The sequence below is a fragment of the Scyliorhinus canicula genome, chromosome 9 (assembly GCF_902713615.1).
Source record: "Scyliorhinus canicula chromosome 9, sScyCan1.1, whole genome shotgun sequence".
In the NCBI taxonomy this organism is placed as follows: domain Eukaryota; kingdom Metazoa; phylum Chordata; class Chondrichthyes; order Carcharhiniformes; family Scyliorhinidae; genus Scyliorhinus; species Scyliorhinus canicula.
Genome location: NC_052154.1, coordinates 132377654 through 132521832, shown reverse-complemented (window position 1 = coordinate 132521832; position 144179 = coordinate 132377654). Strand labels below are relative to the sequence as shown.

General features: G+C 47.9%; 1 protein-coding gene across 7 annotated transcripts; it reads right to left on the bottom strand.

The window, feature by feature from the left end:
* Positions 1 to 36848: 36848 nt before the first annotated feature.
* Positions 36849 to 143062, bottom strand: LOC119971708 (inner centromere protein-like). 7 transcript variants are annotated; one of them, XM_038807626.1, is made up of 18 exons: positions 142948 to 143062; positions 132054 to 132208; positions 108648 to 108743; positions 105508 to 106259; positions 104755 to 104800; positions 103154 to 103205; positions 103011 to 103026; positions 92906 to 92948; positions 86602 to 86719; positions 81617 to 81751; positions 80759 to 80868; positions 79109 to 79232; positions 77470 to 77592; positions 75312 to 75505; positions 73008 to 73146; positions 52450 to 52641; positions 39841 to 40000; positions 36849 to 38327 (listed from the first exon to the last, which is right to left on the bottom strand). In XM_038807626.1, exons 2-18 carry the CDS (start codon positions 132200 to 132202, stop codon positions 38119 to 38121), a joined length of 2658 nt encoding a protein of 885 aa, XP_038663554.1. In that variant the 5' UTR covers positions 132203 to 132208; positions 142948 to 143062; the 3' UTR covers positions 36849 to 38118. The 7 variants fall into 7 exon arrangements, with proteins under 7 accessions (XP_038663554.1, XP_038663559.1, XP_038663558.1 ...); XM_038807632.1 differs by having other exon boundaries at positions 38119 to 38327; positions 105736 to 106259; XM_038807628.1 differs by lacking the exon at positions 142948 to 143062 and adding an exon at positions 140603 to 140680 and having other exon boundaries at positions 38119 to 38327.
* Between the last annotated feature and the right edge of the window lie 1117 nt (positions 143063 to 144179).

The following is a 144179-nucleotide window of genomic DNA, read 5'->3' as shown; positions in this document are numbered from 1 at the left end:
GGTCTGTAGTTTCCTGGGTTATCCTTTGCCCCTTTCTTAAACAACAGCCTCACATTGCAATCCTCCAATCCCCCGGGACTAATCCTGTGTTCAGAGAGATCTGAAAATATCTGTCAATGGCTCTGCAATATGTTCTCTTAACTCTCTCAGCAATCTAGAATTCAACTCAACCGGGCCTGACGACTGTTCTGCCTGGAGTGCTGCCAGCCTTTTCAACACCGTTTCTTTATCTATCGCTGTACTGCCCAGTTTCTCAAAACCCACATTTTCAACTGGGCCATTGTCACCATCTTCAAGTTGGGTAAAGACAGAAGCAAAGTACTAACTTCGCACCACCATTATACCCTCCACTTCAGTGAGCAGTTTACCCTTCTTGTCCCTTCTGGGCCCCACTCTATCCTTCATTAATGTTTTACCATTAATATGTTCGAAGAACATTTTGCTATTTGTTTTAGCACAGCCTGCTATCCTTTCCTCTTAGCCTTCCTTATTCCAGCCTTAACCTTTCTTCTGCATTTGAGATACTCTTCCTGATTTTTATTGCTATTATTATTCCGGCATGCTTCATACGCCTCTTTTGTCTTCCTTATTTTATCATGTTCTGGGCAACAGATAAGACTTAAAGCATGGGATAACACTGGCAGCATGTCTGCTGGTTACCAAACCCGGCAGAAGATGATGAGAGGCCGAGCCAAAGAGTTGGAGGCAACCTGTTGTGCAGTAGCCAGTGGAAGGGTGGTGGGGAAAGAGCTGGTGCAAGGTGGAAAGCCCCAGATGGAGCAGTTGTTGGCTTTTATTAAGGAGGAGTTCTGCCAGCAGAGGAAGGAGATGCTCAAAGGCCATTGAAGGAGCAGTGACACCCCGAAGAGCTCGATGGAGGGGGCGGAGAAGTGTTTGGAGGTGCAGGGGTTGCAGATTCGGGAGATTGAAGGAGTGATCTCAGACCACAGCAATCGAGTGATTGCACTGGAGGCAGAGGTGGGGCTCTTAGGAGACCTTTGCAAAACGTTGAGGTGCAGGAGAATACCTCAAGAAGGCAGAACCTGCGAATAATGGGCCTGCCTGAAGGAGTGGAAGGTGTGAGTGTCATGAGGTACGTCTTGAAGATGCTGGCGGGCCTGGTGGCAGAGGGGGTGCTAGATAAGGCCCCTGAAGTGGCCAGAGCACACAGGTCTCTGAGGCAGAGGCCGAGAACTGAGGAGCCGCCGCGGGTGGTGATCGTGAGACTCCACAAATTTGTGGAGAAAGAGAAGATTTTGCGTTGGGCCAGGGAGAAATGTACCTACAAGTTGGAGGGTAACAAGGTCCGAATATATCAGGACATTGGAGCTGAGCTGGCGAAATGGCGGGCAGGGTTCAACAAAGCTGTACCGGCAGTGGATCAGGTTTAGGATGCTCGACCCAGCGACGTTGTGGGTGACATTTGAAGGCCAGGAATATTATTTCGAGACTCCCAGAAGCAGCCAAGGACTTCATTAAACTATGGGAAAACTGAGTGGAACCATGCTGGGGTGCTGGTATTTTGTAATGGTTGGGCATATGGTTGAAGTGGGGGAAGGGATTGGGGTTTTTTCATTCTCTCTGGTTTGGAGGGGTCCTTTTTGGGTTTGTTGTTTACTGTTGGGTTGGTAAGGAGTGGTAGGAGTGAAAGGTTTATGTGGGGATGGATGTTCCCACCCCCCAACCCCTTGTCTTTTGGGCTGTGTGTTTATCGTTTGTTTGTTTGCTCTCGGGCGAGGTGACCTGGAGTTCAAGATGAGTCTTTGTTTGGGTGGGGGACGGTAAGGTCAGCAGGGAGCCTTCTTCCCTGAGCAAAGGAGTGGGGGGGGAGGGGAGATCATTGGGAGGAGCCTTTTGGGTAGGGGCTGCTGTGCTAGCAAGCTGGTAAACGGAAGTGAGGTGGGGGAGAAGGCTGAAAGAGGTGGCTGTGGGTGGGGGGGGAGTGAGCGGAGGTTGACGCGACATGGCAGGGGGTGAGAGCTGACATGGTCAGGGGCGGAGAAGGGGGCCATGTGAGATGGGCTAGGTATAGGATTGAATGAAGGGGGCTGGAGATAAGTGGGGAGGATGACGGATGGTATAGGGGAATGGAGATGTAAGCCTCCGGTATGGTTGGTGACGTGGAAGATCTGGGGACTTAATGGACCAGTTAAGAGATCACAGATGTTTGCACACATCAGGAGCTTGAAAGCGGAGGTGGTCTTTCTGCAGGACACACACCTACAGGTGAAGGACCAGGTCAGGTTAAGGAAGGGGTGGGTCGGCAGGTTTTCCACTCTGGATTCGATTCGAAATCGAAGGGAGTGGCAATTTAAAAAAATATACACTTTTTAAAATTAATTATTTTTTTCCAATTGAGGGACAATTTAGTGTGGCCAATCCACCTAGCCTGCATATCTTTGGGTTATGGGGGTCAAACTCACATACGGGGAGAATGTGCAAACTCCAACGGACAGTAACCCAGATCTGGGATCGAACCTGGGACCTTGGTGCTGTCAGGCAGCAGTGCTAACCACTGCACCACCGTGCTGCCCAAGGGTGGAGCAATTTTAATGATCAAGAAAATGGGATTTGTGAGTGCGAAGTAAGTGAGGGATCAGGGTGGGAGATATGTGATTGTGAGTGGGGTATTGGAAGGGATGCCGGTGGTATTGGTAAACATGTATGCACCAAAGTGCGATGATGTGGGTTTTATGAGGGGGTTGCTGGCAGCAATCCTGGACTTGGCCACACAGCAGGGAGGAGATTTCAACTGTGTCCTAGAGCCGTAGGTGGATATGTCGTGCCCCAGGTCGATGGGTAGGGTACAAATGACAAAGGAGCTGGGTGGATTTATGGAATGGGTGGGTATGGTGGATCCATGGCACTTTGAAACCCGGAGGGCGAAGGAGTATTCCTTTTCTTCACATGGGTATAAGGTAATTATTTTGTGATGAGCCAGGAGATTATGGTCGGGGTGGAGGGGGCAGAGTACGCGGGGATAGTTATTTCAGACTATGCACCCCACTGGCTGGAGATTCGTTTTAGACTGGGATGAGAGCAGGGTTGACTCGGGGTTGTTGGCGGAGGAAGGTTTTTGTGATAAGGTGGGGCGGTGATTAAGGATTGTGTGGAATTGAATCAAAATGGGGAGGTGCTGGTGGCCATTTTCTGGGACGCTCTAAAGGCAGTGGTCTGGGGGGGAAATTATCCTGTTTAAGGCTCACGCGGATAGGGAAAGGAGGGAGAAATATGACCATCTAATGAGCAAGATAGTGGAGGTGGAGAGGGAGTATTCGAGGGTGCCCACAACGGAGGGATTGGTGAGAAGGAAAAAGTTGCAGGGGCAGTTTGACAGGCTGACAACAGGGCGGTAGGAAGGACAGCTATGTAGGGCAAGAGGGATGCAGTGTGAGTATGGGGAGAAGGCGAGCCGCATGCTGGCGCACTAGCTGTGGGGACAGGCCGTGTCCAGGGAAATATGGAGGATACAGACTGGGGCTGAGGATGTGGTGTCGGAGCTGGGGAAGATAAGTGAGGGGTCCAGGAGTATTACCAGGGATTGTACAAGGTGGTGCTGGAGAGAGAAGGGAGAAATGGGACGGTTTTTGGACGAGTTGGAGTTTCCCCAGCTGGAGGAAGTAAAGAGGCAGGCACTGGAGGAGTCCCTGGGGCTGAGGGAGGTGCCGGATAGTATCAGGGTATGAAGTCGGGAAAGGCACCAGGGCCGGATGGATATCCAGCGGAATTTTACAAGGAGTTTGCGACAGACCTGGCACCACATCTTTTGGGGGCGTATAATGAAGCACTGGAGAAGGGGGAGTTGCCGGAGACGATGATGCAGGCAGTAATCACACTAATCCCGAAAAAGGGGCAGCATGGTAGCACAGTGGTTAGCACAGTTATTTCACAGCTCCAGCGTCCCTGGTTCGATTCTTGGGTTGGGTCGCTGTCTGTACGGAGTCTGCACATTCTCCCTGTGTCTGCGTGGGTTTCCTCCGGGTGCTCCGGTTTCCTCCCACAGTCCAAAGGTGTACAGGTTAGGTGGATTGGCCACACTAAATTGCCCAGTGTCCAAAAAGGTGGGGTGGAGTTACTGGGTTACGAAGATAGGGTGGAGGTGTGGGCTTGGGTAGGGTGCTCTTTCCAAGGGCTGGTGCAGACTCGATGGGCCGAATGGCTTCCTCCTGCACTGTAAATTCTATGATTCTATGAATGTGGGTCATATAGACCCATATTGCTGTTGAATACACATGTGAAAGTATTGGCTAAGTTGTTAATAATAATATAAATAATCACTTGTTGTCACAAGTAGGCTTCAATGAAGTTACTGTGAAAAGCCCCTAGTCACCACATTCCTGTTCAGGCAGGCCGGTAGGGGAATTGAGTCCGCGCTGCTGGCCTTATTCTGCATTAAAAGCCAGCTATTTAGCCCACTGTGCTAAACTAGCCCCCTGCTAAACCAGCTAAATAAGCCAAAGTTGTTGACGGGAAGGATAGAGGATAATGTCCCGGGGTTGTTTGTAGTGGGTCAAACAGGCTTTGTGAAAGGCAGGCAGCTCTCGACCAATATTAGAAGGTTATTGAATGTAATCATGAATCCGTCCTTCCGACGGATTCATGATTACATTCAATAACCGTCCTGTACCGGACGTAGTGGTGTCCATGGACGCGGAGAAAACATTCGACCAGGTGGAGTGCTAGTACTTGTTTGTTCTGGGAAGGTTTGGATTTGGGCCAAGGTTTGCTGCATGGGTGTGCTTGTTATATGTGGCACCAAGGGCGAGTGTGCGGACGAATTATATGATCTCACGGAGCTTTTAACTAAACAGGGAAACAAGGCAGGGGTGCCGCTGTCGCCATTTGCGCAGGCCAAAGAGCCTTTGGCATGGCTCTTAGGAGGTCGGCAGACTGGCAAGGGATTATGGGGGGACAGAGGGAGCACCGGGTTGTATGTTTTAGACCCGCTGGGGAGTATGGGAAGTTCTCGAGGTATAAGCTGAATGTCGGGAAAAGCGAAGTGTTCCCGGTGAATGAGTTGGGACGGCAAGCCAATTTAGGGGGGATACCATTTAAGGTGGTTAGGAATGGTTCAGATACCTGGGAAGCCAGGTAGCGAGGGAATGATCGATGCTCCACAAGTGGAACCTAACAAAGCTGCTGGAGGAGGCCAGGGGGGATCTTAGGAGGTGGGTTACATTGCAACTGACTTTGGAGGGGAGGATCCAAGTGGTAAAAATGAATATTCTGCTGAGATTCCTGTTTATTTTCCAGGCACTCCCACTCTTTATACCAAAGGCCTTTTCAGAAGCTGAACACGATTATTTCAGATTTTGTCTAGGCAGGAAGATGCCAAGGGTTAGGAGGACCCTGCTACAGAGGCAGCAGGGTTGCCAAACCTGTTTCATTATTTATGTATTTCAAATTTTAGAGTGCCCAATTCAATTTTTCCAATTTAAAAAAAAATAATGTAGTCATGAGGGGGTCGGTACATATTTTTGTTGTTGATATTTTGTGAAAACTTTAATAAAAGTACAAAATGCAAAAAATGTAAAGGAAACTCAGCAACAAAAATAATAAATTAACACCCACCCAAACACATAGCAAATATACACCCAGACAAAACCTCCAATATATAGAAACCCCTTCCCCCTCCAGGAGTTTGCTGCTGCCACTGATCGTTGTCTACCGTTATGCCAGGAAGTCTAGGAACGGTTGCCACCGCTTGAAAAACCCCTGTACCGACCCCCTCAAAGCAAATTTCACCCTTTCCAATTTGATAAATCCCGCCATGTCATTGATCCAGGCCTCAACGTTTGGGGGCCTCTCATCCCTCCACTGAAGAAGAATCCTCCGCCGGGCTACCAGGGACGCATAGGCCAGAATACCGGCCTCTTTCGCCTCCTGCACTCCCAGCTCCTCTGCAACCCCAAATATTGCAAACCCCGAGCCCAGTTTGACCCTGGACCCTACCACCCTCGACACCGTCCTCGCTATGCCCTTCCAAAATTCCTCCAGTGCTGGGCATGCCCAGAACATATGGGTGTGGTTTGCTGGGCTCCCTGAGCACCTAACACACCTGTCCTCACCCCCCAAAAACCGGCTCATCCTTGTCCCGGTCATGTGTGCCCTATGCAACACCTTGAACTGTATGAGGCTGAGCCTCGCACACGAAGAGGAAGAGTTGACTAGGGCATCTGCCCAAATCCCCTGCTCGATCACCTCCCCTGGCTCCTCCTCCCACTTACCTTTTAGCTCCTCCACCGAGGCCTCCTCCTCCTCCTGCATCACCTGGTATATTGCCGAAATCTTCCCCTCTCCAACCCACACCCCCGAGAGCACTCTATCCTGTACCGTGCGGGGTGGCAGCAGAGGGAATCCCACCACTTGCCGCCTAACAAACGCCCTTACCTGTAGGTACCTAAAGGCGTTTCCCGGGGGGAGCCCGTTCCTCTCCTCCAGCTCACCCAGTCTCGCGAACTTCCCATCCACGAATAGGTCCCCCAACCTCCTTATCCCTGCCCTGTGCCACCCCGCAAACCCTCCATCTATCCTCCCCGAGACAAACCGATGGTTTCCCCATATCGGGGTTCACACCGAGGCCCCCAGCTCCCTCCTGTGCTGCCTCCACTGCCCCCAGATTTTGAGGGTAGCCGCCACCACCGGGCTCGTGGTATACCTCGTTGGAGGGAGAGGCAGCGGCGCCGTTGCCAGTGCGTCCAGACTCGTACCCTCACAAGATGCCGTTTCCAGCCTCTTCCAGGCCGCCCCCTCCCCCTCCCGCACCCTCTTGCACACCATTGCCACATTAGCGGCCCAGTAGTATCCACAGAGATTGGGCACGCCGCCCCCCCCCAACAGAGATTGGGCACGCCCCACCCCCCCATCAAAGATTGGGCACGCCCCCCCCCCCCCCCACCCCCCCCATCCTTGCTCCGCTCCACGAATACTCTTCTCACCCTCGGAGTCCCATGTGCCCATACAAACCCCGTTATGCTCCTATTGACCCATCTAAAAAAGGCCTTCGGGATAAGAATGGGGAGGCACTGGAACAGAAACAAATACCTCGGGAGCACCGTCATCTTCACTGACTGCACCCTACCCGTCTATGACAGCGGTAGTGCATCCCACCTCTTGAACTCCTCCCCCATCTGCTCCACCAGTCTCGTGAAATTAAGCCTATGCAAAGCCCCCCCAGCTCCTGGCCACCCCAACCCCCAAATATCTAAAGCTCCTCTCCGCCCTTTTTAGTGGGAGCTCACCATCCCCCTCTCCTGGGTGAAACAGCTCGCTCTTCCCCATGTTGAGCTTATACCCTGAAAATTCCCAGAACTCCCTGAGGATCCTCATTACCTCCGGCATCCCCCCCCCCCCCCCCCCCCCCCCACCGGTTCCGTGACATAAAGTAGCAGGTCGTCCGCATAGAGCGATACCCTATGCTCCTCCCCGTCCCGCACCAGCCCCCTCCAGTTCCTCGACTCCCTCAGTGCCATAGGCATCTGATGTCAATGCTTATGTAGTTACGTTGTATATCTTGTGTTGCCCTATTATGTATTTTCATGTATTTTCTTGAATTTTGTTTAATTCCCTTTCTTCCGTGTACTGAATGATCTGTTGAGCTGCTTGCAGAAAAATACTTTTCACTGTACCTCGGTACACGCGAGAATAAACAAATCCAATCCAATCCAATCCAATCCAATCGCCAGTGCGAAGAGCAGGGGGGGCAGGGGATACCCCTGCCTCGTCCCTCGATACAGCCGAAAGTACTCAGAGCTCCTCTTGTTCGTGGCCACACTCGCCACCGGGGCCTCATACAACAACCTGACCCACCTGATGAACCCCTCCCCAAACACAAACCTCTTCAGCACCTCCCACAAGTACCCCCACTCTACCCGATCAAAGGCCTTCTCAGTGTCCATCACCGCCACTATCTCCGCCTCCCCCTCACTTGCCGGCATCACAATGACGTTCAGGAGCCTCCGCACATTCGCATTCAATTGCCTCCCCTTCATGAACCCCGTCTGGTCTTCGTGAATGACCTGCGGTATACAATCCTCAATTCTCGAGGCTAAGATCTTCGCCAGCACCTTAGCATCCACATTTAACAGCGAAATCGGCCTGTAAGACCCACACTGCAGGGGGTCCTTGTCCCGCTTTTGGATCAAGGAAATAAGTGCCCTGGACATCGTCGGGGGCAAAGCCCCACCCTCCCTTGCCTCATTGAAGATCCGAACCAACAACGGGCCCAGCAAATCCACATACTTTTTGTAAAATGCGGCCGGGAAACCATCCGGCCCCGGTGCCTTACCCCCCTGCATGCTCCCTATCCCTTTGGTCAGCTCCTCCAGCCCAATCAGAGCCTCCAAACCCACCACCAGTCCCTCCTCCACCTTCAGGAACCTCAGTTGGTCCAGAAAGCGGCCCATTCCTCCCTCCTCCAGTGGGGGCTCGGAACAATACAGTTCCTCATAAAAGTCCCTGAAGATCCCATTGATGTCAACCCCACTTCGCGCCACACTCCCCGTCCTGTCCTTAACTCCCCAATCTCCCTAGCTGCGACCGGCTTCTGAAGCTGATGCGTCAGCATCTGGCTTGCCTTTTCCCCATACTCATAGATCGCCCCCTGGGCCTTCCTCCACTGCGCCTCCGCCTTCCTGGTGGTCAACAGGTCAAATTTGACCTGGAGGCTACGCCTCTCCCTCAACAGTCCCTCCTCCGGCTCCTCCATGTACCTCCTGTCCACCCTCACCATCTCCCCCACCAGCCTCTCCCTCTGCTCTCTCCTCTCCTTATGGGCCCTAATGGAGATTAGCTCTCCCCTGACCACTGCCTTCAGCACCTCCCAAACCATCCCCACTCGAACCTCCCCGTTGTCGTTAGCCTCCAGGTATGTCTTTATGCTGCCGCGAACCCGCTTGCTCACCTCCTCATCTGCCAACAGTCCCACATCCAAGTGCCACAGCGGGCGCTGGTCTCTGTCCTCCCCCAGCTCCAAGTCTACCCAATGCGGGGCATGATCTGAAATGGCTATCGCCGAGTACTCGGTATCCCCTACCCTCGTGATCAGCGCCCGACTCATAACGAAGAAATCGATCCGGGAATAGGCCTGATGAACATGTGAGAAGAATGAAAATTCCCTAGCCCTCGGCCTTGCAAATCTCCAAGGATCTACCCCTCCCATCTGGTCCATAAACCCCTGGAGTGAATGTATTTCACGTAATTCACACTGTATAGTATTGTGTCCTTGTGGGCTCTGTCTGTGAGCCGTTGCGTGGCTCTGCCCACAGGGGGAGATGAGGAGCTTGTACAGGGCTTCACCCTTGGCTCCGCCCATGGCTCTGCCCATGGCCCCTCCCACTACCGGACGTATAAAGTGCTGCAGCCTTGTGAGCCTGCCCTCAGTTCTTCTGCTCGCAGGCAGGCTCAGTTGTAAGTCTATTAAAACCACAGTTTACTTCCTATCGTGTCTCGAGTGAATTGATGGTCACATCAACCCCCTCAGTACTCTAGCCGCCGCCGGCCTTTTGCCCGTCCTGGATCTGGAGCGATCCAGTGTCGGATCCAATACTGTGTTGAAGCCCCCCCCCCCCTCCCCCCCCCCAATTATTAGGCCCCCCACTTCCAGGTCCAGGATTCGGCCTAGCATGCGCCGCATAAAACCCGCATCGTCCCAGTTCGGGCATAAACATTAACCAGCACCACCCTCTCCCCTTGCAACTTACCACTTACCATTATGTACCTACCGCCATTATCTGCCACAATGCTCGACGCCTCGAACAAAACCCTCTTTCCCACCAGAATCGCCACCCCCCCCCCCCTCCCCCCCGATTTTTTGCATCTAGCCCTGAATGGAACACCTGGCCTACCCACCCCTTCCTCAATCTTACCTGGTCCGCCACCTTCAGGTGTGTCTCTTGGAGCATGACCACATCAGCCTTCAGCCCCCTCAGGTGCGCCAATACCCGGGCCCGCTTAATCAGCCCGTTCAGTACGGTAGCATTGTGGATAGCCCAATTGCTTCACAGCTCCAGGGTCCCAGGTTCGATTCCAGCTTGGGCCACTGTCTGTGCGGAGTCTGCACACCCTCCCCGTGTGTGCGTGGGTTTCCTCCGGGTGCTCCGGTTTCCTCCCACGGTCCAAAGATGTGCAGGTTAGGTGGATTGGCCATGATAAATTGCCCTTAGTGTCCAAAATTGCCCTTAGTGTTGGGTGGGGTTACTGGGTTATGGGGATAGTGTGGAGGTGTTGACCTTGGGTAGGGTGCTCTTTCCAAGAGCCGGTACAGACTCGATGGGCCAATGGCCTCCTGTACTGTAAATTCTATGTCTATGTCTTTACGTTCCAGGTTATCAACCGGACCAGGGGGCTGCCCGCCCCCTCCCCCGCCGACTAGCCATAACCTCTCCGTGGGCAGCCACGCGCCCACACCCCACACTCGGCCTGTTCCCCATGGCGGCAGACCCCCGTCCTGACCCCCTCTACTCGCTCCATCTCCCCTTGACCATACCAGCAGCAACCCGGTCCCCCCCCCCCCCCCCCCCCCGGCTAGGAACCCTCCTAGCTGCGTTGCTCCCCCCATTGCACTCCTGCAAGTCAGCTGACTCCTGCTGACCCCGGCTGTTCCCGCCCCTCCTTAGACTCCTCCCCTTGTGGGTCGTCCCCTCCCCTGCCCGCCCACAGGGTCCCCGCCTCCCCCTTCATCCCAAGCGCGGGAAAAAGCCCACACTTTCCCGCTCTGGCCCCGCCCCTTCCAGCCTTCAGCCTGGGAAAAGAGCCCGCGCTTTCCACCTGAACGGCCCCGCCTCCTCTGGCGCAGCTCCTATTCACAGGCCCAGCCTCTCACCCCCACCCCGGGCCTTCCCCTCCTCCGGGGGGCCCCGTCCCCCCTACCGACCCTCCACCCCCCACTCCATTTATTTGCCTCCCTTCACTAATCCACCTGACGGATCTAACCAAATCAGTGCCCCACTCATCCCCACCATCCACCCTAAATCGCGAAAAAACAACAAAAAACAAGAACAGAGAATGAACAAAAAGAACCCTCACTCAAAGTGTAACACAATCTCAGCACCCCGACCGGCCCAATGCACGGCCCCCACCCCGACCCTCAGTTTGTGTCCAACTTCTCGGCCTGAACAAAGGCCCACGCCTCTTCCGGGGACTCAAAATAATGATGCCGTTCCTTGTAGGTGACCCACAGATGCACCGGCTGCAACATGCCTAACTTCACCCCCCTTCCTGTGCAGCACCATCTTAGCCTGGTTGTACCCGGCCCGCTTCTTCGCCACCTCCGCACCCCAGTCCTGATAAATTCGATCCAGCTCCTGGTCTAAGCCATACACAGTCGGGGGAATGCTGCAAACTCCTTCCCACACCGGGAAATGTCAAAAAATTGCCGTTGGGGGCCCTGAAAAGAACCCAAAAGTCCGTTCTAAGCGGGAGCTGCCGAACGTGCGACTTAGCTCTGCATAGACGCAACCGGAAGTCCATTTTTTCCAATTAAGGGGCAATTTAGCGTGGTCAATCCACTTAGCCTGCACATTTTTGGGTTGTGGGGACAAAACCCACGCAAACATGGGGAGAATGTGGAAACTCCACACGGACAGTGACCCAGAGCCGTGATCGAATCTGGGACCTCAGCGCCGTGAGGCCGCAGTGCTAACCCACTGCGCCACCGTGCTGCCCTCTGCTTCATTATTATTGGGCGGCGAATGTGGAAATGGTGCAGCGATGGTGGGAAGGAGAGGGGGTAGAATGGGTTAGGATGGAGGAGAATCTTGTAAAGGATCCAGCTTAAAGGATATGGTGATGGCAGTTTTGCCAATACCTGAGTAGGTAGTCAGGGAGCCCGGTGGTGCAGTCCACGGTGAAGATTGGTGGGGATGTCGGTGTTAACGCCGCTGTGTGAGAATCATGGATTTGAGCTGGGGGAGAGGAATAGCATGTGTATTGTTATGTTACTTATAAGCCGCTACTTGCTGTCGGCGCTGTTGAAGAATATTCCAGACTTCGAGGTAAGTTGAATGTGTTATACATTTAGCTGCTGTTGTTTAAAGAGTCAAAGGTTGTGCTCCTTTTCCACAAACACCTGTAATTTACTTCAACAGACTCTGCACAAAACTAACATCATGGGCGGAATTTTCCGCTCCTCACGCCGGGTGAGAGAATCGCGGGAGGTCCGCTCTTCAACCTCCCGCAACTCTCCCACCCCCCCCAAAATGGCATTTTGCGACACGCCGCTCGGATGGGCCGAGCGGCCTGCCGTTCGCGACCGTTTCACGACGGCGGCAATCACACCTGGTCGCTGCCATCGTGAACACGGCCTGAGATGCCCGTTTGGGGCTCGTGGGGGGCCTAGAGGGGACTGAGCACCACGACCGTGCTCGGGAGGGGACAGGCCCGCGATCGGTGCCCACGGATCATCGGGCCAGCGTCTCAATGGGACACACTCTTTCCCCTCCGCCACCCCGCAAGATCAAGCCGCCACGTCTTGCGGGGCGGCGGAGGGGAAGACGGCAATCGCGCATGCGCGGGTTGGAGCCGACCAACCTGCGCATGCGCGGCTGACGACATTAGGCGCGTCGGCCACGTCTTTCTTGGCGCGCTGGTCCTTGACGCCACGACAAGGCCCCGTGGCCGAGTTTCCCGGCACGGCCCTCCTAGCCCCCCGGCGGGGGTAGAATAGGGGGCCAGGAGAGGCCTCCGATGCCATCATGAACCTCTCCGGGTTTCATGACGGCGTCGGACCTTTGGGAGAATTCCGCCCCACATCAGCTGACACAAAGGCCACCTGAAGCCCCATTACATATCAGTGTCAATTATTGGATACTTAGCATAAATGAGACAACTAATTGGAATGTCTCTTAATCCATTACTTAACAGTCTCCCCTTCCTTGGAGAAAAAAAATAATTAGGTGAAAACAAAATTACTTGAAACTCAGAAACACACATGCAATTTCCCCCCTTCTTTTTTTCATTTTTGGGGAAAAAACAGTCACAGAAACAGGCGCCCTTCATTAACAATATCCAAAAGTTTCTGTGAACTAGCCTCTCTTTTTATAAAACAGTCTGACAATTGATAGCTACTGTCAACCCATTTATTTTTTGCTATTTCCCCTCTGTCCAACATCTGCTTCAAACTTGCGATGTCTACACTTAACCTTTTTTCATTGACACTTTTTGTAGAGTGCACATTTTCCCGCAGGGATTTATTGTCAATGTGAGATTCAATAGGTATATTACCCAAATCCCCTAATGCCAAAATTTCTGTCAATAGCTGAGATATATAAAAGGCCATATCCACCGCCTCTACAAGGCTTAACGTCTCAGCAGCCAAAGTGCTTTCAACCATTCTCCTTATTTTCTTTGTTTCTCACACAAGAGGGCAACATTTACCATTGTTCCCCAAAAGGAAAATTATAAAACCTCCAGTGCTTGAAACCCTATCACGTAAATTTGCATAAGATGCATCACTATAAACTATGAGTTTCAAGTGCCTAAGGTCACCTAAAACTGGGAACCTCAAAACTCACTCCTGCATTTTTAGTTTGACCAATGTTTTATTTGCTCTTACACTTTGGGATCATTCATTTTTGTACTCAACTCTAAGACATCAAAACTCACGTCCGGTCTAGTCTGTCTACCTAATCAATTCAGTTGCCCAATTAAACTTCGCAGTTGCTCTTTTTCAATCTTTGAAACCATTGTGTCTTTTTGTGAAACCCGGCCATGGCTAATTGCTATTGGACTGATGCTTTCCAAATAAGATTGCTGACGTAAAGTTGCCTCTAACTTAGTCTGTCCGATTTCCAGTCCAATATATTTAAATGCACTGGAAGCCTGACTTCCAACCCTGAATTCTTTCCTCATACCAGAGATTACAATAGAGGGCAGCACGGTGGTGCAGTGGGTTAGCCCTGCTGCCTCACGGCGCCAAGGTCCCAGGTTCGATCCCGGCACTGGTTAACTGTCCATGTGGAGTTTGTACATTCGCCCGCACAACCCAAAAGATGTTAAGGGTAGGTGGATTGGCCATGCTAAATTGCCCCTTAATTAGAGAAAAATTAATTGGGTACTCTAAATTTTAAAAAAAGAGATTACAAAAGCTTCAAAATCACTAGTCCCACCCCACAAAAAAATCATTGACATACATCATAAAGATGCCAGAAAGATTTCCTTTATAGTACCAGTAAAACATTGCTGGATATGCTTTCAACTGGCAACAGCCTAACTTTAACAAAACTGACCTTACCGAAAAATGCCAGACTCTAGACGCATCATTTAATCCATAAACACACTTGTTCAACTTCCAGAGTACCCCTTCTGTGTTAGCAGCCTCTTTAGGAGGACGGAGAAAAATGTGTCTCTGGAGCTGATGCCCCTACAAGAAGGCAGCTTTTATATCTATAGATCTGCATTCCCATGCCTTTGTGGCTAATAGAGCCAAGAAGATCTTTAAAATAATCTTTCCTGCCGTAGGTGAATCTACCCTTAAATCCAGATCTTCTACGTTTTCTTCAAATTCCCTCGCCACAAGCCTGGCCTTTGCCTTATAAGTTCTTCCGGAAGAACCTTTTCCATGCAAATCCATCTGTGGGATAGACCTCTTTGTCCTCTATCCGGTACCTCCATGTATACCCCAAATTCACTCCAACTTTGCAGTTCTTGCTGTTTGGCATCTTTGATAACTTTTTCATCTAACTTATTGGAAGCCATCAAAATCTCACGTGCATGTGGGCTTCTACTCTTATTAGTATTTGTAGTCTTACTCATTTTCCGAGACCTTGATAAACTACGTCCCCTCTCCCGCCTGGTATCTTGTTCTGTACTGCTGCTGCCTGATCTTTCCCTTCTACTGTGGGATGTCCTTTCAATAGTTCTCGACCTTTTCAGTGGGCCTGTTCACTATCTGATGTACTATCTGAACTGGCACTACGTTTCTGTGCCCTCCATTATTGACCTTCATGTTCCCAATCCATTGGCTTGACTCCCTCCCCTGAATGCTGTACATTCAACCAATGTTTATACTTTCCAGTGGCCTTCCCTGCTCTACTAATAACAGTTGCATCCTGCCATTGACTAGATCCTTCCGGCAAGTATGTCACTTTTGTACCGACTTTTTGCAGTTGCCCTTTCGGAAATATGGCCTGTTCTAATTCATCAGAAGTGTTGTGTTCCTCTACAGAAACCCTGTCTATATCAGTTAACTGGTCCTCATAGTTCTGTAGCACATGCATACCAGATGACCCTGGTTCCTTGTCATGCCTGTCTGCTCTGTCTAAATTTGAAAATTTGTAATCTGTACCCACTATCCTTGATGAATGTACCCTAACAGTTTGATTGCCATGTTGCAAACTAATTGTTTTGCCATCTATGTCTATAATCTTCCCTGGGCCTTTCCATTCAATAACATTGTATGTCTTATAGTATACTTTGTCTCCTTGCTGAAAAACGGTATTTGATGGCTGTACATTATGCCTCAAAGCTCTGCGAATTCTTTCAGAGACTTCTGCTTCCAAAAAAGTTTTTCTATTGCTATGTAATGCATTTAAATGCTCAGCAAAGGCAGAGCTAATTGTGCTCCCTTCCCAAGCTGGAGGCTGGTCATCCAAAATGGACGGAATTTTACCAAACACTAATTGATAGGGGCTATAGCCTCCAACCATCTGCAATGAATTATTTGCATGTACTGCCCATGCTAAAGCTGAATTTAGCTTGCAGTTTGGTCTATCTGCCAAAATTTTCCGAAGCATGTCATCTATTACCGCATTGTTTCTTTCACACACACCATTACTAAATGGGTTTTCTGCCGCCGTGTTCAGAACTGTGATATTCACGTTTTCACACATATCCCTAAACTCATCATTAGCAAATTCTCCCCCATTGTCCTTAAGGAATTTTGCCGGTGGGCCCATTCCTGTCCCTAACAATTTTTCCACGATTTGATCCAGAATTATTCTCTTTTCTTTACTTCGTATAATCGTTGATTGACTAAATCTGGTTGCTAAATCTACAAAATGCAAAATAAATATATTATTGGCTTTATCCCAGATCTTAAGGTCCATGGCCACAATGTTGTTAAAATCCCTGGCCAAAGGTAGGGTTACTATCGGTCGTGCTGGTGTCCTTCTGTACTTCCTGCAAACTTCACAGCGATCACTAACCTGTTCTATCAGCTTAGAATAGTCTTCATCCCTTACCTCTGCATCCTTCAATAAATTTTTAAGCCTCCGAGGAGACGGATGTACAAATTGCCTATGCAGTTTTAATACAACAAGCTTTTTAATCAGCTAAAGTCCCATTTTTAACTGCAATTAACACATCCTTAACAACTCTACTTGAAATATTATTTGTCAGTAATTTAATACAATAGTGTCCCGACTGTGTGAATTGTAAGTCCACCGTCTTTCCAAAACTGTTGTCTTATCCTGTTCCATATCCAGTTTCAGGTGTGCTTTCTTAAACGATGGTCTGCTCATAAGCAAACATATCTCACTTGATGTAACATCCATGCTAATGAAATGATTCACTCAGGCAATATTGCAAGGAACCACCACTCTTTTCAGCGACTTCAGAGTATTATCATCCCCAAACCTAAAACTTGTGGAACTTTCAAATTCCTTAACCTTGTTACGATTTTCAGCATTCAAGGAGTCCAGGTAATATTTTAACCAGTCAATTCCACACACAGTAGATGTGCAGCCACTGTCCAATACAGCACAATTGAAGGATTCTGCAACCAACACCCTCATTACCGGCGTAAAACTGCTTGTTAATAGAATAATGCCTTCTTTCTGGTCACTATATTTTTTCTCTTCTGACTCTTCCATGTCATGTGTCGCTTCAAACACTATTATAATGAGTTGGACAGTTGAAAGCATAATGGTATTGAGAGTCACATCGAAAACATCGATTTATCATGCCCCGTGCATTTCTGGGGTTCATCTTCCTATTGTAGGTTCTAACTGGATTTCTGTCTTCATAATTTCCGGGTCCTGATCTCCTTCTATAGTCTCGGAACCTGTTTGTAGCTGTACGATTTCACCATCCTGTTAGTAGTGTATCTTCAATATTCTGTTTTATTTCAGGCTGACCTATTTGAGTCATCAGAGCCATCGGAATCGAATGTTTCCCCAGAAACATTTTAAAGCTTCTGTCATCTGATCAAATAAGGTATCTTTATCCACAAACTGAACTCCTGTCAAAACCAGGAGCCTATCCATGTTGCTCACTCTAGCACAGTCAAGTAATTTAAAGGCCAACACAGACTGGAAATTCCAGGTTGTGTTCTGCAGCCTTTTATATAGTCTGCCAAATTCCATTATATAGTCTTCCATAGAGAATTCCTCTATTTTCCGGAACCTATCAAAATCCGACCATGCTTCATACGCACTTAACAAGTCATCCTTCTTATAAATCTTATCCAAATGAAATGAAAATGAAAAAAAGAAAATCGCTTTTTGTCACGAGTAGGCTTCAATGAAGTTACTGTGAAAAGCCCCTAGTCGCCACATTCCGGTGCCTGTTCGGGGAGGCTGTTACGGGAATTGAACCATGCTGCTGGCCTGCTTGGTCTGCTTTCAAAGCCAGCGATTTAGCCCAGTGTGCTAAACAGCCCCTAATGTAATAATGTAATGGAGTCTGCAGACCTTCTTCTAAGTCTAACTTTTCCAATTCCAGCACAGAAAACACTTTGCTCCGGATTTTACTGTCACAAGGTAGAGAAAGAACCAATGCCATACCTTGTTTTCTCTTTCACAAGGCAGTTACCTTAGTCCACATAACAACTGCATGTCTCCATTAGTTGTATGATCCCCTTTCAGAAAATAAGGGGGGGTAGTCATATCCGACCATCTTTATCCTGGGTTCAGCATTATATCTTCTTTTTTTTTCTTCTCACTCACTCCTTGGTTTGGTCTGGAAAAGTTGTATCTTTCAACCCTTCACATTTGCACAGCAACTGTCCTCTGCTACCATTTGTTATACATTTAGCTGCTGTTGTATAAAGAGTCAAAGGTTCTGCTCCTTTTCCACAAACACCTTTAATTTATTTCAACAGACTCTGCACAAAACTGTAACATCACATCACCTGACACAAAGGCCACCTGAAGCTCCTTTACATATCTGTGTCTTGTGTTTTATAGTCGCCATTTGATGCCCGCTTCTGGTGATGCCACCTCTGGGTGTTCTACTTATCTATTGGTTGTATCTGGTTCTGATTACCCATTGGTTACATGTCTATATATTACAGCGTGTACAGGAGGTAGAGGGATGTGGGGCTAGTCAAGGTGAGGGATTTGTAATTGGAGGAAGGGTTTGCCAGTCTGGAGGAGCTGAGGAAGAGGGTAAAGCTGTAGAGCTGCCAAGGGGGAGTGAATTCAGGTACCGGCAGGTAAGGGACCTCGCGCGAAAGGTCTGGAAGATGTTCCCTAGATTGCCGAGACACACCCTGTGGAGTGACTGCTGCTTCCGGATATGGAAGGGGAGGGTAGAATTGGAGAAATATACTGGTGGCTGGGAGAACAGGGAGGTGAGCAGGTGGTGAAGATCAAGGAAAAATGGGGAGGGGAGTTAGGAGGGGAGATCAATTGAGGAGTATGGAGTGAGGCACTGCGTAACTTCCTCGTATGCAAGGATGAGCCTGATACAGTTTAATGTTGTACACAGGGTACATAGGACTTGGGCAATAATGAGTGGGTTCTTCCAGGCGGTAGCAGATGAGTGTGAGAGGTGTGGGCAGGGGCCAGTGAATCATGGACATATGTTCTGTGGTTATAAAAAGTTGGAGAGTTGGAGCGGGAGTGTTCGGGGTCCTAGCCAGGATAGTGGGGTTTGACCCGGTTGCTTTGGTGGCGATATTCGGAGTTTCAGAAAATCCAGTGGTCATGGAAAGGACGGTCGATGTTGTGGCCTTCACCTCTCTGATTGCCTGCCGATGAATCTTACTGGAGTGGCGGTCAACAACACCACCAGGGGTAGCGGCCTGGTGGGTGACCTGCACAACTTCCTGTGGCTGGAAAAGATTAAGTATGAGTTAAAGGGCTCAGCAGAAGGGTTTGAGAAAGGTGGGGAATGATCGTGACCGTGTTTGGGAGTTATTCGTCACGCGGGGGGGTTGAAAAAAGGGGAAAATTGTATAAACCGTATAGTTGATTCCCAGGGTGTTTATGTTATGTAACGTTTTTGATACACGTTTGTAATAAAATTCATTGTTGGGGTTCCATGTTTGTCCTTGCATTTTCGTGTTCTTGTTGTGATTGAATTTTTACAGTTTGGGTTTAGATTTGGGGTTTAGTTTTATGTGGGATTCTCTTGTTTGTGATGATAATACAAGTAAGTTCTCCAAGGAAGACGCGAGCAGAGCTGGCAACGCGGGAAAGCATGGTGGAGAAGCAGGGCCGCGGGGAGATGGCACAGTGGTCGACGGAGCAGCTGGTGAAGGTTTTTGAAGATTGCTACGCCAAGCTTAAGAAGGTCAAGCTGGACCCGATTAAGGCTTCGATTGATCAGGTGGTGCAGAATCAAGAAACCCACAGACGTGCGATCCAGGAGGTGGAGATAAAGGTGTTTGAGCATGAGGAATACCTAACCGTGGTAGAGACCAAGGTGGAGATGATGAATGACAACCAGAAAAGAATGCAGGAAAAGCTGGAGGTCCTGGAGAACAGGTCCAGGAGACAGAACCTGAGAATTGTTGGCCTCCCTGAAGGCAGTGAGGGATCGGATGTGAGGGCTTACGTGACGAACATGCTGGATAAGTTCTTTTTAAAATAATTTTTATTGAAATTTTTTACAGAAAATATAACAACAAACAATAGCAAGCAACAATAAAACAACATAATAAATATAACACTCCCAAGACCGTAGCAACGCATGTATCACGACCCCCCACCCCCTCAAACCCAGTAAACAACAAGAGAACTTTAAAATAAATTAAAATTAAATAAACAAAGTCAACGCCCCCCGCCCCCTTTTCCCCCCTCCCCCCCGGGTTGCTGCTGCTGCTGACCCAGTTCCCTATCGCTGAGCCAGAAAGACGAGGAAAGGTTGCCACCGCCTAAAGAACCCTTGTACCGATCCTCTCAGGGCGAATTTGACCTTCTCCAGCTTAATAAAACCCGCCATGTCATTGATCCAGGTCTCCACGCTCGGAGGTCTCGCATCCTTCCATTGTAGCAAGATCCTTCGCCGGGCTACTAGGGATGCAAAGGCCAAAACACCGGCCTCTCTCGCCTCCTGCACTCCCGGCTCCACTGCAACCCCAAAAATCGCGAGTCCCCAGCCTGGCTTGACCCTGGATCCTACCACCCTCGGCACCGTCCTCGCCACCCCCTTCCAGAACTCCTCCAGTGCAGGGCATGCCCAGAACATATGGGCATGGTTCGCTGGACTCCCGAACACCTGACACACCTGTCTTCGTTCCCAAAGAACCTACTCATCCTAGACCCAGACATATGGGCCCGGTGCAGCACCTTGAATTGGATGAGGCTAAGCCGCGCACATGAGGAGGAAGAGTTAACCCTCTCCAGGGCATCAGCCCATGTCCCGTCTTCGATCTGTTCCCCCAGTTCCCCCTCCCACTTAGCCTTTAGCTCCTCTACTGACGCCTCCTCCACCTCCTGCATTACCTTGTAGATATCAGATATCTTCCCATCCCCGACCCAGACCCCCGAAAGCACCCTGTCACTCACCCCCCTCGCGGGAAGCAAAGGGAATCCCTCCACCTGCCGCCTAGCAAACGCCTTTACCTGCAGATACCTGAACATGTTCCCCGAGGGGAGGCCAAATTTCTCCTCCAACTCCCCCAGGCTCGCAAACCTCCCACCAATGAACAGGTCACTCAGTTGCCTGATGCCCGCTCTGTGCCAACCCTGGAACCCCCCCATCAATGTTCCCCGGGACGAACCGATGGTTCCCCATTAGCGGAGCCTCCATCAAGCCCCCCACTTCCCCCCCTATGTCGCCTCCACTGCCCCCAAATTTTGAGGGTAGCCGCCACCACCGGACTCGTGGTATACCTCGTAGGAAGGAGCGGCAACGGCGCTGTTACCAGGGCCCCCAGGCTTATGCCTCCACAGGACGCCATCTCCAACTGTTTCCATGCTGCCCCTTCCCCTCCACCACCCACTTGCGCACCATCGACACATTGGCCGCCCAGTAATACCCCGAGAGATTGAGTAGCGCCAGCCCCCTACCATCTCTACCTCGCTCCAAGAAGACCCTCTTCATCCTCGGGGTCCCATGCGCCCAAACAAAGCTCATGATGCTGCTAGTCACCCTCCTAAAAAAGGCCCTAGGGATAAAGATGGGCAAACACTGAAAAAGGAACAAGAACCTCGGGAGTACTGTCATTTTGATGGACTGCACTCTACCCGCCAGCGATAGCGGCACCATGTCCCACCTTTTAAATTCCTCCTCCATCTGCTCCACAAGCCTGGTAAAATTAAGCTTGTGGAGAGTCCCCCAACTCCTGGCCACCTGCACCCCCAGGTACCTAAAACTCTTCACTGTCCTCTTAAACGGGAGCCTCCCAACATCCCTCCTCCTGATCACCCGGGTGCACTACAAATACCTCGCTCTTGTCCAGATTCAGCTTATAGCCCGAGAAGCTCCCAAACTCAGCCAACAGCTCCATCACCCCCGGCATTCCCCCCTCTGGGTCCGCCACATACAGCAGCAGGTCGTCCGCATACAGCGATACCCGATGTTCCTCTCCACCCCACACCAGACCCCTCCACCTCCCCGACTCCCTCAACGCCAAAGCCAGAGATTCAATCGCCAGTACAAAAAGCAAGGGGGACAGGGGGCACACCTGCCTGGTCCCACGGTAGAGTTTGAAGTACTCTGATCTCCTTCCATTAGTAACTACACTCGCCATCGGGGCCTCATAAAGCAACCTTACCCATTTGATGAACCCCTCCCCAAATCCAAACCTCTCCAGCACTTCCCACAGGTACCCCCACTCAATTCTATCAAACGCCTTCTCTGCATCTAGCGCCACCACTATCTCCGCCTCCCCTCCACCGCCGGCATCATAATAACATTTAACAATCTCTGCACATTCGTGTTAAGCTGTCTTCCCTTGACAAATCCTGTCTGATCCTCGTGTATCACCCCTGGCACACAGTCCTCTATCCTGGTGGCCAGGATCTTCGCCAGCAACTTAGCATCCACAGTGAGGAGCGAGATTGGCCTGTATGATCCACACTGCAAGGGGTCCTTATCCCGCTTCAGGATCAAAGAAATCAGCGCCCGTGACATCGTCAGGGGCAAAGCCCCCCTCCCCCCCCCCCCCCCCCCCAATGCCTCATTGAAGGCCCACACCAACAGGGGGTCCACCAGGTCAGCATACTTTTTATAAAATTCCACCGGGAACCCATCCGGCCCCGGGGCCTTCCCTGACTGCATTGACCAATCCCCCTGACTAGCTCCTCCAACTCTATTGGCGCCCCCAGCCCCTCCACCAGCTCCTTCTGCACCTTTGGGAAACGTAGCCTGTTCATGAATCTCTCCCCCCCCCCCCCCCCCCCTCCCCCCCCCCCCCCCCCCACCGGTGGCTCCGACTGGTACAGTTCCTCGTAAAAGTTCCTAAAGGCCCCGTTCACCTCTGCCCCCTTCCGCACCACATTCCCACCCTTATCCATCACTCCACCAATTTCCCTAGCCGCATCTCGCCTGTGGAGCTGATGCGCCAGCATCCTGCTCGCCTTCTCCCCATACTCATAAACCGCGCCTTGCGCCTTCCTCCACTGTGTCTCCGCCTTTCTGGTGGTCAGCAAGTCGAACTTGGCCTGCAAGCTACGCTGTTCCCCCAGAAATCCCTCCTCGGGGGCTTCCGCGTACCTCCTATCCACATCTAGGAGCTCCCCCACCAGTCTCTTCCTCTCCCTCCTTTCCCTATGGGCCCGGATGGAAATCAGCTCCCCCTGGATCACTGCTTTCAGAGCCTCCCAAACCATCCCCACCCGGACCTCCCCCGTGTCGTTGGTCTCAAGATACCCCTCAATACTTCCCCGGACCTTCCTACACACCTCCTCAATGGCCAGCAACCCCACGTCCAGACGCCACAGCGGGCGCTGGTCCCGCGCCTCTCCCATCTCCAGATCGACCCAGTGCGGAGCATGGTCTGAAATTGCTATGGCCGAATACTCGGCATCCTCCACCCTCGGGATCAATCCCCTGCTCAGGACGAAAAAATCTATTCGGGAGTAAACCCTATGGGCATGGGAGAAAAAGGAATACTCCCGCGCCCTCGGCCTCCCGAACCTCCAGGGATCCACCCCTCCCATCTGGTCCATAAACCCCCTCAGCACGTTGGCTGCCGCCGGCCTCCTACCCGTCCTTGTACTGGACCGGTCTAGTGGGGGATCCAGCACCGTGTTAAAGTCTCCCCCCATGATCAGGCCCCCTGCCTCCAGGTCCGGAATGCGGCCCAACATAAGCCTCATAAAGCCAGCATCATCCCAATTCGGGGCATACACGTTTACCAGCACCACCTTCTCTCGCTGCAGCCTACACTTCACCATAACAAATCTACCCTCCGTGTCCGCCACCACCTCAGACGCTTCGAACGCCACCCTCTTCCCCACCAGAATCCCCTCCTAGCCGTGACGCACCCTCCATGGTACTTCCGTGAGTCAGCACATGCTGGATAAGTTGATGGACGCTGAGGCGTTCCCTCGGCCCCTGGAAGTGGATGGAGTGCACAGAGCCCTCGCGAAGAAGTGCTGAACGAACGAGCCGCCGAGGGCGATGATGGTACTTTTCCACCAATTCCTACACAGGGGACACGTTCTACGGTGGGCCAAGAAAGAGCGGAGCAGCAGGTGGGAGAATTGTGAGCTGCGCATTTATCAAGACTTGGGTGCGGATATAGCCAATAGTCGAGCTGGGTTTAATCGGCAAAAGCAGCCCTCTTTAAGAAGGGATGTTGTACCAGCCCGTCTGTGGGTCACATATGAGGAAAGGGATTTTTACTTTGAAACACCAGACAATGTATTGACTTTCATCAAGAAGAAAGACTCAATGTGAACTAAAGACACTGATCCTTGGGGAGAGTATTGCAGTGACGATTTGTTGACAATCACTTTTGTGCTGGTTTGAATAAGTAGTGTTATGTGCAATAAGGGGCTGTTTTGAAGGCTAAAGTTAACTTTGTCTTAATGGGAGCTGGGTGGAGGGAGGGAGCTGTTTGTGGTTGTTTTTCCACTTTTTTCTGATGTATGTTCACTGGGGAATGTGATGCTTTGAATATATATGTCCAAGTGGGGGGAGAGGGGAGAGAACAATGGGGAGACAGACTGTTTGGTGCCATGGGTGGGAGCTATCAAGTCAGCTAGGTTAGCTGACTCATGGAAGCACAGTGGGGGGTGAGCAGGTATTAAGCTTGAGCTTGATATGAGGGATTGGGCTTCTGGTGCTGTTACATGGGGAGGAACTGTTACTAAGGGACAAATGGGAGGTCGGGGACGCCGAATGCACGAGGGCGGGCTCGAGGAGGCCGGGGACGCAAGCTGGAAGCTGGCCTAAAAAGGGTGATGGCTAGGCGGCTGGGGGGGGAGGGGGGAAGAAGGGAGGGTGGGGGGGAAGGAGGGAGGGGGGGGGGGAGCCCCTCCAACCAGGCTGATTACATGGAAGATTAGAGGGTTGAATGGGCTGGTCAAGAGGGCTCGCGTGTTTGCACATTTGGGGGGGCTGAAGGTGGACGTGGCAATGTTACAAGAGACACCTAAAGACTATAGCCCAGACTAGATTAAGAAAGGGGTGGGTTAGCCAAGTATTCCACTCAGGGCTGGACTCAAACACCAGGGGGGTAGCGATCTTGATCAATAAACGGTGGCATTCGAGTCAGGGAGAATCGTGTCAGACATGAGGGGGCAGGTACTAATGGTGAGCGGAAGCTGGAGGTGGTGCGGGTGGTACTCGTGAACGTATATGCTCTGAATTGAGACGATGTGGAATTTATGAGGCGGGTGTTAGGTAAGATCCCAGACTTAGAATCACACAACTTAATCATGGGGGGAGATTTTAACACAGTCATTGATCGGGAATTGGACCGGTCAAAATCCAGGACAGGGAGGAGACCGGCCGGGGCAAAGGAATTGAAGGGGTTTATGGAACAGATGGGTAGACCAATGGAGGTTTGCACTGCCAAGGGCGAAGGAGTTTTCTTTATTCTCCCATGTCCACAAGGTATACTCTCGCATCGACTTCTTTGAGCAGGGTTCTAATACCGGGGGTGGTGGAATGAGGGTGTGTGAGGAGTGCAGTGTCAAATGCAGCTCCTGCTTGTCAGGCTCTCGAGTGCCAAGCACGACCGTGGCAAATCACACGCCAGCGTTCATTGGAGTTGCACTAGTTCCATGTGGCCCCTATGCTAGCCATTAGGGTCTCCAGGATTGCTCTGGAGCCGGGGCTGCTTTCGGGGCCTTAGAGCTCACATGATTCATTCCCGGCACCAGTCTCTGATACAGAGAATTCTGGACTATACCGTGTCCATATTCTGAATTGGTCCAAGCCAAAATCTCTTACTCCCATCAGGGATGGCCAGAGCTCTGCTGTTTTTCGTGGGGCAGATAGAGGTGAGGGGGCACATCCTTGGCATTTTTGCACTCAGGTGACAAAGATTTTTCATTTTTCTTGCATCTTAATCGGGTATCTGTGGATACTTGAGTGACCCAACCCGGGAACTCCTGGTAAGCAGGAAAAAGCTGCGAATGCTGTCTTCTGATCGGGCAGTGCGTCAGTTGTTGTGCCTGAGGGGGAGTTACCTACCAATATGGAAAAAAAGCCAGCCGTCTGTTTGCATTGGCTGTAGAACCGCTCATGTTGAGTTGAGGTCCCCTATTAAGTGGAGTGGGATTGCCAGGAGAAGGTTGAGGTACTAGAGAACCAGTCACACGGGCAGAATTTAAGGATCGTTGGCCTGCCGGAGATGAATGATGAAGCCGATGCTGGTGCGTGCGTGGGGAGCATGCTGGAGAAGCTGCTCGGAGAGGGTATGTTTGCACGGCCGTTGGAGGTGGATCAGGCGCTCAGGGCGCTAATGAGGAAGCCCAAGGGGAGAGATTCGCCGTGGGCTATGGTGGTGCGGTTACTCCGGTTCCTGGACAAGGAGCAGATTATGAGATGGGCCAGACAGACGAGCCGCTGCACCTGGGAGGGAGTAAAATTCAAATATACCAGGACCTGGGTGCAGAGTTGGCCATGAGGAGGGCGAGTTTCAACAAGGTCAAGGCAGCCCTCTACAAGAAGGGGGTGAAGTTCGGACTGTTGTACTCGGCACGTCTGTGGGTGACCTACGAAGGCTGGGAATTGTACTTTGGATCGGCGGAAGAGGAGGTAGAGTTTATCAAAGATAATGGACTGGCAGGAGAATGTGGACCGTGAACGTTTTGTGGAGATGTTATTAAAATGTTGCTGTTAACCTATGCTCAAGACCAATTTTTTCTTTTTCGGCCTCAGGTTTGTTTTTTGTTCTTAGGGGTTTGAGGAGGGGTTGTTTTTGGTTTGTTTGCACTAATGTTCGAGCGGGCGGTGGGGGGGGGGGGGGGGGAAAATCGGTGGGGGGCAGAATGCTGGGCGCCATGGGCGGGGGCCACCAGGCTAGGTGGGCGGGCTAGTTCACGGAAGCGCAATGAGCGGTTAAGAGAAAGGTCAGTGGGGGGATGGGGTTGTTGCTGGGCACGGATCGGGGGGGTGAGGTACTGCTGAGAGATAGTGGCTTGTAAGATGTAAGGGGAGGAGGATCGATGGCGGTGGCCGCCCGAGGGCAGGCCTAGGGTGGTGCGGGGCACGGGCCGGAGGCTGGCCCAAGGGGGGCCATGGTTGATCGGCCGGGGAGAGGGGGATTTGGGGGGGGGGCTAGATTAGGCTTTGGAAAGAATGGGTGGGACAAGTGATTAATTCAGGGTTTGATTCTAAAATGAGGGGGATGACGATTTTGGTCAATAAGCAGGTGGCGTTCGAGATGGGAAGTATAGTGGCGGACTCTGTAGGGGGGGGAGGTACGTTTTGGTAAGCGGGAAACTGGCAGGGATGCCGGTGGTGTTGGTCAACATCTATGCCCCAAACTGGGACAATGTGGAATTTATGAGGCGGGTGCTGGGGATGCTGATTCCGGACCTAGACTCTCATCGGCTGATTACGGGGGGGGGGGGGGGGGGGGGGGGGGGGGGGGGGTAAACTTTAATACGGTCCTGGATTCGAGGTTGGAACGGTCGAGTTTGAGGTTGGGGAGGGAGTCAGCTACAGCTAAGGAGCTACAGTGGTTCATAGAGCACATGAAGGCAAGTGGACCCATGGAGATTTGGGAGGCCGTGGGCGAAAGAATTTCCGTTATACTCCCATGTACACAAGGTCCACCCAATAGATTTTTTCATGGTGGATAAGATGTTGTTGACAGGGTTGGTGGGTGCCGAATATTTGGCTGTAGTGGTGGTGGACCATGCCCCACACTGGGTGGATTTACGAGTGAGCGGGTGGGGGGGCAGCACCCGCAATGAAGGTTGGATGTCGGACTGACCGCAGAGGAGGAAGTGTGGGAGCGGGTAAGGAAGGCAATCTGGGGATATGGGGAGATTTCGGCAGGTACAGTCTGGGAGACACTGAAAGCAGTGGTCAGGGGAATTCATTTTGATTCGGGCGCATAGGGAAATGGCGGAGCGGATGGAAATAGAAAGGCTAGTGGAGGAAATTCTGCAGGTCTATGTGGGATATGCAGAGGCCCTGGAGGAAGGATTGTTAAAGGAATGCCAGAGGCTGCAAATGGAATTTGGGTTGGTAACCGCAGGTAAGGCGATAGGGCAGCTGCGAAGGGTGAGAGGGGTGGTATACGAGTACGGGGAGAAAGCGAGCAGGATGTTAGTACACCAATTGAGAAAGCAGAAGGCGGCGAGAGAAATTGGGAAAGTGAAGTACAGGGGAGGGAGCACAGTCTTGGACCCGGCAGGCATGAATAGGGTGTTTAGGGAGCTTTATAGTAAACGGTATAAGTCGGAACCCCCGGCTGGGGAGGAGGGGATGAGGCGGTTTCTAGAAGGGTTGGAGTTCCCGAAGGTGGACAAGGAGTTGGTGGAGGGCTTCGGGGCCTCAATCAGGCTTGTAGAAGTAGTGGAGGGGTTGAAGGCGCTGCAATCGGGTAAGACCCCGTGACCGGACAGGTACCCGTGGAATTCTACAAGAAGTTCTCGGGTGTGTTTGGACCGCTGTTGGTAAGGGCCTTCAATGAAGCAAAGGAGCTGGGAGTGCTCCCCCTGACGTTGTCACAGGCGTCAAATTCCCTCATTTTAAAACGGGATAAGGGTAGGCCGATCTCCCTGTTAAATGTGGATGCCAAACAGTTGGCGAAGATCTTGGCCACAAGGATCGAGGACTGCATCCCAGGGGAATTGGGGAGGACCAGATGGGGTTCATTAAGGGGCAACATTTGGCGACCAACATTAGGGGGTTGCTTAATGTAATCATGATGCCTCCAGAAGGGCGCAAGGCGGAGATAGTGATGGGCATGGACGCAGAGAAGGCCTTTGAGGGCAGCACAGTGGTTAGCACTGCTGCCTCATGGTGCTGAGGTCCCAGGTTCGATCCCAGCTCTGGGTCACTGTCCATGTGGAGTTTGCACGTTCTCCCCATGTTTTCCTGGGTTTCGCCCCCAAAAAACCAACATGTGCAGGGAAGGTGGATTGGCTATGCTAAATTGCCCCTTAATTGGAAGAAATTAATTGGGCACTATAAATTGGAGTGGGAGAACTTATTGGGAAGTCCTGGGGCATTTAGGTTTGGGCAGGGATTTTGGGATTGAGATCGATTGCTATACCAGGCACCAGTGGCGAGTGCGTGGACAAATCAATGAGGTCGGACTACTTCAGTTACACCTGGGGACAAGACAGGGATGTCCACTGTTGTTTGCCTTGGCTATAGAGCCTTTGGCATTCGCATTGAGAGTTGGCAATGAATAGTACGGGGGGAAGTGGGTGGAACACAGGGTCTCGCTCTACGTGGACAATCTGCTTCTGTACATATTGGATCCGCTGGGGGAATTGGAGGGATTATGGGGATATTAGAGGAATTCGGCTGGTTTTTGGGGAACAAATTGAATATGGGTAAGAGCGAGGTCTTTGCGATCTAGGCGAGGGGTAGGAGAATGGACTGGATGAGATGCCGTTCAAGGTAGTCGGAGGGAGCTTTTGATATCTGGGTATCCAGGTGGCGCAGGAGTGGGAGCAGCTGCATAAACTGAATTTGGGGCGGCTGGTAGAACAGATGGGGGGGGGGGGGGGGGGGGAGAGAACAGCACGGTGGCGCAGTGAGTAGTCCTGCTGCCTCATGGCGCATCCCCTATGCACATGGGATCAGGTTCGATCCCGGCTCTGGGTCACTGTCTGCGTGGAGTTTGCACATTCTCCCTGTATTTGCGTGGGTTTCGCCCCCAGAACCCAAAGATGTGCAGGCTAGGTGGATTGGCCACGCTAAATTGCCCCTTAATTGGAAATAATTAATTGGGTACTCTAAATTTATCAACAAAAAAAAACAGGGGGGGGGGGGGGGGACTTTCAGAGGTGGGATGAGTCCCATTGTCATTGGCAGGGTAGGAACAGACATTAAAATGACGGTCCTCCCAAGGTTTTTGTTTGTTTTCCAATCTCCCAATCTTTATTCCCAAGGCATTCGTCAAAAAGGTGAATTTAGAGATCTCTGTAATTGTTTGGACGGGTAAAACCCCGCTTTTTCACCCACTCATCACTGGAGCGGGGGCATGGGAGGGGTTGACCCACCCAAATTTCATCAACTATCACGGAGTGGCAAACATTGCGATGGTCAGGGATTAGTGGGGGAGGGGTTGGTATAGATCGATACAACAGTACAGAACAGGCAATTCGGCCCTCGATGTTGGGCCGAGCATTGTCTGAAACCAAGATCAAGCTATCCCATTCCCTGTCATTGTGGTGTGCTCCATGTGCCTATCCAATAATCGCTTGAAAGTCCCTAAAGTGTCCGACTCCACTATCACAGCAGGCAGTCCATTCCACACCCTAACCACTCTCTGAGTAAAGCACCTACCTCGGACATCCCTCCTATATCTCCCACCCTGAACCTTATAGTTATGCCCCCTTGTAACAGCGACATCCACCCGAGGAAATAGTCTCTGAACGTCCACTCTATCTATCCCCCTCACCATCTTATAAACCTCTATTAAGTCGCCTCTCATCCTCCTCCACCCCAAAAAGAAAAGCCCTAGCTCCCTCATCCTTTGCTCACAAGACCTATCCTGCAAACCAGGCAGCATCCTGGTAAATCTCCTTTGCACCCTTTCCAATGCTTCCACATCCTTCCTATAGTGAGGTGACCAGAACTGCACACAATACTCCAAACGTGGTCTCACCAGGGTCATGTATAGTTGCAGCATAACCCCGCGGCTCTTAAACTCAAGCCCCCTGTTAATAAACGCTCACACACTATAGGCCTTCTTCACAGCTCTATCCACTTGAGTGGCAATCTTCAGAGATCTGTGGACATGAACCCCAAGATCTCTCTGTTCCTCCACATTCCTCAGAACCCTGCCGTTGACCCTGTAATCCGCATTCAAATTTTTTCTACCAAAATGAATCACCTCGCACTTATTAGGGTTAAATTCCATCTGCCATTTTTCGGCCCAGCTCTGCATCCTATCAATGTCTCTTTGCAGCCTACAACAGCCCTCCACCTCATCCACTACTCCACCAATCTTGGCGTCATCAGCAAATTTACTGACCCATCCTTCAGCCCCCTCCTCCAATTCATTGATAAAAATCACAAATAGCAGAGGACCCAGCACTGATCCCTGTGGTACACCGCTGGTAACTGGTCTCCAGTCTGACAATTTAGTCTTCTATGTGATAGCCAGTTAACTATCCAATTGGCCAAATTTCCCTCTACCCCACACCTCCTTACTTTCTTCATGAGCCGGCCATGGGGAACCTTATCAAACGCCTTACTAAAATCCATGTATACAACACCAACTGCTCTACCTTCATCTACACACTTATTGAAACAGGTAGAGGTGGCCTCATGCAAGGGGGCATGAGTTTGGGGGCATTATTGACAACATCTCTGCCATTCTCACCGGCTCGGTACTCCAGAAGCCCGCTAACAGTGGCAGCCCTAAGGGCGTGGGGACAGTGGAGGCAGCATAAGAATTAGAGGGGACATCGGTGTGGGCGGTGATGTGATAACCACCAGTTCACTCCGGGGGGGGGGCTGGTTGGGGTGTTTCGGGAGTGGATTCGGGCAAGGATCATGAGATTTGGGGATCTCTTTAATGATGAGGGTTTCCCAAGCCTGGAGGAGCTGGAGGAGGAGTTTGAGTTGCCAGGTGGGAATGGATTCCAGTACCTACAGGTGAGGGATTTTGTGCGGAGGCAGGTTGCAACCTTCCCGTTCCTGCTGATGAGGTGGTATCGAGAACAGGAGAGGGGAAGGTCTCGGATCTATAAGGAGCTAATGGAGTGGGAGGGAGCCCCAATAGGGGATGTGAAGAGAAAGTGGGAAGTACAGCTGGGTAGGGAGTTGGAGGCTGGGTTATGGGAGGAGGCCCTGAGGAGAGTTAATGCGTCCTCGTCATGCAGCAGGCTCAGCCTGATAAAGGTGGTCTACACAGCATACATGATTTTGGCCTTTGGGCAGTTTCTTTGAGGAGATGGTGGATAGGTGTGGGCGCTGTGCGGGGGTCCTGCAAACCATGTCCATGTTTTGGGCATGTCCAAGGCTGACGGTTTCTGGCAGGGGTTTGCTGATGTCATGCCAGAGGTATTACAAATGAGTGATGCCGAGTCCAGAGGTGGCGATCTTCCGTGTGTCAGAAGACCCGGGAGCGTGAGAGGCCGACGTCCTGGCCTTTGCCTCCCTGGTGGCCCGGAGACAGACCTTACTAGGGTGGAGGGACTCAGAGCCCCCGAAGTTGGGGGGTATGAGTTAGCAACATGGCGGCGTTTCTTACTCGAAAATATTAAATTCGCCTTGAGAGGTTCGTTGGAGCAGTCTACTCGGAGGTGGCAGCCGTTCATCGGATTCTTGGAGGAAACATTAAGCTGTCGATACTGACCCTGGGTCCCTGTCCTTGTGGAGTTTGCACATTTCCCTGTGGCTGCATAGGTCTCACCTCCACAACACAAAAAGATGTGCTGGGTAGGTGAATTGGCCATGCTAAATTGCCCCTTAATTGGAAAAAAAATTGGATACCCTAAATTTATTTTTAAAATATTAAAAATAAAATTCTCGATAAGGGGGGTCCAAGGACAGATTCCACAACACGTGAAAGAAGTTCACAAACCTCTTTACAGATCTCGCTGCTCTGTTCGCTGTTATATTACCATGAATGCATGTTGTATTCTTTTGTCTTTTCTTCCAGAATTACCCGATGTAGTGGTGACAAAGAATATACCAAAGGACTGAAACAAAACTAACTTATTATTACACTACTAATTAAATGAAGTTCACACACACTGAGCTATAGATGATAATAAATAACGTTGAATCTGTCTTACAGTATTCAACCAGCTACCTCCCCCCCCCGCCGCCAGCCCACCACTTATTTTGTCAGATGTTTCTTTGCTCTCAAGTTCATTTGAATAATCTAATGCATCGTTGAGCTTTTGTGACATCAGTCCTTTCTGGATGATCTGATCTCTTGATGCTCCTCTTCTGGAGTCAACTTCTCCAAGATGTCATTGTCTTGTAGGCTGTTCACAATTTTTTATTTTTTAAAATAATTTTTATTGAGATTTTCCAAAACATATCAAAAACAGAAAATAACAACAAGAAACCAGTATTAACAACAACAAAAAGAAAAACACACTAACCCCCAAAACCAAACCCCCCCCCCCCCCCCCCCCCCCCCCCCCAGTAACTACAAAAAGAATAGATAAACACCCGGTGTATTCAATAAACACATTTCTCCCTTTCCCCGAAACAATCCTCTCCTCTCCTTCGCCCGAGTTGCTGCTGCTGCCGGCCTATTTCCCTACCGTTCCACCAGGAAGTCCAGGAAAGGCTGCCACCGCCTAAAGAACCCTTGTACTGATCCCCTCAGGGCAAATTTCACCTTCTCCAATTTAATGAACCCCGAAATATCATTGATCCAGGCCTCCACGCTTGGGGGCCTCGCATCCTTCCATTGGAGCAAGATCCTCCGCCGGGCTACTAGGGAACACCGGCCTCTTTCGCCTCCTGCACTCCCGGCTCCACTGCAAACCCAAAAATTGCGAGTCCCCAGCCTGGCTTGACCCTGGATCCCACCACCCTCGACACCATCCTTGCTACCCCCTTCCAAAACCCCCCCAGCGCTGGGCACGCCCAAAACATATGGGCACAAATGTCCTCGCCCTCGAAAAACCTACTCATCCTCGTCGCAGTCATGTGGGTCCTATACAGCACCTTGAACTGTATGAGGCTAAGCCTCGCACAGGAAGAGGAGGAATTCACTCTCTCCAGGACATCCGCCCACATCCCCTCCTCAATCTCCTCACCCAGCACCCCACTCACTATCACACATCCCTGGCCTGTACGGACCCCGTTCTCTTGCTTAACAAAATGGCCACCCTCCTCAACTTTGTATCAAACCCAGAGTGAAATACTTGCCCACCCATCCCTTCCTCAGCCTAACCTGATCCTTCACCCGGAAATGTGTCTCTTGATAAAAAAAAAATCCACCTCCGCTCTCAACCCCCTCATGTGCAAAATCCTGGGATCTCTTGACCAGTCCATTCAGCCCCCGGATGGTCCATGTCACAACTCTTGAGACTTATGTCTCCATTCCCTTCTAACGTCAGCCATCATCTTCGCTATGACAACACTCAACCACAAAACCTGCCATGTCGCATCTACCCCCCCCGGCCTCCGGCGCCCGCGCCCCCCCCCCCCCCCCCGCCGCCCCGCAAGCCAGGCTGGCCATCCCTTGCGATCTCCTCCCCCACCTTAACCCAGTCCAAGAAAAACAGAACTATTGCAATACCACAACCCCAGAAAACTGCCAAACTGCCATAACCCCCAAGGCCAATATACTTGTAAACAAATGTAAACTACGCTCCCTTGTTGAACCAACCCAAAACCCAGATTTCCCCCCTCCCAATTAAATACAAAATAAGAAATAGAAATAACAAACAAAAGAGAGATAAAGACAAAGCAGTCCCCATCCTCAGTGTCCAGGTCCCAATTCCAGTCCCATCTCTCATTTTAGTCCTTTGACCTTCACGAACGCCTCTGCCACCTCCACCATTTCGAAGTAGAAGAGTTGTGCATCACCCTCAACTTCGCTGGGTAGACCACTCCAAACCTCACGGCATTGCTGTAGTGCCACCTTCACCCATTCGAAGGCCACCCACCTTCTTGCCAGTTCCACCATCAAATCTTGACATATTCGAATACCAATACCTTCCCACGTGGCCTCTCGCATTTGCTTCATCCAACTCAGGATCTTCTCCTTAACATGAAACATGGAAGCAAGTTAGAACTGCCCTTGGTGGCTCACTTTGGGCTTCGACCGGAGTGACAGATGTGCCCTGTCCAGCTCATATTGGGAGGGTTCTTCCCCCTTCCCCAACAGCTCTGCCAGCATACTCGCATAGTACGCAGTCAGCCTCAGACCCTTCACCCCCTCAGGCAGGCCCATGATCTGGAGATTTTGCAACCTTGACTGCTTCTCCAGGTCCTTGGCTCTGAGCCCTTTTGTTAGCCTCTGCCACCCTCGCCATCGAGATGAATTCACTGTGCTGCGACAACCTTCTCTCCTTGCTCCCGTACCTCGGCCGATGTCTTTGACACTGCCACCTTCACTGGGGCAAATCGCCTTCTCCACCCATTCCTTCATCACAGCCATTGTCGCCCGCCACAGCACCTCCATATGCTTGGTGAACTGCCCCAAATTCTCCGCCATAACCTCGGTCAAAGTTTCCACTGTGGAAGGGGCAGCACAGTGGCAAGGACTGCTGCTTCCTGGTGCCGAGGATCCAGTTTCAATCGCAGGCACGGGTAACTGTCTATGTGGAGTGTGCACATTCCCCAACTGTCTGTGTGGGTCTCACCTCCAGGACCCAAAAGATGTGTGCAGGGTTGGTGGATTGGCCACACTAAATTGCCGCTTAAAAATCAGAAAATAATTGGATACTCTAAATTCATTTTTTAAAGTTTCCATTGCGATGGGGAGTGGCCCCACCTAGCAATCCAGCCTCCGCCATCTTTCTTCCTGCCGAACGCACCAACTCACTCGAAGGCGGACTTTCACTCAGCCCCTTCTTTCCAGTCCCCTTCTTCTGGGTCTTCAACATCTCATACCTTCCTGCATCAGCTCATTCAAAAACTGCTCCTGAAACCAGGCATTAAAATCCAAAAGCCAAGCCTTGGGCAGGAGCCACATAACGTGCAACCTCCACCTACATGCTGGCCCTTTTGGAAGATACTTAAAATCAAATATCAATTACTCTAGGGCCCTTTCCTCCCTGGTCCTAGTTACCACCAATATAGTTCTTACAAACAAGCGATAAAAGTCTGCATTCACCCAATGTTGCACTTGCCCCACGTCACTTTTGAATCTGGACGTCATCTCAGGAGCACCAAACCAGCACTCTGCTCTTAGTCTGCCTCTTTCTCATGCTGCTTTATCCTCCCAGCTCCACCCTCATCTCACTCTTTTATCCTCCCGGCTCTGCTCTCATGTAACAGGCTCAATATTCATGCAGCCATATAGACTTTAGTCGTACAGGTATAATTTTTCCTCTTCCCAATTCCCCAACCCAAGTAGTCAGGAGACTGAATGCAAAATGAGGGAGGAATGAATCATGACATTTGTATCCTTTAATATTCAGTAAGTGGCTAACATGTGTAAGGGAATTTGTACTGGATATTGTATGAGTTAGGTACCAAGTTTAGAATCATAGGTTTTAGTGAAATGATAAAGTAGATTTAGGTGAGTATTGAGATGAGTGTGTAACCCAGGGTAACTTTGTGTGACCTAATGTAATCAAGTATAGCTAATGTAATCAAGTATAGCTAAGGTAATCAAGTATAGCTAATGTAATCAAGTATAGTTAATATGATTAAAGCAGAAGACCCAGAAAAAGAGTATAGCTTTACCTAACATTTAAAATACAACAGTCACTTGGGAAAACAATGAACACGGCTCAGGGCTTAACTAAAATGGTTGGCCATAAATAAGGGCCATAAAAAGACAGGAATGAAGGAAGCCTGTTTTTGTATACATTCGGCCTTGGTCAGCAAAAACCACGACACAAGCAGGAAAGTTTACAGAGACGAGATAAGGACTGACTTATGGCTACCATGGTTGACGAAGCAGAGAGAGAAACGACCAGTCTTGACTGAGACAGATAGAGGCTCACTATAAACAGTGGTGGCCAAAGTAAGGAAAGCAAGATAAGAGGGCTGTAAATTAAGATAAGAGTTTGAATCATGGAGTTAAAATGTACATAAAAGGCGGTAAGCCCTGAAGCTTTTTTAGATTGCTCCGGACAATCTCAGCTTTGTTTTTCTCATGCTACGGAAAATAAAGTTCACTGCTTGGAAGATCGCTCCTCAGACTCTCTGTGTTTTAATATTTGAATAGGTACAAACAAATTGTCGTCCTGGGGAACCACGACACATGTCAGATGGTGAGTCAATATTATTGGAGATCCAAGCCAGCCTTAAAGTATCTGTGCAAGTGCACCTATAAATTATGAGTCATTTTTCATCTAATGCCAATTCCACATTGGATCCTACCAGAGATTGCATTAAGCCATTGGGTTTAGTTCATTTCAATTTAAAGATTTCTATTGTTAACTTGTGTTCTAGTTTGGTTTTAAATTATTTTGCTTGGTTTAATAATTTGAAGAATAAAGTTAGCAGACCGTATCTCAAACTCTTTATTTAAAGTTGTTTTAAAAATGAAAGTTTCCCTCATTATTTAGACTATTAAATAAGATTTATTTACAAAAAACATGACATCAAGGTACTCATTACAAAACTGAAAACTAACACAGCTTAAACTTGCATTGCATTTTTAGCCATTTTGAATCCTGAAGTTTCAGCCTCCTGGCAGAATTAAGTGTTACACCATTGCAGAGTTTCAAACACCAAGGAGCTTTTTGTCAGTTTTCTCTCTCCCTTCCAAGGTAACTCTTGCTGGGGTATGACTCCACTGGGTACTTTCAGGATTCCTGCTCACTGCCCATCCAAATCTAAGTGGAGGTTAGTTGGCCATTTTGTAAAGTTGGGGGTGGGGGAAGAGGAGGATGAGGAGGAGAGAGAGAGGAGGCACCCCCATGTACTTACAAGGGGAAGCAAATTACAAGTGGAAACTCTGGCCAGTTTCTTAATCTTTAGTCCGTAAGTACTAATAAAAAATTCCACCCAGCTGAGATTAGTTAATTCAGAACAGAGGAGCAGAACCAGATATCTTGGCCCACACGGCTGGATGTTTAGTATCTTTGTTAAAAAGTGCTATTCTGGACGTTTTCAAAAATTAATGGTAATCGCCCAAGATCAATTATTTGGCTAGAAAGTATTTGTTCCAATGGAATAAGAGAGTCCTTTGTGAAATGTACATTTCACCAATTGAGTATTCGAAACCGAACCATTTTAAACACCCAGCATTTGAGATTGTATAGCCAGATGAATAACAAGGTTTCTTGTACTCTGTGCAATACAGGGTGCTTTTCTGTGTTGGGGCAAGGAGGTCTGTCGATTCCTCCCCCTTCTGCTGTCATTTCATACATCAGGCATTGAGCTAGTCAATTAGGACAAAGAGTTTTGTGCAGTAGCCTCATGCCCACATCATGAACCGGATTGAGACTTCCCATAAAAATGTTGTACATACCTTACAGAAAGCAGAGACTTTCATCCCATAAAGATTTGAACTTGGATACCAAATAAAAGACTAATGAAAATTAACTTTAAAAAAAAACCTGTGTACGAAATATTTTAAACCATATGCACAAGATCCCCCAGGAACAGCGGAAAGAGCTGTTCATTTGTGAAGTGAGAGAGGTAGATCAGGCAATAAAAATAAAACATAGCAAAGGGCATAACAATATAGAAATGGCAAAAACGGAGGACAGGGGATAGTTTACTTATTAAGGGTATTTGGAATGCCATTTTATATACAACAGTGATATTTCAGTATTTCATAAGACCATAGGGTACATTTTTAATGCTGCTTAATACTGGCGGTGATTGCCATACTGCAGAACTAGTGCGTTTCAGGTAACGCGGCTTGCTTTTACCAAAGATGTTCTCAAGATTCGGGGGTTGAATGTCACCGAAGAATTGGTCCACATCAAGTGGGTGGTAATACTGCTCGACGAGTGCTTGCTGCAATTGTTTACCTGATGAGAAATACAAATTCCATTACAATTATGATTTTCAAACAATGTATTGAACGCTGAAAGTGGAAAGCTTTTTACTACAACTTGATTGAAAATGCAATCGGGTGGCAGGGTGGTGCAGTGGTTAGCACTGCTGCCTCACGGCACCGATACCTGGGTTCGATCCAGGCCCCTGGTCACTATCCGTGTGGAGTTTGCACATTCTCCCAGTGTCTGCGTGGGTCACATACACCAGCCCAAAGATGTACAGAGTAGGTGGATTGGCCATGCTACAATGTCCCTTAATTGAATGAAAAATAATTGTGTGCTCTAAATTTATTTTTAAAATTGAAAATACAAACTAAATTTAGCTGTAGTGCAGATACAAGCAAGGTGCTTTGTGCATTCCATGGGTGGGGCAGTCATTTATACTGTTATCGGTGTATGAAAGATTCTTCAAAAGTGATTCGAGTGTACATCACAAAGAACATTTCTTAAGAATAAAGGAATGACCGATCCTTAGGGCACCTCCAGAGGCAACAGTGCAGGAGTGTTAAGAGAAGCCATTGCAGGTATCCCTCTGGCTATACCTGGATTAGAACCAGGAGAGGGCAGTTGCAACTAACTAGACAATGGAGGAGGGGCAATAATGTGGATAACCATATAACAGATGTATACAGGGCAAGAAGGATGAGAGTTTACCATAGTGAAATTGGTTGCTCCTCTTTCAGTTTGTAATCTAGTGCTACCATTTGGTTGGGTTGGGTGAGGAGGAGATGGCAAAAAACTAGTCACCCACGATATCCATTAGAAAACATTTGCAACATGCTGATCTTCTCCAACTTGTTACATGCAAGGATTTAGTGTGTATTGTGCAAAAATTGAAAAGGAGGCTCTTTTCCTGTGAGCCTTTTTGAAAAGTAGAGTGGGCTCAAATGTGAAGACCAGACAAATGTAACTTCCAAGAGTTAAAAACAGGAGATGTTAGAGCAAGCCAGGCATCATCTGCTGAGGGGGAAGAATAAAAGTTAACATTTCAGGTCAATAGCAGTGTATTTCCAGCAATTTTGTTATTTTTTCTATTTTCAGCATCTGCAGTATTTGCTCCAACAAGAGCTACTGTGTTACAAGTCAGAATCAGGAGGATTGAATTATTTTCCCTTTCCATTGTTGCAACCTATTGCTGCTCTAATAGAAATCAACCAATTGGGCAGATTTGGGCTCAAACTTGGGACACTTCTTGATTTGTATGGATTTGTCTACCTACTACATAAAATGGCTGAACCATTGGGTGCATTTTCAATGCAAGATATAGAGCAGCACAATGATGCTTAAACGTTTCTGGAAAAAAAAACAAGTAAAATTGTCCAAGTGAAGCCGCTCAGCCTTTAAAACTGATATTGGCAAATATTCTAAAGTATACAACCCTGCTCATCGACAAATGATATTGAAAGTGTGGGTCAAGTAAGTTTTCATTCCATTGCAGAATGAGCACACATCATTTTTCGAATCTGATCTGAAGCTGGTTCCTTACCATTAGCCCAAATAGGGATGGGTTTACGGGGTGCCCCCTCGTCATCTGTTGAGTCATCACTTTGCAGGTCCATTCCATAACTTTCCAGATTAAATTGAGGAAACTTGATTTTGAAGTAGCTATTGGGAGTCATAGTGTAAGATTCCAATACTGGAGAGTGCTGGGAAAAAAGTGAAATCCATGAAAATCCCATAAGCTGTTGAAACATCAGCAATTTCTCATAATATTACAGTTCAGTTTCTTCTTTTGAATAAATACTCTTCTTGCCCTTCTACCCACTACCTTCAAGCCACGCACACAAAATTATTCCCCTTTCAATGAACAGACCACAGTTCTCAGAGCATTTTGAACAGTCACCAAAGGTTATGCATTCAAAGCCAAATGAAGATTTTACAATTTAAGACGCACCCAAACAATGCTATGCCAAGCAACTCAATTCACTTGGAAGTGGTGGTCAAGTGATGGAAAAGAGAAGGGGGAGGATGAAAGAACAGAGATACGAATTCACAGTTTTTACCCGACAGCACATCTGTCGGGATTGTGGGAGGAAACCAGAGCGCCCAGAGGAAACCCACGTAGACACAGAAGAACGTGCAGACTCGACACAGAGTGACTCAAGCCAGGAATCGAACCTGGGACACTGGAGATGTGAAGCAACAGTGATAACCACTGTGCTCCCATGCCACCCACTTGAGCACAATGATACGATAACATTGAAGGACGAAAGATCAGAATGTGAAAGGATATTGATTGGGGCACGTGACCTCCTATGATTGAGTGTTCAAAGTTGTGCTTTACAACTTTTGGGTCAAACAAAGTATGAATGGTTAGTTTTAGATGCGCAAAGCAAAATTAATTTTACTTTGGCTACCTTCAAAAAAGCCATCATGAATGTCAATATAATCAAATTGTTGGGAGTACATATAGATGTCATTCAGCCCACTGTACTTATGCACGTTCTTTGAAAGAGCTAATCAGTGCCATGCCCCACAGCCCTACAAAAGATTGCTTTTCAAGTATTTATTCAATTCCCCTTTTGCAAGTTATTATTGAATTTGCTTCCACCATCCTTTCAGGCAAGCATTGCCGCTCATAACTAATTGTGTAAAATAATATATCCTCTAGTTACTGACTGATCAAAATCATTCACGATTTAAAACATTGTTATCAAATCTTCACCTTCTTTACTCGAAGGAAAGCAACCCCAGATTATTTAGTAAACAGAACGAAGATGGTCATCTTGGATCCCATTCTGGTGAATCTCTTCTGCACCCTCACAAAGATTCTACATCCTTCTTAAAACTTGATGCCCATAATTGAACAGGACACTTCAGCTTTTTAATTTATGGGATGTGGGGATCACTGGTTAGGGCAGCATTTATTGTCCACCCTAGTTGCCATTCAGGAGATGGTGGCGAGTTGCCTTCTTGTACCTCTGCAGTCCTCTAAGGTGTAGGTACACACTGTGCTGGTAGGGAGGGAATTCCACGATTTCACCCCAGTGACAGTGAAGGAACAGCAATATATTTCCAAGTCGGCAGCACGGTGGCCTAGTGGTTAGCACAACCGCCTCATGGCGCTGAGGTCCCAGGTTCGATCCCGGCTCTGGGTCACTGTCCGTGTGGAGTTTGCACATTCTCCCCGTGTCTGCGTGGGTTTCGCCCCCACAACCCAAAAATGTGCAGAGTAGGTGGATTGGCCACGCTAAATTGCCCCTTAATAGACAAAATAATTGGGTAATCTAAAATTAAAAAAATATATATATATATTTCCAAGTCAGGGTAGTGAGTGACCTTGGAGGGGGAATCTCCAGGTGGTGGGATTCCCAGGTGTCTGCTGCTCTTCACCTTCTAGATGGTAGTGGTTGTGGGTTTGGAAGGTGCTGTCCAAGGAACCTTGGTGAGTTACTGCAGTGTATCTTTTAGATGCTGCCACTGTCAGTCAGTGGTGGAGGGTTTGAATGTTTGTGAAAGGAGGAGCAATCAAGCGGGCTTTGTCCTGAATGGTATGGAGCTTCTCGTGTTGTGGGAGCTGCAAGTGGCAAGTATTCCATTACACTCCTGACTTGTGCCTTGTAGATGGTGGATAGGCTTTTTTTGTTGGGGGGGGGGGGGGGGGGGGCTTTGACCCTCACTGGTAGCCACAGTACTAATATGGCCTGTCCCAGTTCAGTTTTTGATCAATGGTAACCCCCAGGGTATTCAGCGATGTCATTCAAGGGGCAATGATTAGATCCTCTCTTGCAGGAGATGGTCATTGCATGGCGGAAATGTAACTTGCTCCCATCTCACTTCGCCTCACCTCCGGCACAGCTCGTTTGCCCATGTTTGAACTACAGTAGCAATGGGCGGCACAGTAGTGCAGTGGTTAGCACTGTTGCTTCACAGCGCCAGGGTCCCAGGTTCGATTCCTGGCCTGGGTCGCTGTCTGTGCGGAGTCTGCACTTCTCCTTGTGTTGCGTGGGTTTCCTCCGGGTGCTCTAGTTTCCTCCCACAAGTCCTGAAAGACGCGCTGTTAGGTGAATTGGACATTCTGAATTCTCCCTCAGTGTACCCGAACAGGCGGCGGAATGTGGCGACGAGGGGATTTTCACAGTAACTTCATTGCGGTGTTAATGCAAGCTTACTTGAAATGAAAATCGCTTATTGTCACAAAGTAGGTTTCAAATGAAGTTACTGTGAAAAGCCCCTAGTCGCCACATTCCGGCACCTGTTCGGGGAGGCTGGTACGGGAATTGAACCCCGCTGTTGGCCTGCTTTAAAAGCCAGCTATTTAGCCCTGTGCTAAACCAGCCCCTATACTTGTGACAATAATAAAGATTATTATTATAATAATAATGTCAGGAGCATAGTGACCCTGGCGGAACCAAATGGAGTGTCCATGAGCAGGTTATTGCTGAATAAGTGTCACTTGATAGCATTGTTGAGGACTCCTTCCATCACTTTGCTGATGGAGTGAAGACTGATAGGGTGGTAATTGGCTGGATTGCATTTGTCCGATTGCTTGTGTACAGGACACACCTGGGCAATTTTCACACTGCCAGTTTCACACTGCCAGTAGATGCAAATTTTGTAGCTGCAGTAGAACAACTTGGCTAGGGGTGTGGCAAGTTCTGAAGCACAAGTCTTCAGTACTATTGTCGGGATATTGTCAGGCCCTATTGCCGTTGCAATATCCAGTGCCATCAGCCGTTTCTCGATATCATGTGGAGTGAATTGTATTGGCTGAAGACGGACATGTCATGTTGGGGACCTCTGGAGGAGACCGAGATGGATCATAAGACTTAGAAGCAGAATTAGGCCACTCGGCCCATTGAGTCTGCTCCGCCATTCAATCATGGCTGATATTTTTCTCCAGGGCCAGGATTCGAACCCAGGTCCTCAGTGCATTGTCCCAGTGTTAACCACTGCACAACATGCTGCCGGCTCATTTGTATTCTGAACTGCCAGCTGAACCTGCATGTTAACCTTAAGATAATCTTGAACAAGTACTCCCCAAGTCCCTTTGAGCTTTTGCTTTCCTTTTTAAAAAAAAAAAAATTTAGTGTACCCAATTAATTTTTTCCAATTAAGGGGCAATTTAGCATGTTCAATCCACCTATCTTGCACATCTTTGGGTTGTGGGGGCGAAACCCACGCAAACACGGGGAGAATGTGCAAACTCCACACAGACAGTGACCCAGAGCCGGTATCGAACCTGGGACCTCAGCGCCGTGAGGCTGCAGGGCTAACCCACTGCGCCACCGTGCTGCCGAGCTTTTGCTTTCCTAAGGATTTCCCCATTTAGAAAATAGTCTATGCCTTTAGAGCATATTCTGCATTCTTGCCATCCTCAGTGCTTTCTCCAAGTGGTGTTCAACAGGGAGTATTGATAAATCAGCTGATGGTGGCTGGTACTTGGTAATCAGCAGGAGGTTTCCTTACCCATGTTTAACCTGAAGCAATGAGACTTCCTGGGGTCCATGGTTGATGTTGAGGACTCCCAGGGCAACTCATTCCTGACTGTATGTCACTGTGTCGCCATCTCTACTGGGTCTGTCCTTCGGGGAGATAGGATACCCAGGGATGGTGATAGTGATGTTTGGGCCACTGACTGTAAGGTATGATTCTGTGAGTATGACTGTCAGGCTGCTGCTTAACAAGTCTGTGAGACAGCTCTCCCAACTTCGAGAGAAGTCCCCAGATGTTGGTAAGGAAGACTTTGCAGGGTTGACAGAGCTGGGTTTGTCGTTGTCGGTTCCTGGTGGTCAATCGTTTTCATTCCTGTGTGTTTTTTTAGCGGTTGAATACAACAGAGTGGCTTGCTAGGCCATTTCAGAGGGCATTTAAGAATAAACATTGCTGTGGGTCTAGTGTCACATGTACAAAGAACAAAGAAAATTACAGCACAGGAACAGGCCCTTCAGCCTCCCAGCCTGCACCGATCCAGATCCTTTATCTAAACCTGTCGCCTATTTTCCAAGGATCTACTTCCCTCTGTTCCCTGCCCGTTCATATATCTGTCTAGATGCATCTTAAATGATGCTATCGTGCCTGCCTCTACCACTTCTGCTGGCAAAGCGTTCCAGGCACCCACCACCCTCTGATTAAAAAAACTTTCCACGCACATCTCCCTTAAACTTTCCCCCTCTCACCTTGAAATTGTGACCCCTTGTAATTGACACCCCCACTCTTGGAAAAAGCTTGTTGCTGTCCACCCTGTCCATACCTCAATTTTGTAGACCTCAATCAAGTCCCCCTCAACCTCCATCTTTCCAACGAAAACAATCCTAATCTACTCAACCTTTCTTCATAGCTAGCACCCTCCACACCAGGCAACATCCTGGTGAACCTCCTCTGCACCCTCTCTAAAGCATCCACATCCTTCTGGTAATGTGGCGACCAGAACTGCACGCAGTATTCCAAATGTGGCCTAACCAATGTCCTATACAACTGTAACATGACCTGCCGACTCTTGTACTCAATACCCCGTCCAATGAAGGCAAGCATGCTGTATGCCTTCTTGACCACTCTATATCGACCTGCGTTGCCACCTTCAGGGTACAATGGACCAGAACTCCCAGATTTCTCTGTACATTAATTTTCCCCAGACTCTTCCATTGACCATAGTCCGCTCTTGAATTAGATCTTCCAAAATGCATCACCTCGCATTTGCCTGGATTGAACTCCATCTGCCATTTCTCTGCCCAACTCTCCAATCTATCTATATTTTGCTGTATTCTCTGACCATCCTCCTCGCTATCTGCTACTCCACCAATCTTAGTATCAGCTGGAAACTTGCTAATCAGACCACCTATACCGTCGTCCAGATCATTTAGGTCAGACCAGGTAAGGTTGGCAGGATTTCCCCAAAGGAAATTAGTGATCTAGATGGTTTTTAATGACAATCGACAATGGTTTCATGGCCATCATTAGACTTTTAATTCCAGATATTTAAATTATAGATTCAGCATAACTTCCTTGGCTTTTGAACTTTTACCTTTCTGTTTATAAAGCCAAGGATTCCAATAGCCTGTTCGATGCCCTGCCACCTTCAAAATGTGTACGTGCACATCTGGCTTTATTTCAGCATTCCCTTTAAACTGTTTAGTTTGCGCCCCATCCTTCCTACCAAATTGAATTACTTCACCTGCCATGCATCCACCCATTTCACCAGTATTTGGTACCATTATTTAAAGGAGAAAAGGGAGAAAGCAGGAAACTACAGGCCAGTCAGTCTGAACTCAAGTGGTGAGAAAATTATTGGAAGCAAGAATTAATCAAGAACAATCAACATGGTTTGTTAAGGGGAGATCACGTCTACCCAACTTGATTGAATTTTTCAATGAGGTGACCAGGTGTATAGATGAGTGCAATGCATTTGACGTACACAAGGCTTGTGATAAGGTCCCACATGGAAAGCGGATGGCGAAGTTAAGAGCTCCTTAAATCCAAGGAAATTTGGCAAATTGGATCCAGAATTGGTTGAGTGGCAGAAAGCAGGTGATGGTCATGGGGTGCTTTTTGAATGGAAGCTGTGTCCAGTGGGGTCCTGCAGGGATCAGTGTTGGGGCCCTTGCTGTTTGTGGTTTACATACATGATTTAGACTTTAATGTAGGAGGATTGATCAGTAAAGTTCACGGATAATATGAACATTGGTGGGGTGGTAAATAGGGAGGAGGATAGCCTTAGATTACAGGAGGATGTAGACAGGCAGGCAGCGGCAAATGGAAGTCAAATGTGGATAAGTGTGAGAAGATTCGCTTGGGCAGGACAAATGGCAAGGCAGGACCCCAGGAATCACAGAAGATCAGAGGGACCTTGGTGCACATGTAACACTGGTCCCTTAAGGTGGATACAGTGGTTAAGGTGGCATATGATATACTTGTCAGCCAAGGCAGAGTGTTTAACAGCAGGGAGGTTATACTGGAACTGTATGAAATGTTGGTTTGGCCACAGCTCGAGTACTGCATGCAGTCTACATTATAGCAGGTGATAGCACTGGAAAGAGTGCAGAAGAGATTTAACAGGATGTTGCCTGGGCTCAAGAATGAGCTATGAAGAGCGATTGGATAGACTTCTGATAGTCTTCCTTTGAGCAGAGGAGACTTGGGGGGGGGGGGGGGGGGGGGGGGGCAACAACCACACCCTGGACTACATTCCTAAGTTACATCTTACCTGCAAACTTTGAAATTCAAGCCCTGTATATTGAAATCCAGGTCATTGCTATGTGTATCATACTGTATTAAGAATTAGTGATTCTGGACTTCCGGTTGCAGCTATGCGGAGCGAAGCCGCACATTCGGCAGCTCCCGCCAGGAACGGAATTTTGGGCTCTTTTAAGGGCCCCCAGCGGTACTTGCTCGACGGTTCCCGACGTGGGAAGGTGTCTGCAGCAGATCCCCAGTGGTCTATGGTCTTGACCAGGAGTGGGGCCAGAAAATAGCGGTGGCAGCGCCTAAGAAAAAGCAGGGGAAGAGAATCAAGATGGCGGCCGGCGGAGGCCTCGAGGAATGGAGGCAGTGGGCGCAGGTGCAGCAGGAGACTCTCCAGCGATGTTTTCAGGAGCTAAAAAAGTGGAGCTGCTAGACTCGCTGAAGGCGAATGCGGACAAGCTGCTGGCGACACAGGCAGCCCAGGGGGTGGAGATCCGGGAGCTCCGACAACAAGCCTCCGAAAGAGAGGATGAGGCTGCGGCCCTCGCGGTAAAGGTGGAGATGCACGAGGCACTCCATAAGAAGTGGCAGGGGCGGTTCGAGGAGATGGAGAACCGGTCGAGGCGGAAAAATTTACAGATCCTGGGCCTCACTGAGGGGCTGGAGGGGTCAGACCTGGGGGCCTATGTGGTCGTTTTGTTGAACTTGCTGATGGGAGCTGGGTCCTTCCAGGGGCCCCTGGAGCTGGAGGGGGCCCACAGAATACTGGCCAGGAGGCCCAAGCCGAATGAGCCGCCATGGGCGGTGCTGGTGCGGTTCCACCGGTTCGCTGACCGAGAGAGTGCGTGCTTAGGTGGGCCAAGAAGGAGCGGAGCAGCAAGTGGGAGAACACGGTGGTGCAGACCTACCAAGACTGGAGTGCGGAGGTGGCTAAGCGGAGGGCCGGGTACAACCGGACGAAGGTGGTGCTCCACAGAAAGTGAGAGAAGTGTGGCATGTTAGAGCCGGCGCGTCTGTGGGTTACTTTCAAGGACCAGCACTTTTATTTTGAGTCCCCGGAGGAGGCGTGGGCCATTGTGCAGGCCGAGAAGTTGTACTCTGACTCAGGGTTGGGGGTTTGTAAAGAACTGTGTTAACCTTTGGTGGGAAGGGTCTCTGTTTCATGTTGTTTTATGTTGTTTTAAGCTGGTTGTGTGTTGGTTCTTGGGCAGGTAGGGTGCTGTCTTTTTTGCGTGGGCGGGGTCGGGCAGAGGGAAAGCGCGGGCTCTTCTTCTGTTTCCCTTGCTGAGGGTGGATGAGGGCGGGGTCGTAGCTGAAAAGCGCGGGCTTTTTTCCCACGCGAGAGCGGGAGGGGGGAAGAGGAGGGTCTGCTGATGGGTCTGGGGGAGGAGGAGTAGCCCCACATTGGGGGGACAGAGGTGTGGCGGGAGTCGCTGCGGTCACCAGAAGTTAGCTGGCTCACAGGAGTGCTACGGAGGGAGTAACGCGGCTGGGAGAGGTCCTAGCCGGGAGGGGAGGGGGGGGGGGGGGCGAAGAGAGTATGGCAAGTCGGCAGGGGAGGGGGGCAGGGAGCACTCTGATCCAGCAGATAACTTGGAATGTGAGGGGGCTGAATGGGCCGGTTAAACGGGCCCGGGTGTTTATGCACCTGAAGGGACTGAAGGCGGACGTGGCTATGCTCCAGGAGACGCACCTGAAGGTGGCGGACCAGGTTAGACTGAGGAAGGGCTGGGTAGGCCAGGTGTTTCATTCGGGGCTGGATGGAAAAAAAATCGGCGGGGGTGGGGGGGGGGGGGGGGGGGAGATTCTGGTGGGAAAAAGGGTGTCGTTTGAGGCGTCAAAGGTGGTGGCTGACAGTGGAGGGAGGTATGTGATGGTGAGCGGCAAGTTGCAAGGGGAGCAGGTGGTGCTGGTGAATGTCTATGCCCCAAATTGGGACGATGCAGGTTTTATGCGGCGCATGCTGGGCCGCATTCCGGATCTAGAGGGGCCGAGGGCCAGGGAGTATTCATTTTTTTCCCACGTGCATAAAGCCCATTCCCGGATCGATTTTTTTGTCCTGAGCAGGGGGGCTGATTTCGAGGGTGAAGGATGCTGAGTATTCTGCAATAGTCATTTCGGACCATGCCCCGCACTGGGTAGACCTTGAGCTGGGGGAAGAGAGGGACCAGCGCCTGCTCTGGTGCCTGGAGGTGGGACTGCTGGCGGATGAGAAGGTGGGCGGGCGGGTTCAGGGGTGTATCAAGAGGTACTTAGAGGCCAATGATAATGGGGATGTCTGGGTGGGGACGGTTTGGGAGGCATTGAAGGCGGTGGATTAGAGGGGAGTTGATTTCCATCCAAGCCCATAGGGAGTGGGGAGAGCAAAGAGAGAGGGAGAGGTTGGTGGGGGAGATGGTGAGGGTGGACAGGAGATACGCAGAGGCTCCGGAGGAGGACTGTTGGGGGAGCGACGTAACCTTCAGGCCAAGTTCGACTTGCTGACCACCGGAAAGGCGGAAGCTCAGTAGAGGAAGGCACAGGGAGCGGTGTACGAATATGGGGAGAAGGCGAGTAGGATGCTGGCGCATCAGCTACATAAGCGAGGCACGGCCAGGGAGATTGGTGGATTGACGGATAGGGGAGGTAATGTGGTGCGAAGGGGGGTGGACATTAATGGGGTCTTCAGGGACTTTTATGGGGAATTGTACCGGTCCGAGCCCCCGGTGGAAGGGGGGGGGGGGGGGGGGGGGGAATGGGCCGCTTTTTGGATAGGCTGAGATTTCCGAAGGTGGAGGAGGAACAGGTGGAGGGGCTGGGGGCGCTGAGGATTGAGCTGGAGGAGCTGGTCAAAGGGATAGGCAGCATGCAGTCAGGGAAGGCGCCGGGGCCGGATGGGTTTCCGGTCAAATTTTACAAAATGTATGCAGACCTGTTGGGCCCCCTGTTGGTTAGGACCTTTAACGAGGCAAAGGAGGGGGGGGGCTTTGCCCCCGACTATGTCACGGGCGCTGATTTCCTTGATCCTTAAACGGGACAAGGACCCCCTACAGTGTGGATCATATAGGCCGATCTCGCTGTTAAAGTGGATGCCAAGCTGTTGCCGAAGATCTTGGCCACAAGGATAGAGGACTGTGTGCCGGGGCCATTCATGAGGACCAGACAGGGTTTGTGAAGGGAAGGCAGCTGAACACCAATATATGTAGGCTTCTGAATGTTATAATGATGCTGGCGGTAGAAGGGGAGGCGGAGATAGTGGTAGCATTAGACGCGGAGAAGGCCTTTGATAGGGTTGAGTGGGGGTACTTGTACGAGGTGCTGGAAAGGGGTTTATCCGTTGGGTGAGGTTGCTCTATCAGGCCCCGATGGCGAGTGTAGCCACGAATAGGAGGAGATCGGAGTACTTTCGGTTGTACCGGGGGCCGAGACAGGGATGTCCCCTGTCCCCCTTGCTCTTTGCGTTGGCAATTGAGGCCCTGGCCATGGCGTTGAGGGAGTCGAGGAATTGGAGGGGTCTGGTGCGGGGTGGGGAGGAGCACAGAGTGTCATTATACGCAAATCTGGGGGCAATGGAGACGGCATAGGGGGGAAGGTGGGGGGCTCCCCCGGGAACATATTTAGGTACATGCAGGTTAGGGCGTTTGCCAGGCGGCAGGTGGAGGGGTTCCCTCTGCTGCCCCCACGTGGGGTACGGGACAGGGTGCTCTCGGGGGTGTGGGTTGGAGGGGGGAGGATTTTGGGCGTGTACCACGTCATGCAGGAGGTGGATGAGGCCTCGGTGGAGGAGCTGAAGGGTAAATGGGAGGAGGAGCTCGGTGAGGAGATTGAGGGGATGTGGGCGGATGCCCTGGAAAGAGTGAATTCCTCCTCTTCCTGTGCGAGGCTCAGCCTCATACAGTTTGTGGTGAATGTGATTCACACTATATATAGTTGCCAATATCACTCCATGTATATATGTTCGTTATCTACCCATTGTAAGTGCAGTTGCACTATCCGACCACCAGAGGGAGTCGCTCTGGGAGTACGCAAAAGTTGTACTGGGCTCCTCCCTTGGCTCCGCCCAGGACTCCTCCCCTTGGGACCGATGTATAAAGATCAGTGCCTTAGAGCCAGCCTGCCATTTCACCTGAAGTTCAACGACGAATAGGCTGGCTCTATTGTAAGTGTATTAAAGCCTCTGTTCAGATCCAACTACACATGTTCGCTGAATTGATGGTTCCATCACAGTTCAAGGTGCTGCACAGGGCCCACATGACTGGGACGAGGATGAGTAGGTTTTTCTGGGGTGAAGACAGGTGTGCTAGGTGCTCGGTGAGCCCAGCGAACCACGCCAATATGTTCTGGGGGAGTTTTGGAAGGGGGTAGCAATGACGATGTCGAGGGTGGTAGGATCCAGGGTCAAGCCAGGCTGGGGACTTGCAATTTTTGGGGTTGCAGTGGAGCCGGGAGTGCAGGAGGCAAAAGAGGCCGGTGTTCTGGCCTTTGCGTCCCTAGTAGCCCGGCGGAGGATCTTGCTTCAATGGAAGGATGCGAGGCCCCCAAGCATGGAGGCCTGGATCAATGATATGGTGGGGAGGTGATAAGGTGGCAGCCTTTCCTGGACTTCCTGGCAGAATGGTAGGAAAATAGGCCGGCGGCAGCAGCAGCAACCCGGGGGGTGGGGGGATGTGTATGTGTTTATTGAATATGCCGGGTGTTTATCTATTTCTTCTTGTTGTAGTTACTGGGGGGGGGGGGGGGGGGGGGGGGGGGTTGGGGTTGGTTTTGGGGGTTAGTGTGTTTTTCTTTTTGTTGTTGTTAATATTGTTTTCTTGTTGTTATTTTCTGTTTTTGATATGTTTTTTAAAATCTCAATAAAAATTATTTAAAAAAAAAGAATTAGTGATTCTAATATCAACACTAGAAAGACACCACTGCATACTTTCAGTCTGAAATAAATGATTACTTGGTTTTGTCCCTCAACAGATTTCATAGCCATATAGGCACTGCCATTTAATCCGATGGGCTTCAATTTTGCTCCAAATCTATTATGTGGTACTTTTATCAAACACCATTTTAAAGTCCACAGGCACAACCTTACCACATTACCCCTCATCAGTCCTTGCCAAAGACACCAATCATGCTCGTCAAACATTGTCTTTAACAAATCATACTTGCTTTCATTTATTAATCCTTTCCAAGCACCACCTCCCTCTCACCAAGTGACAACAGTTTGCCATGCATTATTGTTCCTGCACCAGTCTGAATGTTCACAGATAACAGACTGCCTCACCTGCAGTTGGCAGGTAATCTCTGCTCCTTTCTTTGAATAAGGCAGCAATTTCTAGCAGTTCACAATTCCAAGGAAATTCTTCACAATTTCTAGATGCAGGTAGGTCTGCACTCTGTATAGTTTTAAAACACGTTTTGCAGGTGGTCTTGTGGCACAGTGCTGTGTCCGTGCCTCCAAATCAGAGGTTCAAGCCACACAATGTGACAAAGGGAGGCACCTTAATAACAGAGCATACAAGATCTCTGGTGACAGAAAGAAATTGGAGTGTCACCATCATTACCCATAGCCCAGGCTACAGCAAAGCAACTCTGACTCTCTCAGGGTCCAGTTGGCTGGATAGGTGGTGTGGATCAGATTGGTACCAACAGCATGGGGTTCAATCCCTGTTGTAACTGGGATCAGCCTCCTTGCCCTGCCCATGGGTGGAGATTGTGGGGCTATGAATTAGACCTGCCCTTGGACAGAAAATGAAGAAATGCTCTGAAATATTGTAAACAATGTTGCTCATTGTCCAACATCCTACAGTCTCTAGAAGGTCCAGCCTAAAGGGGCAAAATAAAAAGTGGAATTTTTTTTTTTTTTTTTTTAAATGGTAACAGTAACCTGCTATCCAGTGTTCCAACGTAGTACTTAATCTAACTGGCGATTATACTAAACAGAAAATGAATAAGAGTCTCCTGTCATACGTCATGGTCCCTCAGCCTCGATTACTGAAGCACTCACATGCATCTCCACAGTTACATTCAGTATATTTTTGTTGGAGATCTCGTCCTTCACTTTCTTGTCCTGTTCTTCCTTACACTTTCTTTGCTGATCTCCACAAAGTCTATTCTTATTTGCATGCTCCAATTTCTGTTTTGTGGTTTTCTCATTTTCTAAAGACTGACTTTTCAGCTCTGGAAATTGCTGCTCTTCCTACAAACAGGGAAACACAAATATTAACCTCAAAGGGGCTATAGTGTTAGAAAAATCAAGCCTAATAATTTTTCTAAAAAACCATAAAGTTAAAAACAACTCACTATGTTGGTCCCATTTGCTACAACATAGCCAGAAAATCAAAACAGATAATTAGGCTGATACTAGAGTGAATCTCTAACTCGAGTTCGCTTTTCACTCCCACTACCACCAAACTCAACCTCCATTAGGGCCAATTATATAGGTCCAATGAAGTGGTATTTGAGGTTTGCACAAGATATGTAGCAGAGGGCACCCCGAGTCTCATTGATATACATGAAAACATGAGAAACAAATCAGTTTTCAAATCTCTAATGGCCTGAAACTTCCAAGCTTAACTTCCTCGAGCCTTACATCTTCAAAATGCACAGCAAAGAGACTTCCGGTGGTGGCCATGGAGTGAGTAGTCGCACATTTAGTGGTCCCGCTAAAGGCAGATTTTTTTGGTCTTTTCCCTGCCTATAGGCAAAGTATTCAAGGGCAAAAGGTACAGGAGTGCCTGGGGATAGCTTCTCTGGTTTGGCTAGTGCATGGATCATGGGACAACGTGTGTCACAAGAAAGTGCTTTTGGAGCAGGAGACTTTTCGTGGTCTGCCACAGGGAAAGATGGTGGAGGGCAAGGGAGTTACGCTGCCCGCCCAGTGGTCAACGGAACAGCTGGTGGTGTTGTTGAATAACAAGTTCCAGCAGCAGACGAAAGAGGCCTGGCCAAGGTGGCAGAGCTGCTGAGATCTGGGATCGAGTGAGTTGAGCAAATGCTCGAGTGCCAGGGTCTGGTGATCCAAAGTCGAAGAGGCGGTGGGGAGCACGAGAAGCAGGTGGCCTTGTTGGATGGGGGAGGAAATAGGTGATGGTTAGTAAAATGTTGGAGATTCTGGTAAACGTCTATGCTCCAAATTGGGATGATATGGATTTTATGAGGTGAATCTTTAAACACTGTTATAGATCTGACCTTGGACTGGTTGAGTCCTAAGTCGTTGAGGGCGAGATGTGGGGTTGTTGGCAGGTGAGGGCGTTGTAAGCGGGCGTGGGCTCCCATTCGGGGCTACGTGGAGCTAAAAGACACACAGGGGAGGTCACGGCCGGCACGCTCTGGGAGGCATGGGTGAGTTTATACCAATCCAGACGCATAGGGAGAAAATGGAGGGGGAGGAGAGGACTACATCTGTGGACAGGGTTTTGAGGATGGACAGGAAATACTTGGAGGCAGGGCTGTTGAAGGAAAGGCAGAGGCTCCAGATGGAGTTTGGGCTAGTTTCTACAGGGAAGGCGGTGGGGCAGCTACGGAGGGCTCAGAGGGGCAGTGCTGGAGTACGGGAAGAAGGCGAGTGGGATGTTGGCCCATCAGTTGAGAAAGCAAGAGGCGGCGAGGGAGTTCGGCATAGTTAGTGATAAGGGCAAAGTGGCAAAAAACCTGGTGGGGGATGAAAGTGGTGTTCAAGGAGTTTTATAGAAGGCTCTACGAGTCGGAGCCCCCAGCCAGGGAGGAGGGGTCCGACGGTTCCTGGATGTGTTAAGAGTTTCCCCAAAGTAGAGGAGGGGCTGGTTCAGGGACTGGGGGCCCCAATTGGGCTGAGGAACAATAGAGAATAGGCAGACAAGGCAGACCTCAGGGCCAGATGGGTTCCTGGTCGAGAATAAGAACTTCGGGGCTGACCTATGACCACTGTTGGTGAGGATGCGCGCACGCACGCGCACACAGCACGCACACTTCCGGAGCTAAGTCGCACGTTCGGCAGCTCCCGCCAGGAACGGACCTTTGGGCTCTTTTTAGGGCCCCCAGCGGCACTTGTTCGACGGCTCCCGACGTGGGAAGGTGATAACAACATTCCCCCAGTGGTATATGGCCTGGACCAGGAGTGGGGCGAGTAAAATAGCGGTGGCAGCGCCAAAGCAAAAGCGGGGGAAGAGGCACAAGATGGCGACCGGCGGAGACCTGGAGGCAGTGGGCGCAGGAGCAGCAGGAGACTCTCAAGCGCTGCTTCCAGGAGCTCAAAGCGGAGCTGCTAGAGCCGTTGAAGGCTTCCATCGACAAGCTGATGGAGACTCAGACTGCCCAGGGGGTGGCAATTCAAAAGATCCGACAACAGGCCTCTGAAAGAGAGGATGAGGCCTCAGCCCTCGTGGCAAAGGTGGAGATGCATGAGGCGCTCCATAAAAAGTGATAGGAGCAGTTCGAGGAGCTGGAGAACCGGTCGAGGCGAAAAAATTTGCGGATCTTGGGCCTCCCGGAGGGGCTAGACTTGGGAGCCTACGTGGTCGTCATGCTGAACTCGCTAATGGGAGCTGGGTCCTTCCAGGGGCCCCTGGAGCTGGAGGGGGCCAACAGAATTCTGGCAAGAAGGCCCAAGCCGAATGAGCCGCCATGGGCGGTGCTGGTGCGCTTTCATCGGTTCGCTGACCGGGAGTGTGTGCTCTGGTCGGCCAAGAAGGAGCAGAGCATCAGGTGGGAGAACGCGGTGGTACGGATCTACCAGGACTGGAGTGCAGAGGTGGCTAAGCAGAGGGCCGGGTACAACCGGACAAAGGCGGTGCTACATCGAAAAGGAGTAAAGTTCGGCATGCTGCAGCCGGCGCGTTTGTGGGTCACCTACAGGGACCGGCACTTCTACTTAAGAGTCCCCGGAGGCGGCGTGGGCCTTCGTGCAGGCCGAGAAGTTGGACTCAAACTGAGGATTGGGTGCGGGGACTCTGTGTAACTCTGTTATCTTTTGAGGGGGGGGGGGGGTTTCTGTTTAATGTTGGTTCTATGTTGTTTTCAGGGCGGGTGGGGCACTGTCTTTTTGCTTGGGCTCGGTGGATGGGCTCGAGGAGGGGGGTAGACTGGCTGTGTGGGGAGCTGATGGTGGGAAGGGGGGCCGGGGCCCAGCGGGGGGATGGGGCCGACAATGGGTGTTGTTTTAGAGGTGGCAGGGCCGGACAGGAGGAAAGCACGGGCTTTTTCCCACGCTGAGGGGGGCAGAGTCGGAGCTGGTAGCGCGGGCTTTTTTCCCCACGTGAGAGTGGGAGGGGGAGGAGGAGAGCCTGCTCGTGGGCACTGGGGAGGAGGGGCAGCCCCACGTTGGGAGAAGTCGGAGGAGTGGCGGGAGTTGCCGGGGTCAGCAGGCTTACGGGAGTACTATGGAGGGAGTAATGCGGCTAGGGGGGGGCCCTAGCTTGGCGGGGGGGGGGGGGGGGGGGGGGGGGGTCGTCACCGGACTGCTGCTGGAATGGCCAGGGAGGAGCTGAAGTATGCAGAGGGGGTCGAGTCGGGGGTTTGCCGCTGTGGGAAATGGGCCGAGTGGGAGGCGCGGGCCTGTGGCGGGCAGAGGAAAGGTTATGGCTAGTCGGCGGGGGAAGGGGGCAGGAAGCCCCCTGATCCGGCTAATAGCCTGGAATGTGAGGGGACTGAACGGGCCGGTCAAACGGGCCCGTGTGTTCGCGCACCTGAAGGGGCTGAAGGCGGACGTGGCCATGCTCCAGGAGACACACTTGAAGGTGGTGGACCAGGTTAGATTGAGGAAAGAATGGGGAGGCCAAGTGTTTCATTCAGGGCTGGATGCAAAAAATTGAGGGGTGGCTATCCAGGTGGGAAAGAGGGTGTCGTTTGAGGCGTTGAATGTGGTGGCGGACAGCGGCGGGAGGTATGTGATGGTGAGCGGCAAGCTGCAGGGGGAGCGGGTTGTGTTGGTCAACGTGTACGCACCGAACTGGGACGATGCGGGTTTTATGCGGCGCATGTTGGGCCGCATTCCAGATCTGGAGACCGGGGGCCTGATAATGGGGGTGGATTTTAATACAGTGTTGGACCCGCCACTGGATCTATCCAGGTCCAGGACGGGTAGGAGGCCAGCGGCGGCCAAGGTGTTGAGGGGGTTCATGGATTAGATGGGAGGGGTGGATCCTTGGAGGTTTACGAGGCCAAGGGCCACAAGGTGGCCAGTCCAAGAAGCACCCCGTTCTCGCCTTCCCCCCCCCCCCCCCCCACCACTCACAATGTGCACAAGGCCTATTCCCAGATCGACTTTTTCATTATGAGTAGGACGCTGATTCCGAGGGTGGAGGACGCCGAATATTCGGCGATAGCCATTTCAGATCATGCCCCACATTGGGTGGACCTCGAGCTGGGGGAGGAGAGAGACCAGCGCCCGCTCTGGTGCTTGGAGGTGGGGCTGTTGGCAGATGAGGTGGTGAGCGGGCGGGTTCGAAGAGGTATCATGAGGTACCTGGAGGCTAATGATAATGGCGAGGTCCGAGTGGGGACGGTCTGGGAGGCACTGAAGGCGGTGGTCAGATGGGAGTTGATCTCCATTCGAACCCATAGGGAGAGGAGGGAGCGGAGAGAGAGGGAGAGGTTGGTGGGGGAGCTGGTGAGGGTGGACAGGAGGTACGCGGAGGCTTCGGAGGAGGGATTGCTGAGGGAGCAGTGTAGTCTTCAGGCCAAGTTTGACCTGCTGACCACTAGAAAGGCGGAGGCTCAGTGGAGGTAGGCACAGGGAGCGGTGTATGAATATGGGGAGAAGGTGAGTAGGACGAAGGTGAGTGGGGGGGGGGGGGGGGGGGGAGAAAGAGGCGAGAACGGGGTGCTTCTTGGACTGGCTGCGATTCCTGAGGGTGGAGGAGGGACAGGTGGAGCCGATTGAGCTAGCGGAGCTGGTCAAAGGGATTGGGAGCATGCAGTCGGGGAAGGCGCCGGGGCCAGGTGGGTTCCCGGTCGAATTTTATAAGAAGTATGCAGACCTGTTGTGTCCCCTGTTGGTTCAGACCGTCAACGAGGCATTGGGGGGGGGGGGGGGGGGGGGGGGGGGGGGGTGATTTCCCTGATCCTTAAGCGGGACAAGGACCCCCTGCAGTGTGGGTCATACAGGCCGATCTCGCTGTTAAATGTAGACGCCAAATTGATGGCGAAGATCTTGGCCACGTGAAGGGGCGACAGTTGAACACCAACATACGGAGGCTCTTGAATGTTATAATGATGCCGGCGGTAGAAGGAGAGGCGGAGATAGTGGTGGCGCTGGACGCTGAAAGGCCTTTGATAGGGTTGAGTGGGAGTACTTGTGGGAGGTGCTGGAAAGGTTTGGGTTCGGGGAGGGGTTTGTCAGGTGGGTGGGGCTGCTATATGAGGCCCCGATGGCGAGCGTGACCACGAATAGGAGGAGATCGGAGTATTTTCGGTTATATCAAGGGACGAGGCAGGGGTGGCCCTGTCCCCCCTGCTCTTTGCGTTAGCAATTGAACCCCTGGCCATGGCGTTGAGGGAGTCGAGGAACTGGCACGAGGGAGGAGGAGCACCATGTGTCACTCTAGGCCGATGATTTATTGTTGTATGTGGCGGACCCGGTGGGGGGGAATGCCGGAGGTGATGAAGATCCTTAGGGAATTTGGGGAGTTTTCGGGATATAAGCTCAACCTGGGGAAGAGCGAGCTGTTTGTCGTGCATCCGGGGGACCAGGAGGAGGGGATTGGTAGGCTCCCAATAAAAAGGGCAGGGAGGAGCTTTAGGTACCTGGGGGTCCAGGTGGCTAGGAGCTGGGGGGGCTCTACACAAACTCAACCGTACAAGGCTGGTGGAGCAAATGGAGGAGGAGTTTAAAAGATGGGACATGTTGCTGCTGTCGCTGGCGGCCAGGGTGCAGTCAGTCAAGATGACGGTGCTCCCGAGGTTTTTGTTCCTGTTCCAGTGCCTGCCCATCCTTATCCCGAAGGCTTTTTTCAGGAGGGTCAACAGGAGCATTACAGGGTTTGTGTGGGCGCATGGGACCCCGAGGGTGAGAAGGGTGTTCTTGGAGCGGGCAGGGATAGGGGGGCTGGCGCTGCCCAACCTCTGTGGGTACTATTGGGCTGCTAACGCAGCGATGGTGTGTAAGTGGGTGATGGACGGGAAGGGGCAGCATGGAAGAGGATGGAGATGGCATCCTGTGTGGGCACGAGCCTGGAGGCGCTGGTGATGGCGCCGCTGCCGCTCCCTCCGATGAGGTATACCACGAGCAGGGTGGTGGCGGCCACCCTCAAAATTTGGGGGCAGTGGAGGTGACACAGGGGGGAGGTGGGGGCCTCAATGAGGTCCCCGATATGGGGGAACCATCGGTTTGTCCCGGGGAATATTGACGGTGGGTTCCTGGGTTGGCACAGGGCGGGTATTAGGAGGTTGGGGGACTTGTTTTTAGATGGGAGGTTTGCTAGCCTGGGTGAGCTAGAGGGGAAGTTCGGGCTCCCCCCAGGGAACATCTTCAGATACATGCAGGTGAGGGCGTTTGCCAGGCGGCAGGTGACGGGGTTCCCGCTGTTGCCCCTGCGTGGGGTCCAGGACAGGGTGCTCTCGGGGGTGTGCTATGTCTTTTCGTCCGACGTCATTTCGTCAAACGACACTTCGTCCACGTCTTTTGGTCCAACGTCTTTTTGTCCGCATGTCTTTTGGTCCAACGTTTTTTTTGTCGGATGATTTTTTTTGTCAAAGACTTTTTGTAACTTGACTTATATTGCCAGAGTTGATCTCTGCGTGGATTATTGAAATAGGGATTATATAAACAGAACATTTACTCAGTCTAAATTTGATCCGACTCTGTAACTAGCAGTGGGGACATCACTGAAAACCAATGCTGCAATTTGTCATAATCACGCCATTCCTTGTGATACACCTTTCGTATGTGTTTTCTACAAGAGGGGTGTTTGCACTTTACCTAGCAGAGGGTTTAAATCTTATATTGAATAATGTATATTCCGATCATGTACGGATTGATTCAGATTTTGCTGTGTTAGTGTACTTACGGGAACCAAGTTCCTTCCGACAATCAGTTTAATATCTGCGAAACGCAAAGCTGTCATTTCACAAAGACCTTTGCATTAAAATATGCCAGGCGCCAGTGCCCCAAATGATGGATATATTTTAAAATGTCAATCACCGGAAAATCAAGTACACCCTGCATATGCCTCCCTTAATGAACTATCAAACGTTCATTTAACAGAAGTTCACAGGCGAAATGGAGAAACTAATAATCTTCGCGCAGCAGCACACGCTGTTGGGACAAAATAGAAATAAGCTTTAATTCCGACCTGGAAGTGTTTGATGCTGACACCGGATGCCAAAAGCGAAAACAATTCAATCCCCAGCACAAACATGTATAAAATGAAAAGTAAGTTTTTGTCACCGGGTTTAGATTTAGGAATGTGCTTCGTAGTTACTAATTTAAATGGATTGATCGTAGCTGACATTTATCGTTCAGAAATACTTTCTAGTTTCATGCACTTAACAGTCAAATAAGAGCATTCGAACTCTAAACAAGTATTTCTAACAATGTTTGCAATGTTTTCCATATTGTCTGTGTTACTGCACTACATCGAAGATAATTTGCAGTTATTTCTAGTTAAGAAAATCACCAGGTAAGTCCAGCTAAATTTGTAATTGGATAATTGGACAAAAAGACGTTGGACCAAAAGACGTGCGGACAAAAAGACGTTGGACCAAAAGACGTGGACGAAGTGTCGTTGGACGAAGTGACGTCGGACGAAAAGACGCGACACGCTCGGGGGTGTGGGTTGGAGAGGGGAAGATTTCGTAAATATACCAAGCGATGCAGGAGATAGACGAGGCCTCGGTGGAGGAGCTAAAGGGTAAATGGGAAGAGAAGCTGGGTGAGGAGATTGAGGAGGGGACGTAGGCAGATGCTCTAGGAAGGGTGAACTCCTCTTCTTGTGCGAGGCTCAGCCTCATACAGTTTAAGGTGCTGCATAGGGCTCATATGACCGGGACGAGGATGAGTCGGTTCTTTGGGGGCGAGGACAGGTGCAGTAGATGCTCAGGGAGCCCAGCGAATCATGCCCATATGTTCTGGGCATGCCCAGCGCTGAGGGAATTTTGGAAGGGGATAGCGAGCACGGTGTCGAGGGTGGTAGGATCCAGGGTCAAGCCAGGCTGGTGGCTCGCGATATTCGGCGTTGCAGGGGAGGCGTGAGTGCAGGTGTGGAAGTGAATTTCATTTATTTGTTTTAAACCTTGCTGTCTGTATGTAATATTAAGGGTCTGAAATATATCTGTGATCCTCAAGTTAAAAAATGTTAAAGCGTTGAGGGAGTGAGATGAGAGTAGAATTCTGTATCTGATAATGCAGGGACAGCAAAGATGAGTATGTGAAACCTTGTCGACTGAGACAAGGGATATTGGAATGCGAAAGAGCTGACTCGAGCTGACTCAGGAGCATGAGAGGGAAGGAGATAAGGAAGTTGGGACGTTGGAATGTGAAAGAGCTGACTCAGGAGCACGAGAGAGAAGGAGATAAGGAAGTTGAACCTGAGGGACAGATCGGATAAGAAAAACCGTTAGCAGCAGCAAGTTGCATCATAGTCACCAGCCTTTCTTAGGATAATAATTTCATATAAGCACATGTTCTGGATCCTTGCCAAATCATTGGTGTATCTAGGAATTTAAGGGGACCACCTCTAAGCTGTGTTTGTATAAAGAGACAGTCCATATTTTGGACTTTGGCACTTCTCGAAGGTGGTTCCCCGACTACTTAGAGATTTGTCCCGGCCGTGAATAAACGAATATTCGTTACTGACGTGTTCGAGTGTTTTACTTCTGGACTGACGGACGGCTATGTGAAAGCGCAATTCACACAGGAGGCGAAAGAGGCCGGTGTTCTGGCCTTTGCGTCCCTAGTAGCCCGGCGGAGGATTCTTCTTCAGTGGAAGGATGCGAGGCCCCCAAGTGTGGAGGCCTAGATCAATGATATGGCGGGGTTTACCAAATTGGAAAGGATGAAATTTGCCCCAAGGGGATCAGTTCAGGGGTTTTTCAGGCAGTCGCAGCCTTTTCTAGATTTCCTAGCAGAACGATAGGGAAAGAGGCCAGCAGCAGCAGCAGCCCGGGGGGGGGGGGGGGGGGGGGGGGTTGTCGTCGTCTCGGTGGTTAGGGTTGAAGGGATGTGTACATATGTTCTTTGTTTACGACAGGCGTTAATCTATTTTTTCTGTTTTCTATTTATGGTGGGGGGGGGGTTTGTTCTCTTCGGTTTTTCTCAGTTGTTAATATATAATTTGTTGTTATTAATATTTTGTAAAAATTTGAATAAAAATTATTTCAAAAAAAAAGAATCCAGGGCAGTGTGGGTTCTACAGCCAATATCATTACTGAACATAGAAACCAAGCTGTTGGCCTCGCATATTGAGGACCGTGTCCCAGGGGTGATAGGTGAAGATCAAATGGGTTTTGTAAAGGGGAGGCAGTTGCCAGCGAATGTGAGGAGACTACTCCATGTAATCAGGATGCCTTTGGAGGGCAGGAGGTAGAGGTAGTGGTGGCGATGGACGGGGAGACGGTGTCTGATCGGGTGAAGTGGGCGTATTTGTTGGAGGTGCAGGAGCAGTTCGGGTTGGGCTTTGGGTCTGGCTGTTGTATAAAGCACCAGTTGAGAGTGCGCGATCGGACCAAGCGAGTTTGGTGTACCTCGGGCTGCATCGTGGGATGAGGCAGGTGTGCCCACGTTCTGTTGCTCTTCACCTTGGCAAAAGAGCCACTTGGCAATGGCACTTAGGACATAGAGGGATTGAGTGAGAAGCACATCGAGCACAGAGTCTCATTGTATGCGGATGACCTGATATTGTATATTTCGGACCCGGTGGGCAGCATCATGGGGATCCTGGGGGAGTTTGGCCGGTTCTCAGGATACAAATTGAATATGGGAAAAAGCGAGGTGTTCCCAATTGAGACTATGAGGGCAGGAAAGGATGTTAGGGGAGTTGCCGTGGAGTGGCAAGGGCGTGGCTTAGATATTTGGGTATCCAGGTGGCATGGAGCTGGGTGCAGTTGCACAAGCTGAACCTGACTCGGTTGATGAAGCAGATGAGGGCAGACTTTAAGAGGTGGGATTTGCTGCCGCTGGCAGGGCGGGTACAGACAGTAAAAATGACGATATTGCCAAGATTTCTTTGTGTTTCAAAACCTCCCAAAGTTAGTTCCCAAGTCATTATTTTTTTTAAAGAAGGTCAACGCACTGATCTGTGCACAGGTGTGGGTAGGGAAAGACGCCGCAGGTGAGGAGGGATTTCTTGTAGTGGGTTCATGGCGCTGCCAAATATAAAGAATCACTACGGGGTGGGGATTATTGCTACAGTCAGGAAATGGGTCATGGGGGAAGAGTCAATGTGGAGACAGATGGAAGAGTCATCGCGTAGGGGTGCATATTTAAAGGCTGTGTGGTTGGTGCCTCCACCGTTTTTGCCGGCCAGGTAATTGGAGCCCACTGGTGGTGCAGCGCCAAGGCTGTGGGGACAGTGGCGGCAGCAACTGAGGCTGGAGGGTGCCTCAGATTTGTAATAACCATAGGTTTGTACCGGCGGGGCTGGATGGGAGGTCTCGGGTGTGGCTGCAGACAGAGATTGAGTGTGTAATGGACAATTTTAATACTTAATATTGAATAACTGCTTAATAGTGTGATTAACTAAAGCTGCAGGCGTTTGTGCGCGTGCGCAAGGTTAGAGAGAGAGAAACTGCAAAACTGGGGCGAAATTCTCCGAACCCCAGCAGTGTCGGAGAATCGCCTGGGGCCGCCTAAAATCCCGCCCCCGCCGTGGCAGAGATTCTCCGCCACCCGGGAAGTGGCGATAGCAGAATCTCGCCACTCCGATTGGAGAGGCCCCTGCGGTGATTCTCCGGCCCGGATGGGCCGAAGTCCCGCCGCTGGGAGGCCTCTCCCGCCACCGAGGTTTGAACCACCTCTGGAACGGCGGGATCAGCGGCGTGAGCGGGCCCTGGGGTCCTGGGGGGGGGGGGGGGGGGGGGGGGGGGGCAGGGGGCGATCGAACCCCAGGGGGTGCCCCCACGGTGGCCTGGCCCGCGATCGGGTCCCCCCGCTCAGACTCCAGGCCAGTGCCCTGGGTGCACTTTTTCTCCTTCCGCGGCCGCCATGGCGGAAGCGGAAGAGAACCCCACATCGCACATGCGCCGGCAGTGACGTCAGCGGCCAGCTGCCGCTGACGTCACTGCCGGCGCATGCGCGGACCAGCGAAAGCCTTTCGGCCAGCCCCGCTGCCGGGGGCGCCGGTTTTTTGCGGCAGTCTTCTGGTGCCAACCGCTCCGGCGCGGGGCTGGCCCCCAAAGGTGGGGAATTCCCCACCTTTGGGGAGGCCCGACCCCGGAGTGGTTGGCGCCACTCCCCTACTCCGGGACCCTCCGTCACGCCGGGTAGGGGCGAATGCCGCCCCTGATAACCCAGCTGTCTGAAGGTCAAAATAGTAAGGCCAGGAGAAAAACAACTCCTTATATGGAATGGTTGCGGCGCTCGGCGCACTTTCCTCTCTCCTGTAGAGAGGGGGCGTCCTCTGCAGAGTTAAGAAATAAACTAACTTGCTCTTATTCATGACTGATTATTTCCGAGTTTTCCTTTTTCCCACCACAGTTCTTGGCGACGAAGGATGGGATCCTGTGCTTGAGATAGACACTGGGAGATTCCGAGGAGGCGTTAGCGCTGACTCCTTGAGGGCTTTTCACCTCATCTCAAACGCTTCAATTGGCCATCAGCGTGAGAGGACCAGGAATTACTGGGTCACCTCAACACCGGGATCCGGACTGAAATCTGTGGAACGGAATTGCTCTATTATTAATTATAGACAGTGGTGAACAGTCTCACAGTGACGGGTGGATTTAGACTTGGATCTATCAAACAGGTTGGACCTGTAAAAATACCTAAACGATAGGTATTGGTTTGCTGGTTTAGGAAAACCAAGCCACCTTAGCGGACGCGCTTACGTGCGGGAGCCTCCGGAGGAAAATCAAGTCACAAGGGATAAGGTCACTGTGAGTCTGGGTCACAAGTAAGAGACCGGTCATGGGCAATAGCAATGGGAAAAAGCAAACAAATGCTGCAAGTTTAAATAGCCCTAATATACGATACATGGTTACTAATTATGGACAAGACTCTGAGTCAAGTTAAAATGTGGGTGAAGGAGTGTGGTTTTCCTGAAGGAGGAAGTTTTAGTTTAAGACAATTGGAATTATTAAAAACTCAGTTAGAACAGAGGGCAAAAGAAAGTGGAAAGAAAAGCAAAAGGAAAAGTGAAACAATAAATTGGGCGGCTTACGGTGTGTGGAAAACAGAGGCAGAAATAAGAAATAGACGATCACAGGCGAAACCCAAAGAAACTGCAAATAAATCCAACTCTCTTCAGTGTGTTAAGTCTATTTCAGGTCACCCCATTCCGGATGATCCCGACCTGGATGGCTGCCTCCCGCGCCCAACGGCTCCTCCACAAGTGGCCCCCACGAACCCAGGCCAACAGTTGCGACCAAGCCCTCCACCATATTGTGAACCCCCTCGGGGAACGCCTGAGACGTCCATGGGAACTCTACCGTCAGGAGCTGACCGTCACCCCCTTTACCCAGATATCAGTACCGTGACTACATCCGACTCCCCGGTAGCTCACCATACCCGGCGTAAGGCGTCGTGCAGACCTAAATCTGCCCTTCCAGATGCACCAGAACCGTTTAATTATCACAAAGGCGACGAAGAAAGGGAAGGAGACAGTAAATTTCTCAGCAGTGTCCTCAATGCTCCAATGATAGAGGTGGCGGGCCCGGAAGGACAACCGATACTAGTCCCCAGACCGTGGACAATGAAAGACATTGAATGTGCCTATGAACAACTCCCGGATCCCAGAGAAGCGAGAGGTCAGAAACTTGCAGGCGAGTTACGCAAGTTCTGCCTCGAGTTTCGCCCCACGTCTCATGAGATGCGGCGATTATTGGGAGGAAATTGGGCGCAGACATCTCCAAGAGCCGATACAATTGGCCAGATGATAATGTACGAGCTCGCCAAGTTCAACCAGACCATGCAGATAATGTGCCTTATAATGCCTTTGTTACAGGTCTGGTGGATGTCTGTCAAACTGCCTTTCCGGTAAGAATGGACATGACAAAAATTGCTATGTGTAAGCAGCGTGACGGTGAAACTGAGTCCCAGTACCTGACCCGGCTCACAGAAGTCCATAACGCTCATAGTGGACTTACACCACCAGCTGACATGAATACAGCTGAAGTGACTCCGTATGAGGCACATCTGCAGAACAGTTTTATGAATGGATTAAGTGAGGACATCGCTAAGAAGGTGAAAAATACATGTATTACATGGGACACAGGGAAACTCAACTTAATCGAATACGCCATACACGCTGAAAAGCTACTGACACAAGAAAAGGCGAAGCAGAACAAAAGGAGGGAGGATAAGAGTCACCAAGCACAGCTAACTATGATGCAGATGGTGACACAGGTTGCAGAAGGTCAGCAACGAGGAAGAGGTAGAGGACAGACAAGAGGAAGAGGCAGGGGAGGTTGAGGGCGAGGACGCGGTAAGACGGATGGGTGTTTCACGTGCGGAAGCAAGGACCACTGGGCAAGAGACTGCCCAACAAAGAGACAAGAAGGGCCAAGAGACGATGATGACAATAGTAATTGACAAAGGGGAGGAGAGGACGATGGAGGTATGCCTGAAGAAGAGGGTGAGTCCAAAACCTTGATGCTTTGCAATGAAGAACCGCTTAAGCTAACCTCTTGTACTAACGTTCTTGAAAACTTTACACAGACTATAGAGTGTGATGCACGAATCTAAACCACGAGGCACTTATGTTAAGTATAATGAAGAATTCTATCGACGAATGCCAGTGTACGTATTAACTGTGGAAGGGGAAAGGCGTACGTTTTTAGTTGACTCCGGTGGGGGAAACTCTGTGATACAGATTAGTCAATTAAAGGCACCGATTAAGACGAGTGGGAGGTACCTGAACTCCATCGGGGCATTTAGCATCATAGTACAAGAACAATTTACTGCACCCTTAAGGTGTGAGACTAATTATGGAGAAAGGTTTAAATTTGCATTTTTACTCTCTAGGTGTTGCCCGATTAATCTCATGGGACGGGATTTGATAGGAAAATTGGGACTTAGCCTGATCAGCACCCCAGAGGGACTAAGGGTTACGGAAGGAGAGGAAATAGCATTCCAATTTCCAAGGAGTTAAATTTGACGCCAGACCTCTGATATATATTTATGAATGGATATTGACTCCAGCGGCAGTGAGTTCAGTAAACCGAGCACTCATGGGAGAAGCACGTGAACGCGTTAACCCTATTAACACCGACTTTATGTCCAAGGAGAATCTGCACTGCACCACACACATTCACTTGGGGGGACCAGATAATCGATATGAGAATGAATGGCTCGGGAAGTTGCAAAAGTCTGAGATGCTGCTGATACGGGAATTATATTGGGATGAGCATAGGTGCGCTGCAAGTATAGACCTGTCTAGAATACGTCTGAGATCGGGAGTACCACACCCCTTTACAATAGAAGGGTCACACCCCCATGTATCGTTAGCAAAAGGGCGCAATAGACAATGGAAAGATTTGGGACCGTGGGTCCTTAAAAATCTCAAAGTCAATGATTGGACACTGCTTTCAGACACGACCGTGTGGTTCAGTGAGAGTATGCGAGCTTATAAAAAGAATCTTAACTGGCTATCTCAGGCAGAGGGAGTGGTGGAAATAGTCCCCGCCTCGGACCAGAGCCATAGGGGGAACAACCTGGAGTTTTGTACAAATTACTGCCGATGACCCGCGACTGCAGACAGTTCCGGGGAAACTTTGGGCAACGGGAAAACATGATGTGGGTCTAATACGCGATTATGAGCCCGTAAAGATTACACCAAAGTCTGATTATAGACCATGCAGAACACAGTATCCGCTAAAACCCGAAGCGGATAGAAGGGATCACCCCTGTATTCAATTCACTATTGAAGGCGGGAGTCATAGTACCCTGCGAAAACTCCAGTGCGTACACCGATTTTCCCTATAAAAAAGGCGACTCTCCCGGGAGAACCCGAGGGATGGAGGTTTGTACAGGACTTGCAGGCAGTCAATGATGCTGTTATGGCCAGAGCCCCTAATGTTCCGAATCCATATACCATTTTAGCACAGATCCCACCCGGGAGCAGGTGGTTCTCCGTAGTAGACCCCGCTAATGCATTCTTTAGCATTCCTGTTCATCCAGACGGTCAGTACTGGTTTGCTTTTTCATTTAAGGGAAGTTCTTATACATTTACAAGGTTACGTCAGGGATATTGTGAATCGCCCACCATCTACAACGAAACGTTTAAAAAGTGTTTGGAGCCACTAATCCTGTCCCGGGATCAGCCCTCCTACAGTATGTCGACGATTGTCTAATCGCAGCTCCAACCAAGGAGCAGTGTGAGCAAGACACATTGGCACTATTATGCCACCTAGCTGAGGAAGGACACAAGGCAAGCCTTTCAAAATTGCAGTTCGTGCAAGAACAAGTAAAGTTTCTGGGACATTTAATATCGGCCCAGGGTAAGACCTTAGGACAAAGCAGAGTGAAAGCAATCCAAGAAATCCCTAAACCCAGGACTAAAAAACAGTTGATGTCCTTCTTGGGGGTGTGCTCATACTGTAGGATGTTTATTCCCAACTATGCCGTCCTCGAAGCCCCTCTGAGTGACATAGCCCACGAGAAGGGGCTTGCAAGCCCACAGTACACTCAGCTGGACCCCAGAAGCAGAAAAGGCGTTCAGCAACTTGAAATTGGCTTTACAATCTACACCAACCCTAGGAATTCCCAACCCAGATAAACCTTTTACCCAAACGGTAGATGAAAAACGAGGCTGCATGACGTCCGTGCTGTTACAAGAGCACGGAGGGAAACTTCGGCCAGTGGCATATTTCTCTGCTAAATTGGACCCAGTAGCAGCAGGGCTGCCTACTTGCCTGAGAGCAGTCGCAGCTGCCGAAAAAGCAATAGCAGTCTCTAGAGATATCGTGGGATACAGTGAATTAACTTTGTTGGTACTACATGCAGTCTCACTACTTCTCCTAGAGCAAAAAACAGCTCATATGTCTGCGGCAAGGTGGTTAAGATATAACACGGTCCTGCTGGAAATGCCAAGCATTACAGTGAAAAGGTGTACCATACTTAACCCCGCCACTCTTCTTCCCACCGCAGGTGATGGGGAACCACATGATTGTGTTGCTCTAAGTTTGTAGTCCGCGACCTGACTTGTAGGATACCCCCCTACAAAATCCTGACATGGAACTGTTTGTGGATGGGTCTGCGTTCAGAGATCGAGAAGCAGGCCAGAACTGTGTGGGGTATGCCATAGTCACATCACACAACATACTAAAAGCAGAGCCACTTCCTAGACACCTCTCCGCACAAGCTGCGGAACTGATGGCCCTTACAGAAGCATGTAAACTTGCAGAAGGCAAGTCCGTTACTATCTACACAGACAGTAGATATGCCTTTGGGGTGACTCATGATTTCGGAACCTTGTGGAAACAGGGGATTCTTAACATCAACAGGCAAACCAATCACGCACCATGGGCTGATTTCTGATCTCTTGGACGCAGTCCTCTTACCCGAGTGTATTGCAGTCTGTAAGTGTGACGCACATACAGGGAAAACCGATCCAGTCTCACAGGGAAATGCAAGGGCGGATGCGGCAGCGAAAGCAGCAGCGCGAAAACAGTGATAATGTAAACATGCCAATGCTAACAGTTCCTATCCCAACAGCGGACATACAAGACCTGCAAACACAAGCCTCACGGGAAGAAAAGAAAGAATGGTCAAAGGCAGGGGGTAAGGTAAAAGAAGGGGTATGGTACGGCCCCAATGATAAGCCACGTCTACCGAGAGCGCTATTCCCTCATTATGCTAAGTTGACACACGGCAAGGACCATGTGTCAAAAGGGAGGGATGTTCAAGAGTATTGCTGCACATTGGTACACCAGAGGCTTTACTAGTTACTCCCAGAAATTTTGTGAGCGATGTGTTATTTGTGCTACCAATAATGTGGGGAGAGGAATTAAGATAAGCCCAGGGGCGCACCCAGAACCACTGAGACCCTTAGAGCATATTCAAATGGACTTTATTGAGCTAACCCCAAGTGAAGGGAAGAAATACTGCCTAGTAATGGTTGACATGTTCTCCAAGTGGGTAGAGGTGTTCCCTACAGCCAAACAAGATGCTAGTGCAGTAACCAAGGCCCTGTTAACTGAAATTATTCCACGATGGGGCATCCCAGAGAAAATCAGCACTGATAATGGCACGCCATTTGTAAACCAGGCTCTTAAGCAGGTAGGAGAATACCTAGGCATTGATCTAAGGCAACACTGTGCATACCATCCAGCGAGTGGAGGAGCGGTAGAAAGGGAAAATGCCACTCTGAAAAATAAGCCACTCTGAAAAATAACTGGACCATGCATCTGCCAATGCCTACAGAAAGCAGCTATAGCAAACCTGTCCCGCAGTTACCGGATGTTGAAACTATCTGACCCAACAGCAGCAAGGGAACAAGTTGACTTAGAGGCGGCAAACCAGTGGATACCTCCATTCGAGAATGAACTGTCAATAGGCTAATCTTCTGTATCATATAGGTATGATGATACCTGATGTATGTTCTTTGAGCAAACATTTGTTTAACAATAAGGGAATGTAGATATTGCTTAGGTATCTACATAAGATACCTATGTAGGTATGGCTGCGATTAAAATTTTGATAGATGTAGTCATTAGGATGAGAAAAAGGAGGGAATTGTAATGGACAATTTTAATACTTAATATTGAATAACTGCTTAATAGTGTGATTAACTGTGTGTGTGTGTGTGTGTGCGTGCGCGCGAGGTTAGAGAGAGAGAGAGAAACTGCAAAACTGATATCCCAGCTGTCTGAAGGTCGAGATAGTAAGGCCAGGAGAAAAACAACTCCTTATATGGAATGGAGATTTACTTGTATCTTTTGAATGTATAAAGACTGACGGTTGCGGCGCTCGGCGCGCTTTCCTCTCTCTCCTGTAGAGAGAGGGTGTCCTCTGCAGAGTTAAGAAATAAACTAACTTGCTCTTATTCATGACTGATTATTTCCGAGTTTTCCTTTTTCCCCACCACAAGTGCTTAGGCGCTGTTTATAGGAGGCAAATTTGCAAAGTTGGAGGACCTGGAGGAAGAGTACAAGTTTCCCCAGGGGGAATAGCTTTAGGTACCTGCAGGTTCGGGACTTTTAAGAAAAGAGGTGCCATCCTTTCCGCCCCTGGGGTTGCAGGGCAAAGTGCTGTTGAAAGACGAAATAGGGAGGGAAAGGTGTCAGCTGTCTATAAAAGGAGTTTATGGAGTGGGAGGGAGCCCATTAAGCACAAGGGGAGGAGGCACTGAGAGGGGAGGTTGGGGCCGAGGCCTTGCGGAGGGTGAACAAGTCCTCTTCATGTGCGAGGCTAAGCCTCATCCAGTTCAGTGGTACATAGAGCTCATATGACAGTGGTGAGGATGAGTAGGTTCTTTGAGGGAGTAGAGGATAGGTGTGGTCGGTGCACGAGGTTGGTGGGGGAAGGGGTGCCTCGAATCACATCCACATGTTCTGGGCACGTCCAAGATTGAGAGGTTTCTCGGATGTGAAGTCTGAGATCATGGTGTGGAGGTGGTTCACCTGGAAGTGGATTGATTTCTTTAATGTGGTTTGAGAGGTCAGCATGGGTGTTTAAAATGGGGAAGGCAGGATGCGAGGAGGGGTTGGCGTCAGGGGAGTAGGTGTTGGTTGTTTATAGAGTTGTTTGTTGTTCTTTTGATTCTGCCTTGAATAAAAAAAATTTCTAAAAAGTATGGCAAAGGAGGCTGCCATTCAACCCAATCCATTTGTGCTGGCCACTATGAGATGTTCAATTTAATCCCACTTTCCAAGTAATAAAAGCAAATTACTGCGGATGCTGGAATCTGAAACGAAAGGGAAAATGGTGGAAAATCAAGGGCAGCATGGTAGCATGGTGGTTAGCATAAATGCTTCACAGCTCCAGGGTCCCAGGTTCGATTCCCGGCTGGGTCACTGTCTGTGCGGAGTCTGCACGTCCTCCCCGTGTGTGCGTGGGTTTCCTCCGGGTGCTCCGGTTTCCTCCCACAGTCCAAAGATGTGCGGGTTAGGTGGATTGGCCATGCTAAATTGCCCGTAGTGTCCTAAAAGGTAAGGTTAAGGGGGGGGGTTGTTGGGTTACGGGTATAAGGTGGATACGTGGGTTTGAGTAGGGTGATCATTGCTCGGCACACCATCGAGGGCCGAAGGGCCTGTTCTGTGCTGTACTGTTCTATGTTCTATGTTCTAAGTCTGGCCGCATCGGTAGGGAGAGAAAAGAGCTAACGTTTCGAGTCCTATGACTCTTTGTCAAAGCTTTTCCCCCCACTTTCCAAGTTATTGGTCCATAATCTTAATGCGATGTACCACCTCTACACCCTTTCAGGCAACAGGTTCCAAACTTCCACCATTCTCTGGGTGAAAGAATTTCTAAATGTCCTTATAATCTTCTACCAATTATTTAAAACCCATCCCTCCTGGTTATTGACATCTCTAGAGAAAATACATTCTTCCAAGTCACTGTCTGGGCTTCTCAATTTTATATATTAAATCTACCTTTATTAAAAAGAAAACCAGCCCACCTGATCTTTCCTGGTATCTAAAATTCTCCTGCACATGACTAATTCCAGCCTCTTGTGCTTACGTGCCCTATCTTTCCACTATCAGTGGTTATGCCTTCAGTTGCACTGACTCTGGAATCCCCCTCTTTCCTCCTTCTAAATATTTGCTTCTTAAAGCTTTTGACCGAGCTTTTGGTCAATTACCTGTGGCTCCATGTCAAACCTCTGACAATGTTACTCTGAAACTCCTTGGAATGTTTTACTCTGTTAAAGGCACCATATAAATTAAAGTTGTCCGTTTCTCACCTCGGTCCAATTGTAGCATCTCTGTTCCTCTCCCGAGATCAGTTAACTCAGGGGAATGAAACAGGGACCTTCTTGGACTGTATAACTCAGCTACTTGGCTTCACTAACTTAGAGGGAAGCACGAAAAACAACTTTCCAAAATAGAAGCAACTTTCTGAAAGTAGAGACCAAAATTAGGCATCCACTTTGCGTCATCTAACTAGTGCACTAGTTTACCACTAGAATCTTATTCTGAAATTGATATTTACTTTCAAATTACTGAATCATACTGTACAAATTTCAGTAACTAGACAGCTTTTCCACCCAAATTCTTCTGTTCTTTAGTACTTCTGCCGAAAAAACCTTCAATTTGTACAATTTAATATACCTGTAGGCCATTTATTATGTAATAAGGATGAAAATCACTGCAGAAATGTCCTGTAACGCAGTCAGCTCCCAGGGTTGCCATAAAATGTTGTGCCACAGGACAGAACTGACAGTAAATCAAATTGTAGCGACATGAACACGAGTTGAGATTTCTAAGTGGGAGTACAAACTGGAATACTCCAAGGGTGGGGTATTTCAAAAATCCCAGGACGAGGCTACTTACCCCCTTTTTTTCTTTCCCCTGTGCTTCATTAAACTTTTCCTTTCCTCGTTGAGCTTGCAGTGCAGCATCCTCCCGTGCTGTTCGCTCCAGCTCTCGTTGTAACTGAAGGGCTTTTTCTTGCTCCAAACGTTCACATTCTCTGTTAAAAGTGGAATTTGTTAATCAATCTAATTGTCACAAAATTCTATTTTTGAAACAATGCATTTAATATGAGTCTGCAGATCTTGAACTTCAGCAATAACGCATCATGGCCCATCGAGTCTGCACCGGCTCTTGGAAAGAGCACCCAACTTAAGCTCACACTTCCACCCTATCCCCGTAAGCCAGTAACCCCATCTAACCCAAGGGCAATTTAGCATGGCCAATCCACTTAACCTGCACATCATTTGGGATCTTGAGCTCCACAACTTCACTGTTTTTGTGCTCTCTTATTTTGAACACGGTAGCACCGTGGTTAGCACAGTTGCTTCACAGCTCCAGGGACCCAGGTTTGATTACCGGCTTGGGTCACTGTCCATGTGGAGTCTGCACGTTTTCCCCGTGTCTGCGCGGGTTTCCTCCGGGTGCTCCGGTTTCCTCCCACAAGTCCCGAAAAGAAGTGCTGTTAGGTGATTTCGACATTCTGAATTCTCCCTCCGTATACCTGAACAGGTGTCAGAATGTGGCGACTAGGGGATTTTCACAGTTACTTCATTGCAGTGTTAATGCAAGTCTACGTGTGACAATAAAGATCATAAAAATGTTTATAGTATCTGGTCAGGCCACAACTAGGTTATTAAATCTCGTTTTGGCCACCACATGGGAAGGATGCAAGGGTCCTTCGAGGATGCAGAGGAGATTTAGGAGAGATTTAGGAGAATGGTTCCAGGAAGAAGAATTGTAGCAACAAAATTAGGTTGGAAAAGCAGAGGTTGTGCTCCTTGAAGCAAAAGAGGTTGCAGATCTATATGATACAAGTGCACAGATTTAGGCAAGGTAAACAAAGAAAAGCTACTCCCACTAGCTGATGATACAAGGACTAGGTTACACAGATTTAAAGATTGTGGGTAAGAAATACAGGTGGCTGGGAGGAATAATTCTTTTTGATAAACACTGCCGACCAATGGTAACAACAGGGAACTCTCTGCTTGACGGCGTTGCGGTATTAGAAGCAGAGATGGTCAATAAAATTGGAAAGGTACTGAGGGAAGTAAACTTGCAGGGTCAAGGGATAGAAGCATAGAATGGTTACAGGACAGCTGCAAAGAGCCAGCATGGACTTGGGTGGGCCAAATGGCCTCCTTCTGTGCCGTTCTGACTATCTACATAGTACAAATTGCATCTCAATGAAGTCAACTCCCTTCCTGGCAGATCAGGCAAGGAGGGAGTGATTTAAACAGGGGGTCCTGAAACACGCTAAAGATAGAAAATAAAACAGTCCATGCAAGTTTTAGACTAACCAATGAAGACATGTTAAACCCTCACGGAGATATTACCATTTAATGTGGAAAACAGTTTCATTCATGGGTATTCAGTAGAGACCAATTAAATCCCAATATTCACAAAATCAACACAAGATCACGGTCAACTTACGTAGACCATTTAAACTTAAGCTATTAGTCCCCACAGAACAAAGATTATAGGTTTCAGAAACCATTAATTGTCTTCATTAGCAAGCCAACTCTGAATGGCAGTATTTCACTTCGACAATGCTCCAACTCCCTGCCCTGATCACTAATTGGAGTAGGAACGCTACACTATCTATTCCACTTCACCTACTGGCAAGATAGTTTAAATTCCACGGAAATCTGTACTGTCCAATTACTGCACCCCATTTAAAGCAACCGTCGTCATTGCAACTTCAGTTACACCAACCATCAACCCCCAAAACTGGGCTGGACAGGTGTAAACAACGACAGCATAAACTTTGCCCATTTAGTTTCTGGGAGTTCAAGTTACAAGTCTTGAACACTTAGATGATCATCTCTTCAACATAATCTTGGGTTATCTAAGGATTCTCTTTCTAAGAACTCAAGTCTAGTGTATCTCGAGCTGTATAATATTTAGGCAGGAGGCTACACCTCTCCATGGTATAGAACAATGGTTGGCAAGGATCCTTCCAAACAATCCAAATATGAATTACCGCCATAAAAGAAAGTGCACCATCCAGAACTACTGGTATTGGGGTATGAAAAATATTCAATTTGAGCAAATGAATCAGGAGTACTACAGAAGGTGGCCACACATTTGGCCAAGCATTTAGGTCAGAGATTAATTTTCTCTACAATACATATATGACAGCTGCAACATTTTATTGCTCCATACTTCTCTGCCTGGATGTTCTCTTGCTCCTGCTTTCTTTCCCGCTCCCTATCTGCGGCCAGTTGCAGCTCACGCAGTCGTTCTCTCTCTAGCTCAGCTTGCCGCCGCTCTTGAAGCTTTCTGGCTTCTGCCATTTTACGTTGCCGCTCCAGCTCTTCCTCCTTCTTGCGCTGCTGTAACTCTAGTCGTTCATCTTCCTGCAAGAGTAAACACTTATCAATTGTTCTCAGCTGGTCAGAATTTGAAGGAAGCAGTTAACATTTGAAGATCACAAATGGACTTTTTTTGCTTAATAGGATTAAATAGTCAAAATGGGCCATTTGTTGTACAAGTATTTAAAGAGCTACTAAAACAACCATAGTCTTGGCAAACAAAATTTTAGGGAGGTAGAAAATAATCCACAATGTTAGATTATTTGTGCTACACAAATAAAAAGGAAATATTATGCACTGGCTAACCACGGCATGCTGGGGAAAATTTATCCAAGGAAGGAAGTGAAGAAAAGCAGAAACCCATCTTTTGACATTATACATTCAGTATCTTGATATAATCACTTGCTGTAGAGGTTGTAAGCACCTCATCTTGAAAATAAATTGACTTGGCGTCCCCAGGAGTGTGAAGTCTGGTGATGTAGTCCAATGTTTATTTTTTTTAAATAACTAGCATCACTTTTGGAGAGACAGAAGCAGCTAAGACTGGCCTAGGATAGGTTATATTCAACTGATATCCTCCTATGATTAATGTTCAAAGAAAACAGATACTTGGGCATGATGAAAGGAGACTCACTGCTTCCATTAAATTGCATCTTTGCACAATACAACCTCTTGCATTGGGAGGGAGAGCAAAAATGTGAAACAGCAAGAGCAAAACATGAGACACGGGGCAGGGGATTATTCTGCACCTCCACGTCAGGTTTCTCTGTTGCATCAAAGCGATTTCTCAAATCTAACAGCGTGAGTTCACCAGCAGTGAGACCGGAAGATCCTGCTGGCAGGAGCAGCTGAAAATTTCCACCCCTGCCGCCCCAACAGATACAAAGTGAAATATTTCATAAACATTTTGGTCCAATACAAAAGTCTCTTATCCCGCGACAATTTACTTCATATCATTAATAGCACATCTTGTGATACCAAAACTTCCTCAGCTCATTATGATCCATTTAAACACAACAAATGTATGCTTAAGTATTTGTTACAGCTGTATGAATAAAGTATAATCCCAAGCCGGATGCATCTTCTTAACAGGAATCTTTGCTCAATGCATACAGATACACCACGTGGATGCTTTAGGTTCCATTTGGTGACTGTCTTAGGCTGTTGTCATACACCTGGTAAACATTGCCAAAGAATTTCAGGCAAGTTAATTCAAATAATGCAAAGTTCAGAGAAGAAAGAAACAAATGCGCCAATAGTTCACTTGGTGGCCTGGAGGAAAAGCAGGAGAGTTGGTCACCGTACCAAATTTCACAAGGAAATGGAATCAAGCTCAGCTGTGATCCTCTCATGTCAAATAGCCTGCTGACACACTTTTCCTTGGTTTAATATTTAAGGACGTAGTACACAAGTATTAAGTTGCCATTGTCCCAAATGTCCATAGGCTTCTTTCCCCTTTGATGGGGAGAGCTGACTGGTGGTGGTTTAACCCGAGGATCACCACACCTCAGGTGAGGGGAAAGGCCAAGAAGGCAGGGCCTTCATGAATAACCGGAGCCAGTACAGGAAATGAAACAGTGCTGCTGGCCACACTCTGCATCATGAAACCGGCCCCCGATACACATAATAATAATAATCTTTATTAGTGTCACAAGAACGCATACGTCAACACTACCACAATTAAGTTACTGTGAAAATCCCCTAGTCGCCACACTCCGCGACCTGTTCGGGTATGCTGAAGGAGAATTCAGAATGTCCAATTCACCTCACAAGCACGTCTTTCGGGACTTGTGGGAGGAAATCAGAGCACCCGGAGGAAATCCACGCAAACAGAGAGAATACACAGACAGTAACCCAAGCTAAGAATCAAACCCGGGTCCCTGGCGCTGTAAAGCAACAGTGCTAACCACTGTGCTACCATGTCGCCCTATTACATCATCAGGAATCACCACCTCTTGGTGGTAGGGGAAACAGAATTAAGTAGTATTTTGATACTATAGCAGACATACCAGCTGTTGCAATTTCTGTTTTCGAGCTGCCTCTTCTTGCAATCTTCGAGCTTCTGCCTCTTCCGTCCTTTTAGCAGCTACTTTCTTTTTAGCTTTATCTTCAGCAATCCGCTCCTCTCGCATCTGTAAAGGGATGCAGAATGCTACATTGATCTCTCCAAGTGAGGCTGCATAATATATTTTTTTAAAAGGGGAGGCGGGGAGAAAGAATGTCTGTTCCCTGTTTGACACCTGGATTACCTGCAAAAAGTTATACTTAAATATCAGAATTATACCTTTTTAAAAAAAAACAAACATTTTATTGAGGTATTTTTGGTTTTACAACAACAACAACAAAAGAAACGATGTACACGAGTCTATAAACAGTGCAAAAAGCCTGCTTCCTCCTTCACAGGTCCCCCCTACTCCAAGCTAAACTAACCCCCCCCCAGGCTACCAGGGAAGCAAAGGCCAGAATGTCTGCCTCTTTCTCCTCCTGGATTCCCAGATCTTCCGACACCCCGAAAATCGCCACCTCCGGACTCGGTGCTACCCTTGTTTTTAAACACTGTGGACATGACATCTGCAAACCCCTGTCAGAATCCCCTGAGCTTTGGGCATGTCCAAAACATGTGGACATGGTTCGCTGGCCCCCCCCCGCACACCTTGCGCATCCATCTTTTACCCCAAAGAACCTGCTCATCCGGGACACTGTCATGTGAGTACGGTGAATTACCTTAAACTGTATCATGCTGAGCCTGGCGCATGTTGTGGACGTGTTGACTCTAATCAACGCATCTGCCCAGAGACCATCCTCGATCTCTCCTCCTAACTCCTCTTCCCACTTGCGCTTCAGCTCCTCAGTCTGCGTGTCCTCTGACCCCACGAGTTCCTTATAGATGTCAGAGACCTTCCCTTCTCCCACCCACCCTCTGGAAACTACCCTATCCTGTATCCCTCTTGGTGGTAGGAGCAGGAAGGTTGAGACCTGCCTACTTAGGAAGTCCCGCACCTGCAGGTACCTGAATTAGTTTCCCCCTCGCCAATCCAAATTTCTCCTCCAGCTCCCTCCTCCTCCTCAACATATCCCCCATCCTCTCAATTCCTGCTCTTTGCCATCTCCGAAACCCCCCAGTCCATCCTTTCAGAGGCAAACCAGTGATTATTACAAATTGGAGACCAGACCGATGCTCCCTCCGCATCCACATGCTTCCTCCATTACCCCCAGACTCTCAGGGCCGCCACCACCACGGGGCGGCAGGAACCGCAGAGGCGCCGTTATCAACGCCCCCAAGCTGGTGCCCTTACATGAAGCTGCCTCCATACGCTTCCATGCTGACCCTCCCCCCACTACTCACTTCCTGATCATGGCTATATTCGCCACCCAATAGTAGTTACTGAAGTTTGGCAGCGCCAGCCTGCCCTCTCCATGGCTCTGCTCAGGCATCCCCCTTTTTACTCGCAGGGTCTTGCCCACCCATACAAAGCCAGTGATCACTTTGTTAATCCGTTTAAAAAAGGACCGCGGAATAAAGATGGGGAGAGACTGAAACACAAACAGGAATCTTCACCAGCTAATGACAATGGGAGCGCTTCCCACCTTCGGAAATCGTCCTTCATTTGGTCTACTCATCGGGCCAGATTGAGTGCAGAATTATACCTTTTCATTCTTCTCATCAATCTGTGAATTTTTTTGATCAATTTTTCTTTTTCTCTTTTCCTCCTCCTGCTGTTCAACTTTGGAACGAGTTTCCAAAACACGTTTCAGCCGCATTTCCCGCTTACTGTGCAAGAAAAAACAATTGTATTCAAAAATAAAGTTTGGAAAAGAACGATAACACCCATCTTGCATAGAGCCCACACTGTCTTTCGATAAGCCTGTTTTTCAGTTTTGGTCACATCAACCGCTCATCATTCAATCTGTATCAACTACATTCAACCATCAGAAATTCACCTACATTGGAATCTAAACTCTCTACCCATTTTGCCATCTGCAGAGGAGAAACTTTTATTTTATTTTACAACTTTGTTTTCTTGTTCTAGGGCGTCATCTTTATGCCCCCTAGCTGCCCTTGCTCAGGACATTCATGGCCCGATTCCATTTCCATTCCTTAATGCTGTCGCAACTGAGGCCGGTACAAAATGAGCATTTTACTGTGACACATCTCTTTTCCTCAGCTTTTTCTGCTAAGCCTGCTACTTCATGCCTTTCCCCACGTTAACACAACCCCATGCAGCTTACTTTCCTCTTTTTAAACACTGTCTCATCTCCATTACCATGTTTCTTCATTATCCAGCTTCTTTATTTTATTTTCCTTCGAAATTTACACTTTTTGGAATATTTCCAGCTTGTCCAAGCCACTGCCTTACCTCTGAAATTACCTCCACCCTTTACTGATTCACAGAACTAATCTAGGAACCAGCAATGTGTTTATGCATCAAACACCATTCGAGTATAATGCTTTAAGCTTTAAAATTAACTTGTTCTCAGATTAGTACTGAGAAATATACACAATGGGGAAAAGAACGAGTCCTTGTTTTAACTCATTTTCTATACTTTGCCTCAGCTCCACTTAAAATCCAGCTTCTGCTCCTTCCTCGCACTTTTTGCTCGTTGTGTATACTGACTAACTCAAAATGATGCACTGAGACACTATACATAACCATGAATTCCTGTAATGTGGATCAGTCAGTAAATGAAACAAGGTTTATTATATAGAAGATGGCAATAGATAAAATCAGAAATCTCAGTAACTGTAGAGAGTCATCTAATGGTTAGAATCTGCAACTACATTTTGACAGTTGACACAAGAATGCTATTTTTAGCAAACTGCCAAAAAAGCAATATAGGATTTGCAGGCACTAAAATGACTAATAGTGAGGTTATTTGAGGTTTTCAGGAACAAAGGTTCTGTTTCTGGTTTGCAACCACTATTTGTTAAAGAACTTGCATTGATATCACAGTTCATCACACTTCCAATGTACTTCATTTACAGTTAATGAGTTTGAAATGGCCCCAGTAATAAGTGGTACTGATTGGAAGAAAAAATGTTGGCCAGGAATGAAAATTCTTCTCTTTAAACTCTGCAATTGGATCTAAAGATTTTAAATCTCATTTTTAAAGAATGAAAGATGTGGCCATATCTGGAACCAGTAGGGTAAGAACCAGATATTTAAAGGCAAATAACAGCAATCCCATGGAAAAAGTAAGTGTTTTCACAAATAATTGTGCTCAATATTTTATCAGCTTCTTCTACTCCTCAGCTAGCCTCAGTCTGGAATACTGCGTTTAGGCAGCACATTTTCTTACTTTTTAAGCTCTTTCAATTTGTGTTTCTTCTCTTCCTCCACTCTCCGTATCCTTTCTTCCTCCTGTTCTTGCTTCTTCTTTAGATTTTCCAAGCATATTTTCTCCTTTTCCTAAAATATACAGAGGACAATTACAAAGCAGCTACTCATAGACAACAAGTGTTTTACTCTAGTGATAAAATTATCAACAAAAAAGAAAGAAACCATGGTAGTCAGGTTTGGAATAGATGTCCATTATCCTCAGATTTACATTTAAAATCAAATATCCTTACAATCCACTTCCGTTATTCTGCCTCTCCGAAGACATTTTTGAGTAACCATAAGTTCACATGACAAGACACTTAGTTGTCAGCCTCCAAGACCAGGAAAGTAAAATAAAATTTTCAATGAGAATACCAAAAGAAAGGTAGCAAGATGGCAATGGTTAGCACTGCTGCCTACGGCATCGAGGACCCAGGATCGATTCTGGTCCCCTGTCCATGCGGAGTTTGCACATTCGCCATGTCTGTGTGGGTCTCACCCTCACAACCCAAAGATGTGCTGGGTAGGTGGATTGGCCACTCTAAATTGTCCTTGAATTGGAAAAAAATAACTGGGTACTCTAAATTTTTACCAAAAGATTATGGCACGGATCATTTCCAGGATGTTCCAAAACTATGCATGCCAAATCTCGAAATCCAAATCAAACGGAGGAAACTAAAATCCCATTAAGCATCTAATTAATATAATTATTACATGCAAGGCTAAAATAAAAGCAATTTTCCAACTGGGTAAAGGCATCCACCAGAGGACAAATTCTTAAAATGGTCTCCATGTATACAAAGACATATAAACAACTCAAGGAGGCAGGCATAGATACCTTGGGATCAATTTTCAGAGGCGTGTTACGTTTAATGAAGGACTTCACCATTGAGCGGCCAACAGAAATAGGAGTCATCAGCAGTTGGTTCCTCTGAACTGTGTGGAGGAAACGTGCGTGTTTCGGGCGAACTACCTACAAAAAGCAAAAATTGAACTCCCGGATCTCAAGTATATGCTGGGATTGAGGGAGTGGGAGCAGAAGCATTTGCAATCACATTTAAAAAACAACTTAAAGTTGGAGAAACAAAATAGATGATGAAATAATTTTGATACGCAAGGATTGCAATTTTATTTCTGCACCGAGATAAATGGGACCAGAAATATCAGTTGTTTGAACACAAATAATAAGCCTTGTAGCTTTCAGTTAAACTTTCCTTCAAAGAACAAACCAAGTTGAAATATGTATTCAACATGAATCAGATTGTAAAGAGTGAAAAAACACTACACTGTGCCAACCTTATGAACCAATAATATTGATTTTTGAATGGTGTTCCTCAAATCTTACAAAATGTGACTCATTGGTATTAGTGATAGGCACATATTGAAGGCAAGAAAAAAAAATTAGGAAAGGACCACATTCAAAGGCTAAGAAAGCGGCGAGGGATTTTATAGTGTCAGTTTATAAAAAATAAAGAAAAAGGCCAATTAAATGAGATGCTACTAAATGGAATACTAGTCATGTGCCTCAAACATATGATACTGGAATGGGGAGGAGAATTAAATACCATGGCCGTGAACAGTGCTAACAAAAATATACAAAGTTCAAAGTTCAAAAGTCATTAGGGTTTTGAGAGCATGATCCCAAAACATGGAAATGTTCAGAGGAAAGTTACTAGAAATAAAAAGACTTTACTTCCAACATTAATAAAAATAAGGTTATTTTTGTTGCCAGAGAAGGTCAAGAGATTAAAAGTACATATGTTTTTGGAGGGGCAAACAGAAAAATAATTCACTTCCATTGATTGAACTCAAGTAGAGCGTTAATGCAATGGCCACTAAAACATAGGAACATACAAAATAGGAGTAGGCCATTCGACCCCTCCAGCAAGATCATGGCTGATTGGTGTTTCCATATTGGCACCCGTCTGGACAAATGCGAGCATATGGACAGAGTAGTTGCGTGTCCGTATCCGGTTTTTGAATGAACTTGCCCTGTGCTGATTCAGGAAAGTCCGGATATAAAAATTGCACTATAGAAATTCAGAACCTGGAAACTGACATCACCAGACTAGCATATAGGGTAGAGGGAGAAATAGTGTCATGACTTGCTAAAACAATATGGAGTGTCAACGTGCGACATGGCCAACACCACATTCTGCATCAGGCCACACAAGCCCTCTAGGATAGGTTTGATTGAATTAGTGGATATACACAGGAGAGAGGGAGAAAGGTGGTGATGAATGCCAGCGAAGAACTCAGGCAGAATTTGGGAGGGTTTAGTTGTATTTTGTAAACATAAGCAGTCCAAGTTTGTATTTATGATGTCTACAGAATGTATGCATGCTGGGTTAGAGATTAGAATTGTTCGCCCGAGGTTCTGGCACTTGCCCGTCCAGGAACTTTAGAGTGGTGTAATCCGGTTTGTTGATGTTGCCTTAAGGGCTGGCCCATGTGCACAGATCCACCAAAAGGTAGCAGGTCTCGATACAGTAGTTCATATGATATACTTGCCTTTATTAGCCGCAACAAAGAGCAGGAGGTTATGCTGGAATTGTATAAAATGTTGGTTCGGCCATAAGTACAGTACTGTGTGCAGTTCTAGAATTCAAATTATAGAAGTGATATGATACCACTGGGGAGGGTGCAGAGGGGATTTACCAGGATGTTGCCTGAGCTGGAGCACTACTTCTGATGAGATTGGATATAACAAAGAACAATATAGCACAGGAACAGGCCCTTCAGCCCTCCAAGCCTGTACTGGTCATGATACCACCCTTGGCCAAAATCCACAGCATTTGCTAAAGACGTATCCCTCTATACCCATCCTATCCATGTATTTGTCGAGATGCCTTTTGAACATGTTAATGTATCTGCTTCGTCGACCTCCCCTGGCCACGTGTTCCAGGCACTCTCACCCTCTGTGTAAAAAAAAAAACCTGCCTCACGCATCTCCTTTAACCTTTACCCCATGGACCTTAAAACTATGCCCCCTGGTGACAGACCCCTCCACCCTGGCTCTGGGTCACTGTGGAGTTTGCACATTCTCCCAGTGTCTGCGTGGGTTCCAAAAATATGCAGGCTAGGTGGATTGGCCACGCTACATTGCCCCTTAACTGGAAAAAATGAATTGAGTACTCGTAAATTTATTTAAAAAAAGAAAAAACACTATCTGCCACTCCACCAACCTGGATGTCATCTGCAAACTTACTAATTAGACCAGCTATATTTTTCTCCAAATCGTTTGTGTATACTACAAACAACAGAGGCCCCAGCACAGATCCCTGTGGAAGAACACAAGTAACAACCCTCCATTCAGAAAAACACCCTTCTACTGCTACCCTTTGCCTTCTGTGACCGAGCCAGTTCTCTATCCATCTTATCACCTTACCTCTGATCCCGTGTCACTTCACCTTTTGTAACAGTCTGCCATGAAGCACCTAGTCAAAGGCTTTACTGAAGTCCATGTAAACAACATCCACCACCCTCCCCATATCAATCATTCTTGTCACCACCTCAAAACACTCGATCTTAGTGAGGCACGACCTTCCCTTCACAAAACCACGCTGTGTATTGCTCCCAAGTCCATTGGTTTCCAAATGGGTATAAATCCTGTCCGAGAATTCTCTCCAATAATTTACCTACTACCGACACGAGGCTCACCGGCCTATAGTTTCCTGGATTATCCCTGCTACCATTCTGAAACAATAGTACCATATTAGTTATTCTCCAGTTCTCTGGGACCTCACCTATAGCCAACGAGGATACAAAGAGGTCAGTCAAGGTCCCAACAATTTCCTCCCTTGCTTCCATCAGTATTCTGGGGTAAATCCCATCTGGCCCAGGAGACTTATCTACCTTGTCTTTTAAAACCCCCAATACCTGATTGATGTCAACATGACCCAGAATGTCCACACACCCCCATGACCCAGACTGTCCACACACCCAAGAATCATCTTCCACAAAGTCCTTTTTGTTGCTGAACACAGATGCAAAGTACTCATTTAGTACCGCCCTCATTTCCTCTAGCTCAACACACTTTCCTTAAGTGGTCCAATCCTTTCCCTGGCTACCCTCTTGCTTTCTACATAAGAATAAAAAGCTTTGGGATTCACCTTGCCAAGGACTTTCCATGACCTCCTCTCCTCCCCCCCCTCCCGAAATCCCCACTTTAAGTACCTTCCTACCTTCTGTACTCACTTCAAGGGCTTTGACTGCCCCCACCCTTCTAAACCGAACAAAAGCCTCCTTTTTCTTTGACAAGGTTCACAATGTCCCTTGTTATCCAAGGTTCCGTAAACTTCCCATAATTAAACTTGGATTGTTTTTCTTGGAGCAGAGACAACCGAGGCGGACATGATTGAGATGTATAAAATTATGAGGGGCATAGATGGAGTAGACAGGAACAAACGTTTCCCCTTGGTGGAGGGGGGCGGTGGGGGTGGGGGGGGTGTCACCGATTTAAGGTAAGCAGTAGGAGGTTTAGAGGGGATATGAAGAACAACTTTCTTTTACTCAGAGGGTGGTGAGTTTGGAATTCACTGCCTGAAAAGGTAATGGAGGCAGAGACCATCATAACATTTAAGAAGCATTTAGAAGTGCATTTGCGATCCCAGGGCATGCAAGGCTATGGGCCAAGTGTGGGAAAATTTGATTAGAATGGTTAGGTGGTTGTTTTTGACCGGCGGAGACACGATGGGCTGAAGGGCCTTCTCGGTGCTGTATGATTCTAATACTCCAAGAAGCACTGTGGCAAAATGGCCAACTGTATGAATCTTAGGCCCGATACAGAATTAAACACTTTATTAAACCATGGTCAAGACCACAGAAAGACCTGGTGGAAATTCAAAACAGACAGGCTTGAATACACTGGTCAGAGACAGGCAAGCCACGACTTATCCTGTAAACAGGGGATTGGAGATAATCGGCCCTATTTAGAAAGATCAATTGTTGTGGATTGCCCAGTGGCAGCAAGACTTTCTGGCGCCTTGATTTCCCACCCTTACCTTGTATGGGATAAGGTTACGTGCGGACAATGCGCGGAGGGTTGAACCCTGGAGGGAGTTCCTGGTGTCCTGCAGAGTTGGAATCGTCAACTCCATTGGGTGTTGTGACCCCCTCCCAGTGACCTCATTGGCTGAGGACCAGATAAAACGTCTGGTAGGACGCAAAGAGGGGGATTAGAAGGGACACCCAGAGACCCTCCCCAGCAAAGACTCAACACTGAAACAACAGAGAAGACTTGACAGCAGACCAGAGAATGAACCAAAAAGGCATGCAAGAACCACCTTCACAGACAAGGGCACCCGAGATGACCAAGACTGAGGATGGACCTGCAGCTTGGTCAGCATGGGTAGTATTAGAATAGTGGGCAGATAATATTTTTGTTTTATTGTGTTTGCGAATAAATTAGGGTTGAACTGTGAAACTGTGATGGTCCTCTGTTCATCTCGTAAAAAAAAACATTTTAATAAAAAAAACTGGTCGAAGTGTCTGAATTTCCAGACAACAGATTAAACAAGTATACTTTTAAAATGTGGTAATGCGGGGCGGCATGGTGGCACAGTGGTTAGCACTGCTGGCTTGCAGCAATGGGAATCAGAGTTCGATCCCGGCCCATTGTCCGTGTGGAGTTTGCACATTCTCCCCATGTCTGCTTGGGTCTCACCACCACAACCCAAAGATGTGCGGGGTAGGTGAATTGGCGATGCTAAATTGCCCCTGGATTGGAAAAATAAAAGAATTGGGTATTCTAAATTTATTTTTAAAAAGTAAATAAAATGAGTTAATGCAAATATTATGGAAAGTTTTGCTTGCAAGACTTACCTTGCTGGAAGGACACAGTGGTGAAGGGGTCTTCTTTTTTGGTGGAGAATCGTCACATATCAATATCCCAGAGTGATTAAGCATACCTTCCAATCTTCGCTTGCAACTATCTTCACATCTAAGAGCAAACAATAATGCCAATTATGTTCCAAACTAGATGGCCAAAATGGCATGATCTGAGCCAATGCAATCCCATACTGTCATTTTATTTCATTCCAGAACTTGAATTCCCCTTTGCTCAAGGATATTCAGCATCAAGTTTGCACGTGCTCATGCACAAATAGAAAGTAGAGTATACACTCAAGATCACTTAAAAGTTTTTAAAATGCTATGACTAATGCTTTGGGGATCATCTCCACTCTTCCATGAACGGAGTGGTGACACGAAAGGTGGAGCTCTCCTGGAAATTTTTCGTTGCACCTTTGTAACCCGTTGAACAGGCACCAAAAACACGTATAAGTGAACCAACCAAACCCTCAGCTATAACCGACCTGATTGAAATGTTGGCGAACCAGCAGCCAGACTGCAAGGCTGATAGAAACAAAGAGAAAGACCCCAACCCCAGAACAGGGCAACTCCTGTGGTATCACAGACCTGGATACTGACCCAGCAGTCACCAACACCAACCCAGTCGTTGACAGAGAAACTGATGGAGTTTATCTCCACAGAGCTCCAAAGGCACAGAGGGGCAGCAAAAGAGGACCTCATGGCAGCAATGGAAGTCAGCAATAGAGGCCATGCTGGCCCCCATAAAGGGAGCAATGGACAAAGTGGAGTGGAGACTGGAGGGTCAAGAAGTGACAGTTTGAGACCTGGGAGAAAGCAGCCACTGACCCCCAGAAATAGACAGGGTCCACAGGTCACTCCGCCAAAAACCAACGGCAGGTAAGTTCCACACATACAAAGGTAAAGAACAGATCCTGGGGTGGGCAAAGAACACGGCCATGTAAGTGGGCTCGCATTATGGTGCCGGCCTGGCCAAGCATCGGGTGGAATTTAGCACTCTTAGCAAACAAAACAAGAAAAAAACTGCACTCTTCAAAACAAGTTGCGATTTGGTAGGTTATACCCTGCAAGACTGAGTCACGCACAATGACAGGAGACAATGACACGCACAAAGATCAGTGTAGGGGCAGAGTGGAGACAGGGATCACAGAGTTTCACTCTATGCTGATGACTAGCTCCTCTATGTTGCAAATCCCCTAGCCAACATGGGTAAGATTATGGAACTCGAGGGAGTTCGGAGCCTTCTTGGGATACAAAGTAAACCGGAGCAAGAGCAAAATCGTCTAGGTGAATCCCAGGGTGAGAAGCAGAGCTGGGAACCCTGCCTTCAAACTGGCCCAAATCAAGTTCAGATAACTGGGGATCCAGATAGCTCTCAACTGGACAGGACTCCACAAGTGGAACCTGTTCAATCTGGTGGATGAAGTGAAGAGGGACCGACAGAGATGGAACTCTCCTATTCTCAATGGTGTGAAGAGTGCAGACGATAAAAATGAACCTGCTGCCAAATCAGATGGCTCCAGATCTTCAGCCCCAAACCCTTCTTTGCCATGGTAGACAAGCTAATGACGGCTTGTGTGGGGGCTGGAAATAATCCAATGATCCGCAAAACGTTCCTACAGAGGCCAGCATGGCATTACCAACCTCCTATTCAACCACTGGTCAGAAACTGTGGAAAGGTTGCGGGGTTGGGGTTGAGCTGGAGGCAGAATGCGTACGGATGGAAGCGACCTCCTGTATTGGTATATTCCTGCACGCACTGGCCACCACACCACTCCCATTCCCCCCAGCCTCGTAGTGGTAGCCATACTAAGAACCTGGAACTGGCTCAGTCACCACTTCAAACTCCGACATGTCTGCTGCAGCCCCAATCTGCAGAAATTATATAGGTTAATTCAGGCAAAAGTAGACTACACTTCTAAAACCTGGAGAAGTGGTGCTGACAGTAAGGCACCTCTACATAGTCAGCCAACTGAGGAGAGTTCCCCCCCACCCCGCCAAGCAAAGGCTAGGGCGGGGTGGGCAAACTACGGCCCGCGGGCCGCATGCGGCCCGCAAAAGGTCTTTATGCGGCCCACCAAGTCATTAAAAAAAAAAAAAAAATGTTTTTAAAAATTTTTAATTTTTTTTTTAAGGTTAATGGGGGGGGGCTGTTGGGTTACTTACTGGTATAGGGTGGATACGTTGACTTGAGTAGGGTGAACATTGCTCGGCACAACGTCGAGGGCCGAAGGGCCTGTTCTGTGCTGTACTGTTCTATGTTCTACATGAGGCGCCCAGAATCATAACCGGGTGAAGTAATTATTTTACTTAATATACTATGCGGCCCTTTAAAATTGTGAATTTCTGAATGTGGCCCTTGCACGGAAAAGTTTGCCCACCCCTGGGCTAGGGCATCTGCCTCCCTCTGGTTGCTCCGATACCCTGAAAACCGCCACTAGTGTGCATAGGTCCATCATTCCCACAACTCTGGACATGGCCTCAAGAAGGACACCCAGTACCCAACAAGTCTGGGGCATGCCCAGATCATGTGGGTGTGGTTGGTTGGACCTCCCTGGCACCGTTTGCATTTGTCCTCCCTCCGAAAGAACCTACTCATTAGTGTTCTTGTTACGCGTGCCCCGTGCACCACCTTCAGTTGCGTTAGGCTCAGCCCTGCACATGAGGTGGTGAAGTTTGCCTTGTGCAGTACTTCAATCCAGAGACCTTCCCCCATCGCCCTGCCTAGTTCTTCCTCCAAGGATGAATGTACCTGATCTAACATGTCCGTACAGTTCCCCTCACCTAGGTCGCACACGTTCAGCAGTCTAATAATTAATGTCCAGGTATCTTGAGGGTACGTGGTTTCCTTGCGAAGCAGATTTTTGACCTGTATGTACCTCAGGTTGTTCCCTCTCGGGAGCTGAAGCTTCTCCACGAGTTCCGCCACGGTCACTACTCTACTGTCTGTGCGCATGTTCCTAACAGTCATGTCCCCTCATCCGGTCTCCACCTTTTGAAGGAAGCGTCCATTGTTACAGGAGTGAACCAGTGATTATTGCAGTTGGGGTCCACTGTGGGCATTTGGGTCAGTCTGAAGTGCTGCCCCATTTGATTCCACATTCAGAGAGTGGCTACTACCACTGGACTGGAGTATCTGGCTGGGTGGGGGGTGCAGTTGTGGCTGGCACTCGGAGGGATATCTCTGCACAGGAATCCAAACCAATTCAGAGGTACTCCTATTCGACACTGTCAAAGGTCTTTTCTGCATGCAGGGAGATGATCACTTCTGGTGTTCTCTCCCTAGATGGGGTCATGGTTACATTCAGCAGATGCCCGATGTTCGCTTTGCCAGTGCTTTCTCCAGGACCTTAGTGTTCGTGTTAAGGAGTGAGATGGGTCTGTAGAACCCACATTCTGTCAGGTCTGCCTTTTTTTGGGGATGAGCGATAGAGAACCAAGCCAACGTTGGCATTCGGGTACCCCTTGCTTGTGAATCTGCAGGTGCGGGGCCAGTGCTGGCATGAATTTATTTTTATAGAAGTCCACCGGGAATCCATCCAACCCCTTCATGGAGTTAATGCTCTCTATGGCTTCCCTTAGTTTTAGTTCTAATGGTGCTTCCGGGCCCTGTCCCCCATCTCCCCCAAGACCAGCATGTCCAGTCTGTCAAGGAACTGCTTCTTCTTAAGAGTCCCCCTCTGGGGTTTGGAGGTATACAGTTCCCGGTAAAAGGTTGCAACAGCTCCATTGATCAGTTCTGGTGCTGCGACTAGCTTGCCGCTCCTGTCGTTTACCTGGGCCATTTCAGTTGTGGCTGCCTGCTGTGCTAACCTTTTTTTCAAAATTATTTTTAAAATTTAGAGTACCCAATTCATTTTTTCCAATTAAGGGGCAATTTAGCGTGGCCAATCCACCTAGCTTGCACATTTTTGGGTTGTGGGGGCGAAACCCACGGAACCACGGGGAAAATGTGCAAACTCCACACGGACAGTGGCTGGGATCGAACCTGTGACCTCAGCGCCGTGAGGCCGCAGTGCTAACCTACTGCGCCACCATGCTGCTCTGCCTGCTGTGCTAACCTGACAGGGCCTAGTTTTGAATCCGATTAAATTGGATATCTTTAATACTTTAAAATTAAACTAACCTCAAACAAACTGATAGGAATTCAGACTTGACCAAAGACACAATACACAGCCCACAGACCAACTGCCAGAACATGTCTGGACCCGCCCATCAATCATTTAATTAAGAGAAGGTCGCACCCTGTTGCTATGCACTGGTCTATTGTCAGTACCCCAATCGAGCCAGACTCTCAGGCGCCCAGAGGTCCTGCCTTATGTGGAACAAGGTATGTGCAGACCACACCACTGGAGATGGACAGCTGTCTCAGGTGTCCTGTCAAATGGCCAGCTGGATAGTTGTGTGTTGGGATACCCTCCTGAGGCCTTATCGGCAGAACGCCTGAAAAACAACGCAAAGGGGGGGGGGGGGGGGGGGGGGGAGATAATAATAGACACCCCCAAGCAGCGAAGACACAACAATGGTGACCTTGACCATCCAGAAGACCAACCAGAAGGATGAAAGGAGCTGCCAGTGAAACACACCTTTGTGACGATGGACCAGAGACACTCGGGAATCGGACCCTCTGTTCAATAGTGCCATCTTTACGGTAGTGTAACTGAATCTTGGGTTATCTCTTGTATTTTATGTGGGTTAATTTAAGGGTTAACACTTGGGTAATAAATTATGTTTCTTGAATTTTATACTTGCTTGGTTCTCCTCATTATTAGACACTTGGGTAAACCTTTGGTTAAATACTGATCTCCACTTTCTCGGTTGATGGGCCAGCAGGTGGCTGGCTTCGTCTCCATGCTTGCAAAAGGTCCTCCAGTGTCTGGCGGAGCTGGTGCACTGCTTTCTCCATGGAGAGAAGGTCAAAGTCCATTTGTAGCTTTTTCCTCTCCACCAGTAGTTCCAGTCGGGCCCGAGTAGTACCTCCAGTTCAGGATCTTTTCCTGTCTTGGTACTGGAACAGCTTTGCGATGTCATCCCAGGGCTGCTCCCCTGTTTGGGCCGGAGTGACCTGTGGGCTCTGTCTACTTCTTGGGGGTTTGGGGAAATTTGCTCCCCTGACCAGCTTCCCCAGCATCTGGGTGACATACTTAATGGGGCTCCTGTCCTCTTATGCCAACAATGCAGAGATTATGACGTCACAACCAGTCTCCTCTACTTTCCCTTTCAGCATCCCCTGGGTCGCCACCAATATTGCCACCTCAGTATCCAATGTGGTGACCCGGTCACTCTGGTCAATTGCTGCAGTCTTCTCCAGCTCCTTATGGTTGCCTCCTGTCACTGCTCGGTCTTTTCCAGTGCCACCTTGAAGGGGGCCTGGGCGTCCTCGACCGCCACCTTCACCACTGCAATCATCTCTAGTTTGATGGTGTGTGCTTTAAGAGTGTCATCTACTCGCTTAATCAAGGGGTAGTCTGTCATGTGCCTCAGCGACTCCGTCTGTTTGGGTACATCCAGCTTCATCCCACTCTGCATGCTCATCGTTGGCCCATCCTTCCTTTCCAGGCTCTTACTGATCTTGCCATCCTGGACCCTAGAATTATTTGAGGCGAATTTTCAGTACCTGTGGTGGTCTTGGAAGGAAGATAGGGGCAATTTGCGCAAATCTAGTGACCTATCTTTGAGCTTAAAACATGCCAAATTCAAACTTCCAGGAGGAGCGCCACCTTTCCTGCGTCAACTCAGCAAGCATATTACAGACACCAGAAATCCCTCTGTTTCACCCTTTTTCCGAGGCCATGTCCAAAGTCGTGGGGGTGAGGGTGGAGCTACACCCTTTAGTGGCGGTCTTTGGGGTGTCGAACAGCCAGAAATAGGGGGGGGGGGGGTGATACAGCCATTGCCTCCCTGGTTGCCCATGGAGACTCCTGCTCAGATGGAGGTCAGCAGTGCCACCCAAGGCTGACGACTGGCTGTCCGACCTAGCGAGAATCTGGTGCTTGAAAAGAAAAAGAGAAAGAAAATTGCCATCGTGGGTTGGAGGAAAGGTTCCACCGCACATGGAAGCAGTTCACTACACCAAGGGCCCACAAGCAACACTACGGCCCTAAAAGAGGGCACAGCCTTAAGACCAGGCTCTAACACCTTTGGTTTGCCTTGCTCTGTGGAGCTGTATGCTTGGGTCCACCCATGCCCTCAGGTTACAGCAGGATATTTGTTAGGCCATGTTTGATATGTTTGACATAAATGAAAATGAAAATATTTTTATTTAATCTAGCACAAAATGGCCCACACAGAAACTCACCCAAGCCTCTGTTTGCCAGGATTCAGATCATCAAAATTGCTATCTGTGGAGTAAAAACACAGTATCAAAACACCAATAAACAAGTAAATCCTACTCCAAAAATTGTAATAGTTACTAGCCAGCCTCAAAGTTTCTGTTCAATCTACTCATTCAGTAGCTTACATTCTGATGCTCTCAACCAGTTTCCCTTCAGATACATTCCAAAAGTAGGAAGAGAGTCAGACTGGTTTAGAAAGAGAAATCCAGAATTTTGCATCGTAACTTGGGCCTATTTAGTGCAATTCTAACCTTTGCACTCGGAAGATATTAAGGCCTTGCAGGGGGTATATGAGAGGTTACTAGGATGATCACAACTGTTGAACCGTATGTGACATTGGATTTATTTTACCCAGCTTAAGAGGAAGACAGCCTTTGCTTAACTTCATCTGACAGAAGGCACCTCCAAAACTGCAGGTCTTCCTCAGCACTGCACTCGAATGTCAGCTTTGATTTTGGAATAAGTCTTGCACCTCCAATCTTCTAGCAGAGGGAACAGCACCACCAACTGAGCCCCAGCTAACAAACAATACAAGGAAACGCTAAAAAAACAACTTCGAGAGCTTCTGCACCCAGACCATCTCTCCTCGGTAAACAAAACAGCCGACCTTCCCTGAGGGGGGAAAACACACAAAATCCGATTCAGCATGCTTAAAGAAGGATTTACCAAATTCACATCTAACATCTGTAAAGGGACACCAGGGTTGTGCAGCTGCAAAGGTCCTCCCAAGTACCAATGTGAATTGCTGGATTTGTGGACACCCGCTGCAAATCTCATTTCAGTCAGAGAATGCACAGAATACAAAGTTATTTATAGCTTGGACTCAAAAAAAAAAATAGGGTGTACAACCACCATGATGATACCAGAGTTGAAGGTCTACATGATGCGAAGAGATTGAAGAACCTGCTAAAACGTTCCAGAGCAGAAAAATGAAATTCTCAATTTTGATAGAAGAAAACAAGAAAGTATTTAAAGTATTTAATCTACCAAGTTATAAGAGTTTATAAAAATTGTTGAAGAAACAGAGGGAGAAATGGTGAATTTCCTCCCCACAAGGTTCAGATCTGAAATCCCCTGCCTAAGTGGGTATTGGATTTCATAGGACTGTTCAACAGATTGAGCATGCCCTTGAAAACTAATTTGCAGGATTAAAGGGGAAAATATGTAAATATAGGACACCTCCTGACAGTTCTTTCAAACACCCATGCACACAGAATAGGCTGAAATGGACCCCATGCCAAAAGATACCAAGTTATAGGCGCTTCTACATTGTACATTTGCACCTAGTAAGAACATAATTAAGAGCCAGCACAAGGACAAGAACAATTTCATGCCAATTTCTACTAATTAATTTTTTAAAAAGAGATTATGTAAACAATGCTAAATAAAACCAGATTTCCATAGCCAGACACGTTTGAAGGTTATATTAACCAAGTACATCTAGCCCAAACATATTTTAATTAACCATGTCAAACATAACTTGGTCCCAAACACTCTAGGCAATCTTGAGAAGAACAGATGTAAAACTCCTTTCAGTGGGTCAGTGCAGAAATATTGGTGTATTACTGAGCCACCTAAATTAGGATGGCTTCCATATTCAAAGGGTTCAATATCCTAGGCCTAGAAAATTATGGGGAGTAAAGGGTTTTCCTTTCCTTGACCTCTCCACCCCAACAGGCAAATATGGGGTATTGTGCTCTGCTGCGATATGCATTTTACAGGTAAACGTCACAGAATATTTACACTGCAGGAAGCCAGTCAATGGTCTGCACACTGGCTCCCCAAATGAGCATTTTAAAATGCCATCCTTGGCTTCTCTTGGTATCCCGACACATTCTTCCTTTTGAAACAGCAGTCCAATTTTCTTTTGAATGCCTTGATTGAACCTGCGTCTACCAAACTTTCAGGCAGTGCATTTCAGACTGTAGTCACTCACTGCATGAAAAAGCTTTTCCTCCTGTGACAGGAAACATTAGTGACTAAAAGGATATTTTTCAGTGGAAGGTTTGTACTCGAGTTCCCCAGAGATCAGTGTTGGGACCTTGGGCCCCCAATACATATGAATGACCTATACCTTGGTACACAGGGCAATTTCAAAATTTATAAATGATACAAAACCTACCATTGTAAACGGTGAGGCTACTGTCCCTTTTATGCCATGAGCTAGAGCTTTGCTCAAGTATGTTGCATAGCACTGTTATCAAATCAGTTTTGGATGTTCATGTCCACCACATGAACAACATTGCCCTGATCAACCCTTTTGTTAAAAAAAGTTAAGTCCAGCAAGTTAAACATCATTTCCCCTCAAGGAATTCATGCTGCTTCCCTTAATTAACCACATTTGCCCATGTGACTTAATTTTGTTCAGAATCACTGTTTCTAGAAGTTTCCCTACCAAACTTAAACTGATTGGCATTTTTGATGAAGACCATTATGCTGCAATTCTCCAGTCCTCTGGCACCACCCGAGTCCCAAGTCTGGAAGAAATTATGGGCCCATGTCGCCATAATTTCCATTCTCCTTCCCCCAGTTTCTTTCGATGCATCAGATACCGTCCTGGTGCCTCAACAACTTGAAATACAGAGCCTATCCAATACCTCCTCTTGATCAATTTAAAATCCTTCTTTCCAAGGACCAGGGTAGCAGCTTATTCCTTTATAAAGAGAGATGTAAAGTCTTCATTAACACCTCAGCTATAAGGTAGCATGGTGATGCAGTAGTTAGCACTGCTGCTTTATGCCCCCCCCCCCTCCCTTGCACACGCGCGCGTTCGATCCCGGGTCACTGTCCTTGTGGAGTTTACACATTCTGCTCATGGGTGGGTCTCACCCCCACAACCCAAAGATGTGCAGGATAGGTGGATTGGCCACGCTAAATTAGAAAAACACCTCAGCTATGCCCCCTGCCTTCATATTAAAGTCTATTTTGTTCCCTTTGTTAGTTGCTGGTCTCTTTGGTTCTCAACTTTTTCACTCTCTAAACCTTCTATATTCAGCCTGTTTTTCAATTGTATTTTCTAACGTAAACTATGTTACATGTAAATTTCTTAGTCTTAATTTCTACCTCTGGACATCCAGAGCACACTGGATTGGTTTGTCTTACTGTTACCTTTCAAGTGAACATTCCTTGGACTGTGTGAAAACTTCTTTGAAGGTCGCCCATTGTCTAGCTACCGCATTTTCTGCCAAGCTTGGTTTATAATTTATTCAACGCAGCCGTGTTCTTACTCTATTGAAATTGCCTTTCCCCCCCAATTATTTCTTACTCTGGATTGTTCAGTCCTTTTCCATAGTCAGCCTAAATCTTAGAGAACACAATATCCCATAAATGTTCCTATGAAAATTCGAACCATTTGGCACACCTCATTCCCAAAAACTAGGTCCACCAATGCCGCCTTTCTAGTTGGATTAAAAACATACTGCTGTAAAATAATTTCCGAAACACTCTAGGAACTCTGGACCCCCCTCTGCCCTCAACAAGTCTCACATTTTAACTACGCTCAATTTTTGCACCTCTCATCATTTCCTTGCAAATTGTTCCTCTGCATCCCATCCCACTGCTTGTAGTCTATAGACAACCAACTAATGTAATTTGCACCTTTTCATTCCTTGGCTCTAGCCAAATAGATTCAAATAGGACCTCCTCCTTGCTTTCGGGTGTTCTCAGAATTGTATCCCTTCAATCAAGAGTTCCTCAAAGTAGGTCTCTTCTGAGCAAGGGACTCCCAGGCATTGTCTATGTTGCATTTCTTCAGGTAAGTGTTCAGGGTGTCTTTGGAGCACTTCAAAGAACAAAGAATAGTTCAGCACAGGAACAGACACTTTGGCACGCCAAGCCTGCACCAATCATGATGCCTGCCTAAACAAAACCTTTTTGCACTTCTGGGGTCTGTATCCCTCTATTCCCATCCTCTTCAAGTATTTGGCAAGATGCCTCTTGAATGTCGCTACTGAATTCCACCACCTCCCCCAGCAGTGCATTCCAGGCACTCACCACCCTCTGTTTAAAAAAAAATGTTTGCATCCTAAACCAATCTCCCCTATCCGCCCTGGGAAAGCACATCCGACTATCCACTCTGTCCATGCCAATTTTGTAAACCTGTCAGGTCGCACCTCAACCTCAGTTGTCGCAGTGAAAACAGAGTTTATCCAACCTTTCCTCATAGCCAATACCCTCCAGACCAGGCAACATCCTGGTAAACCTCTTCTATACCCTCTCCAAAGCATCCACATCCATCTGGTAGTGTGGCGACAAGAATTGTATGCAATATCCCAAATGTGGCCAAACTAAGGTTCTGCACAGCTGTAGCACGACTTGCCAATTTTTATACTCAATGCCCCGACTGATGAAGACGAGCATGCCGTATGCCTTCTACTACCGAAGGGGCTGGTTTAGCTCACCAGGCTAAATCGCTGGCTTTTAAAGCAGACCAAGCAGGCCAGCAGCACGGTTCAATTCCCGTACCAGCCTCCCCGGACAGGCGCCGGAATGTGGCGACTAGGGGCTTTTCACAGTAACTTCATTGAAGCCTACTCGTGACAATAAGCGATTTTCATTTTCATTTCACCTGCGTTACCACTTTGTGATATGTGGACCTGCACACCCAGATCTCTGCCCGTCAATACGCTTAAGGATTCTGCCATTTACTGTACAATGCATCACCTCACATTTGTCCAGATTAAACTCCATCTGCCAATTCTGCACCTAAGTCTCCAAACGATCTCAGTCCTGCTGTATCCTCTGACAATTCTCGTCACTACCCACAATGTACACTCTTCAAGGACTTTGTCTGTTTTCAGCCTTCTAGACCTTCCATTCTCCTCATGTTGGGAGACTTCCTTGGGGCTGGGCTAAGATTTACTTTGGCAGTCGGGACTCTGGCATCCTAAGCACATGGCCCGCCCAGCGGAGTTGGTTTTGGATGATCAGGGCCTTGATGCTGTGTTCTTGGCTCCTTAAATGACAATGAAGTTAGTACCCCAGCCCTCCCAGCTGATGCGGAGAATCAGTCTCAGACAGATGGTACTTCTCCAGGGCTTGTACACAGTCCAAGTTTTCAAGCAGTTTAGAACAGCTGGGAGAACTACGGCCTTGTACATGAAGATCTTGGCATCAGCACAAATGTTGCAGTCATCGAAGACTCTTGTTCTTAGGCGTCCGAACGCAGTGCTCAGTGCTGCCAGCTGCTGTTCAAGTTCCAAGACCCAGAGTTCATGCAGCTGCAATAAACACTTGCACAAATGGTTATCCAGGTCATGGAAAGACTCCTGGAGTTTTCATATTGTATCGAGCGTGCACGAGGGGCTGGAGTTTATGATATCCCTCAATAATAACCTTATTCCTATACCATTATTAATAAATCTTACTACCAGTAAGCCATTCTATACGGAAAACCCTAAAAACCCAAATACAGGTTACTAGTGGTAATAACATTATGCAAAACTCACCACTACTTACTTGTTATTAAGTTACCATCTTTATTACTTTGAAACCCAGTTGCTTTGACTCAATCCCTAAGCAGCAATAATCACCAACTCATTTCCAGCTTTGTAATTTCAGGTTTAAATTTTTTTGCCATACTGGTGTTTTGCAGAAGCTGCAGCAGCCACAGCATACCTCCACTTTCTGCCAGTTAACTGTAGGTCTCAAACTTAGTCTGAATTAATATCCCCTCTGGGGTATTCTCTTGCAGGTCAACCCCACTCTCTCCCGGGTAGCTCTTGCTTGATACAGACTGTCCAGTATCATATGAATGGCCTATTATTTTGTCTTTGCTTGCAAGCAGTAATTTCATACTGGGCAAGAATTTCTTCGGCATCATGGCCAATGACCAATTCTATTTGGGACACCAGTGAATAGGAGTTTACAATATTTATGTGGGGGAGGAGTGGTGGGGGGTGGTGGGGGGGGGGGGGGGGGGGGGGGGGGAAGAGAAAGAGAAAGAAATCAACAACCCCGATCCTGCCCCATAATATTTACACATGCAATTTACAGAAAGTCTCTGCATACCAAAACTAAAATGTTCCTGTACCTATCTCAAGGACACAAGAGGCCAACTGCAGCTCCTCATTCCAAGAGAAGCAAAGGTTGGAACTGGGACCTTGAAACAGGAGAGCTCAGTAATAGACCACAGGATGATGTTATCTATTGACTTTGAAGAACCCACCCCTCTTTTAAGTTTCAATTCAAAGTTTATTACATTTGCCAAGAAACCAAATTAGTGTGTCATTTAGGGATAAGGCGATCAAGGTTTACGGGGAGAAGGATTTAGATTTTGTTTATTGTCACGTGTACCAAGGTACAGTGAAAAGTATTTTTTGCAAGCAGCTCAACAGATCATTAAGTACATGAAAAGAAAAGGAAATAAAGGAAAAAACATAATAGGGCAAAAGATTAGAATGATTGGAAGACAAGTAGAAAGGGGATCTATTAGGGAGAGTCTCCACGCTCCAGCGCAATCTTGTGCCTTGAAGCGAGGGAGGAGAATGAGGATGAGCAACACATCAGCCATGATCGAATGGCAGAGCAGATTCAATGGGCCGAATGGCCCAAGTCTGCTCCTGTGTCTTATGGTCTTAACCAGAAAGTCTGCTGTTTTTAAACTCACACCCATTTTTGCACAAATACTGCCATCCTATCGGACATTAAGCAGGCTCTTTAAATGAAAATTTACACTAGAGTTCGCAATGTTGCTTCACAGCGCCAGGGTCCCAGGTTTAATTCCCGGCTTGGGTCATTATCTGTGCAGAGTCTGCACGTTCTGCCTGTGCCTGTGTGGGTTTCCTCTGGGTGCTCAGGTTTCCTCCGACAAGTCCCAAAAGATGCACTGTTAGGTAATTTAGACATTCTGAATTCTCCCTCCGTGTACCTGAACAGGTGCTGGAATGTGGCGACTAGGTACTTTTCACAGTAACTTCATTGCAGTGTTAATGTAAGCCTGCTTGTGTCAATAAAGATTAGTGCACAGTGATACAAATTTTATGCTTTGTTAAAGCAGCCTTTCAACAAGCTCAGTTGAGATTACAATTTTGTCCACTCGGAAATATTGGAGGACATGCAATCGCTGCTGCAGTACAGCAAAAGTTATTTTTTGTTGAAACCAAAAGTTGCTTCCTCATATTGGACAGTGCTTTTCTTACAACTTCTTGGGAGATGACACCCAAATTTACGAGTTCTAAAATCTTTGCTGTTTGACTCAAGACTCTGTTCAGAACTTTACTGTTCTTCCTGATTTAGCTTGACATGTTTTAATGCATTTTAAACCAGGAGCTGAAGGATGTAAGCTCCTCGAACTGTTTTTAAAAAACTCACAGGATGTTAAACCCCAAATCAGACACAACATTGAACTGTAAATTACAAATAGCTAAATCGCAACACAACATACAGACGTGAGCTGTACAGGTAGGAAAGGGTTAATTGTAACACTGTCGGGTCACCCTGCTCAGTGAGAAATTGGAAGAGGTGGTTTATCACAAACAATGGTACAGGGCAACTGCCATGATACAATTAAGAAAGCAATTACCGTAAACAAAATAAGACCACAAGAAATGAGAACAGGAGTAGGCTGTTTAGCCCCTCTAGCCTGCTCCGCTATTCAACAGGATCATGGCTGATCCCACATTCCTCACCGCCACTTTCCTGCCCTTTCCAAGTGACCCTCCGTTCCCTTACTGATCACAAATTTATCCTTAAATAGACACAGGGACTCTGCACCCACAGCTCTCGGTGACAAGGAGTGCCAAAGACAGCCCTCAAAAACTTCCTCCTCATCTCACTCTTGAATGGACACCCCATTATTCTGAGACTATGCCCTCAACTTTCCCCACAAGAGAAAAATAACCTCTCCACATTTACCCTTTCAAGCCCCTTAAGAATCATAGATGTTTCAATGAGATCACCTCTCATTCTTCTATATGACTACAGTCCTAACCTGTTAACCTTTGCTCCTCAGACAATCCCTCCATACTCGGGATCATCCCAGTGAACCTTTTCTGGACTGTATCCAATTAAATAATATACGAGAAGGGCAGCACGGTAGCACAAGTGGATAGTACTGTGGCTTCACAGCGCCAGGGTCCCAGGTTCAATTCCCCACTGGGTCATTGTCTGTACGGAGTCTGCACGTTCTCCCAGCGTCTGCGTGGATTTCCTCTGGGTGCTCCTGTTTCCTCCCACAGTCCAAAGACGTGCAGGTTAGGTGGATTGCCCATGATAAATTGCCCTTAGTGACCAAAAAAGTTAGGCGGGTTATTGGGTTACGGGGATAGGGTGGAAGCGAGGGCTTACGTGGGTCAGTGCAGACTCAATGGGCTGAATTGCCTCCTTCTGCACTGTATGTTCTATGTCTATTTCCTTAAATAAGGCAGCCAAATGCTCACACTGTGCCAGATGTGGTCTCACCAGTACCTTATAGTTGCAGCAAGTTCCCTACCCCTTGAAATAAGGGATAACATTCCATTAGTTTTCCTGATTACCTGCTGCACCGGTGTGCTAGCTTTGTGTTTCACCCAAGTCCCTTTGTGATGCAGCTTTTCTCCATTTAAATAACACTATGATCTTTTGTTCTCCCTTCCAAAATTAACTTCACATTTTCCCACATTATACTATCCATTTGCAAACCGTTTGCCCATTTATTTAACCTATCAATATCTCTTTGCAAACTGTTTTTACCACTCTTGCAATTTGCCTGCAAATTTGGCTACAGTACATTTGTTTTCTTCCTCCAATATATATATTGTTAACAGTTGTGGTCCCAGCACTGATCCCTGTGGAACCCCACAGGTTACAGATCACCAACCTAAAGAGGAACCCTTTATCCCCACTCATTGCTTCCTGCCCAGTCCTGGTGTTGAACAACAGCCATCACATAGTAAGGGAAGAGGCGCTTACACATCTAAACTCTGGAGCCAGATATGCCTAACTGGGGTGGGGATCTTTTTTATATATATGTCCATCCAGTCCTGTCTAGACCAGGGTGCGGAATGAACTGAAGATACTAGCGTTAAACACCAGACGATTCAACAAGACAGCAACACAAGATATGCGCTCTTGCGATACGAATAATCATAAAAGGAGGGTGGAATAACCCCCCACAAGGATACCCTGACTGATCTCTCTGTGGGACTCGTGGAATATGGGCTTCCACGCTGGTGCACAGAGACCCACCCAGCTGGGGCTCATAAGACCAATTGTATAAAGGCTGGCCCGGACAGGGTCCAGCATGTTAGTTGTTCCAACAGGACCATAGTCTGATCATATATTTGCTGCTGTAAGTAGACTTTGTGACCGTAAATAAACCAACATTCATCCTATTGGTTTGTAGAGGATGACACCAGAATATGATACAGAGCAGTCAGAAAGGTGAAAGAAAATTGGTCATCAAGATTGGTCATCTCTAGATTCAGTCCAACGATCAACACCGAATGACCAATTGGTGAGTCATTCCAGCCAAATCAGAGGGATTTGTAAATCGTGGGGGTTTGAACTCTGGTACTTGGTGCAGGATTCGGTCAACCTCGTATAGGAATTGTATGTAAATTCCAGACAAGTCACAGGAGGATTTGTACTGGGGAGAGAACCAGAGAGTCAAATAAAGCTACAAATTGGAGCCCAACTGTCATGTGCATATTGTTCTTGTAATTCCAGAGGTCAAAGGACTAACACGAGGGGAAAATGGGAAACATTTATAGAACCCAGTCTTTATTATAAGGAGATTAACAGAGACTAGCGGGTACAGCATCTCAGAAAACAAACCATGCAACTACTTTGAGCTCCGCTAGAGTAAAATTGAAATTCAGTCTATTGAAATTTTAAATCATAGAACCCCTAAATGCAGGAGGCCATTCGGCAAATCAGGTCTGCAGTGACCTCTGACAGAGCACTCCACCTAGGCCCACTTTCCCCACACTTTCCGCAACCTCGCAACCTAACCTACACATGTTTGGACACCAAGGGCAATTACAGCCAATTACAGACCGTTTCTCAGAATCCCTGGAAGCTTGTGGTTTGGACACATTCTCCTCGAGATTGCTCATGCAATTTTTGTGGTATTTTTAACGCATCAGTTACCTTGATTTTCAGGAACCTGTAGACAAAAAACTCAGAACCTTAGTTTACATGTGTAGTTAATTTTGAGTTACTCACATTATTAAAACATACAAGTTAAATGTCAAAAATGTTTATAAAAACAACACAATTTACACAATACCTACCATCGTGGCTGGCTGGTTCTGCTTTGGTTGCTCAAGTTCAATCACATCAACACTGCAATTACAAAACATTGGCATTTGCAAGTGTCCGACAACATGCAACATTTTGAAACTAAAAAAATGTTAACAGACAATGGATATACTGTATCTTCAAACTTTTGGCAAGGGCAAATTACCTACATACCTTCCTTCCCATGAGTGGAAAATCATGACTTCTGATTTAATTCAGTTGATCGTGCATTGCTTCAAGTGAGTTTGTTTCTTAGCACAGCAAGTTAAAAATGTTCAGATCCAGCCATTTTATGCCCATTTAAAAATAACACACACAGGATAAAGAGTATTTATTTTCCTGCAACTCTTCCCCCAACCCACATCAGGGGCTACTTTGAGATTTAAGAAACTTCTTCATTCTCACTACTTTATTTGGCAATGACCCAAAAAAACAGATTCACATGTTTTTTTCCCTTTAAATAGAAAAGATAGCACAAATCCCAGAGAATAAATATATTAAACATCTTGGATAACAAACAGAGAGCTATGTCCTGGCATTCAGTTTGATAGAAATTCATTTTCTGAAAATGTTTTTGTTAATTTATAATAAATAAATCTCCCATGTTCAATTTTCAAAATGAAAATTCTAACTACTTCTTACAAATGAATCGGGAGATAGATTCACATCTGCAGCCCCTTCAAAAAAGTGTAAATGCAAGTAATTAGCACTCCCCAGCATTCTTTGGTTTTGTTCTGCCCATGGAGTGCTGAAAAACACATCAGGATACTAACGGGTCCAACTGCTCAAAGGAAATGCACATAAATGTAATCTGCAGCACCAAGCTAACAATGAGCTCCATCCCTCGAATCAACTGGCGACTTGGCAAATTATCATTTCTCACTTCCCTTTGAAACATATTCATCTGGACTCTGTCCCTGCAAAAAAGACGACAGACTAGGTAAACCCCATCTGCACAGCTTTTTTTTTTTAATATAAATTTAGAGTACCCAATTAATTTTTTCCAATTAAGGGGCAATTTAGCGTGGCCAATCCACCTAACCTGCACATCTTTGGGTTGTGGGGGAGAAACCCATGTAAACACGGGGAGAATGTGCAAATCCACACGGGCAGTGACCCAGAGCCGGGATCGAACCTGGGACCTCAGCACCGTGAGGCAGCAGGGCTAACCCTCTGCGCCACCGTGCTGCCCTCCATCTGCACAGCTGGCAGCCAGGTCCAGATCGACAAGAGGCTAAGTGCCAGCACCCGCAGGGGCACTGTTCCTGGCATAGTTACTGTGGTTCACAGTTGCCTCCTCCTCCCTTTTATCATTTTCAGTTTCTTCTCCTCAGAGACGTCTCAATGCAATTTGTAATGGCGCAGATGAAAATCTCCTGTGTGCTGGCAGTGGAACTGGCCAGAATAACTACCGCAACTCCTCCAAATCCTCCCTTGCTGCTCCTCCAATTATAAATTGGAGTCTCTGAAGGAGCAGAATTTGAGATTGGAGGAGCAGCTCCTCACAAGTTCTTTTCCGCCACACTTGCTACAGGAAGTATTATTTTCCTCCACCCAGTGATACCCGCACTAAGCAAATAAACTCAAATCTCACCGTTCTTTTTCTGCATTTTCCACCACTTTCTGAATGGTGCTATAGTCTATGACGAAAATACATGGGCGTTAATGAAGAAAAACATTTACACACGAAACTGAAAAAAATCCGGGCACTGGACACAACATTTGCAATATCAAAGAAAAAGAATCCTGGCACGTTACATAGTGTGCAAAAGAGCTCAATCAATTGAACCAGGAAAGTCTGCAGAATTGGGGCGTGGGGGGGGGGGGGGGGATAGTTTTAAGTCATCACTGCAACATGACAAGAAGTAAGCATTTCCTCTTACTATCTAGACTGGTTCTCCTACTTGCAATATCCCTCTATCTGGTATAATTTCACTATCCCAACTTTTATCTTGATCTCTTTTATACCTTGCTGGTCCTCTCCACCCTTTTCTTCCACTGAATTACAGCAATGCCCAACCACAAACTGTTTAGGCAAGAGAAAGCAAAAACCTCTCAAGGGCAGGATTTGTTCCAAACCTCTCAATTTTAAACGCTTGATCATGTACCCTCAGGTCTTCCTTTTTGACAGAAAATAATCCAAGGTAGCCAATCTTTCTTCATACACAATTTCTTTAAATCTGGGATTAACCATGTAGCCTTTGTAACCCCCTCCAATAACAGATTTTTTTATTTTTTTTTAAACTTCACTGTAGGTCCACCATCTATGAAAGGGGGATTGCAGTTACCATTCTGCATGCAGAATGCAACATGCAGCTGTGCATTTTCCTTAGACAATTATACTTACAACTGGAAGGAGATGATTCCAGCATATTTTTTCTCCTGGCAATAGATTTACGTAATGATTTTCTGGTGGATTCCTGCACCATGGTAGCCCTTTGAACATTCAATGAATATTTATCCATCAACCTGACACAGCTGGATCTGCGACCAGTAATACTTTTCCGCACTGACCTACGGTTTGTACCGTTACGAACAGGCTTATTTTCATCTTCCCTAGGGATGGAACCCCCACCTGCAGATGATGCATTGCTCATTTCGCAGTTAGCTGAGCCAGCCTCTTCACAAACTGCATTTTCTTTAGTAACATCGGTTTTCAGCTTCGGTGTTTCATGATCTCGACTACTGGTGTTCACTGCCGGATCAGCAGGAGTCATTGTTTCCAAAGCAGGTCCATTTGGAGGTGGTGGTTTTACTTCAACTGCTTTTTGAAGCAATTTCACATCGTCAAAAGTCAGAGTTTGATATAAGTTGCCCATATGACTCTTTTGTAACTCCGCACTCTTACAGTCATTCAGCGACAGTTCAACGAATGGAACTCTATCATTAACTGGGACAATAGGGCACACACCGATTTTCTCAGTTTCTAGACTGACAGTTGCTGCTGCTGCTGCACGTGATGCCAATCGTGTCAGACGAACAGGATGGGTCTGCTCAACTATTCTATTGCAGTCACTGTTATCTTCCACAAAGATTTGATTAATCCGTTTTGGCCGCTGGATTGATGAACGCCTGAAACTTTTTCTGCTTCTAGAAAATCTGGAAATAAAATATTAAAACAAATGAACTCAAGAATCGTCCTACTCAAATGAGTACAGTAAAAATTCATACCAATTACAACCAAAACAGTCTTTTATCTGGATTCATCCATGCCATTTCATACTTTGTTCAATCAGAATTCAAGATTTCTGCTACCCAGTTTTCTCTGATCCTTTTCTCAAGCAATGGATCTAAAACTCATGTCCACAGACCACCCAACCCAGCCCCTTTCACTTGCCACTGCTGTAGCCATTTGGGATGGCCACTTGCAACCAGAACAGGGAAGGCCACAAAACATAGTGAGAAAAATGGACAATGCGAGATTCAGGCAGGCTCAGAGCCTGAATGTATATTTGCGAGTGAGGAATCCAGGCGGAATCGAAACCCCCAACCGATTAGCATTTGATGGACCGATTAGCATTTGATGGCCCATCTCCACCAGACAAAGGACTGGTACTTGAACGACCGGTACAGTCCCAGACATTTCGGCGCCACACCCTGTACTAGGGAAGCGAAATAACAGGGTCAATGACCGCTTGCAAAAAGCCCAGCCATCAAGGCACCCACCCATTTATTGGTTCGAATGAACGCAATGATCAGGAGTTGCCCAATTTGTGGGGTCCAAACTGAAGGACCGCCCAAAAGAGCGCGAAAACCCCCCAAGCACAAGAGGAGAGTCCACCATGTGTTTGGTCTCTCTTGGACCTGGTGCTCCGGGAACGTCTGCTTCCAAGTGCAGCACCACCAGAAGCAAGTGCAAGTTCAACACCCGCTACCAGGCGGATGAGCCTAGCTGAGCAGCAGTTACTTCTACAGACTCGATAGATCCAGAATCGAACAACGGCCACTGTTCCTCTGACCTAAGCCGGGTGCCTGAAGTTAAGTACAGGTTGTCAGAGTCGATAGGTGTAGTTTAACTAGTAGTGTTTATGTTGCATGACTAATTGTGTGTGTAAATGAAGTACCCTTGACCTTGAACTAACTAACTGGTGTTTGGCTCTTTGATCGATAGTCGGTTGAACCTTGTGGTGGCATCATTTGATACATGACGACTGAGCATTAGACTATAGATATCCAAAGAAAGGAGGAGGGCAACCTCACTGACTGCCATATTTACAGTAGGTAAAAAAAGGCAACACTGCAATTGTATTAAATCAACATTAAATTAAATTTTGCTCAATTCTAAAACTACTTGTTGTATTGTGCTTATGACGACTCAAAATATACATGTAGGAGTTGGCCAGGTTGAGAACCATCACGGTAGGGCGAGAATTCTGGTCTCGTGTCTTGTATAGCCTTAGCCATGGCATTACATGTCAGTGACTTGAAGACCATCTTGATGACCCATGTAGACCACTAGTGATCTTCAGATATGAGAATCATTGCTCTTTAAAAAAAAAAATGTTTTAAAAAGGTACTGAAGCTTGTAGTTGGCTCCCATATGGCACATTTGAGTGCTGGTAACTTTTTTCATGGATTGGGGCAAGAGAAAAACATTGGAGCCATAATTCTGTTTTCAGCAAGAAGCACTTTTCCATCAAATTGATAACCACGAGGATTGATATTTAATTTGTTTCCCCCACTAACAAGTCCTGGGGCACCAAAGCTAACCATAACACATGAAATGCCACCATGGTTGGCCAACTAAGACTAGCAATCAAGCCATACCTTCAAACTTTATTGCTAAGCTACATGTTACTGATACCATGCAATTCAACAAGAACTCAAAACGGCATCAGTTATTAGCTGAGAAAAGCACTTAGTTGAACTGCAGTGGCTTGTAATTCTTCCAAGTCACAAACATTTAAAATAACATTTAACAGATACAATATGAAAGTCACTTCTTTCCTTCCATCTTTCCCATTCCTATCTTAAATTTCTTACAACAGGATCATTTAGACTCCAAATGTTAACCGTTTCTCTCCACAGATGCTGCTTGACCTGCTTATTTTACCCAGCATTTTCAGTTTGAGATTTCCTGGATAACTGCTCAGTGTAACATTGGTAGAGACCAGCACAGACTATTATTTTTTTGAATACAATAAATTTAGAGTACCCAATTCATTTTTCCAATTAAGAGGCAATTTAGCGTGGCCAATCCAGCTGCCCTGCACATCTTTGGGTTGTGGGGTGAAACCCACGCAAACACATGTGCAAACTCCACACAGACAGGGACCCAGAGCCGGGATCGAACCTGCGACCTCGGTGCCATGAGGCAACCATGCTAACCACTTGCGCCACCGTGCTGCCCTTCAGCACAGATTAATGATCAAAACATGGAAATTCACCTTACATAGAAACTGCTACCAGGAATTAGTTCACAAATCCAGCAAATGAAAATATTTGGATGGGTTTGATGCAGTTGTTTTGCAGCATTGATACCCTTACCTCTTATTTGGATCCTGGGCTAAAGATGGACGCCTCCTAAGCCGCTTTCTCTCGGATGGTGTTTTTGGCATCAACTCAGGCTCTGCATTAAAGTCACTGAAAAACATTTTTGAATCATATAGAAATAACTAGCTTAAATACAGTAATTGTTCTGTACAATGTTCCTTCTGTAATTTTGTGAAGAATAGATTAAAGTTATGGTTGCTGCAGTTTATTGGAGGCATATTGGCATCAATGTTATTTTGTTTAGTACAAGTGTTGAACGGTTTAAAGGGCAACCCTATAGCGAGTAATGCCTGAATCTACAGAATAGGTATGTGCAGTAGGGAACATCCCAGTGTTCACCATAAACCTGTACTTTGTAGCCATATACAAGTCCAACAATGGTCTCGACGAGAAGCCCGAAAGAACAGGGATTTTTATTTCAAAGAACTGGCAGCAAAAACAAAATATACGAGCACCTGAAGATATCGACCTTTCTCAGAAGAGAAAGAAATCATAGCTGTTCAAGTAGAATCGGAACTAATAAATCAGCTGATGAGAATTCAGAATCAAGATAAGAGAAAAAGAGCAGAGAAACTGAACATTTAATTAATGGATAATCATATTGATTTGTAAAAGTTATGATGGAACAATAATATTTATGAAGAAACAGTAAACTACTATTTATATGAAATGCAGAGCACTTCACACGCTTAGTGGCAACATTGTAATTAACTTGTGGAAATTAAAAAGGATTTATTTAAAATTGGACATCCAAGTAATGTAAACTAATCTAGGAGGTGCTGGTGATAGTAAGATATTAAGTTTCATGAACTAGCAAGATAGAGAAGAAAATTTAGCACAGCATCACTGCTTTTTGTTAATTACTGACATTCCCCATTCAAAGGCAACAACTTTTGCACCAAAGACAATTGATCCTCAAGTGTGGCATGTGGTATAAAAACAAAGTACTGAAAATGCTCAGGAGATCAGGCAGTGTCGGGAGAGAGAAAATAGGAGTTATGTTTCTCTCTCCACACCTGCTGAGCACAGATGCTGCCAGACCTGTCGAGCATTTCCAGCTTTTTCGGTTTCAGATTTCTCCCATCTACAGTATTTAGTTTTGTAGAAAATGGTGGGAGGCTATTTGGCTTTGGGGAATTAGCTACAGGAGGACGCAACAACCAAGCCAAATAATATTCTCCAAATGTACACTTTCCAGAAGAGACCAAGTTAACTGCAAACCGGAACCACAGTCTATCATTTTTTTAAAAATTAAAGTGAACTTGTTCCTCTCCCCAAACTAATTATGTCAATTGTAGCGTACCTGCCATCCAGACATTTGGGGAAAGGGCAGAGACATTGAACAAATTTTATCTGTCTTCACAGTACAACATAGAAGTAACACTGCAGAAAGAAGGTAACTGAAGGGCTAAAAATATTGAGGAGTTCAAGGTCAGAAAAGTAGTACTATTCGGGCGAAATGGAGACTAATCGGACATGTTGCAAATATTAGGCCTACATCCTAGAGTTATGGCAGAGATAGTGGATGGGTTTTGATTTTCCAAGAATTCCCCAAATTCTAGGGTGGTCTCAGCAGATTGGAAGTGAGACACCACAATTCAAGAGAGGAGAGAGTGGGAGAAAGAAAAACTGAAACTACAAGCCAGTTGGTCCAACATCATTCATCATGAAATTGCTGGAATCTTTCAAGTCTAAATAACGCTCCTGAACATGTCAGCAAACTTTTACACAGGAGAAATTTGGTTTGATAAATTTATTAAAAGTAGGGTAGTTAAAAGGAGAACCACTTTTGCCATAGATGTCAGTGTGTGAGTGATCACCAATATGAAATGTCATTGGCATCTGACACATGGAGTGGACATGTTTAAACCTCCGCGCAACTTCAAAACACAGCCCTTATTGCCTGCTTGATCCCTTGAGCAGATAAACGGCACCGGCAAGTAAAATACGCATTTATTGATTCAAAACTTAAGGCAGTTTCTGATGAGAGAATCGCATGGTCTGGCTGAAAATGAAAGAATAAATGGGTATTTTTCAGAGTGGCAGTGTGACTAGTAGGGTACCACAGGGATCAGTGCTTAGGCCCCAGCTGTTCACAATACATATGTAATATTTCCAAGTTTGCTGACAACACAAAATTGTGTGGAACTAAGAGTTGTGAGGAGGATGCAAAGAGATTTAGACAATGAGTGGGTAAAAACCATGGCAGATGCAGTACAATATGGTTCAATATGAAGTTATACTCTCAAAGTGAAAAACAGAAGGAAGATATTTAAATGGTGACATATTGAGAAGTGTGGATGTACAAAGGAATCAGAGTGTCCTTTTACAATAGTCAATGGCAGTAGAGAGACAGGTGCAGCAAGCAATTCAGAAGGCAAACAGTATGCTGGTTTTCATTGCAAGAGGTTTGGTGTTCAAAAGTCTTACTGCAGTTATACAGGGCTTCAGTGAAACCACATCTGGAGTATTGCATGCCTTTTTGATCACCTTACCTAAAAGGATATAATTTTCAAAGAGGAAGTGCAGCAAAGGTTCACTAGGCTAATACCGGCCTTGGTGGAACTGTCTTATGGAGGAGATATTGGTTCAACTGGGTTGTATTCACTAGAGTTTCGAAGGATGAGAGGAGATCTGATTGAAACCTACAAAATTCTAGCAGGGTTGGACAGACTAGACACAGAGAGGATATTTTCCCTGGTTGATGAATCTACAACCAGGGGACAGTCTCAGGATACAGGGTAGACCATTTAGGACTGAGGTGAAGAAAGATTTCTTCATTCAAAAGGTAGTAAACCTGTGGAATTCTCTACCGGAGAAGGTTGTGGAGGTCACTGAATATATTCAAACAGATAGATTTAATGGCATCAAGGGATATGGGGCCAAAGGAGGAATATGGCACGAAGATAGAGGATCAGCCATGATTACATTGATGGTGGAGAGCCGCTTGAAGAGCTGAACAACCCACTCCCGTTCCTAGTTTCCATGAAAGGGTGGGGAGCTGACTTAACGCCAACATGACTTTATACTTCAATTTCCCAAAGTTTTGGGTGCTATATTAGCATGATTAGAGGATTGGTTAACAGAAAACAGGGATAAATGGCACATTTGCAAGTTGGCAGACTGACTAAAGGAGTATCGCAATGATTACTGCTGGGGACTCAGTTATTTACAAGATGTATCCAAAGGGAGTAATGTATCAAGTTACATGATACAAGGTAGGAACGCAAGCTGTGAGAAGGACACAAAGCAAAGGCTGCAAACAGATTAAGTGAGTGGACAACAAGGTGGCAGATGGAGTATAATGTGGGTAAGTATGAGATTATTCACTTTGGTCACAAAAATAGAAGAGCTGTATGTTTTTGAAAAGGTGTGGAACGTATAAATGTTGATGCACAGAGACATTAGCATGCAAGTACAGTAAGCAATTAGAAAAGCAAATGCCATGTTGATGTTTATTTCATGGGATTGGAGTAAAAGACTAAACAAAGTTGTACTCCAATCGTATGGGGCTTTGGAGACCACACCTGGAATACTGTGTAATTTTGGTCTCCATATTTAGAGAGCATACTTCTATTAGAGACAGCACAGCAAAGGTTAATTAGATTAGTCCTTGGAATGAGAGGGTTATCCTATGACTAGAGTAACGTCTCTGGAGTTTAAGAGGTGATCACACTAAAATAGTTGGGGCTTGACAGAGTATATACTATTTCCCTGGCTGGGGTATCTAGAACAAGAGGCCAGTTTCAAGATAAGGCGGCGATCATTTAGTAGTGAGATTAGAAGAAATGACTTATCTCAAAGGGTTGTGCATATTTTGAATTCTCAACCCGAGGGTGTGAATGTGCCATTGTTAGTACTCTAGGCTGAGGTAGACACATTTTAAGACTCTCAGGGAATCAAGGAATATGGGGAGCCAGTTGGAAAGTGGAGTTGAAGCCCACAGTTAGCCTTGAATAGATGGCATGGTGGAACAGGTTCTACAGGCCATGCGATCTCTACTTCTATTTATTTTATTCTTCTACCAAACCTCAATTTTGCCATACCTGGAACACTGCAAGCAGTTCTGAGCACCACAATTTAGAAATTATTTAAGACATTGGAGTGCTATGTAGGTTTGTCAGAACAATACCAGAATACCAAACAATAAAGACCACAAAAAAGGGTTGCATTTCCTGGAATTTAGGTGGTTGAGGATGATTTGATCCAAATTTGAAGATATTTAGGAGAACAGATGGTATTCCCTCCTATTTCCATGTTCTGAATTGTCCAGAACTAAGGGGCCGTCTGAAATTGGAGCCAGATGTTTCAGGAGTGAAATTAGAAATTTTTTTCTGCCTACAAATAGTAGGTTTTAACTCTTCTGCAAATGGCAACTGATGTTGAATCAATTGTTGATTTCAGATGTAAAATGATACATCAAAGGAAGGATGAGCAAGGCAGGTACATGCTGTTAGACCATACATCAGCCATAATCTCATTGGAATGCTGGAACAGACTCAATGGGCTGAATGGCCTGCTACTAATCCCCGATCCAAAGTTTCTTCTCCATTATCTAGCTATGGGAAATTTTTCTCCATTATCGACCATGGGGAAAATTGTTCTTGAATGAATCATCTACAATGACTTGTCTTCAAGAACCCACATGGTTACGTCTGAAGTCCCCAAGAATTGATCCTTCAACACCCTCACCCCACAAAAAGAATGAAGACTGCAGACTGAAGAGACCTACAAATTCTTGAAAAAGGATAAGAAAAAAAGATTGAAGACTCACAACAAAGCATTGGCAGTGTAGTAAATGCAAGTAGATAGAGTGCAGACAGCAGTGAGAACAGATCACAATCTACAAGCCAAAATACTGAATCAGAAATAGATCCACACAGTTTAGGATAAGCATGGCGTCTTCATTTCCAGTCCCATAACTTTTCCAAAGCACCAAAAGCCTTACAACAGGCTCAATGGATCGGAAGATTCTCCAGATACGAACACCTTCAGGTTTGCCACAAAAGGAACAAAGTGATCAGGCCAATAATTTATTCTGCAACATAATAATGAGAATGTCAATGAGACTTCAAGCTCACAAATGATGTCCTCCAGGCATTCAATGCTTATTTCAGTGTTGAAAACCTTAACCAAACAAGCAAGATCTAATGAGGAAACAAAAACTGAATCGGTGAATTCACCCATTCATAAATGACCTGCACAGGCTAGCAGAAAATTGAGACCACGGGATCCTAAGAGATTAAATAAAATACGATCGCATAAGTTGTGGTCTAAACCCCATCAGATCTTTTGCAAATAAGAAAAGCTACAACTCTCTCAAAGGCAGCAAAGAAAAGCTTAGTCTGTCATGCTTCGGAAGGGAACAGAGCGATTGTGGGGAAAGTGATGTCTCTCGAAATAGACACAAAAAGATAAAGTGCATTGAAGCAAAAGTAGGGAAAGGTGCACCAACTAGCATCTTGAAAAGGTGAGAAGAATGCCCAGCAAGGGAAGCTGGGTGCCACAACTGTGAACATTTAGGAGATTTTAAAACTGTCTGTCAATCTAAAATACAAGTAGCCCACAGGAAGAGAGAGTAAACAAAGCCAGGTCAAGTGCAAGGAGTGAAAGCCCCACCGAGATAACAAATAACCTTCCAACAAGCTAATGAAAGAAAATAATTAAAGTTGATAATCACCCCACAGACCTCAAGCTCCATACTGGCATGGATGAGTATTATACGAGGTAAAGTGGCTTAAAAATATAACATTACTGACATTCTGTGCAAAACCAGCTATACATATCCAAGAGTCACCATTCTTAAGCAGAAAAACATGCTTGCAATGAATGTTGATTTACACGGTTGATTATTGCTAAGGAGCATGTTAGTAAGATGAAAGCCAGTTGGTGAAGCTGAAACCAAGACACAGCTTTTCTTTATTGAGTTTATATTGATTTGTTCAGCCTCAGCCCTCCTCCCACAAAACCCAATGTCCCAGCTATCCCTTATTCATAGTATTTTAGAGTAAAACAAATGGTCAATAAATAATGAATCGGGGTACAGCCCCTGGTAACAAAAGAAAAACAATTTTGACATGAACTTCAACTCAAATCATAATATAATTCCATGGGGTGATATCACAGCCTTGCGGTGCTCACTAGTTGTGGAAGTCCTTAACTGTACCGGTGAAGAAAGACTGCAGAAAGTTGCAGCGAGATTTGGTGGGTCCTCATGCATGTATCATAAAAGGCTAGCATGCAAGTTCAGCAGGTCAGAGGGAAATCAAATGAAATGCTGGCCTTCATTTCAAAGGGAATGGAGGATAAAAATAGGGGAACCGTACTAAAACTATACAAGGTACTAATTAAGCCACACAAGGAATGCTGTGAACAGTTTTAGTCCACTTATCAAAGTAGTGACATTGGAGGCAGTCCAGAGGAGGTTCACTTGGAGCGTGATACCACTTGCCTGGATGAGTACAACTCAAGATGTTCAACAGCTTTCAGGACAAAGCAGCCTGTCTGATGGATACCTCATCCACAAACATTCACTCCCTCCACTACCAATGCACAGTGGTAGCATTGTGTACCATCTACAAGAAGAACTGCAGAAACTCAACAAGGCTCCCAAGGCAGCATCTTCTAAACCCACAACTGCTACCGTCTAGAAGGACAAGGTCAGCAGATACATGGGAACACCACCACTTGAAAGTGTCATAATATACTGACAGGCACTTAATGAGATACAAACAGGCAGCCAATGGGCACAGGGAACAGGACATAACCAATCAGCAGACAGAACACTTGGGATGTGGTTTCCCACTATAAAAAGCACGAGGCACTCACTCCGCCTCTTTCCACGAGGGACATCTACAGAGCGAGTCCAGTGTACATATCACGTAACGCATACAGCACGTGGAGAAGAGCTAGTCTGGCTCAGTCTAGATAGAGAAATCACAGCTAGGTTAGCAGAGTGTCGAACTCACATAGAACTGTGACAAGGTTCAATTAATCAAGTTGAACTAAACAAGGTCTGGAGTCTACTGGAGTTATAGCTGCATCCAGTTGCAGCCAGTGAGATCTCAACGTGCTTAACACGACATGGTACCAGTAGTCTGCTTTATCTACGTGGTTTACCTCAATCTGTTCTGTGTGACCAGTAAAGACATCCCAGCATCATGGAGAAGATCCAGCCTCCTCAACTGCTACGGACCTCCGGCAATCTCAGTGCCAACTGGCGGGCCTTCAAGCAAAGGTTTCTGCGGTACATTGAAGCCTCAGACCTAGAGGGTGCGTCTGATACCAGGAAGATCGCGTTCCTTTCAACTGCGGGGGATCAAGCCATCCAAATCTTTAACTCGTTCAACTTCACCAAAAGCCAGGACAAGACGAAGCTTCAGCCCATCCTGGACAAGTGTGACAGTCATTGTGAAGTGGACACTAATGAAATCTTGGAGCGCTATATTTTTAAGCAACACCTGCAAGGTAAAGACGAATCTTTCAACTCTTTTCTACCTAATCTCCGTCTACTAGTGCTATCCTGCAACTTTGGTGACATTGCTGACTCCATGATCAGGGATCAGATTGTTTTTGGCGTTCACTCTGATCTGCTGAGGGAGCAGCTTTTGAAAATCAAGCACATGACCCGGTCAGTCACGATTGAAACGTGTACGGTGCACGAGCATGCCAAAAATCTGTATTCCCAATACAAATCGGCCAAAACTGAGAAACCTGCCTCCCACGAGGCAGAGAGTGTGCAGGCCATCGCCCGGATGCAACGCCTCAGCCTTGAGAAAAGTGGCCATTTCGCGCGCTCTTTCCGGTGACCCACGCATGCGCGATGCGAATGGGATAACAAAGCGGCCGATCAACACACTGCGCAGGTGCAAACTTCTGCCAACCGCACTGCGCATGTGCGATGATATGTGGAGCGTAACAACGAAACCGAACTGTGGCACCACCCATTTAAAGAAACACTGCCCTGCAAGAGGCAGGCACTGTTTGAATTGCGGGAAGCCTGGACACTATGCAGCCTTGTGCAGGTCTGCACCACCAGTCAAGGGCCAGCACTCCCAACTCCAACGCAGGCACGTTTGGAGTGTACAGAACGGATTACAGGATTCAGATCCTGGCAGTATCACGGATCTGGAAGACTATTGCCCGGAGTCCCCCTACCATGTGGGCATCAGCACCACACATGCACATGCCTCGCCAACAGCATCACGAAGCCTGCCTATCCTTACTGTGGATTCTGCGGACGAATGGCATGTGATGATGCAAGTTAATCAGTGCTCTATCCAGTTCAAGCTGGATACAGGTGCTTCTGACAATCTTCTTTCACAGGCAGATTTCCACCGCATCAAAAAGCTACCCAAGCTCCTTCCAGCAGCCTGCCAGCTCCTGGACTATAACGGCAATGCCATCACAGCGCTGGGATCCTGCCATCTGCTTGTCTCCAACAGAAGTGTTCAAGCGAGGCTCAGGTCTGAAATCATCAAGCCTGACCTGGCCTCCCTGCTCAGTGCACAGGCATGCAAGCAGCTGAACCTGGTGCAGTTGTTCTACACAATGACATCCCCCAACGTGGATCTTCAAGCCAGCATTGATGACATCCTCGCTCAATATCCGGATGTCTTTGACGGGATGGGCACTCTGCCATATCGCTACAAGATCCTGCTGCGGCCTGATGCCATGCCTGTGGTCCACGCTCCACGCCGGGTTCCAGCTGCACTGAAGGAGCACTCGAAGGCACAGTTCAGGAATCTTCAGGACCAGGGCATTATCTCCAAAGTCACAGAACCGACTGACTGGGTCAGCTCGATGGCCTGTGTAAAGAAACCATCGGGGGAGCTGCGCATTTGTATTGGTCCCAAGGATCTAAACCAGAATATCATGTGGGAACACCACCCCATCCCGAAACGGAAGGAACTGACACGTGAGATGGCATACGTCTGGTTTTTCACAAAGCTGGATGCATCACACGGGTTCTGGCAGATCCAGCTAGATGAGCCCAGCAGAAGGCTCTGCAACACACGTTTGAGGTACTGCTACAATCGTATGCGTTCAGCATTGTTTCAGCCACGGAGATCTTCCATAGAATCATGGAGATGATGGAGGGCATTGAAGGTGAACTTCCTGGGCAAGTTTATCCTGAATCTGGCATCACACACCACGGCCCTCAGACACCTGGTAAAAAAGTCCACTGCCTTTGAGTGGCAGGCAGCTCATCAAGCAGAGTGGTTGGAGCGGAAAGCCAAGCTCAACACTGCACCTGTGTTGGCTTTTTTTGATTCTGACAGGGAAACAAAAATCTCGACAGATGAGAGCCAAGACGGTATCGGCGCGGTGTTGCTCCAGCGCAATGCCACCTCTTCCTGGGCTCAGGTTGCCTACGCATCACGGGCGCTGACACCCACCAAGCAGCGGTACGCCCAGATCAAAAAGGAATGCCTGGGCCTGCTTACTCGAATCCTCAAGTTCCACGATTATGTGTGCGGCCTGCCGACGTTCACCGTCGAAACAGACCACAGGCCTCTGGTCCACATCATTCACAAGGACCTGAATGACATGACACCCCGGCTGCAGCGCATTTTCCTCTGGCTCAGATGGCATGACTTCGAGCTTGTGTACACACCAGGCAAGGAGCTCATTATTGCGGATGCCTTGTCCCGCTCAGTGACCTTGCCTGCCGACCCTCCGGTATTCGTCCAGCAGATTGAATCACAGGTGCAGCTGTGGGCCAGCAACCTCCCTGCGTCGGATGAAAAGGTGATCCGCATTCGCGACGAGGCAGCCAAGGACCCGCTTCTGCAGCGTGTCCAGCGCCACCTCACCGATGGCTGGCAGAAAGGGCAGTGCCCCCAATTTTTTTATGTGAAGGATGACCTCACCAGTGGTGGATGGCATCCTCCTAAAGCTGGATCACATCGTCATTCCGCACAGTCTCCAGAGCTTGGTGCTCAGGCAGATACACGAGGGGTACCTGGGTGTCGAGAAGTGTATGCGCAGAGCCAGGCAAGCTGTTTATTGGCCTGGGATCAGTCAGGATATCTGAAACTTGGTCCTCAACTGTCCAACCTGTCAATGCTTCCAGCCAGCACAGGGTAAGGAAACGCTTCTGCAGCGTGAGATTGTGACCTCCCCGTGGTCTAAGGTGGGCATTGACCTCTTCACGCCAATGGTTGTGACTATGTGCTCATCATCGATTACTTCTCCAATTACCCAGAGGTTGTGAAGCTCTCGGACCTCACGTCCAGGACCGTCATCAAGGCCTGCAAGGAGACATTCGCCAGGCATGAAATGAAATGAAAATGAAAATCACTTATTGTCATAAGTAGGCTTCAAATTAAGTTACTGTGAAAAGCCCCTAGTCGCCACATTCCAGCATCTGTTCGGGAATTGAACCGTGCTGCTGGCCTGCCTTGGTCTGCTTTCAAAGCCAGCGATTTAGCCCTGTGCTAAACCAAGCATGATATTCCCCTCGCTGTCATGAGTGACAATGGTCCTTGCTTCAGCAGCCAGGAATGGTCGAGATTTGCCAAGCTGTACCAGTTTCATCACATCACTTCAAGCCCACATTAGCCGCAGTCCAACGGGAAGGTTGAGAAAGGGGTGCACATAGTAAAGCAGCTCATCTGCAAGGCTGCAGATTCTGCTTCTGACATCAACCTTGCGCTGCTCGCATACAGAGCAACCCCACTGTCGACTGGCATATCACCGGCTCAGCTCCTGATGAACAGGGACCTGCGGATAACTCTTCCAGCCTTAAACATGCCTGATCTGGATCACCTCCCGGTGCTGCAGAAGGTGCAGAAGCTCAGGGACCAGCAAAAGCAGGGCTATGATGCTCATGCCACGGATTTGTCTGTGCTATCCCCGGCGGATATGGTCCGGATCCAGCTGCCTGACGGAGGCTGGTCAGCTCCAGCGGTTGTTGTCGGACAGTCTGCTCCTCGATCGTACGTTGCGCGTATGGCTGATGGCTCTGTTGTGCGACGCAACAGACGGGCCCCACGCACAGTTGCCCACCTGCAACCACATTCTTCATTGTTTCCAGCTGTTATTGTGCCACCACCTGACACCTCGAACCACGAGGCCACTAGTCTCGCTGCAGCCCCGCCCATCAAGGCGCCATTGTCCCCGCCACCACCTCTCCAGCGGTCAACCCGGATCAGACGCAAGCCCCAGAGACTGGACTTATGAACAATTGCTTTGTTTGCCATGTTCTGTTTCTGCACATTAGATAGCTGTTCTCATATGTACACTTTTTTTTTTAAACTGTCATCTCATGTAAATATGTTATTTTTTCAGCCTACACATGCAAATACCTTCACATAGGCTGCAGAAAAACTTTTCAAAGGGGGAGATGTCATGATATACTGACAGGCACTTAAGGAGATACAAACAGGCAGCCAATGGGCACAGGGAACAGGACATAACCAATCAACAGGCAGAACACTTGGGATGTGGTTTCCCACTATAAAAAGCACGAGGCACTCACTCCGCCTCTTTCCACGAGGGACATCTACAGAGCGAGTCCAGTGTACATATCACGTAACGCATACAGCACGTGGCAAAGAGCTAGTCTGGCTCAGTCTAGATGGAGAAATCACAGCTAGGTTAGCAGAGTGTCGAACTCACCAAGAACTGTTCTAACTGTGAAAGGTTCAATAAATCAAGTTGAACTAAACAAGGTCTGGAGTCTACTCGAGTTATAGCTGCATCCAGTTGCAGCCAGTGTTATCTCAACGTGCTTAACAAGACAGGAAGCTCCCCTCCAAATCACTCATCAGCCTGGCTTGGAACGGTATTGTTATTCCTTCACTGTCACTGGGTCAAATTCCTGAAACTCCCTCCATAACAACACTGTAGGTGTACCTATACCTCAGGAGCTGGAACAGTTCCAAGGATGCAGATCACCACCACCACTTTTTTCAAGGTCAATTGGGGATGGGAAGGGCAGGGCAGGGACAGTGAAGCAGGGAGGAGGGGGTGGGAGAGAGAGAGAGAGAGAGAGAGAGTGAAAGAGAAACAAAATTGCCCAAAGATGAGGGGAAACACTCCCAGAACGAGAGCCACCGAGAGAGAGAGCCCATCAAGGTATATGTAACCTGTAACCAGAATGGGGAGGTCTCTCCCTCCACATTCTGGGAGGCACTGAAGGCAGTGATAAGGAGAAAAATAATCACATAGGGCACTTAGAGACAGAATGGAGGGCAGCCAGGCAGCAGTTGGTTGACTCCATACGGATTTGGATCAACGGTACTCCACAGCCCAGTCGGGGAACTCCTGGCAGAGGGGGAAAAAAATTACAAAAAGAATTTGATCTGCTCTCTACTGGGAAAGATTAGCACCAACTCTGCCAGATACTGGGGATCTTTTATGAGCTTGGAAACCAAGGCCAGACACCTATTGGCTAACCAGCTGAGAAAGCAGGCCGCCACAAGAGAAATAGCATAGATGAAAGATTAAACTACAGGCTAGCTAAGGCCCCAGACAAGATCAAGGGCCCCCCCCCCTAAACTGTACATTTAACTCTGCATGATACATTCTCAATGGATCCCTTGTATTTTTTATTTCTTTCCTCATATGTGCAAATACTGGTGTAACAATGTTGCTACCAATCAAATGTAAATAACCAAGGGCAGCACGGTGGCACAGTGAGTAGCCCTGCTGCCTCACGGCACCGAGGTCCCAGGTTTGATCCCACCTGTGGGTCACTGTCCGTGTGGAGTTTGCATATTCTCCCAGTGTTTGCGTGGGTTTGGCCCTACAACCCAAAGATGTGCAGGCTAGATGGATTGACCATGCTAAATTGCCTCTAATTGGAAAAAATTAACTGGGTACTCTAAATTTATTTTAAAAAACATAATAAAACAATCCAGTATTTACCAATACTCAAGAAAATATCTCCCCATCATTGAAGATTTTAGCTTTCAAACAATAGACTAGACAACCCCAAAATACTTCAACTGGACTTCTGGTGGCGACATGTAGGTTGCAGCTCACTCGTTAGGTGGCTCCTGCTAGAGTCTCTGGTTTTTGGATGTTTATGTCGGCTTCAGGGGTAGTTTGTGAAGGATTTAGTGTGGGAAGTCATAAGGAAGATGCGAAATGGCGAAGACCCAGAAGAAGGGTGCTGGAAATAAGTGGGTGAGCGAAAGTTCCCCGTCGAGCGAGGCAGAGTGTCCTGCAGGAAGAAATATGGCAGGGGCTGGGTCTTTGGGTGGGGCCGCTCCCCTCACTGTGGAAACTCTTGACTGAGGTAATGCCGGTGGAGTTAGAGAGGCTGATCCTATATCTGGATACCCATGAGCTGATAATAAGTGGGGGGACGGAGGGGGAGAGACATGCATGGTCAAACTCATGGGCGCGATCCACGGGTGGATCGCAGGCAGGTGTCGGGAGGGTCGCGGAGCCATCCGCCGCAGCGCTCCTGATTGCGCAAATCCGCGCGCAATCGCCGCAGCAGCCGGCTTTTAACTATGCCGGCTGCAAGCGGCCTTCAAAATGGCCACGAATATAAAAACATTTGGCTGCGCATGCGTGCCTGATCATCGGTGTGCATGCACAAATCTATGCACATGCACACCGATGATTATGGAAGCATGCGCAGTGCGGCCACTTTATTTTTTAAAAATAATTTTTATTCACATTTTTTCAACAAATTTTCTCCCCATAATTAAAACAAACAAAGTGTGGTTCTGCACCAAAACAGAAAAAGAACCCCCTCCCCCAAAACAAAATAATAAATTATAACAAACAACAGTAATAGAAGAAAATAGCAGACCCACCGTCGCAAATACAAGCCCCCTTAACCAGCCCCAACCACCCCCCCCCCCCCCCCCCAAAAACCAGTTTGTTGCTGAAACTGACCACCCTCTACCCCGTCGCCAGGAAATCGAGAAAGGGCTGCCACCGCCGAAAGAACCCCTGTACCGACCCCCTCAGGGCAAACTTAACCTTCTCCAGCTTGATAAACCCAACCATGTCGTTGATCCAGGCCTCCGAACTCAGGGGTCGCGTATCCCTCCACTGTAACAGAATCCTGCGCCGGGCTACTGGAGACGCAAAGGCCAGAACGCCGGCCTCTCTCGCCTCCTGCACTCCCGGCTCCGAAGCTACCCCAAAGATCGCGAGCCCCCAGCTCGGTCCGACCCTAGACCCGACCACTTCAGACGAAGTCCCCGCCACCCCCTTCCAAAACCCCTCCAAGGCCGGACATGACCAAAACATATGAGTGTGGTTCGCCGGACCTCCCGAACACCTCACGCACCTGTCTTCCCCTCCAAAGAACCGGCTCATCCTGGTCCCTGTCATGTGCGCCCTATGCAGCACCTTCAGCTGGATTAAGCTGAGCCGTGCGCAACAGGAGGATGAGTTCACCCTTTCCAGGGCGTCCGTCCACGTTCCATCCTCAATCTCTTCCCCCAACTCTTCCTCCCACTTTGCTTTAAGCTCCTCTACTGAGGCCTCCTCCTCCTCCTGCATCAACTGATAGATTGCCGAGATCCTTCCCTCCTCGACCCACGTCCCTCAGAGCACCCTATCCTGCACCTCCCTTGGCGGCAGCCGCGGAAACTCCGCCACCTGACGCTTAACAAATGCCCTGATCTGCATATACCTAAAAGCGTTCCCGGGGGGAGGTTCCACTTCCCCTCCAGCTCTTCCAGCGTCGCGAACTTCCCATCCAGGAAGAGGTCCCCCATCCTTCTAATGCCTGCCCTGTGCCAACTCCCAAATCCCCCATCCATGCTCCCCGGCGCAAAGTGGTGCCTGCCCCGTATCGGGGCCCAGACTGAGGCCCTCACTGCCCCCCTATGCCGCCTCCACTGCCCCCAGATTTTGAGGGACGCCACCACTACTGGACTCGTGGAGAACCTTGCCGGGGGGAGTGGAAGTGGGGCCGTCACCAAAGTCTCCAGACTCATGCCCACACAGGACGCCACCTCCAATCTCTTCCACGCGTCACCTTCCCCCTCCGTCACCCACCTGCGAATCATTGCCACATTCGTCACCTAGTAATACCCACACAGGTTGGGCAACGCCAAACCCCCTACCTGCCTTCTTCGCTCCAAGAATACCTTCCTTACTCTCGGGGCCTTCCGCGCCCATACAAACCCGAGAATGGACTTATTCACCCTTTTGAAAAAAGCCTTCTGGATCAATATGGGGAGGCATTGGAAAAGGAACAAAAACCACGGGAGCACCATCATCTTAATCGACTGGACCCTACCCGCCAACGAGAGCAGCAGCGCGTCCCACCTCCTGAACTGTTCCTCCATCTGCTCCACCAGCCTCGAAAAGTCAAGCCTGTGCATGGCCTCCCCAGGTCCTAGCTATCTGGACGCCGAGATACCTAAAGCTCCTCTCAGCCCTCTTCAACGAGAGCTGACCTATCTCCCTCTCCTGCTCCCCTGGGAAACTCACTTTTCCCCACATTGAGCTTGTAACCCGAAAAGTCCCCAAACTCCTCCAGTATCCTCAGCACCTCTGGCATCCCCTCGGCCGGGTCCGCGACATACAACAGTAGGTCATCTGCGTACAACGACAGCCGGAGTTCCTCCCCTTCCCGCACAATCCCCCTCCAACTCTTCAAATTCCTCAGCGCCATGGCTAGGGGCTCAATCGCTAGCACGAAGAGCAGGGGAGACAAAGGGCACTCCTGTCTCGTCCCCCTAGAGAACCGAAAGTCCTCCGACCTCCTCCCGTTCGTCACCACACTCGCAACCGGGGAGCTGTACAGCAACCTCACCCAGCTGATGAACCCCTCACCAAACCCAAACATAATACCTGTGTGGGTATTACTAGTGCAGAGCACTTCCCACAGGTAACTCCACTCCACCCTATCAAAAGCTTTCTCCGCATCCATTGATGCTACTATTTCTGCCTACCCAGCCGCCGGCGCCATCATCATCACATTAAGGAGCCGCCGTACATTGGCATTCAGTTGCCTCCCCGTTACAAATCCTGTTTGGTCCTCATGGATGACCGTCGGGACCACATCTTCCACCCTTCTGGACAGTACCTTTGCCAACAACTTTACATCCACATTAAGGAGCGAGATCGGCCTGTAAGACCCACACTGAAGGGGGTCTTTGTCCCGCTTCAGGATCAAGCGATAATTGCCCTGGACATCGTCGGGGGCAGAGCCCCTCTGTTCCTTGCCTCATTCAGGGTCCTCACAAGCAACAGGCCCAGCAGATCGGAAAACTTCTTGTAAAATTCCACCGGGAACCAGTCAGGCCCCGGTGCTTTCCCTGTCTGCATACTTCCCATCGCCTCCATCAGCTCCTCGAACTTGATTGGGGCCCCCAGACCCTCCACCCACTCATCCCCTACTCTTGGGAACTCCAGCCTGTCCAGAAAGCGGTCCATCCCGCCCGCCTCCCTGGTGGCCACCGCCCGGTACAGCCCCTCATAAAAGGATCTTAACACTCCACTGATGTCCTTACCATCCCGCACCAAGTTCCCACCTGCGTCCGTGACCCCCCCCATCTCTCTCGCTGCCTCCCGTTTCCGGAGCTGGTGGGCCAGCATCCGACTTGCCTTCTCCCCATACTCGTACATCGCCTCCTGCGCCTTCCTCCACTGCGCCTCCGCCTTCTGGGTGGTCAGTATGTCAAACTCCGCATGGAGATTGCGCCGCTTCCTCAGAAGCCCCAACTCCGGGGTGTCCGCATATCTCCTATCCACCCCCACCATTTCCTCCACCAGCCTCTCCCCCTCCCCCTCGACCCTCTCCACCCTCTCCCTGTGCACCTGAATAGATATCAGCTCCCCTCTGACCACTGCCTTCAACGCCTCCCAGACCACCCCTACTTGCACCTCCCTGTTGTTGTTGGCTTCCAGGTACCCCTCTATGCCCCTACGGACCCACTCAAACACTTCCTCCCCTGCCAAAAGCCCCACATCCAACCTCCATAGCGGGCGTTGATCCTTTCCCTCCCCCAGTTCCAGATCCACCAGGTGCGGAGCATGGTCGGATATAGCTATCGCCAAATACTCCGCCCCCACCACTCTCGGAATCAGCGTCCTACTGAGGACAAAAAAGTCAATCCGGGAGGAAGCCTTGTGAACATGGTAGAAAAAGGAGACCTTCCTATCCCCCGGCTTCAAGAACCTCCACGGGTCCACCCCTCCCATCTGATCCATGAACCCCCTCAGCACCGAGGCCGCCGCCAGCCTCTTGCCCGTTCTAGACTTTGAGCGATCCAGACTGGATCCAGCACCGTATTAAAGTCCCCACCCAGGATCAAACCCCCGCCTCCAGGTCCGGGATCAGACCCAGCATTCGCCTCATGAAGCCCGCTTCGTCCCAGTTGGGGGCGTACACATTGACCAGGACCACCCGCTCCCCCTGAAGTCTACCACTCACCATAACATATCTACCGGCACTGTCCGCCACCACATTGGACGCGACGAACGACAAGCTCCTACCGACCAAAATTGCCATCCCTCAGTTCTTCGCGTCAAGCCCCGAGTGAAACACCGGTCCCACCCAGCCTTTCCTTAGCCGCACCTGATCCATAACCTTGAGATGCGTCTCTTGCAGCATAGCCACATCCGCCCCCAGCCCCCTCAAGTGTGCCAAGACCCGTGACCGTTTCACCGGACCATTCAGCCCCCTCACGTTCCATGTGACCAGCTGAATCTGGGGGGTCTTCCCCCTCCCTCTGCGCCGATCAGCCATAGCTCTCCCTCAGCTCACCCCGCGCCCAGGGAACACCCCCAAGCCCGTTCCCCACGGTGGCAGACCCACCCCCCCCCCCCCCCCCCCAACCCCTCACCAGCCGTTTCCATACAGCCCCTGCAGCAGCAACCCGGTGCCCCCCCCTCCCAACCGAACCCCCCTGCACCCCCCCCCCCCCAAAAGCTAGGGCCCCTCCTAGCTGCGCCACCCCTAACATTGTACTTCCATAAGTCAGCCAACTCCTGCTGACCTCGGCTACTCCCGCCATACAACCGACCCCCCCCCCCCCCATGCAACACAACCACCAATCCCCCCTCCCAATGCCGCCCCCGCCCCCTACTCCTCCAGCGCGGGAAGTCCGTGCTTCCATCCCGAACCCCGCCCCCCAACTCCACACGCGGGAAAAAGACGGGCACATGACCCCACGGGACCTCAAACTGCTCCCCAACCCCCCACCAGTGGAAAGAAAACTAAAAAGCACCACGGTTGATAAATAACAGCCCCAGAAGACGAAAAATCAGAACACTCAGAACAAAAAGGCAACATCCAACACAGCCAATATATGCAAAAGGATATCAAGGAGGACAGAGCCTCCAAACAATGTACATCTTCCCCCAGCACCCCCCCGTTCTCAGTCAGTGTCCAATTTCTCTGTCTGGACAAAAAGCCCAGGCCTCCTCCGGAGAGTCAAAGTACAGCTGGCGGTCCTTGTAAGTGACCCAGAGGCGAGCCGGTTGTAACAGGCCAAACTTCAACCCCTTCCTGTGAAGCACTCTTTTCGTTCGATTGAAGCCGGCCCTTCTCTTCGCCACCTCCGCACTCGCGGTCGACCAAGCGATGAAAGCGGACCAGCACCGCCCTGGGCTGCTCGTTCGGCCTGGGCTTCCGCAGCAGCACTCGATGGGCCCCCTCCAGCTCCAAGGGTCCTTGGAACGACCCGCGCCCATTAACGAGTTCAACATCACAACCACGTAGGACCCCAAATCCGAACCTTCCAGCCCCTCCGGGAGGCCCAAAATCCACAGGTTCTTCCGGCGGGAGCGGTTCTCCATCCTCGCCAACCGTTTCTTATTAAGCGCCTCGTGCGACTCCACCTTCACTGCCAGGCCCAAGAGCTCGTCCTCAGAGGCCTTTTGCTGCAGCTTACGAATCTCTACAGCCTGAGCCGTCTGAGTCGCCAAAAGCTTGTCCAGCGAGGCCTTAAACGGCTCCAGAATCTCGGCTTTCAGCTCCTTGAAGGAGCGCTGAAGCAGCTCCTGCTGCTCCCGTGCCCACTGCTGCCACGCTGCCGATTCCCCACCTGCCGCCATCTTGTTTTTTCTGCCTCGCACTTTCTTCTGCTGCAAAGTCGACTTTTTAACCACTCCACTGCGAGTCCAGCCCATCCACCGGCCGCTGAGCACAAAGGCGGTGTTCCCACCCGTGAACCCACCCGTGAAAAGTCGAATCAGCGCCACTGCGGGCCCTTAAAAGAGCCCGAAAGTTCAAAAATAGCGGGAGCTACCGAACGTGCGGCTTAGCTCCGCATTGCCGCAATCGGAAGTCCACACTTTTTTTAAAATAAGGTTGCAGCCTTTTTTTTTTAAAAAACACAAGTTGGGGGGAGGGGGCAAAAGGACCATTGGGGCCAAAGGGACCCAAAACCATTTCCTCCATTTTTGTCAGCAACTAACAAGCTAAGAGAAACTGGCGGGTCATGCAGGTCAGCCGGCATGGGCCGCAAAGGTCGGTTCTTAAAAATGGTCCCCGGAAAATTAAGTGTGAAAAACACTGGTCTAGGGGGCTCTGAAGGCAGTGGTGAGGGAGGTGCGGATCGGGTTTAAGGCTAAGCTGGATAGAGAGGAGAAGGAGGAATGCCAATGACTGATAGATGAGATTTTGGAGGTGAATGGAGGTAAATGGGGGATCCGGACCCAGGTCTCCTGGCAAAGAGGAAAGAGTTGCAGGCGAGGCTTGACCCGTCGTCCACGGGGAAAGCGGTGCGTCAGTGAGAAGGGCGAGGGGAGATGTCCACGAGTATGGGGTGGAGATGCCGGCGTTGGACTGGGGTGAGCACAGTAAGAAGTCTTACAACACCAGGTTAATGTCCAACAGGTTTGTTTCAAACGCTAGCTTTCGGAGCACTGCTCCTTCCTCAGGTGAATGTGTACGAGTATGGGGAGAAGGCAGGACACATTTTGGCATTGATCTAATTTACATCTCCTTGCATTTCTGACTCCATTTAATGCTTGACTATTTCTTATTCGAATGCTATCTGCTGCTCCCAATTTTTACATAGGAACATTCGAGCTTGCGCTGTCATTCAATCAGATCATGGCTGATCTCCTCCTGGTCTCAAACTCACTTCCCCACAGGTTGCCCGTATCCTTTTAACCCATTAAAAAAAAATAGAGTACCTAATTCATTTTTTCTAATTAAGGGGTAATTTAGCGTGGCCAATCCAGCTACCCTGTACATCTTATTTGGGTTGTGGGAGCGAAACCCACGCAAAATGGAAGAATGTACAAACTCCACACGGACATTAACCAATTTTTTTTTTAAATCAGAAATATATCTATCTATTAAAAAGCTGTTAAAAAAATGTTTTAAAGTTATTTCCTTCTTGAAACCATTTAATGACTCAGATACCACCGCACAATAGGGCAGCGAGTTCCACAAAACCACCACCCCCTGCGAGAAATGGTTCCCCGTCATCTCAGTTCTAAATCTACTGCCTCTCAACCTATATCCGTGGCCTCGCATTCTAGATTGTCTCACAATGGGGAACAATTGGCTACATTTACTTTATCAATCCCTTTTAATATTTTATACACCTCAATCAGATCCCCTCATCCTTCTAAACTCCAACGAGTAGAAGGCTAAGCTGTTTAATCGCTCCTCAAACGTCAACCCTTTCATCCCTGGAATCAATCTGGTGAACCTCCTCTGAACTGCCTCCGATGCCACCACATTCTTCAAATAAGGAGACAAAAACTGGACACAATATTCCAGATGTGGTCTCACCAACACCCTGTACAACAGCAACAACACTCTCTACTTTTATACACCAGTCCTTTTTGCAAATAAAAAAAAACAGCAACACTCCTTTGATTTTCTCTTGCAGTATGGTATGCCCTAGCTTTTAACCTTTACGCCTTCCTGGTTTAACCATGGAATATTTTTCTCCCTTTTACAATTCCTCTCCTCTCAGGAATGTACTTGAACTGAGTGGTATTTAATATCTTCCTGAACATCTACCATTGTTCCTCAACTGTCCTACCACCAATTACCTGTGCCCAGTCTACTTGGGCCAACCCTTTCCTCAGGCCTGGAGAATTACCTCTACCCAACGCTAAAACTCTACTATGGCGCTCTGTCGTCTCTCGCTCAATCGGAATTTGAAATTCTAGAATGCTGTAATCATCCTTCCAAGACAAGACTTCTTAACCACAAGACTATTTATCAAATCTTTTTCGCTACATAATACAAAATCTAAAATAGCCTGTTCTCTGGTTGGCTCCATAACATATTGCTCTAAGAAATAACCCCTCATACACTCTACAAAATTTGAGTATTCCAGCCAATACGGATATCAAGTTTCCTCCCACAGTCCAAAGATTAGGTGCAGGTTAAGTGGATTGGCCATGCTAAATTGCCCCTACTGTCAAAAAGGTTAGGTGGGGTTACTGGTTTATGCGGGGATAGGGTGGAAATGTGGGCTTAAGTTGGGTGCTCTTTCAAAGGACCGGTGCAGACACGATGGGCCGAATGGCCTCCTTCTGCATTGTAGGGATTCTACAATTAAAATCACCCATGATTACAGTTGTGCCCTTCTCACAAGCCCTCATTATTTCTTGGTTTGCACTATGCTCCACTTTGGAAATATTGCTTGGAGGCCAATATCATTTCTTAATACAGCCTTGATGTCATCTTTAACCAATAAAGCAACTCCACCTCCTGTTCCATCCTATCTATCCTTTTGGAATATGGAGTATCCTTGGACATTCAGCTCCCAGACCCTGTCCTCCTGCATCCATGTTTCAGTAATCCCCACCAAATCATACCCATTTGTCTCTATTTGTGCTGTCAGCTCATTGACCTTATTCAGAACACTGCATGCATTCAGGTACACTATTTTAATATGCCCTACTGATTTGTCTTTCCTTTGCAGGATTTTCTTTGTGCACTATGCTTTTCAGACATCCTTTATTAATCTCTGAAAGCAGGGTAGCACAGTGGTGCAGTGGTTAGCACTGCTGCCTACGGCACTGAGAACCCGGCTTCGATCCTGGCTCAGGGTCACTGTCCGTGAGGAGTTTGCACATTCTCCCCATGTCTGCGTGGGTCTAACCCCAACAACCCCAAAGATGTGCAGGTTAGGTGGATTGACCACGCTAAATTGCCCCTTAAATTGGATACTCTACATTTAAAAAAACAAAATTAAATCTTTGATAACACTCAGCCTCATCTCCAACTTCACTCCCAGTCTCCTTACATTTTGATTTTTTACATTTCCTTTCCCCTCTGTAGTCATTAGACTGGCCCTGCCTGTTCATCCCATTATCCTCTACCTTCTCCTCACATGCTAACCTGCTGCTTTGGTTCCTATTAACCATTATACTTCTCGATCTTTAACTTTCCTTTTGCTTATTTAAAGTCCTTGTGACCACCCTATTATCCTTTCCGCTAGAACACTGGTCCCAGATCAGTTCACGTGGAGACCGTCCCAAAGGCAGATTCCTTCTGTCCCAATATGGATGTCAGTGCCCCACACCACTCCTTTAACCACATGTTTACTTCCCCAATTCTCATCCCTATGCCAATTTGTACGTGGCTCGAGTAGTAATCCAGAGATTATAACCCCTGCGCCTTTATTTACATCTCAGCTCCCATTCTGCTGCAAAGTTTAAATCCTCAACACTGCCAACAAATCACATTGGAAAGATATTGATCTTGGCTTTCTTCAGGTGCAACCCATATAGCCAAGTCCCATAACCCCAGAACCAGCCCCAAGTATCTAAAGGTCTCCCTCCAGGTGCTCCGGTTTCTTCACACAGTCTAAAGATGTGCTGGCTGGGTGGATTGGCCATGCTAAATTTCCCCTTAGTGTCTAAAAAGGTTAGGTGAGGTTATGGGGACAGGGTGGAGGCATGGGCTTAAGCAGGGCGCTCTTTCCAAGTTCGGTGCAGACTCGATGGGCCGAATAGCCTCCTTCTAGGATTCCTGACCCATCTCTACAGGCAAATATTCGTGTTCTATCCTCCTATTGCTATACTGTATTCACTAGCATTGATCACCTGGTTTCCAACTTGCTAAAATCTACTTGCAGAATCTCATCCCATTCTCTGTATGGGGTTGGTACAAATTGGGAATATCGGGTTATACTAATAGGAGTTAGACGAGGAAGCATGGCTAGAGGCCCAAACAGAGCATAAACACCGGCATGCAGTTACTGGGCTGGAAGGTCTGTTTCTGAGCTTTACGTTAAACTTCATTTCACATAAATTAACAGCTCTCTAAAAGACCTCGAACTATGAGCTTCAGGCTCCTTCCATACTCCATCCTGCTCTACGTGACTCAATTTGTCAAATTTAGTTTGACAGTGCTTTTTGTGAAGCATCTTGAAATGTTTTCCTATATTATACATGGGCAAGTCGGTATTGTCACTCAATAACATTTTCAGTCATCTCAGACAGTATACTTCTTGTTCAAAATTCTATCATTTAAGACTGGGACATCATTCTTACCTGACAAACATCTTTCTGGCCTCCTCCTGGATTTCTTCCAGCCATACCTCATTTGATTTAAAATTTTCGATAAGAGTATTGAGTTTCGCACCAAAAAACTGCAGCACGTTATCAACGTCCACTAATGTGATTGCTATTCTTGAAGCCATGGTGTCCTTAAATAGCAAAAAAACAGGAAGAGTTGACAGTGTAACCAAATGTAAGCTGTGTACATTATTTAAATAAACTCAAGCTTCACCAAAGCTTACCTATAGAAAGGAACAGTACTCCAGATTGAAACAGACTCATTGCCCAAGAATTGTTAGTCTGTGCACCACCCACCACAACCCAAAAAAGATCCACATTAATATCTACACTATTTGCAGATCACATTCAAAGCAGTAGTTGAATCACAATTAACACTCAGCATAGAAGGATGACAGAAACAGAAGTGAAAAGGTGATATTCCAAAGGTTTCAGAGATGTGTAGGTTAGGTGGATTGGCCATGCTAAATTGGCCCTTAGGATGGGGCTGCAGGAATAGGGCCTAGGTAGCATGCTGTTACGAAGAGTTGGTGCAGGCTCAACGGGCCGAATGGCCTCCTTCTGCATTGTAGGGATTCTATGATAGTGAAGAATTGTTAAAGATAATGGAGACGGACTTCCGGTGACAGCAGGCGGGAGGCAGCCGCACATTGGAGGGCTCCCGTTCGGGAACAGCATGTTCGGGGTTTAACGCCTGGTCTCAGGGGCAACAGAGGCGGCAAAAGCAGGGAGAAGGCACAGTGAAGAGAAATGTCTAAAACAAGTAAAAAAAACAGGGGGGGGAAAAGAGAAGTTTTGTAAGAGGATATGGAGGGGAGGAGTCAAGGAGGGGGGAGAGCTTGCAATGCGTGGGTGTCATTTACGGTACTCTTTCGGGGATTGGATGGCACTGAATGTTAGGGGGCGGGGACTATATAGGTTAACGGTGACCATAGGCAATTCCTGATTCCTTTTGCTTTTTTTTCTCCTTTGTTTGTCCCACCGTGGGAGGGTTTGTTGTATTTGATGCTTATATTGTCAGATGGGTCGTTGTTTGTGGTGCTGGGAGGATGGGATTGTTACTGTTGATAAGAAATGGCATCGTTACTGTTGATAAGAAATGGCAATGTTGATAAGACTTTGTATTTGTTACCGTTTACTGCTTGTTGGTGGGGTGTAAATTTTGAAGAAAATGGAGAATAAAAATATTTTACAAAAAAAAGATAATGGAGACAAGTGCTCTGGAAAATAAATGCACAGATCACCAGGCCTAGCCTGCTGACAGAATTAGAGAATGATATAGTACAGGAGATGGCTATTAGGCTCACTGCATCCTTTCTGGTTCTTCGAAAGATCTATCTAATGAATCTGTTCTTTCAACAAAGCCCTTAAAATCTTTCTCCAAATATTCATCTCTTCCCCTTTTGAAAGCCATGAGTGAATTGGTTTCCACCATCCTTTCAGGCAAATCATCAGGTATACTTTATTACCCACCTGTCCATCTGCCATTTACTTTACACCTATACCCTCTATTCCAACCCTTTCAGCACGGAAAGTTTTTCCCGATTTACTGACTTTTCATGACTTTGAACACAATCCTTGGAAGGCGGTGGCATAGTGATATTGTCACTGTACTAGTAATCCAGAGACCCAAGATAATGCTCTGAGCACCTGTATCCAAATCCTACCACAGCAGATGGTGAAATTTGAATTAATAATCTGGAATTAGAAGTCTAATGATGACCATGAAACTATTGTCGATAGTCATAAAAACACATCTGATTCAATAATGTTCTTTGCGAATGAAATGTGCTGTCCTTACCTGGACCACATGTGACTGCGGGCCCCCGCAATGTGGTTGACTTTTAAGCAAAATGGCTTAGCAAGCCACTCAGTTGTATCAAACTTCTAGAAAGTCAATAAGGAATGAAACCGGACAGACCAGCCAACACCGACCTCGGAAACGGCAATAGTAAACAGCCCCGAGGCCTTGCCAAGCACTCCTTATTAACAGCTGAGAGCTTGTGTCAAAATTGAGAGAAATGTCTCACAGATCAAACAGGCAACAAGTGATATTCTTACAGATCATATAGAACAGTACAGCACAGAACAGGCCCTTCGGCCCTCGATGTTGTGCTGAGCAATGATCACCCCTACTCAAACCCACGTATCCACCCTATACCTCTTACAGATAATAGCCCAGACACCATTCCTGGGTATGTTCTGTCCCACTGGCACAACAGACCCAACCAAGGCGGCAGTACATTGGTATAGTCAGGAGGGAGTTACCCTGGGAGCCCTCAACATTGACTCTGGACCTCAAACATGGGTGAGGAAACCTCCTGCTGATTACCACATACTGCAATCCCATCTCTTAGCTGATGAATCAGTACTCCTCCATGTTGAACAAGGAAGTGGGCGAGGAAATCTCCTGCTGGTTACCACATACTACAATCCCACCCCTCAACTGATGAAACAGTACTCCTCCATGTTGAACAAGAACGTGACTGCTAGGTTAGGTCTGCAGAAAGTGGTGAGGGAAAAACACACTTTACCTCATCTGCACCTACCTGCCTGCCTTAACAGTATCGGTAGGAGTGACCACTGCACAGTCCTTGTGGAAACCAATGGGTGCACTCGTCGTGTGGCACTGCCAAACTAATGGAGATAAGTTTCAAACACATCCAGCAACTAAGACTCCCAACAATGAGGCACTGCAGGCCATCGACAGCAGAATTGCACACAATCTGTAATCTAATGGCCCAGCAGACTCCCACTATCCTTACCACCAAACCAAGGGATCAACCCTGGTTTAATGAGTGCAGGACGGCATGCCAAGGGCAGCACAGGCATACCTAAAAATAAGTTGTGAACCAGTGAAGTTACAACACAGGACACCCTGCATGCGAAGTAGGGTAGTGGACAGAGTTAAGCAATTCCACAACCAATGGATCAGATCCAAGCTAATTAGTCCTGCTACATCAAGTCATAAATGATGGTGGACAATTAAAGCATTCACTGGAGGAGGAGGCTCCACAAAATGTCCCCATTCTCAGTGAGGGGGGAGCCCAGCAAGTCAGTGCAAAAGATAAGGCTGAAGCATCTGCTGCAATCTTCATCCATAAGCACTGACTGGATTAGTCTCTACTCCCTCCAGGTTGTCCTCAGCATCACAGCTGCCAGTCTTCAGCCAATTCGATTCACTCCACAGGATACCATGAAACAGCTGAAGGCCCTGACTACATTCCGGCAATGGTACTGAAAGTATGTGCTCCAGAATCATGCCCCTAGCCATGCTGCTTGTTACACCAGGGTCCCAGGTTTTATTCCTTACGGTCCCAGATTAGATTCCCAACTTGGGTCACTGTCTGCAAGATCTCCCCATGTCTGCATGGGTTTCCTCCGGGTGCTCCAGTTTCCTCCCACAAGTCTCAAAAGGCGCGCTGTTAGGTAATTTGGGCATGCTGAATTCTCCCTCAGTGTACCTGAACAGGTGCCAGAATGTGGCGACTAGGGGTTTTCCACAGCAACTTCATTGCAGTGTTAATGTAAGTTTACTTGTGACAATAAATTTTGTTTTATAAACAGCCAGCATGTGGAAAATTGCCCAGGTATGTCCTTTACACAAAAAGCAGGACAAATCCAACCCAGACTCATCAGTCTTTCCGATAGTCAGTAAAGTGATGGAAAGGGTCATCAACAGTGCTGTCAAGTAGCCTTTGCTTGGGGGCGGCAAAGTGTTTGCACTGCTGCCTGTGGCACTGAGGACCTGGGTTCGATCCCGGCCCACTGTCATGTGGAGTTTGCACATTCTCCCCATATCTGCGCGAGTTTCACCCCCACAACCCAAAGATGTGCAGGTTAGGTGGATTGACCCCGCTAAATTGCCCCTTAATTGGACAAAATAATTGGACCCTAAATTTATTTAAAACAAGTTGTTTTTTTTAAATGTAGCATTTGTTTATCAATATCCTGCCCACTGATAGCAGTTTGGATTCTGCCAGGGTCACTCAGCTCCTGACACCATTACAGTTTTGTTTTAAACATGGACAAAACAGCTGAATTCCAGAGGTGAGGGGAGTGTGATGCAAGGCCGCATTTATCGAGTGTGGCATCAAGGGGACCTGGCATAACTGGAGTCATTGGGATTCAGGGGAAACCTGTTGGTTAGAATCATACCTAGTCCAAAGGAAGACATTTGTGGTTGTTGGTCAACCATCTCAATTCCAGGACATCACTGAAGGAGTCCCTCAGGGTTGTATCCCAAGCCCAACCTTCTTCAGCTGCTTCACCAATGACCTTCCTTCCTTCATAAGGTCATAAATGGGGATATTCTTTGATGACTGCATGTTTCAAACCATTTGCAACTCCTCCAAAACTGAAGTAGTCCATGCCCAACTGCAGCAAGACCTGGTCATTATCCAGGCTTGGACTGACAAGTGATAAATAATATTTGTGCCACAAAATGACAATTTCCAACAAGGCAGAATCAAACCATCACATTACCTTTGCTGAATTCCCCCATCATCTACATCCAGAGGGTTACCATTGACCAGAAACTGAACTGGACCAGCCATTTAAACAATCTGGCTACAAAAGCAGGTCAGATGCTAGGAATCCTGTGGAAAATAACTCATCTCCCAACTCCCCAAAGTCTGTCCACAATCTAGAAGGCACAAGTTAGGAGTGTGCATGCTGGAATTTTTTTTTTTTTTTAAATAGTTCTGATGTAAGGTAACTCTTGTTTATCTCTCCACAAATAAATGCTGCCAAATTTGCTGCATATTTCCATTATTTCCTGTGCTTACTCGCCTTAACCTTCTTCATCCAAAGAGAGCAGACCCAGTTTCTCCACACAAGTAGAAATGTTTCATCTTGTTACCATTCCACCAAGAACCAGATATCCTTCCTAAAATGCAGTTCCCAAAATTAGCCACAATACTCTAGTTGTAACATGATCAATGTTTTTCCACAACTTATGACTGAGAGATAAAAATAATTTTTTTAACCAACCTGATACTAAAATTGTTATGAGCATCAGAGAGCAGTCAACATTGCAGCCCCTAAGGATCGGAGAGCAGTCAACATTGCAGCCCCTAAGGATCGGAGAGCAGTCAATGTTGCAGCTCCACTCAAATACAACTCACTAAGTATAATATACACAAGTTGTGTGCAAATGTTTAAAATTCATAATTCAAAATAAAAGTTAGTGAGCATTTAGACATGCTTGAGAAAATTAGCACACTTCAACAGATTCCCCCTCTGCCACAGCACTGAGATCAGCTGAGCCAAGAGCCAGGTTAGCAGAGATCAGGACTCCAGATGTGGTATGGAATCAAAACCTTCAGGAGTACAGCCAATGTTGGTTTTCAGACAATTTATGAATAGTCAGCCCTATCTCCCACAATCTGCCTCCATCCTTCTCCTATCAATCAGTTTGAATTTTGTTTAGATATGCAGTATGCCCATTCTAAAAGACACTTGTACAGAAAAATCACTGCTTTCTGATCCCAATCTCGGTTTATTTCTACTCATTCGTCTTTGCGGTAATTTTGCTGCATCTAACATTCGATAAGCTAACTGCCCACCCAAAGTAATTACAGAAACCACCCTGACATTTGTAGGACTTGGGACACTATACCAATTTCATTTATAATGACAAAATATGTGTCCGCACAAACAACATCAGCTCGAGATACTTTTCTCTCCACCGTGGGACTAGGCAGGGATGTCCTATGTCCCCCCCCCCCCCCCCTGCTGTTTGCACTCGCGATTGAGCCGTTAGCCATCGCATTAAGAAGTTCGGGGGTATGGAAAGGAATATTGCGCCGGGGGGGGGGGGGGGGGGGGGGGGGGAAGGAAGAGAAGATAAGAGCATAGGGTGTCCTTATATGCCGATGACTTGCTGTTGTACGTGTCGGAACCGAGTGTGTCGATAGGGGGAATATTGGAGCTGCTTTGAGTGTCTGGGTCTTTCTCGGGGTACAAGCTGCACCTAGACAAGAGTGAGTATTTTGTGGTATCTCGGCCAGGTGTGGGGGCAGGGGTGGGGGAGCTGCCATTCCGTAGGGCAGGGACTCACTTTAGGTACCTGGGGGTGCAAGTTGCCCAGGAGTGGGGGGGGGGGGGGGGGGCTTCGCAGGTACATTTCTAGTTTGGTGGGGAGAGTGAAAGCTGATCTGGCAAGGTGGGATAGTCTCCCTCTGTCACGTCAGGTACAGGCAATTAAAATTAAGGTGTTGCCACGATTTCTGTTTATTTTTCAATGCCTGCCGATTTTCCTGGCAAAGGATTTTTTCCAGAGAGATTGAGGGAAGGATTACATCATTCATATGGGGAGGGAAGGTCGCCAGAGTTAGAAAGGTGCCACTACAGAGGGGAAGGCAGGAAGGGGGTTTGGGTCTTCCGAACCTGAAATATTACTACTGGGCGGCGAATGTGGAGAAGGTGCAAAGCTGGGTAAGAGGGGTTGATTCCCAGTGGGTTAGAGTGGAGGAGAGTTTGTGCAGGGGTTCAGGATTGAAAGCACTAGCAACAGCGCCGCTCCCGATAGCCCCGGGAAAGTACTGAGGGAGTCCGGTAATAATAGCTTCATTGAGAATTTGGAGGTAGTTTCGCCAGCAGGGTTGGGGGCAGGGTCAAAGGAAATGCCGATTCAGGGGAACCACAGATTTGAGCCAGGGAGATGGGATGGAAAGTTTCAGAAATGGGAGGAGAAGGGGATTAAGACACTGAAGGGTTTGTTTTTTGGGGGTCGATTTGAAGGATTGAAAGGGCTGGAAGCGAAGTATGGGCTGGTGCAGGGAGAAATGTTTAGATACATGTAGGTTCGAGATTTTGCTAGAAAGGAGATACAGAACTTCCCGGAGGAGCCGGCCTCCACATTGCTGGAGGTGCTGACGACAGGGGGACTGGAGAAGAGGGTTGTGTCAGCGGTCTATGGAGATATTTTGGAGGAGGAGAAGGCACCGCTAGAAGGGATCTTAGCAAAGTGGGAGGAAGAGTTGAGAGAGGATATGGAGGAGGGGTTCTGGTGTGAGGTGCTCCAGAGAGTGAATGCCTCCACCTCATGCGCGAGGTTGGGGCTGATACAGCTGAAGGTGGTACACAGAGCATATCTCACGAAGGAGAGGATGAGCCAATTCTTTGAAGTAGAGGATGTGTGTGAACGTGGTGGGGGGGGGGGGGGGGGGGGGGGGGGCACTAATCACGTTCGTATGTTTTGGTCCTGTCCAAAGCTAGAGGATTACTGGAAGGAGGTTTTTGGGATAATTTCTAAAGTGGTGCATGTGAAACTGGACCCGGGCCCCCGGGAGGCCATATTCGGGGTGTCAGGCCAGCCAGGGTTGGAAACGGGTGCGGAGGCAGATGGTGTAGCCTTCACCTCGTTGTTCGCCCAAAGGCGGATCCTGCGTGGTAGGGGGATCTGTTGGAATTCTTGACTCTTGAGGAGGTTAAATCTGAACTGAGGGGAAGGATGGAGGGGTTCTACAATTCATGGGCATTATTCATTATGCACTTTCAAGAACTGGATAACATCGAACATTAGTTGGGTGGGGGGTGGCGATAGGCGTTAATGATGGCCATGGGTGATTCCTTTTTTCAGTAGTTTATGTGAACATGTGGGCGAATGTTTTGGGTTTGTAGGGAGGATGGAATTGTTGTTATCGATATGGGGATTGACATATTTGTTACTGATTATTTATTACTGATTATTGTTTATTGTTGGTGGGTGTAAATTTGGGAGCAAATGCAAAAAAGAATAAAGAAATATTTTTTAAAAAAATAAATGACAAAATAGACCTAGGAAAGAGCGAATTAAGTACTGTGTCGGTAACTTGTGGAGTGCCACTTGCCTCAGCACAAACCCATTAAAACGTCCATAACTGGATTTCCTTGCTCTAGGACCACCTTTCTTGGTCCCTTCATTAATAAACCACACTAGCAAGAAAGATCAAAAGAGCCATGAGGTCACAAAAAGTGTTTGGGAATAGGCTGTGGAATAACATCCTCATCAGATTCTCAGTCTGCTGTGGCATAATGAGAAACTAGCTCGAGCCCAGAGTGCTTCTCCTCACCAAAAGAATAAGGAGGAAATAAAATCATAGAATCACAGTGCAGAAGGCAATTCAGCCCATCGACTCTGCATCAATGCACTCCACCCTATAATCCCATAACCTAACTTGCACATCGCTGACACCAAGGGGCAATTTATCACGTCAATCCACCTAACCTGCACATCTTTGGACTGTGGGAGGAAACTGCAACACCCGGAGGAAACCCACACAGACATGGGGAGAATGTGCAAACTTTACACAGTCACCAAGGCCAGAATCGAGCCAGGTCTCTGGCAGTGAGACCACACTAAATTGCTTCTTTGGAAAAATAAAAATAATTGGGTACTCTAAATATTGAGGTCTACCACAGATAAAACACAAATTTCCAATCACGTGGGATCTTTAATTTGTATCAGAGTTACAACTGATCAAAAAAATGGACACTGAGCCAGAAGAGATCCATAGACCTTGCAGTCTTAAATGGCTTACCCTTTACTGTTAGACTGTTACTCCTGGTTCTGGACTCCATTGCTTTCGGGAACATCCTTCCTGCAGCTACCCTGTCTAGTCCGGTTAGAATTTTATAGGTTATGAGATTTCTAGCCCTCCCCCATCCTTCTAAACTCTAGCAAATATATTCCTAACCGACTCACCCTCTCGTCATAATTCAGTCCTGCCATCCTAAGAATCAGTCTGGGAAATCTTCACTGCACTCTCCATAGTGACAACATCCCACAGATAAGAGAGCAAAACTGCACAACAACATTCCAAGTGTTGGTTTCATGTATATTGTTTATTTTGTTGTTGTTACTCTACCAAAAATACCTCAATAAATTGTTTATTAAAAAAAATGTTCCACGTGTAGTCTCACCAATGTTTCCCTGCTCCAATACTCAAATCCTCTCACTATGAAGGCTAACACATAATTTGCTTTCTTTACCACCTGCATGTTTACTTTCAGCAACTGGTATGAAGGACACCCTGATTTCATAGCACATTCCCCTCTCTCAATCTGTAACCATTCATTAATCTGCCTTCCTGTTCCTTTGGACCAGAAAGTGAAAGCAAGAGAAGAATACTTTGGAGTTAGAAGGGTAGGGAAGGCTTCAGCAGAGTAGAAACACCAGAATGGATCACTAACACAAAGCAAAATAATAATGTAGATGCTAAAAATCTGAAATCAAAACAGAAAATATGGATGTCTGTAGAGTGAGAAAGTTTTTTTTAATATAAATTTAGAGTACCCAATTCATTTTTCCAATTAAGGGGCAATTTAGCATGGCCAATCCATCTAGCCTGCACATCTTTGGGTTGTGGGGGCAAAACCCACGCAAACACAGGGAGAATGTGCAAACTCCACACAGACAGTGACCCAGAGCCGGGATCGAACCTGGGACCTCGGCGCCACTGTGCTGCCCAAGAGACGGAGTGAAGTTCAAGTCATGAACCCAAAATGTTAACTCCCTTTCCACAGCAGAGTATTTCCAGCTTTTTCCTGCACAGCCCAATTTATATGCCCATTCACCTGAAGAAGGAGCCGTGCTCCGAAAGCTCGTGTTTGAAACAAACCTGTTGGACTTTAACCTGGTGTTGTAAGACTTCTTACTGTGCTCACCCCAGTCCAACGCCGGCATCTCCACATCATGGCAATTTATATGCAGATGTTAGTCCACTGATCAAAGAAACTTCAACCATAGCCCCTCTTTGACCAGATCTGTCCCTTTCATCATAAAAGCCAAGTACTGTGGATGCGCCAAAATCTCAAATACAAACAGAAAATGCTGAAAATTCTCAGCAGGTTAAGCATCATCTGTGGAAAGAGACAGAACACCAAAAGTTCAACCTGACCCCTGTTTAGAATCAAAGGGGTAGAAATTCTTTACACTGTCAATAATTGTGGGGGCAATTAATCAGATAGAACAGAGAGGTAAGTTAGGGGACAGGAGAGATTCAATAACAGATGTCATTAAACAAAATGCTACACGAGTGGTAAGGGATGGAGTAAAGAAACAAAGCACTTGCCCAGTTAATGTCAGATTAAAAGACAGCTGAAAGTAAAATCATGAAAATGGAACGCAGACTGGCATTCAACATAAAATGAATAAATCAAAATGGAGACCAAATTTAATTTGAGTAACGAAATTGTAAAGTGTCTGATGGATCATGAGGTGCTGCTCATTCTTTGCTTTGGGCTTCGCTGGAATATTGCAACAGACTGAAGACAGAAATGGAAGCATGATAACAAAGGTGGTGAAGTAAAATGACAAGCAACAGAAAGCTCAGGGTCATGACTGTGGCGGTGATCCAAAAAGCGGTCACCCCCTTGACTGCACTTGGGGGTCCCCCAATATAGAGGAAACCACTTTGCGAATTCATGACACTAAATATCCAGTTGGTGGAGGGGTGTTCGGGGCCCTTGGACAGTGAGAACAGTGATGTTAAAGGGGTTGTGGCTCTATCCTCCTGCACCAACCAGCTCCACTCCTTCTCTAACCTCCCAGCCTCCAATTGCTCATCTCTGGGCATTTCTCATCCAACCCACAGGAGCTACTCCAGTTGGTGTCCCACCACCACACGTATTTAAAGTCAATCCGACAGCAATTCCTGAGGAAAGCCCCGGTCTCCCGGGGCGGCCGTGCTGTTTACTCCCAGACAGCAGCTTTTCTACCGGCTCACACCGCCCAGCGCCGCGCCGCGCCGCGCCGCGCCGGGCCTCCCGCTCTGGGAGAGTTTGAAGCCGCCTCTCGTCCCGCAGGGGAGGGGTGGGGAGAGAACCAGCCGGAGCCGCCATCAGCAGCAGCCCGGTCCCGACACCGGCAGAGAGCAGCGCTTACCGGAAGATCCCGGAGAAACCCGAGAGCGCCGAACAACAACTGCGCGCGCACTGGCCCGGTTAAATTTTAAAATTCTGCGACAGTTACAGCCCGAGCCAATGGCGGTCAAGGTGCCGCCCTGCCGAACAGGCGCCGGAACTGACGCAATACGTTTCCTTCCAATTGCAGCTCGGGGTGTCAGGAAACGGGAGCACTTCTCATAGTCAGCCTGGGAGCCTCATCGTGTAATGGTCAGCTCTCTTGGGCAGGCTTGGGAGCTGATTCCAGCAGATTTGGTGGACGAGTCCGATCTATAGGGGGCGATTATCCGATCTGGAGGCCAAGTGTTCGCGCCGTCGTGAACACCGTCGCGTATCACGACAGCACGAGCACGACCTATTCTGGCCCCTACAGGGGGCCAGCACGGCGCTGGCTGCGCAATTGGGCCGCGCCAACCTGGTGCCGGCCAACTAATGCATTCCACCACACGATGTTGACCCATCTTCAAGACCTGATGAACCTTGGGAACGATTCTCCGATACCCGCGCCGGAAGGAGAATCGGAGCAACACCATGACGCCGGTGTGCGATTCTCCGAGGTGAACCCAATATGGGGTTGGTGTTCAGGGGCTGGCCGCTCCAGAAGTAAGCTGGGGGGGAGAGAGAGGCCTGCCCGCCGATCGTTGGGCCCCGATCGCGAGCCAGATCCCCATCGGAGCCCCCCCCCCCCCCCCGCACCAGAACCCCATCGGAGCCTCCCGCACCCCAGAGACCACTCGCCCCAGCGTTCCCGCCGGCGGGACTCTGTCGTGTTGGAGCGGCCGTCCGGGCCGGAGAATCGGCGGCCTCACTGATTCCCGCGGCTAGCGCCGCGCCAGTGCAAATTGAGCCGATTCTCCACACATCGGAGAATCGCACGCCGGCGTCGTGGCACGGTTGCTACGATTCTCCGGCCGCGCAGGGCTCGGAGAATCGTTCCCAAGGTTCATCAGGTCTTGAAGATCCGTCAACATCATGTGGTGGAATGCATTGGTTAAGCCTGGCAAGACACAAGACATCCTGGTCAATCACTGCATCTGGATCTATCTCCAGCTGTCTTAAGGACTTAGAAACAGAAAAAAATGGCAGGCAGTGACTAGTGGGGTACCACAGGGATCGGTGCTAGGACTCCAGCTATTCACAACATATATGAATGATTTAGTTGAGGGAACAAAATATTATATCTCCAAATTTGCAGATTACACCGAGTTGAAT

Coding starts and splice junctions, on each gene's coding strand:
- LOC119971708 (XM_038807626.1), bottom strand. CDS start 132,202: ATGGCTTCAAGAATAGCAATCACATTAGTGGACGTTGATAACGTGCTG. Junction 104,801..105,507: donor GGAATCATCTCCTTCCAGTT/GTAAGTATAATT, acceptor TTTTCGTCATAG/ACTATAGCACCATTCAGAAA. Junction 86,720..92,905: donor CCTGGCAAACAGAGGCTTGG/GTGAGTTTCTGT, acceptor GTTTGCTCTTAG/ATGTGAAGATAGTTGCAAGC.